The following is a 144,179-nucleotide window of genomic DNA, read 5'->3' as shown; positions in this document are numbered from 1 at the left end:
ACCAAAAATCATTTCTCACAAATTAGTTAAGCTCTTCTTGCATCGCAATAATCCAGTTTTCGTCAGTAAGAGCTTCTTTTACGTTTGCCGGTTCAATCTGGGATGTAAAACATACGTAATTACATAAGTCTTCTAGTTGTCTACGAGTGCATACACCAGTGAGAGAGTTTCCAAGAATCTGAGTGGTTTGATGATCTTTAACAGTCCTCCATTCAGAGTCAGTTTGATTTGATGAAGTATTTGGTTGTTAATTAAAAGAACTTCATCGTTATTTGAACTTGGGACAGGTGTATTCAAGTGATCGTCTATGACTACATTAATAGATTCTTGAATAACACCGATCCTCTTGTTCAGTACATGTTCACTCCCCAAGTATAGGGTTGTGATGTAGTAATAAACTCGGTGAGACCGAGGTCGAATCCCAAGGGACTGAAACCTGTACGTAATCTGAAACTCACTAGAACTAGAACTAGACTAAGATGTAATCTAAATTAAGAGAATATGAGGAAATAATTATGAATAGATTAATTAAAAACTAATAAAAATAAAGGTGGGAACTAGTGTGCCAAGGATCCACTTGTAGTAATTGGGAAGTTACCTTATATTGATTCAAGGACACAACTGGAATCAGAGTCACATCCTATCCAGTTGGTAAGAAGAGATTTATCAGATCTCTGAATGTCTCATGGATCTAATCATCAACAGATACGATTGGTGTAGATTTGGAAGTGATCCCATCACCTAACCATGCCCAGGAGACTATGGCAAACAACAACAATTTACCAAACCCACAGCCAATCACAAGAACATTATGAAAGTTAGGAAGGGCTTCCGTCACCCAACCATGCCAAGGAGACAATGGTGAACAATAGGGCCTCCTAAGTTTATAATCTCAAAATGAAAAGAACATACTCAAAGCTATTACAGATCTACTGTAATTTGAGTCACAATAAACTATTAAAAACTAAAAGTATTCCTTAATAATCAAACTAAAATCCACAAGATTTCAATAACTATAAATCAAAGCAAAGCTAACAACTCAATCACACTACAAGCTTCACCTCTTAGCCCTAGTTAAGAGGTTTAGCCTAGCAACATGATTAGGCTACACCTTTAAAGAAAAGAAAAATAAAACAGAAAAATAAAAATAAAAACAAAAACCCTACAAACTCTACTCTCCCTCTTGTGCACGTCAAGGGATTCAGATGCCTTCTCTCTCTCTTTCTCCTCTTTCTTTTATAGATGATGTAGTCGGCTACGTGCATAGTCGGTGGAGTGGTCAATTTGGAGAGTCCATGTAAAACTTCAGTCGGAAGTTTTCTTTATGCAACATTGGATTTGGAAGTTTCTTTGTACAACAAGAGAAAACTGCGGAATTCCTACCCTTTGCTGGCATTCGTGGTTTCCACAAACGATGCAAAGAAAAACGTCTCTACGGATGGTTTTGACCCCTCTATAAGACAGACAGTCTGGATTTTCCAATCCGATGCTGACCGAGATCACATAACGGCCAAAGAAGGCTGGGCGGCGTTCGGTTTTCTCGGACGTTCGCAACAGAGCCTGCACTGATGCATGGTGGGGTCCACTTTGACTGATCTTTTGGAGAATCAAATCCATTATACGAGCCTCTGCATCAAACCTTGATCATGAGCCCAAGTTTGGAGTAAATCTGTGGTTCGGATGGGCCACACCATCAATCGACGTAGTGGTGTATTCCTTGTAAGTGTGAGCTTGGATGCATGCATGGACACATCAAAATAACAATTATTTGGATGAAATCGTGGCCTTCACACGATGGACCGCTCGGATCACCCAAAATGATGATTATGGTGGGGCACTACATCATCAGTGGATGACCCTGCTGTGAAGGAAACAGAGACTTTCCTTCTCTGTATAGGAAAGTCGGACGGGTGCGGGTCAAAGTCGGTTTGACCTGACTTTGCGTTCAATGCACCTCCAGTGCACATGTGCTATGCACACTCATCCCATGTAAATGGGTCCCACCGTGATGTTTTGAGCAATCCACTCCATCCATCCATTCTTCCAGATAATTTAAGGGGTCGAGTCCAAGTTGGAAGCATATCCAGTGATCAAGTGGGCCCCGAATCAGAGATTTATGGCCTGATCTATCCGTTGGGCCACTTCCATAGGTATCCAATGTCTGAAATTTGAAGTGTATGGTTAATTTATGCTCCTCAGGCCATATATGAAGTTTCGAGCTAAAATTATAGTGGAAATTTTGTGATCTAGCATTCTGGCTGACTTTTAGGCCACTTGAGCTTCAATTTCTCGAATTTCTCAAAAAACTGGCATGTAAATCCGTCGATCTTGTTCCCCTGGGGTCCATCCCTTGCCTTGGTGAATTCAGAGCATTAAATCTATGCTTTTAGCACCCTTTTGTAGTCCAAGCTCCTGAATACACCTTGCATCACAAACATGATTAAAGCAGGACATTAAACAGTATCATGTTTGTAAATCTAGACAATAACTAGGGTCTAATATGCAATGTTTCACCCTCAATACAACCCCCAACCAGCATTTTTCTAGTCCCGAGCAAAGTATGCGAAAACTAATTTTAGAAATACAAGACAATTCCTGTAAACCCGAGTGACTTCTGAAAACTAGTCGAGATGCGAGAATTCTAAAATTCATGAATGGTGAGTAGTACTTTCTCCTGGAATCAAGCTCACGGTAAACTTCATAATCAAGTTCAAATATTAATCCATTAATTAGAACAATTCTAAACATTGAGTTCCATGAGTGTATAGTGTAATCTCGGCTTATCACTATTAAAATTCACTTCTTTATTTCAGGATATCATGGTTAACCAACAAGAGAATTCATGATAACTAAAACTTTCCTCATAGATCATCCTTTCATTCTTATAATCTTTTGATTTTTCCATTAAAAATAACGGTAAGGAGGGGAATCAAATCTTCACCTATAGGGAGAAAACCTATGGTGAAAACTAGTCGCCCATCCCTTTCCGAATGCCAACCTTTGGAAATCGAACCTTCACCTATAGGTAGTAAACCTATGGTGAAGATCATTCGCCCAACCCTTTCATGCTTAGGGATTACCACATTATTCCTTCAATATCGAACTGAGACTTCAATGTGTAAGCGGATGTGACATGTGAAATTATGACTCAATCAATGTTTACAGCTTCTAATCATGGATTAATAATTCGAATGTAACTGTAAAATCTAACAGATAACTGAATCCAAAAGTAGTAAATCACTAACAATCCTATCTTATACTTCTCAAATCACGACTATCCTTCAAAATCACTTCGAATTCACAAAAAAGTTCAGAAAAATTTGAAAATTTTCACAAATTTCACTCAAGACCAAGCAGACACTGATTAGGTAACCTAATCTCCCACCCCCAACCTAAAATCTACATTGTCCTCAATGTAAAAGATATGAGCATGCAATGCACATGGGACAACGAACCACAGTTCATAAGCAGATTTATTATTTGACTTACTTATATAAACTCGGTTAATAGTATAGCATGCAGTATTTATGACTTCAGCCCAAAGATTTTTAGAGAGCTTCATACTATTCAACATTACATTAGCCATTTCTTGAAGCACTCTATTTTTTCTTTCAACAATTCCATTTTGTTGTGGAGTTTTAGGTGCAGAGAATTCATGTAATATCCCCTGATCGCTGCAGAATTTCTCAAAACTACTATTCTCGAACTCAGATCTATAATCACTATGGATTTTACTGACTTGATAACATTTTTCAGTTTGGATCCGTTTGATAATCCTTTTTACTTCATCAAGGGTTTTTGATTTATCCCTTAGGAAGGCTACCTAAGTGAATCTGGTAAAATCATCCACGATTACCAATATATATTTTTGCCACCTCGACTCTTCATCCTGGTTGGTTCTACAAGATCCATGTGGAGAAGTTCGAGAGGTTTAGATGTGGCATTAGAGTCCACCTTTTATGAGCACTTCTAGTTTGTTTGCCAATCTAGCATTCGCCAGATATTTTATCCACTTTTTACAATTTAGGTAGACCTCTTATTAGTTCTCTTTTGCTCAATCTATAGAGATTGTGGTAGTGTACATGTCCAAGGCATTTATGCCATAACTCGGTCTCATCGGTATGGACCATGTAACACAGTTGATTAGATGAGCTAGAATCACTTATAATGTAGTAGTTTTCAGACATTCTACGACCAGTTAATATTACTGAACCATTTTTGTTTAAAATTTCACACCCTAGGTTAGAAAATTTAACACTATGATTTTTATCACATATTTGAGAAATGCTTAACAAGTTATGTTTTAACCCTTCAACGTACAAAACATTCTCAAATAAGGGGAGGTTAAAAAGTTAAACCGTACCTTGGCCAATAATCCTGCAGTTGTTGCCATCACTGAATGTGACTGAACCATCAACCATCTCTATGAGATCGGTGAATAGACCTTTATCACCAGTCATATGCCTTGAGCATCTATTGTCTAGGTACTACTTTGAATGGCTTGAAGCTTTGAAAGCCGTGTGAGCAACCAAGCAAGTAACCTTAGGAACCCATTTCATAATTGTTTTGGGTTTAGGAGTATAGTTGGTCTTTTTGTATTTATAATTGTTGTAGGAATGACCCACTGAGTTAGATTTTAAGAGCTCCTTAAGCAAATCAACTATCTTTTCAGCCAAAGGGTTTTGATTTTGATTTTTATAGTTGATATAATTACTTTTAAGTTTGAAAGATTGAAATGTTTTAACATTTTTAGAAAACTTTTGATTTGTACTATTTCCTTTTGAGTTTGAAGATTCTCCTTTCACAAACTTAGGAAAAGTATTCTTCTGTTTAGGAAGAACACTTTTATCATAGCCCAAACCAAATCGGTCACCACATTTTCTTGATCTAGACAAAAGTTTTTCTAACTTTGGATCACCTTGGGCATATCTCCATGTATCCTTTAAACTTAAAAGAGAAGAAACTTCAAGTTTAAGTTTTTAATTTTTGGATTTTAGGTTTTCAATCAGGGAAGTTTTGAACTCTAAATCACATTTTGATTTTTTAAAACAATCTGAAATGTGGGATTTTTCTAAAACAAGTGATTCAATTTTTTTAAAAGTTTTAAAAACTTTTCTTCTTGAAGTTTTAATTTTACAGCAATTTTACAACATTCCTTGTATAGGGCATTGTAAGCATCTTGAAGATCTTCTTCACTTTCACAATCACTGTTAAGATTTTCTTCACTTGTTGAATTATCGTTATCTGAAAAGTGAATTTGGTTAGAGTCATAAGGGTTTTAACTTCACTTCCTGACTCGGTTTCAGAATCTTTTGATTCAGAAGAGGCTTCAAAATTAGAAGATTCATCCTAAGTAGCCAACATACTCTTTTTTTTTGGGTTTGTCCTTTTTAAGACACTTGTTTGCTAAATGCCCATATTCTTGGCAGTTGTAACATTGACTATCTTTTAAAGATTTCCAACTTCTGGTTTTAGATCTTTTCTTATTGTTGAAGGTTAAATATTGCATATCAGACCCCAGTTATTGCTTGGATTTTTGAACGTGGTACTGTTTAACGGCTCGATTTAATCGTATTTATGATGCAAGGTGTATTTACGGATTGAAAAATAATGCTAAAGGTATGGATTTAGCGCTCAGAATCACCAAGGCAAGGGACGGACTCCAGGGGACCAAGATGGACAAACATACACGCTAGAGATCCGAGAAAATTGAGAAACTGAAGCTCAGGTGGCCTGAAAGTCGTCTAGAATGCAAGATCATAAGGTTCTCACCATCCATTCAACTGGAAACTTCATAGATGGCCTCAAGACCATAAATTAACCGTTCACGTCAAAATTCATCCCTTGGATCCTTCTGAAAGTGGCCTAACGGACAAATTAGCCCTTAAAATCCAGATTATGGGCCCACCTGCAATCTGGATATGCCTCAAATTTAGTCCCAATGGTTAAAAAGATATAAGAAAAGAGATAGACGGAACAGATTGTACATATACATCACGATGGATCCCACATGGCTAGTGCGTGTACACCATGTGCACGGCACTGGCCGTGCATAAAAACTAAAAAAATGGGTCAGCGTGCGCTAACCCATCTTCTTTGCGTAAACAGCTTCAGCGGACAGGCATTTGTCTGTCAGTTTTCACTAGTGGGCCCCACTCATCATCCTTTTACAAGATCTGGATCGTCCATTGCGTCCAGAGGGGAGGCTGGACCCCCGCCTAGGTGTCCTTCTATTCCCATCCGTGCACACACATGTAAATAGTGATCAAACGCAGGATGGATGGTGAAAGAAAAGATTCAATGGGCTGAACCAAAAGACATACAGAAATATCCTATTCCAGCTAGTTTTTTGAGAGGAACGCAATGGACGGATTGGATTTCCACACTGACATCAAATATGGGCCCACCAACCATCATAGCACTGGATGCAAGCTCTGTTTTACGGAATTTTTTGTGACTTGCGGACGGTTCTTGTGGGCCACCACCATACAACAAAGATCTAATCTGGACCGTCCATTAGGAGCCTCGTGCCCTCTCATCCAAGCCTAGGTGACTGAATTACAGAAGACAATGAAGATCAGTTTTCAAACCGTCTAAAAGAAGACGAACGGTGCAATAAAAATCTCTGTGGGCCACACCGAATGCAGGCCATACCACGTCATTTGTAATTGATTTTTTGTTCTTCATCTAATGAACGGATTGGATCTTGTGACCAACACCAAGAAATGGGCCCCACCAACGTCATAGCGAAAGAGATTCGCATCCCTGCTTCGCAACCGGACGCAACCCGATTTTTGCGTGGTGTGGTGTGTGCTCGGTGATGATCAGACGGCTGATCTGGACCATCCATCAAATAGGCCATCCCAAAATGTCCCAGGGGGCATTAATGTTTTGGAAAGAAAGCAAGGAAAGAGGAGTTTTCTGGATCACTTTTCTTCTACATAAGATATTGCGGATGCTGCAGCTGCGTAAACAGCTGTCCATCTCTTGCCACGCAGCAACCGAGACTTCTGCATGAAGTCTCCATGTTCCCAATCGACCTTGAGAAACCATATAAGCAAGAGAATAGAGAGAGAGAAGGGATTGAATTCTTTGGAGGATTCCACGGCCGAGAAGCTGGCTTACACGTATAAGAGAAAGACAACAAAGTTTGTTTTTATTTTCATTTTTATGTTTTTCCTTGGTTTTAGCATGACCATGCTAGGCTAAACCTCTTAGCTAGGGCTAAGAGGTGAAGCTTGTAGCGTGATGGGGAGACTTTTTTGTGCCTTTTATTTAGATTAAACTGATATTGATTTTAATTTAATTAAGGAAATGTTTTTAGTTTTTAATGCTCAGTTGTGACTGAAATTACAATGGGTCTGCGATAGCTTTGAGCATCTTCCTTCTCTTTTTATGTTTATGACGTCAGGAAGCCCTGTTGTTCACCATCGTCTCCTTGGCATGGTCGGATGACGGTACCCTTCCTAACCTTTATACATCGTTGATTGGTTGGTAATTAGTTTCATTCTGTTGGTTACTTTGTCTCCTGGTCATGGTTTGGTGATGGAATCCATTGTAATTCATATACCTTTCATCTCTTTAAAACTATATTAAAGGAAGATCAGTTTAATTTTCATGGTTTCACCTGTTAACTGGATGAAGATGGACTTTAAGTTCAGTTGAGTTTTTGATGCAGGCATAAGATCTCCCTGATCTCTACAAGTGGATCCTTTGAATCCCTAGTTTCTTTTCCCTGAATTATTTATGTTTTAAATAATTCATCATTATTCCTCAATTTACACTCGATTTAGATTTCATCTCAGTCTAGTTCTAGTTCTACTTAATTTCAGATTACGTACAGGTTTCAGTCCCATGGGATTCGACTTCGGTCTCACCGAGTTTATTACTACATCATAACCCTATACTTAGGGAGTGAACAAGTTTTTGGCACCGTTGCCGGGGATTGACGGTTACGATTTTTTGAAATTAATTAGTTTTAAAATTAGTTTGAGATTAGGATTTTACTAACTTTAGTTTTGGATTTTTATTTCTATTTGATTTCTAGAACTAACTTGTTTCCTGTTTTGTAGGATCCTAACATAAACTTCTTAATTGGTAATCCTTTTCTAATTCCTCTACTTTTTCTATTTTTAGAATTAGGGCTTGAGTTTTAGAAATTTTCTAATTCTAGTAGTTTTCTATTTTTAGGAAATAGTTTATTTTTAGAAACTTTCCTCTTCTGTTTTTAGAAACTAGGTTAGTTATTTCCCTTTTTACAAATTCTTTCTAATTTTAGAAACTAAATTTCTGTTTTTTTTATTCTTAGTAACTTTCTAATTCTAACTCTTTTGGAACCTAACTTTGTTTCCTAATTTTATTTTTAGAAATTTTCTACTTGTAGACTTTTTTTTTTTGTTTTTTTTTTTTAGAAACTAACTTTCCTATTTTGTAGGCTTTTAAGATAGAAATTTCTAATTTGGTAAGTTCTTTCTCTACTTTCAATTTTTCAGATCTCTTTTAGTAACTTACTTTCTAGTTTAGGACTTTCCTAATTTATTTTAGAAATTTCCACTTTCATTTAGGAATTTCTTCTTTTAGAAACTATTTTACTTCTATCTTTCTTTTTAAGGATTTTCTAATTCTAGACCTTCTCTTTAGAAACTGACTTGTTTTGTTTTCTTTTGCAGGTTTTTAATTTAGGGACTCCAATTTGGTAACTTCTTTCCAACCCATTCTTTCTTTTTAGATTTTCTTTTCCTTTCTTAGGATTAGGTTTCGAATTTGATTGAGGGCTGCGAGTGTTTCATGCCCAAGTGGGCCCATGACAACACTCAACGTCTCTTGACTGAAGGAGGATTGGTTGAGGGGTTAACTATCCATCGCAGGACTAGACACCACTCGAAATCCCCTGAGTTAATTGAAGTGACAGCTGAAAACCAACCTCTTTTACCCCAACCTAGGGTGGAAGACATTCAGGATGAGAATGAGGTGCATCAAGCACCCTCGCCTCGTACTTTACGAGATTATTTACAACCAGCGGGGGTGAGTACGCCCTCATGTATGATTTTTTCTGAAAATACAGGACATATGGACATCAAGCCAGGGGTTATCCAACTCCTTCCTAAGTTCCATGGGCTTGAATATGAAGAACCATATCTACATTTGAAAGAGTTTGATGAGATCATAGCCACTTTATATTTTAAAAATGTGTCTGAAGACACTGTCAGGCTGAGACTCTTTCCTTTTTCCTTAAAAGAGAAAGCTAAGACGTGGTTACATTCACTGCGTCCTAGATCCATTGGCACATGGAATGATATGCAAAGGGAATTTATAAAGAAATTTTTTCCACATCATAAAACGATTACCCTTAGAAAAGCAATCATGAACTTCACCCATAAGGAGGATGAAACATTTTACCAATGTTGGGAAAGGTTCAAGGATTTGGTCATTTCATGCCCACAACACAGCTTTGAAATGTGGCGCATCACAATTTTTTTCTACGATGGACTGACATCTTCCATGTGCCAAATGGTCGAGACAATGTGTAATAGAGAATTCATTAATAAAAATGTCGACGAGGTATGGGATTACCTCAATAGTCTTGCTGAAAAAATACAATCATGGGATTATTACCCAAAATCGAACACCATGTCTAGGCCGACTCAATCTAAGGAGAAAGGTTGATTGTATCTCTTGAAAGAAGAGGATGATCTCAAGTATAAAGTGACTGCGCTCATAAGAAAAGTTGAGGCCATAGAAGGAAAGAAGGATAAGGCTAAGGAAAGTGTTTGCGGCATCTGTGATTGCAACATTCATACAACTAAAAATTATCCTACGATACCCGCCTTTCGAGAAGTGTTGAATGAACAATCCAATGCCGTAAATAATTATCAAAGACCTTTCAATGGACCAACCTCTAATACGTACAATCCTAGTTGAAAAAATCATCCAAACTTTAGTTGGAGAAATGGACAAACTGCTACTCCTCAAAGTTTCTTCAATCGAAATCCAAATCAGGAAAAACCTCAAGAAGAACCAGTTCAAAATTCCATACAAGAGCTAACCCAGGCAATGCGAGATCTTATGCAAAAGATGGATTCACGTATGACGGTTATAGAAAAGGGGATGCTTCCTGCACAACCGCTCCCTAATCCTAAACCGCAATACGAGATAAGTAATTCCAGCTCTTCAAATCGAATAGAGCACGCTAAATCCATCACCACTCTTAGGAGTGGGAAGATCATTGATAAAACTCCTCCGGTTAGGCCCGAAAAGCCTCAAGAACTAGAAGAGGATAACAATGATGGATCTAGTGACGCCCCATAAAAATTAGAACCGGAACTTCTAGAAAAGCTAGTTGCTCCATTTCCCCAACTATTGGTCACACCAAAACCTCTCTCTAACTCTCAGGATATCCTAAAGGTGTTAAAACAAGTGAAAGTCAACATTCCTCTACTCGATGTCGTAAAACAGATACCTTCATATGGCAAATTCCTGAAAGACTTATACACGACCAAACGACGACAGAGTGTTCAAAAGAAGATCTTCTTAATAGAGAAAGTGAGTGTCATCCTAAAGCAAGACGTGTCACAGAAATTCAAAGATCCTGGTAGCCCAACCATATCATGTGTAATCGAGAACCATCGAATTGATCACACACTTCTTGATTTAGGAGCGAGCGTCAATCTGATTCCTTACTCAGTATACAAACAGTTAGGTTTGGGTGAATTAAAACCTACCCTAACCATACTACAACTTGTCGATCACTCTGTTCGTGTACCAAGAGGGATAATTGAGAATGTGTTGGTCCAGGTCGATAAATTTTACTACCCTATAGATTTTATCATCCTGGACACCGAACCCATTAATAACATGAACACTCAGATTCCTGTCATTCTTGGTCGCCCATTCCTTGCCACTTCAAACGCAATTATCAATTGCAGGAATGATGTCATGACTATGTCTTTTGGGAATATGACATTAGAGTCAAACATCTTTTTCAATAATGGTAGAAACTTAGAGGATGATGACGACTTCCGTGACATTAACATGATTGACTCTTTCGTGGAAGATACGACACCTCTGACCTTATCCTCTGACCCTTTAGAGACGTGCCTGGCCCACTCCCATGATTTTGATGATGAAATGATTAGGGAGACGTGTGCCTTGCTTGATACTACACCGGTACTTGAAGTTAACCGGTGGAGGCCATAATTTGAAGAGTTGCCCCAAACTGATGTAGTGTCTCTACTGTCTAACCTCAAGCCACCGAAGCTTGACCTAAAACCTTTGCCCTCTGATTTGAAATATATTTATTTAGGTCAAGATGAGACATATCCGGTGGTGATCTCTGCCCACCTGGAGAAAGAACAGGAGAGTATGCTCATATCTACTCTCAATGAGCATAAGGGAGCCATTGGATGAACGATAGTGGACCTCAAGGGAATCGACCCCTCGATTTGTACTCACCGTATATATCTTGAGGATAATGCGAAGACCGTTCGGCAATCACAATGTAGACTAAATCCAAATATGAGGGAAGTGGTTAAGGCCGAGGTTCTTAAACTATTGGATGTGGGTATCATATAGCCCATATCCGATAGTCAATGGATGAGTCCAACTTAGGTGGTTCCTAAGAAGTCCGGGATCACCATCGTAGCCAATGCCCATAAAGAACTCGTGCCAACTAGAGTTACTACTGGTTGGAGAATGTGCATTGACTACAGGAAGCTGAATACCGTCACGAGGAAGGATCACTTTTCTTTGCCCTTTAATGATCAAATCTTGGAAAGGCTAGCTGGTCATTCCTATTACTGTTTTCTTGACGAGTATTCAGGCTACAATCAGATTGAAATCGCCCCTGAGGACCAGGAAAAGACCACATTTACATGTCCCTACGACACCTTTGCTTACAGAAGGATGTCATTCGGATTATGTAATGCCCCTGCCACCTTTCAGCGATATATGATAAGTATCTTTTCTGACATGGTGGGAAAATATCTAGAGGTCTTCATGGACGATTTCTCTGTTTTTGGTTCATCTTTCAGCGAGTGCTTAAAAAGTCTTAAATGTGTGCTGAAAAGATGTGAAGAAAAGAACTTGGTACTTAGTTGGGAGAAGTGTCATTTCATGGTTCATAAGGGAATTGCCCTTGGACATATTATCTCGTCCAAAGGAATCAAGGTGGATAAGGTAAAAATTGTTCTTATCTCTAACCTACCTCCACCCAAGAACATACGGGACGTGCGATCCTTCTTAGGACACACTGGGTTTTACAGAAGATTCATAAAGGACTTTAGTCTCATCTCTCATCCTTTATGTAATCTACTTCAAAAGGATACATCATACGAGTAGACTGAGCCATGTCAGGAAGCTTTCACTAAGCTTAAGGGCATGTTGACTAGTGCACCCATCATACAACCACCTGACTGAAGCCTTCCTTTTGAGCTTATGTGCGACGCTTCTGATTATACTTTTAGAGCAGTTCTAGGTTAGAGAAAAGATAAGAGGCCTTACATCATTCATTATGTGAGTAGGACTCTAAATCCTACCCAAATGAACTATTCGACTACGGAAAAGGAACTCTTAGCCGTAGTGTTCGCCTTGGACAAATTTAGGTCCTACCTGATCGGATCCAAGATCATTATCTACACAGATCATGCGGCACTCAAGTATCTTCTTTCTAAGAATGATTCTAAGCCCCACTTGATAAGATGGATCGTTCTACTCCAAGAATTTGATTTGAAAATTAAAGATTAAAAGGGAGTAGAGAACATAGTGGCCGATCACCTTTCTCGCCTTAATATCTCTAATTCCCTTGAGGCGACCCATATCAATGATATATTTCCTGATGAACAACTGTTCAGAGTCTCCCATTCACCTTGATTTGCTGATATCACAAATTATCTTGCCACAGGTTCAATACCGACACATTGGACTGCACAATATAAGAAAAAATTCTTTACCAAGGTACGCAACTTTTTCTGGGATGATCCATATTTTTTAAATATTGCCCAGACCAAATCTTGAGGAGATGTGTGCCAGACGATGAGCATCAGAATGTCATCTCCTTTTGTCGCTCACAGGCCTGTGGTGGTTACTTTTCTACTAAAAAGACCACGGCCAAGATTTTGTAGTGTGGCTTTTACTGGCCCACTATGTTCAGGGACACTCATGAGTTTTGTAAAGGTTATAAGCGTTGTCAGAAATTGGGAGCGTTGTCTCGTTGAAGTATGATGCCCTTGAATCTCATCCTTATCATCGAGGCATTTGATTGTTGGGGTATTGATTTCATGGGACCATTCCCCCAATCTTTTGGAAATCTATATATTTTGCTCGCTGTAGACTATGTCACTAAATGGGTTGAAGCGATTCCGTGTCGGAATAATGACCATCGCACGGTCATTAAATTCCTAAAAGAGAACATCCTTTCCCGATTCGGAACGCCTCGAGCTATCATTAGTGATGGGGACTTACACTTTTGTAATAGGTCATTCGAGAGTTTAATGAAGAAATACGGTATCTCTCATAAGGTGAGCACCCCATATCACCCACAGACAAGTGGCCAAGTTGATATTTCTAATAGGGAGATCAAACACATTTTGGAGAAAACGGTTAACCCTGACCGTAAGGATTAGTCAATCGGATTGACCAATGCCTTATGGGCTTACCGTACTGCATTTAAAACCCCTATTGGAACGTCTCCCTTTAGACTTGTCTATGGGAAGGCTTGCCACTTGCTTGTGGAGTTGGAACATAGAGCCTACTGGGCAATTAAAAAATTGAATTTCAATTTGGACAACACTGGCTCGCTACGCAAACTTCAGTTGAATGAACTCGAAGAAATCCGGAACGACGCATACGAGAACTCGAGAATTTACAAAGACAAAATGAAGGCATTTCATGACCAACGTATTCTACGGAAATCATTCACACCTGGTCAGAAAGTCCTTTTGTATAATTCTCGATTACATCTCTTTCCAGGTAAGCTTCGATCTCGTTGGACTGACCCTTACATTGTGGTCACTGCGTGTCCTCATGGGGCCGTTGAGATAAGAGATCCTGACAATGGCAAGGAGTTTAAAGTAAATAGACATCGCTTAAAGCCATTTGTCGAAAAATTTGATCCAGAGGACATATCCATACCTCTGACTGATCCTGTTTACTAGGATTGATCTCCTAGTCTGATGGAGGTATAGGTAGGTTTCCTATTTTCATAGGACTAGGATAGTTTGCTTTATGTTGTTCTAGGTTATTTTGCTTTCTACATTGTTTTAGGATAGTTTTCTTTTGTTGGTTTCTCTCTTGTGCTGACTTGCTTTCATGTTGAGATCTTTATGTAAAAGCTTCGTGAATCCCTCGTCCAGGTACAATCTTCCCATCACTTCTCATTTACTTTCATTGTCTCTTGTACATTGCGAGCATATCTTTTACATTGAGGATAATGTAAATTTTTAGTTGGGGGTGGGAGATTAAGTTACCTAATCAGTGTTTTCTTGGTCTTGAGCAGAAATTGTGAAAATTTTTAAAGTTTTCTGAAATTCCGTATGAATTCGAAGTGATTTTGACGACCATCTTGGATTTAGACGTACAAGATACATGATGTTGGTGATTTATGTCTCTTGGATTTAGTTGTTTGATAGATTTCACAGTTGAGAGCGACTTATCAATCTATGATTAGAAGTTTAAAACATTGATTGAATCATAATTTTACATGTCACATCTCGCTTACACATTGAGGTTTCGGTTCAATATTGAAGGGTTAACTTGGTAATCACTAAGCATGGAAGGAACTAGCTTGGAAAATTTGTCCGTCATGATCAATTGAAGAAAAAGAAAATACCTAGCTAAAAATAAATAAAAACATAAAAAAATAGATACCTTTTGAAAGGGTTGGGCGAATAATCTTCACCATAGGTTTGCTCCCTTTAGGTATAGATTTAATTCCCCATGCATGATATGTGAAAAGGATTGGGTGTACAGTCTTCACCATAGGTTTGCTCCCTATAGGTGAGGAATTGATTCCCCTTCTTGGCATTACTTTTAATGGAAAAATCAAAAGCTAGAAGAATGAAAAGATGATCTGTGAGGTAAGTTTTGGTTATCATGAATTCTCTTGTTGGTTACCAATGATGTCATGAAATAAAGAAGTGAACCTTAATGATAAGCCGAGATTACACTATACACTGATGGATCTTAATGTTTAAAATTTTTGCTAATTGATGGATTAATACTTTGAACTTGACTATGGAATCTATCGTGCGCCCGAGTTTAGGAGAAAGTAATGCCCAACATTCATGAATCTTACAATTCTAGGATCTGGATAGTTTTTCGAAAATCAATCGAGTACATAGAAATTATCCTGTAGTTCTCAACTTACTTTTCGCATACCTTGCTCGGGACTAGCAAGATGCTGGTTGGGGGTTGTGTTGAAGGTTAAATATTGCATATCAGACCCCAGTTATTGCCTGGATATATGAACATGGTACTGTTTAACGGCCCGATTTAATCGTATTTGTGATGCAAGGTGTATTTACAAGCTTGGATTGAAAAATAATGCTAAAGGTATAGATTTAGCGATCAGAATCACCAAGGCAAGGGACGAACTCCAGGGGACCAAGATGGACAGACCTACACGCTAGAAATCCGAGAAAATTGAGAAACTGAAGCTCAGGTGGCCTGAAAGTCGTCTAGAATGCAAGATCATAAGGTTCTCACTATCTATTCAACTGGAAACTTCATAGATGGCCTCAAGACCATAAATTAACCGTTCACGTCAAAATTCATCCCTTGGATCCTTCTGAAAGTGGCCTAACGGACAAATTAGCCCCTAAAATCCAGATTATGGGCCCACCTGCAATCTGGATATTCCTCAAATTTAGTCCCAACGGTTAAAAAGATATAAGAAAAGAGATAGACGGAACGGATTGTACATATACATCACGATGGATCCCACATGGCCAGTGCGTGTACACCATGTGCACAGCACTGGCCGTGCATAAAAACCAAAAAAATGGGTCAGCGTGCGCTGACCCGTCTTCTTTGCGTAAACAGCTTCAATGGACGGGCGTTCGTCCGTCGGTTTTCACCAATGGGCCCCACTCATCATCCTTTTACAAACTCTGGACCGTCCATTGCGTCCAAAGGGGAGTTTGGACCCCCGCCTAGGTGTCCTTCTATTCCCATGCATGCACACACGTGTAAATAGCGATCAAACGCAGGATGGACGGTGAAAGAAAAGATTCAATGGGCCGAACCAAAAGACATATAGAAATACCCTTTTCCAGCTAGTTTTTCGAGAGGAACGCAATGGACGGATTGGATTTCCACACTGACATCAAATATGGGCCCACCAACCATCACAGCGCTGGATACAAAGCTCTGTTTTGTGGAATTTTTTGTGGCTTGCGGACGGTTCTTGTGGGCCACCACCGTACAATAAAGATCTAATCTGGACCGTCCATCAGGAGCCTACATGCCCTCACATCCAAGCCTAGGTGACCGAATTGCAGAAGACAATGAAGATCAGTTTTCAAACCATCTAAAAGAAGACGAACGGTGCAATAAAAATCTCTGTGGGCCACATCGAATGCAGGCCATACCACATCATTTCTAACTGATTTTTTGTCCTTCATCCAATGAACAGATTGGATCTTGCGACCAACACCAAGAAATGGGCCCCACCAACGTCACAGCGAAAGAGATTCGCATCCCTGTTTCGCATCCGAATGCAACCCGATTTTTGCGGGCTGTGGTGTGTGCTCGGTGATGATCAGACGACTGATCTGGACCGTCCATCAAATAGGCCATCCCAAAATGTCCCAGGGGGCGTTAATGTTTTGGAAAGAAAGCAAGGAAAGAGGAGTTTTCTAGATTGCTTTTCTGCTGCATAAGATGTTGCGGATGCTGCAGTTGTGTAAACAGCAGTCCATCTCTTGCCACGCAGCAACCGAGACTTCTGCATGAAGTATCCATGTTCCCAGCCGACCTTGAGCAACCATATAAGTAAGAGAATAGAGAGAGAGAGAGAGAGAGAGAGAGAGAGAGAGAGAGAAGGGATTGAATTCTTTGGAGGATTCCACGGCCGAGAAGTTGGCTTGCACATATAAGAGAAGATAGCAAAGTTTGTTTTTATTTTCATTTTTATGTTTTTCCTTGGTTTTAGCATGACCATGCTAGGCTAAATCTCTTAGCTAGGGCTAAGAGGTGAAGCTTGTAGCATGATGGGGAGACTTTTTTGTGCCTTTTATTTAGATTGAACTGATATTGATTTTAGTTTAATTAAGGAAATGTTTTTAGTTTTTAATGGTCTGTTGTGACTGAAATTACAATGGGTTTGCGATAGCTTTGAGTATATTCCTTCTCTTTTTTATGTTTATGACGTCAGGAAGCCTTGTTGTTCACAATCGCTTCCTTGGCATGGTCAAATGACGGTATCCTTCCTAACCTTCATACATCGTTGATTGGTTGGTAATTGGTTTCATTTTGTTGGTTACTTTGTCTCCTGGGCATCGTCTGGTGCTGGAATCCATTGTAATTCATATACCTCTCATCTCTTTAAAACTATATTAAAGGAAGATCAGTTTAATTTTCATGGTTTCACCTGTCAACTGGATGAAGATGGACTCTAAGTTCAGTTGAGTTTTTGATGCAGGCATAAGATCTCCCTGATCTCGACAAGTGGATCCTCTGAATCCCTAGTTTCTTTTCCCTGAATTCTTTACGTTTTTAATAATTCATCATTATTCCTCAATTTACACTCGATTTAGATTTCATCTCAGTCTAGTTCTAGTTCTACTTAATTTCAGATTACGTACAGGTTTCAGTCCCTTGGGATTCGACTTCGGTCTCACCGAGTTTATTACTACATCACAACCCTATACTTGGGGAGTGAACACTTATCATTTGATTTTTGAAAATCAACCCTCTTATTACTTTTGAAAATCTTGTAAAACTTTTCGCTAAAAGAGCCATATCATCTTCAGAATTTTCTAAATCAGAATTTTCTTGAGAAATACATTTAGAAGATTTAAGAGCGATAGATTTACCTTTAGGAGCTTTAAAGTTTAACTCATAGGTTTGTAAAGAACCAACTAGTTCTTCTACCTTCATATTGTCTATATCACGAAGTTCTTGGATCGCGGTTACCTTAGAATTGAACTGTTCAAGAAGTGAGCGTAGTATTTTTGCACACACTTTACTTTCTGGGATTTTATCGCCAAGACCCCACATAGAGTTTACAATGTCATTTAATCTTGTATAAAAGTCCATAAACATTTCATTTTCTTCCATATGAATTTCCTCAAATTTGGTTGTGAGGAGTTGGACTTTAGATTTCTTGATAAGTACCCTCCTGTGTCATTTCTAAAATATTCCAAGCTTGCTTTATAGTATCATAGGATATAATTATTTTGAATTCATCTGGTGATAGTGCGCAAGTGATTGCATTTAGTGCTTTTGCATTGGCACTACTCTCACTTTTCTGAACTGTGGTCCAAGTGAAATATGGTGAAACTTTTATTGATTTTGAACCATCGATAGTAGTTACTTCAGTAGTAGGGGGGTTCTATTCAGTCACTGTGGCTTGCCACACGCTCTCATCCATGGATTTAAGGAAAATCTTCATCCTGGCTTTCCAATAGGCATAATTGGAGCCATAAATTGGTGGAGGCCTAGTGACTGAAAGGCTATCAAAATTTGACATCTTATAAATAGCTTAAATCGATTAGCTCAAGAAATAAATCCAAATATAAAGAATTAGAACGAGATATTAGGCTCTGATACCACTTGAAAAGGCCTAGCTATATGTCCTAGAGGGGGGGGGGGGGGGTGAAAAGGACAATGCCAAATTTAAAATAATAACAACAGAATAAAACAATAAGATAGTCAAGAACAGGAAAGATAATAATTCACAATATAGAATGTAAAGCAATCACAAAATCTAGTTGTTCTAAGGACAACCTTTCACCATAAAAACCAAGGGTTTATGGCAGGACAACCTTACTACAACAATTAGAGAATTAAAAACTAAAACTGTAAAGGAACATAAAAGAAATAGCAAGAATTGAAATCTAAACTATTACAACATTCCCCACAGTTCTTGAAATGTAAATATTACAACATTCACATCCACACATACATCCCACAATTTTGAATGATAAATGATATAAAAATTAAGCAAACATTCAAACCACAATCCACAGAGAATTATAGTAGTTCGCCTGTGTGTTCACCAACTGTTAAACAACAACCACACAGATTGCTACTCCACTCCTAATATCATCACACAGAGGATATCAGCGTTCACCATGAAAATAGGTTTCACAGGTTCACCTAAAACCTTCACAATTGTGTCTTTCAATGGGCTTACACAATTCAAAAACCCCACTTTTGGGTTTTCCTGACTCTCCACAGATAACCAATAGATTGAGATTTTTCTGGCTAAATATCAAACAAAAATAAAAATGAAGAAAATTTACAATACAGTAAAATACCTGGATTTCTCCTTTTGTAACAGCCCGAAAGAACCAATCGGAGTAGAAGTTCGAATGTGGAAGTTCAATGTCCAATACTCACTTTGAAATGGTTCTAAGTTCTAATTAATTTTAAATTAAATCCAATTAGGGCTAGCTCTATTTGATTTTAATTCCAAGAAGTGAAATATCTCAATTCCTCTTTCAAATTAGATTGGAATGTAGAAATAAAATCAAATAACAAAAAGCTAACAAAAGAAAATATTAAATATGCACAATTAGCTTAAGAATGAATACAGACTTATCTAAGAGTGATGCCTTGATTTTACTTGAATTACGTTATAAAACTCTGAAATTCGTTGTCTATTTATAGTTGCAGAATCGCATCTACGACTGGTCCTAAGGACACTACAACTGGTCGTAGACCAAACAGAGTTTTGAAATTTTAACCGCGATCGGATAAAACTGTTTCACGACTGGTCATAGGGTGTCCACGACCGGTCGTGAGCCCTCCACGACTGGTCGTGAGCATCCTACGACTGGTCGTGAGGTACCTAATTTGATCATTGTAGTTTGAGTCGAAGGTGCATGACTGGTCCTAGAACAAGTCAACATTGTTCCTACGACCGGTCGAGCAGTCTCCAGGACTAGTCATAGCTCAATCAAAAAATTCCAAAAAATTGCAAACTTAGGACTGTTCTAGGAATTTCTTGGACTGGTCGAGCCAAAGCTAAGACTAGTTGAACAGAGTTCAGGACTAGTCTTAGAACAGTCCAAACATCTATAAAATGATTCAATTTGAATTATGTATACAAAATAACCTACCCTAAGGTCAATCCAAGGTCAATCATACCTTGAAAGTGAGGTATAAACATTGAGACTTCATTTCTTCAGATGATAGTTGACCTTTGAATATTGTGAAGCTTGAGATCTCTCTACTTAATGTAACATTGAGCTTGAGATCTTCTAGAGCTTGAATTACACTTTATCTTGCATTGTACACTAACTTGAGTCTTTGAACAAGATCACTTCTTTCGTTGTAGCTTGTACTTGCATTTCTTGAAATGGTTTGAAGTAGTTCTTCGTTCTTGACTTGAAGTAAAGTGTTTAGAGAGGTGATGCAATGTCTTGATCATATATACCAATGAGCTACACAAGACATAGATTGATGTTTTGGCACCACAAAATTTGACAACCAAAGGAGCATACAAACCATAGCACTTACAGTGGGGCCTAGTAAGGTTTCAACGGTGGAAATCATTATTCCCAATGTTGCTTGTGGTATGATCCATTTGATCTTTGGATATGCTTCAATTTTGGGTTCAACCCCTTCAAATATTTGGAAAAACGGATGAACGGCGTGGATAGACTACAAACATTCACGGTGGGCCCAACCGAGTTTACTCAGTACGATAAGAGCGTACCGAGTAACTCAGCATGCAATCTGATTTCATTCCGTGTCCCCCTCTCCTCTCGCTCTCTCACCCTAATCCTTTCCCCCCTCTCTCTCTCTCTCAACCTATCAGTAGCTAATCTGCGTCCCCTCTCCTCTCTCTCTCACCCTAATCCTCTCTCTCTCTCTCTCAACCTGTCAGTAGCTAATCCGTGTCCCCTTCTCCACTCTCTCTCGCCCTAATCCTCTCCCTCTCTTGCTCTGTCTCTATCTGTCTCCCTAACCTTTCTTGTGTTTCTTTGATCCACGTATGCCCTCGCTCTCTCTCTCTCTCTCTCTCTCTCTCTCTCTGAAGCTCGATTGACAGGGATTTGTCAAACGTGAGGTCTCTCTCTCTCTCTCTCTCAATGCCGATTTAGGAATTTGGGGATTTAGTAATTTATGAATTTTTGATTTGACATGGACCCTCATTTGGGGATTTGGGGATTTTAGGGCTAACCAGATTTGAATGTGGACCCCGAATTGGGGTTTTTCTGATTTTACAAATTAGGGATTTGGGGATTTTAGGATTTTGGGGATCTAGGGATCCAACTAGAATTAGGGATTTCTGATTTTACAAATGAGGGATTTTGGGGCTTACAGATTTGAATGTGGACCCCGAATTGGGGTTTTTCTAATTTTACAAATTAGGAATTTAGGGATTTTAGGATTTTGGGGATCTGAGGATCCAACTAGAATTAGGGGTTTCTGATTTACATGGATGGATGGTTGGATGGTTAGACATGTACATATGCATGGATGGATGATTGTATTGGATGCATTTATATTATACAAACTCATTCTGGTTACTATTGCACTGATATTTACAATGACACGTGCTTTTAAACCCCCATAAAATGGGAACTTGTCATGTATGCCTCCTTTTGCAATTACTTGATTACTAAATGTCCTAAAAAGTCCAACCAGTTCAATTATAAGGCCCGAACCAACCACAAGCTAACCAGTTTCTAAGGCCTAATCATTTCAAAGTATTGCAATTGGCCTGTTTGAGTTAGGTGAAAGGGTATTAAAACCTATATCTGTACTCATGTTGGACCTGAAATGAATGCCCATATTTATACCTGGCATGTGTATGTGTGTGGTCCAGGTTACATCCTATGTATGTTGAGGATGGGCAAGTTTGCTCTGGTTCAAAAAAAAGGGGACAGTTTGGTCATTATTGCATTTATATTTTGAGGATGGACCTTTTGTCATTTCTTTTTCAACTTCCCTTCTCTTGTTGTAGAAGGGTGGGTCACATATAAGCAGAACAACCATTTTTAGGTAATGGCATGACAAGGACCACCTGATGACTATCTCATATCTTGCACATTTTGGCATATGGCACATGTGCAATAGTCATAATGGTCAATCACCACTATTTCCAAAACTTGATCAAAAACTTATATGGCCCATTAATGGTCAATCACCACTATTTCCTATGTTATGGTCCATCTGATAATTGGAACTGCTTCATTTTTTAGATAATGCCCTAAACTGATCTGAAAAGTATAATACTTTCATGAAATTTATTGAATTGATATTCTCAGTTATGTTTGGTATTACGTAGATGGAATTCACCCTATATAAAAAAATGATGTTGAGATATGAGATCAATTTTAGGAACTCTCAAATGTGGCCTATATGATGTTTATATGAAATTTACCTTGAATAGTAGATGCATCACTTCATTTTAGTAGGGTCCACTAATTCTTGAAGTCAAATTCAAGCCATTTTTTATGCAAGTTATTGACTAAACTACATACACATTTAAAAATTCTCATATGTAGCCCATCATGATGTTTATGTAAAATCCACCCTAATCATCGGGTGCACTATCCTATTTTAGCTATAAGGACTAAAAATTAGCCTGATCCATGATTTAGGTCGGCCATCCAAAATGAAATAGTAACACTCACCCTCCAAATTATTTCCTATTGTGTGGCCACTTAATAGTAACCTCTTCCCTTGACTCAGTTACAAGTGCCTTTATAAGGTAATTGCTATCAAAGAAGTAGTACTTGACATGAAAGCTTGTACTCTTTGTCAAGGAAACTCCCATTTTCGCACCCCCAAAAAAAAAAAAAAAGGTAGTACTTGACATCAAACATGAGCTAGAAAACTATGCTGCATGATATGTTAATTTGAATCAATTAACCATTCCTCACTTGAATTGTTCGGAATTCCACATCAACTTTTATTTCACTTTTGTCAGATATGACTTGGCTTCTAGCATTGTCAAACCTGATTTTACTTGCTTTTCTCTTTTCTGGTGCCTACTTTTCTTGCACATGGTTGCAAGTTTCATCATTCTTGAATATGAAGCAATTACAAGTAAACAAGATATCAGAATCATCAAAGAATGCATAAAATGATCCCAATTTTCAAAAATTTACTAAAAACCAATCTTGTTTCATTTTCAGCATTAACTCTATTCGAAATTATCGCAACACAACAGGTTGGGCCCTTGTCAATGTCATTTTATACAGTGTTAAGAGTTCAAACTCCATAGAAGTAGAAACTTGTACTTGAGACAATTACTAGTGAAAAATAAATGAATGAGTGAGGATAATAGCATCCCCCCTTTTGAAATCATGTTGAATTTCTTGACTGTTTAGATTAGGATAATAGCAACCCTACATAGAAGGAATATAGGTACACTAGTAATTCTCCTCAATATCTTCATATGGATGTTTCTTGCTTTACTTATCTTTTATGTTGTTTTTAAATGTATTAGCTTCAAATTGATGGAGCAGACCCGGATGTGCATCGGAGCTATCCGGATGTTGAGCGGGGGTCCCTGGAAGGTGGAAACCGTTGTTATGACCATGATGAAGCTGTCCATTTCCTATGGACAGCATTAATGGCCAGGCCATGTTTATGTATTTTCTCGAAATTGATGAAGCAGACCGGGATGTGAGTCGGAGCTATCCGGATGTTGAGTGGAGGTCCCTGGAAGGTGAGAACCGCTATTATGACCATGATAAAGTTGTCTATTTCCTATGGACAACATTGGAATAGCCTAGCCATTTAGACAGGCTGTGTTTATGTATTAGCTCGAAATTGTTGAAGCAAAACCTAGTATAACCCTAAAGCTAAACCTACACCTAAAACTAATACCTATAACTAAACATCATGGTGGGGACAGTGCCCCTGACCATTGATTCCTTCCTGGGACCCACCATGGTGAATATTTGAGATCCAACCTGCTGGTAAGTTCACACAAACCTACACCTGAAGAAGGAATAACACAAATATCAGCTTGATTTTAAACTTTTGTGGCCCCAATTCGTTTCAAGGCCCACTTGAGCTTTGTGTCTACCCCAAAACCTAAACCTAAACCTAAACCTAAACCTATTCTCAAATTCCAAAACCTATAACCTAAACCTAAACCTAAACCTATAATCTTAACCTAAACCAAAACCTATAACCTAAACCTGTAACCTTAACCTAAACGTAAAACCTAAACCTATAACCTTAACCTAAACCTAAAACCTAAACCTAAACCTAAAACCTAAATGTATTCTCAAATCGTTACACCTAATCCTAATCTCAACTCCTTAACCTAAAGCCAAACTTGAAAACCCAAACCTAAACCCGAACCTGAAACCGATTTCCTAAACCTAAACCTAAATCTATTCTCAATTCAGTAAACCTTAACCTATAACCTAACCTAAACCTAAACCTATAACCTACACTTATAAACCTAAACCTATTCTCAATTCCCTAAACCTTAACTTATAACCTAAACTAAACCTAAACTTATAACCTACACTTATAACCTAAACCTAAACCTGTAACCTTAACCTAAACATAAAACCTAAACCTAAACCCAAACCTAAAACCTAAATGTATTCTCAAATCCCTAAACCTAAACCTACACCTAATCCTAATCTCAACTCCCTAACCTAGACCTAAACCTAAACTTGAAAACTCAAACCTAAACTTGAAAACCCAAACCTAAACCCAATACCGAACCCGAACCCGATTTCCTAAACCTAAACCTTAACCTATTATCAATTCCCTAAAGGTATAACTTATAACCTAAACCTAAACCTTAACCTAAACCTATAACCTAAACCTAAACCTTAACCTAAACCTAAACCTATAACCTTAACCTAAACCAAAACCTATGACCTAAACCTTAACCTATAACCTATAACCTATAACCTATAACCTAACCTTAACCTAAACCTAAAACCTAAACCTAAACCTAAACCTATAACCTATAACCTAAACCTAACCATAAAACCTACATGTATTCTCAAATCCCTAAACCTAAACCTACACCTAATCCTAATCTTAACTCCCTAACCTAAACCTAAACTTGAAAACTCAAACCTAAACCTGATCCCGAACCCGAACCCGATTTCCTAAACCTAAACCTTACCCTATTCTCAATTCCCTAAAGCTATAACCTATAACCTATAACCTAAACCTAAACCTAACCTAAACCTATAACCTAAACCTAAACCTAAACCTAAAACCTAAATGTATTCTCAAATACTTAAACCTTAACTTAAAACCTAAATGTATTCTCAAATACTTAAACCTAAACCTACACCTAATCCTAATCTCAACTCCTTAACCTAAACCTAAACTTGAAAACCCAAACCTAAACCCGATACTGAACCTGAACCTGATTTCCTAAACTAAACCTTAACCTATTCTCAATTCCCTAAAGTTATAACCTATAACCTATAACCTTAACCTAAACCTAAAACCTAAATGTATTCTAAATCCCTAAACCTAAACCTACACCTAATCCTAATCTCAACTCCTTAACCTAAACCTAAACATGAAAACCTAAACCCAAACCCAAACCCAAACCCGAACCCGAACCCGATTTCCTAAACCTAAACCTTAACCTATTCTCAATTCCCTAAACCTTAACCTACAACCTAACCTAAACCTAAACCTATAACCTACACTTATAACCTAAACCTAAACCTGTAACCTTAACCTAAACATAAAACCTAAACCTAAACCTAAAACCTAAATGTATTCTCAAATCCCTAAACCTAAACCTATAACCTACAACACTAACATAAACTTATAACCTAAACCTATAACCTACAACATTAACCTAAACATATACTTATAACCTAAACGTATTCTCAAATCCCAAAACCTATAACCTAAACCTAAACCTATAACCTATAAGTTAAACTTAAGCCTTAACCTATAACCTATAACCTAAACTCAATTCCCTAAACCTTAACCTATAACCTAACCTAAACCTAAACCTATAACCTACACTTATAACATAAACTTAAGCCTAAACTTAAACCTAAACCTAAACCTGTAACCTTAACCTAAACGTAAAACCTAAACCTAAACCTAAAACGTAAATGTATTCTCAAATTCCTAAACCTAAACCTAAACCTATAAACCTAAACCTATAACCTACAACATTAATATAAACTTATAACCTAAACCTATAACCTACAACATTAACCTAAACCTATACTCATAACCTAAACATATTCTCAAATCCCAAAACCTATAACCTAAACCTAAACCTTAACCTAAACCTAAACCTATAACCTAAACCTAAACCTAAACCTTAACCTATAACCTAAACCTTAACCTTTAACGTATAACCTATAACCTAAACTCAATTCCCTAAACCTTAACCTATAACCTAACCTAAACCTAAACCTAAACCTATAACCTACACTTATAACCTAAACCTAAACCTAAACCTATAACCTAAACCTACACCTAATCCCGATCTTAACTCCCTAACCTAAACCTAAACTTAAACTTTAAAACCCAAACCTAAACTTAAAAACCCAAACCTAAACCCGATCCTAAACCCGAACCCGATTTCCTAAACCTAAACCTTAACATATTCTCAATTCCCTAAAGCTATAACTCATAACCTAAACCTAAACCTTAACCTAAACCTTAACCTAAACCTAAACCTTAACCTTAACCTAAACCTAAACCAAAACCTATGACCTAAACCTTAACCTATAACCTAACCTTAACCTAAACCTAAAACCTATAACCTAAAACCTAAATATATTCTCAAATCACTAAACCTAAACCTACACCTAATCCTAATATCAACTCCCTAACCTAAACCTAAACCTAAACTTGAAAACACAAACCTAAACCCGATCCCGAACCTGAACCCGATTGATGTAATAATGTAGCCCAATCACATGGCAACAAACAAGAAAATCTTGCCTTGTTGGCAAGCATACTCGAACTCAAGCATCACAATGCATCTATTTCCATCTCCACTATCTCGTATAGCATAAATTATATGAGATTTGGATTTATCTCATTTTTAGAGTCATGTCCTAACACAATATGATGATATTAATAGACAAGGTGGATTTGTCACCAAAAATATTCCAAGACCTATATAACTTCTCCTTATAGGAAGTTGGGTAAGGCACATGTAGCTTGAATCCATCAAAGGAGATAAGGATCACCTTTCATATATTCTCTCTCTTTTCATTTGTTTTTTTCCATAGGATTATTTATTTTGTGGTGTCTGCTCATGTACAACATTTTATCATGTTAATGTAATTATAAGTGGCCTAATCTCACCTTTCTAAAAATAACTAATAATAATTTCTACCCGATGAGAAATCGCCAAGTACCAATAGGCTCAACGCAAAAAGATAAATCAGCATTTTCTTTCTTTCTTTTTCTTTTAACACACACTCACACATTAGAGTCGCTTACGACCACGTACAATGGGTACTTGAACTCGTGACCTTATATTGAAACTATTTTGAATCTACCATGAAGGCATGAGTAAGGACCTAGGTGTGTGTGCACAGTCGACGATGTGTTCACCACACTGAATTTTGTGAGCTCTACCAGGAAATAGGCTATGAATAATTTTTTGTATTTTATTTATGATGTTAAACTTATATGTATTTATGCGTAGATGAATGTGATGTGGATAAGATTGTTTGTGTTTGGATGGATGTAATTTATGTTTGGATGAATGTAGTTTATGTTTGGATGAATTTACGTAGTTTGGGTTTAGATGGATGTGAATGTGAATATGATGAAATATATTATATAACAAGTGTATAGCAGGAAGAATATGATGAAATATATTGTAACGGGTGTATATGAGGAATTTTGTGTAGGAATATTGCAAAAAAAAAAAAATAATAAAAAAAAAAAAAAAAAAAAAACAGAGAGACTTTTACCTACGAAATATTTTTCTCATCCACGTTTTTACCTATGAAAATATTCGTAGGTAAAAGTCTCATCCACGTTTCTTTACCTACGAATCGTTTCGTAGGTAAAAGTATTTTGAAATATTTTTACCTATGACATCATTTGTCGGTACAACTCTTCCTAAGGTAAAACTCACCCTGTAAATTTTCCACTTCAAAAATGTAACACTTTTAGCGACGAATGTTTTCGTCGGTAAAAGTGTTATTTTACTTTTTACCGACGAAAAGTGTCATCGGTAAAACTCATCGCGTAGCTTTTCTAACTAAAAAATTTAACACTTTTAGCGATGAAAATGTTCATCAGTAAAAGTCTCGTACACGTTTTTTACCTACGAAAACTTTCATAGGTAAAAGTAAACTTTTTGAATTTTGTTTCAAAAATTTAAAACAATCTTTACCGATGAAGCTTTTCATCGGTAAAAGTAAACATTTCGATTTTTTTTTCAAAAATTGAAAATACCTTTACCGACGAAACGTTTCGTAGGTAAAAGTCTCATCCGCGTTTTTTACCTACAAATAATTTCATAGGTAAAAATAAACTTTTCGATTTTTTTTTCAAAAATTTAAAATAACCTTTACTGATGAAAGGTGTCGTCGGTAAAAGTAAGCTTTTGGAATTTTTTTTCAAAAATTGAAAACAGTCTTTACCGACGAAAGTTGTCGTAGGTAAAAGTCTCATCCACGTTTTTTACCTACGAATATTTTTATCGGTAAAAGTAAACTTTTCGAAAAAAAATTCAAAAATTGTAAATAGCCTTTAGCGATTTAGATTTTCGTAGGTACAAACATTTTTTACCTACGAAAATGTTCGTAGGTAAAAGTAAACTTTTGAAAAAAAATTTCAAAAATTTAAAACAACCTGTACCAACGAAAAGTTTCGTCGGTAAAAGTAAACTTTTTGACTTTTTTTCAAAATTTGAAAACACCTTTGCCGACGAAAATATTTGTAGGTAAAAATCTCATCCACGTTTTGTAATTTTCATAGGTAAAAGTAAACTTTTCGAATTTTTTTTCAAAAATTTAAAACAACTTTTACTGACGAAAATGTTTGTCGGTAAAAGTAAATTTTCGATTTTTTTTTCAAAAATTGAAAACAACCGTTACCGACAAAAATGTTCTTAGGTAAAAGTCTCATCCACGTTTTTTACCCATGAATATTTTTGTGGGTAAATGTAAATTTTTCAAATTTTCTTTTTAAAATTGAAAACACATTTATCGACGAATATTTTCGTAGGTAAAAGTCTCATTCACGTTTTGTACCTATGAATATTTTCGTAGGTGAAAGTAAATTTTTCGAAATTTTTTTCAGAAATTTAAAACAACCTTTACCAACGATAATTTTCATTGATAAAAGTAAACTTTTTGATTTTTTTGTTTTTCAAAAATTGTGAACAGCCTTTAGTGGCGGAAATTTTTGTAGGTAAAAGTTTCATCCACATTTTTTACCTAGGAAACTTTTCGTAGGTAAAAGTAAACTTTTGGAATTTTTTTTCAAAAAATTAAAATAACTTTTACCGACGAAAATTTTCATCGGTAAAAGTAAACTTTTCGAATTTTTTTGAAAAATTGAAAGCAACCTTTACTGATGAAAATTTTCGTTGGTAAAAGTGACTTTTACCGATGAAAATAATTATTTTCATCGGTAAAAGTCCTTTTTACCAACGAAAAAAAAATTCGTCAGTAAAAACCATATTTCTTGTAGTGGTTGTGCCTGCACAAATGTAGGTATTGGCACATTGTGGTGGAATTTGATTAGATGGCGGGCGGCACAAGATGGTCAGAAGCTAAGTGGGGCTTATCTTGATGTTTATGAGAAATCTACCCTATCCATCCACTTTGCTAGCTCATGTTAGGATGATCCCAAACTCAAGTGGGCCATATAACATGAAAAATTAAGCGGGGAAGGAAATGCCTACGGTTGAAACCTAAAACCTTTCTAGGGTCTACACGGTTCATAATTCGATCCCATTGTGGGCAACTGAAAACACAAAAACAGTAGCCTGATCAAGAACATTTGTGGCACCACAAATGTTCCAACGATGCGTGTTCAATCTCTACTTTGATTGTACGGTCTATTTGAGTTTTGAATTTGCGCACTTGTCTTAACAGTAGTTGGCAAAATGGATATAGATGGATAGATTTCTCACAAACATCATGGTGGGGCCCACATAGCTTCTGACTCCGTGGAGGGGTGGCAAGCAATCTGCGTCTAAACACAGCCGTGCTTAGGCAAAACTGTACATTCTTGTTGCATCACAAAATAAGCCAAAATTCTCTTACATGATTGTCTATATACCAAAAACCATATTTAAGAATTAATTGGGTCTCTCATACTCAACATAGTAATTGATATAATCGACCTGAATAGACAACAAATACCTTTTTTTCAGAGACAGGACTGTCTCGTTACGTCCAAGACACATGTTTTGTTTGTCTCCAAGGCACTTATTCACCACCTAATGATCTCATTACTTTGTCTTGTTTTGTTTTGTTTATATTTAATCATCTATACCTCATAAAAAATAGTTTAGTAATTTATTTTAAAATGCACACATCAATAGAATTCAAATCTAGCACATGTAATGAATGGTTTGAATTGGTTATATTTTAGGTGAATGGGATTGGTTTTTTCTTTTTAAATTCACTTCTGCATTTGCGTCATTCACCTTGTTCAAACCCTTCATCATAGTTGGGTAACCCTTGGATTTGCTTGTTCTTTTTTGAAACCAGATTCAACGAGGGCTGGTAAAACACCAACTCAGTAAAACCCTCATGACACGATGACATTTTATTAGGGCCCGTGCTATTATTAGAGATAGGGCCACTCAAAACACATCTTTAGATTGAGTACTGCACTGCCTAATCGGAAGGATGGGCATAACATGGCAAAATCCATGTCAGGTCCCAGTCAAGCCCCAGCAACTTTCAAACCTGCAGGCAAGTCAACTCCGACTGTACTGTGCCCACCCATACTCCCTCCAGACGGACAATAGGTCGGTTTGAAAGTCCATGGGGGGAGCACCTACTCCGACATAACCCAGGCTAGACCAATCAAATTTCGCCAGGGCCTCACTAAACTCAGTGTTTCCCTGGCCTCACGGCATCCAGTTCTTCCCTTTTTTAAGTTATTTTCACGAGTAAAAATAATGGAGTAACATATAATCCATATAATTTGCCTATTCTTTGATCATAATCAAATGGGCCACAGCACATGCACTCGACTTTTGGTGCATTTATTCGTATATAATTATTAAGGTGCCATTTAGTAAACTTATTAAAAATAAAGCTTAAAATTTATTTTAAGTGTTAAAAGCTTAAAGTGCTTAATTTAAGTATTTATAAGTATTATAAAAACTATTTGGTAATTTGCCTGAAAACAATCCCGAGTTCTAAAATTAACCACTTTTTTCATAAAAAATTGTTTGGTAAACATGATCATAAATGTTTGAAAATTGATAATTTTGTTATATTTGGTCCTACTATCCCAATTTCTATCTTCTACAATCATGTCACCAAATTTGGCACTCTAATGCCCATTTATATACATTCTCTTAAACATAATCTTTTGATTGATGAATCATGTATTATAATTTTCTTAATAAAATAATCATAGCTCTTCAATTGATGTCCTTAAATTGGAGAACTAATAAGAGAAGCACAACATCTCATATTTAATTGATAATGATCAATTTTTTGGTTTCACAAAATGGATGAATGGTGTGGATAAATCCACTATTTTGCTAGCTTATTTTAGGGCATGAGCCCAGAAATGAAGCGTATCCAATCTCAAGTGGATAACACCATGGGACACTGTGTTAATTGAATGCCCACCATTATAAACTTCTTAAGGGCCACAAAATTTTTGGATGAAGCTGATATTTGTGTTTTCCCTTCGTCCAAATATGTTTGACCTAATCAATAAGTTGGGTGTCAAATGAATATTACAGTGGCCCTATGAAGTTTTTAATGGTAGGCATTCAATCACCCCTTCTTTTCTATGGCATGGTCCGCCTGAAATTGGATCTGCCTCACTTTTGGGCTCATGCATTAAAATAATTACGTAAAATGGATAGATAGCATGGATCAAACACATACAAACCCAGAGGGCGCAGATTGCATCCTAACCTCGCCCGTCTCTAGCTAGGAACATGTAAGAGCTTTGAGTGGCCACCGTGATGTAGGTGTCTTATCCACACCATCCATCCATTTTTTCGTATCATTTTAAGGCATAAGCCCAAAAATGAGTCACAACCAAGGCTCAAGTGGACTACACAATGGGGATTAAACTTTTACCATTGAAAACTTCTTGACAGCCACATAAGTTTTGGATGGAGTTGATATTTGTGTTTTCTCTTCATCTAGGTCTATGTAATTTTATGAATAGGTTGGATGGCAAATAAACATCATGGTAGGCCCTAAAAAAGCTTTAACGGTGAGAATCATTATCACCGCCGTTCTTGTGGTGTCACGCCCCAAACTCGGAAACTGGGCTCACAAAATTTTCGATCGCCGAATCTGACACTAACAGCCTTCATAGTACTCCATTCTCGGCTCCCGGCACCCGTACACCAGGTTTCGATCCTGGGATCCTATAAGGAGGATTTCAAACATGATTTTGATTCAGTATAAGCATAACTATATGCATAACCCACGAACAGTAACCACAAGAACACCATCACAAAATTCACTATGATAAAAAACTTTGAGTACAATGCGCATGAAAGGAAATACAAGATAATGACAATAACAGAAACTCCTGAAGCTCGACTGCACGCTCTTACTGCGACGAAGCTACGGCTGCGTCTTGATGTCACCTACACACATCAATCGTGCATAAGCTTATAAAAAGCTTAAAGGGTGGTGTAAGTATGTGTGCAATATGAGAATTGTCAAAATGCAATGTCAGAGTAATGTGGAATAATGCTGATGAATACACGAATGCAATTAGCCGTACTAAGGCTATGCGATGCAAAACATGAATGCTATCGGCCATATCAAGGCCATGCGATGCGAAATGCAACTCATGAATGCCAATCCTCATCCATATATCAATACAGCTCCTCACTAGATCATCAAATATCAGTACGGTTCTCTGTCTGGATAATCACCGAGGTTTAGTACACTCCAAATGACACTGCCCCTTTCCCGGGCACACAGTCCAAGTGAGTGTAAGAAACCTTACTATTCGTCTGGCCAATAATCTGTCAATATCTATCCGGCACGTCGATCGCGGACCCATTCACGAGCTGGTCAAACTCAGCCTAGCAATAGCCCCTACCCTCGAACGAGTAAGGCCACACTCCCTTCCAACCGACCACGACACAGTGGGAGACATGGCCTCCTGGTATTCGGCCCTCGTGCACTCATGTGTCTACTCGATCTCGACGTTAGAGTCATCCTTTAGTACCATCGGGTTATGGGATTTTCACCCAGGGACATCTATGGCGCCCTGATGCTTAGTAACAATATTTTCGGTGTCCGATCCTGCCATCCATGATGTGACTGTGGAGGTCATAACCCTGATGTCCCTAGGGCGTATAGAAATCATGTCATACAAATGCGAAGTGCATGAATCACACTACCAGTCATGCAATAATCTTGTGCGTACTGCGCGCTCATGAAAGGCAACTCCGCCTATCAGGGAGCCCTCAAACAATCTACCCGAAGGCATATGCTATGATCAATTACTCCTCATCTCAAGCATACACATGATGCGTATGAGCATGAATCATGGAACATGTTATGTGGTGATGGATTATGTTCATAACGAAGAGGGGTCTAGACGGCCTACATACTATAAGTATGAGCCTATCAATGGGCCCTAGGGAGAGTTACAATGCGGACTTAACCATTATTGTTCTTATAATGTGGACATCAAACCATCATTGCTCCCAAGGCACGACCGCCAAAACATCATTACATACATCGTGGTGGAATCTCACATCGCAATGGGCCTCATATACATCACAGTCAACCCACACAAAGGCCTCACATACGTCTCAATGGGCCTCATATACCTCAAGTGGGCCGCATCATGTGGGCCGCCCCAATGGGTCAATAATGCATCAAATGGGCTACATCAAATGGGCCGAATCAAAGGGGCTGATTTAAATGGGCCGATCGAATGGGCTAAATCGAGTAAGCCGAGCCAAATGGGCCGAGTCAAATAACCGAGTCAAATAGACCGAGTCGAATAGGCCGAGTCGAATGGGTCGAGTCGAGTAGGCCGAGTCAAATGGGCCGAGTTCAATGGCCGAGTCGAATGGGCCAAGTCGAGTAGGCCGAGTCAAATGGGCCGAGTCGAATGGGTCCAAACCAACCACACCATTCATCCATTGTTAGAGATCATTTTAGAGCATTATCTATATATAAAAAATGAATCATATGCAAAGGATCATCTGGACCATACCACAAATGACAGTGGTGATAATGATTCATACTGTTGAAAATTTAGAGGGCCCACCATAGCATTTATTTCCCATGTAAACTATTCATAAGGTCACAGGGACATGGACAGGGAGGGGAAAAACAAATATTATATTGACTCAAAACTTCTATAACCCAAAGGGGTTTTAATGGTAGACGTTCAACACCATTGTCTTCTATAGTGTGGTCCACTTGATACGAAATCTGTCTCATTTCCAGTCTCAAGCTTGAGACAAGCTAGCATAATGGATGGACGGTGGGATGCAGCACATCCATCATTCAGTGGGTCCCACATAATGGACGGACGGCTGGCCAAATGGATGGACGGCTGTATATAGCACATCCATCATGGTGAGGCCACTGACCATCTAGCAGATGGACGGCTAGATTACTGCCTAGTGGGTGCACGATTTAGATGAAAACATCCATCATGGTGGGGCGCACGTGGCATGCCAGATGGATGGACAGCGTGATTTATAATACATCGTGGTGGGACCCACAGCAGAGCGGCCCCACAGCAGATGCAGCGTCAGCTGCTACTGATGGCTCAGGTGGGTCCCACGTAGGGCACACCACCTGATACCCTAATGCGTATATATTATATATTATATAATATAATATAATATAATATAATATATTATAAAATGACATACAAGGGTTTTATAACAGAAGGAAAGCCACCGTCCAGAGACATCTGGATGCTCTGGACGGTGCTGATCAAACGCCCGAAATCAAGGTGGGTCCCACACGTGTGGCCCACCTCTCAAGTTAGCTGGTTAGTACATCCAGCGTCAGATCATACTTCTCTATTAGCCACACCCCATTTGCCATGTCCAGCATCCTTAGATGCTAGACGGTATAGATCCAACACAGGCATCATGGTGGGTCCCCCATGGACGTGGCATGGATAAGATACATACTTCATGGTGGGCCACACACACACATCAGGTGGGCCACACACCTTTACATCATACAAGAGAGAGAGAGAGACGTGAAGGGGAGGGACCCCGCCACTATTGGGCCCTCCCTATACAATGTATACATCAAGTGGGTCCCACAACAAGTGGGCCCTTAAAATAGAAATCGACAATGGATCATCCACCTATCGGCCTTCTTCTTGAGCTCCTTGGACTCCTATGCTCCTTGCCTTCAACTTTGATGGAGGTTGATGGAGATTGGAAGGTTGAGATAGGAGATGAGAGAGTGGAAAAGTGGGCCACACTTGGATTGGGAAAGAGAGCTTGGACGTTGGTTTTTTTGTTACTTGGGAGATTTTTTGAGAAATGAGGGAGAGAGAGAGAGAGAGAGAATTGATGAGATGATAAGCGATGAAGTGATGGGTGATGGGTGATGGGTGATAGGTGGTGTGATGGATGAAGTGATGTAAGGGTTGACTTTGAGGTAGCTTATGTAAGAGAAAGGTAAGGGTAGGGTTGGGTTGCTTGTACTTAACTTGAGGTGTGATGTGTACTTGATTAATGAGATTGATTAATTGATTGATGGGATATGTTATAGAGATTTTCTTAGAATTTGCAATGCGCGGTGTTTCTTCGGAATGAACGTGGGCCCACATCTCCTGGCCCGAGTATCGGATCGGTGCGCGAGTCATGGCATTGGAACCACGAGTCGAGCTGACTTCAATATACAGGACTCAGCTTAGGATCTGCGCAAATGTTGGATATGGGTCGAGGGTTGCCGAAATTCGACCGGGAGGACCGCGGAAGCATATGGAATGGTACAGTCTAGGATACGGGTCTTACATGTGGTGTAGTCTAATACCCTAAAATAATACAAAAAAATGGATGGATGGTGTGGATTAACTCATCCATCACAGTGGACACTCAAAGCTCCTGCCTGTTCCCAACAGTAGACGGGCGAGGGTAGGATTAGAGCTAGGCATAGGACGACTCGACTCATTTGACTCATTCGGACATGAGTCGATCCGAACCGAATGGGTGAGTCGGTCTGAACCGAGTAGGCTTCACCCAATCCGAACTTAAACCGAGTCGAGTTCAAGTTACCGAGTAACTCAACCCGAAACTCAATCCGATCAGACTCGACTCGGATTCGAGTGTGTGTGTATATATATATATATATACATATATATATAATAAAATCCTAATTTTCAAGTATCTCTAACCATATATGCTGCACCTGACCCCACCCCGATCTGACCCAATCCCAAACTCTCTTCCTCCCTCATCCTCCTCTTCCAAACTCGGCAACCACCCACCACCATCACCACTCTCTCTCTCTCTCTCTCTCTCTCTCTCTCTCTCTCTCTCTCCCCTCTTCTAAGCCCATCGGCCACCCACCACCACCACCCTCCTCCTCCTCCTCTCTCTCCTCTCCACTCCCTCCCTCATCTCTCGATTTGAATCGGTGCCAACTCAAACCGACTCGGTACTTTTTACTAGGTCGAACTCAATCAGGATTAGTCCAAGCCAAACTCGAATTTAGATTGGTTTAGGCATACTAGACTCAGTACCGAGTCGAGTCGAGTTCGGGTCAGGCCTATTTCAAAACCAGATCGAGTTAGGTCAGCCCTAACTCAGTCCGACTCAACTGGTTGCCCAGCTCTAGATTGGACGGGAGGGCTTAAGGAGTAATGTTTGGCTATTGCCAACTTCAGGTGTTACCCTAGCACTACACCAAAATTGTTTAACTGGAACGGTGACGATTTTGGTTCAGAAACGGCTTCAAGCTGTTTCTGATTAGAAATGGTATTCCACCACACTCGAGCCGTTTCTGATTTGAAACAATATTCAATAGTATACGTATTATTTCCACTATTTTATTGGTGTGTCCTAATTGAGTGTTGTATCTTCTTATTTATTATTCTTATGTTTTATTGTTTTATTTTGGAAACAGATGAACAGAATTGATTCGATTAGTAACCTCTTAGTGGACCCCACAAGGCCCAAGACGCACATTGGTTTATATCTGCCGCAGATTACCGATTCATTTTAAGTCCTTTCTTACGTCAAAAGCTCCCGAACCCTATTTCGCATCCATTTCCGTCTCCCTCTCCCTCTTTTCTCTCCTTCTATTCGATCTTGTCTCACGTCTCTCTCTCTGTCTCTCTCTCTCTCTCTCTCAAATGGAGATCGGCGTCGGCCAGATCTGAACCATTTTCACTCTCCCTCTCAGGTTTAATGGCGGTCGAATGTCTGTGAGTGTGAAAGAACCCAATCAATCCCTGCCATTTCTAATCTTCTTGGATCAAGATCTCTTCCAATCTCAATGGCTTCCGTGTATGCTCTGCCTCTTCCTTCATACGCTCTTGAGAAAATCAAAGGTATACTCTCTCGATCTCTCTCCTTTCATCTCTGTCTCTCTCACTTCCCTTTTCGATTATCAAAATTTGGGCAGCAACCATCGCGAAGGCAGCCATATGCGCCGCTGTCCATGGCCGCCGACATCTGCATGTTAATTGTTTGAAGAAATGCTTCAACCAATAACGTGTACCACTATTGTACATTTAATCTCTCTGTTTCTTTCATATTTTTTTGGCCCATCCATGAGTGGACTAGCCTGATATATGGGAGGGGAACAATCAACATTGATCCACCTCATTAGAGGCAGTGATCCAACACATACCACTTTAGACCATGTGTTTGTGCGGATAGGGCATACCTCTTCTGTTTATTCACTTCGATGAATGTAACTAAGAAATACAAATGGGAATTTACAGGTATGAATTCCAAATGCAGTATGGATTGATTGGATGGTCAGTGGGAGTGACAGTGGGTTATGCACAGACTGCAAAGATCAGCCGTTGAGTTTGTATTATTCCATTACATTCTATTGTTTGTGCATTCTTTCATCAGTCAATACAAGTTTGGATGTTCCCAACACTTAAGTGTTTACAAATATTATCCCTTGTCATGTTAATTTTGAAGGTAAATCTTAGTGCTGCTAATTTTTTTAATTAACTTTTCTAACAAGTAGTACTACAGATGGACTTTGCCTTTCATAGTTGTACCAACGGCTATTGGAGCTTCCCTGGATATAAATCTAAGCAATGTGTCCCTTTTTTTCATATTCGTGACATTTGCCACCATGGTTGCTCTGTTATTCCCTCTATATTTATGTTCCGATGCATCATTATCTTCTGATTTTGAATTGAATACTGAGTAGTTTGCAAACGGGACAATGAGATTTCTAATGTAGAAGGATATTCTTATATCACATCTTTCTTTGCAGTGTAAATCCACCTCTCCAATATTTCTTCTATTTGCTTTTGCTTTCAAGTGAGTTTATAATAGAATGACCTTTATTTTTTATGTAACCTTCCCCTTGCATTCTGGTTTAGAATAATATATTATATAAAGCTGTTTTTCTTTCTTTTCCTTTATACTTGTATCCAGCTGGACACATCAAAATCACTATCTATATTTTCCTTTGTACTCATAATAGCTCTACCTCGGATTACAACATTTGAAGAACACTTATATTGCCAGTCTTTAATTGTTTGTTAGTTTCCATTGGATTTGATTTTTATTTATTTTTTAAATACAAGTTTGAACATTTTCTCGCCGAAGTGTAGAGGGGTTTTATTTATTCTAAAATTTCTTCTTCTTCTTCTTCTTCTTCTTCTTCTTTTTTTTCAATTTTCATCATAGATATATTTTTGTTAGTTCCTACTATTTTAATCATGATGATTATGCTTGAAAATTGAATTATTTGGAGTTCCAATGTTGCGTCCAGGTTGGAAATTTTAATTGGGCAATTTTCTTTCTTTTTCTTTTTTTTCTTCTTGACTAAGTAAACAAAGCTTAGGCAATCCCAAGTTGTTGCAGTGAGTTTCAAATCAAGTGGCATTTTTTGTCTTTCTTTCTTGCAGCAATTCTCTACGGATGATGATAATACCTGGAACTACTAAACTAAAAAGTTTCTTATTGATAAATGACATTTTCCTTATTGTATGTGTGTGTGTGCTTTAATTTCTGTCCTACAAGCTTATGAAATCCACTACTTTTAGTTACATGACTCAACTTAAAAGTTCAAGGTTGATCTCCATCAAACTTATTTTGATTTCTATCTTCTCTTTTACCGCCGTTTATGCATATTAACAGTCAATATTTGGACCTGTTCAGCTTGTCATGATCTATGGTACACCAGTTCATCTTGACCAAACCAACTACAATAGTATTACTATATTTGTGAGCACAGGATAGCAGTCATGAAAACCAAGACAATTTACTAGTCAATGGAAGTTAGGTAATTTTTTGTCTTGAACTTGAAATCTGCCATATGGGTTGCCCAATATAAAATAGGCAAGAAAGAACTAAGGTATCTTTATTTTTTTATACTCTGCTAAAGATACCTTTAGACAGTTCTAAATCCTTTTCCATTGATAATTGTGCTATATATTTTTGTAGTCCCAAAAATCAGTTTTTGGAAAACATGGTCTTCAAGTTTTTCAGTTCATTTACTTTTGTTCTGCAATTTTTTTTCCTTGCAAGTTGCAACCATTGCCATTTTGTTGATTGTTCCACTTCCAGTGCTATCTCATATGGCTTTTGGATGTCACCTAGTCTCTATTTGTTTTTGTCATTGCTGTAGAGAATTTTCGAGTACTTTGCACGGGTAAGCCAACACTGTCTGTCATTTTAAGTGTTAGGTTATTCCTTAAGTTTATGTTACACTGATGCAAATACTCAGATTTGGACTTCTTTTCTCATTACAAGAGGTTTGTATTGAAAGCATTGTTGATATTAAAAATAGTCAGTTGTAGTCAAGGTTCAAATTATCCTTTGAACACCATACAATTTTTTTTTACAACACATTACCAATACCAGCACAATTCAATTCTATCCACTGTAAATCTCATGTTCTTGATAGCCTACACTTGAAGTTTGAGCAGTAACAATAACAATAGCAGTAACAACTCCGCCAGAGATTTCCGAGTAAAGCCCTTCTCTACATGTGCTAGTGCTAGTGCTAAAGCCCTTCTCTACATGTTCTAGTGCTAGTGCTAAAGCCCTGCTAGTTTGATTGAAATTCTGAATTTTATCTTTTTGTCATGTCATGTTAGAACCCTTGTTGTCCTAGCATTCTAACTTGAACTGTTTTATCTTTTTATCTATCATCAGTAGTGGTATATGACTACTTAAGAGCATTTTTTTCCTCTTTATCGCGATGTAGATACGTCAATGGAAACATTGGGAGGATTCTATTAAGAAAGATAAATATGATCAAGACAAGGGTAATGCTTTTAGATTCTGAAAACTCTTTTGAAGCTGAATTGCTGGACAGCTAAGGAGCTGGAGAGAGCCATCTTTGTTTCTTTTTTATCTGATTTTTCTTACCAGGTGGCAATATTTGTGCAGTTGTGAATAAGAAGGTGACTCATGTGCATTAGCATGCTTTTATCAGGGAACATTTTCTTGGAATTGGGTTTTGTTCAACCATTCTGAGTTGGCTGGTAAGTTATTTAATCATGGGGTGTAAATTGCCATCCATCCCTATTCTTAAATGGTTCTTCAACATGAATTAAAGAACTTTGCACTGGTGGGTTACTTTGTTCTTCTTTGTAAGAAATAGATCTTTTCTGCCATTGTAAAATCAGGAATATGCTAATCCAATGAAAGAAATTGAGAACAGAGGAACTTTGGGGGTTTACTTTTATTCTTTATTTGTTTAATCAATAAATGTGGGAATGACTAAGAGTCAAAAGGAATATTTATGGAACAAAACGTAGGAGAAAGATTATCCTCACTAACTCAAACCTGTAGGACATCATGCATCCTCACTAACTCTAAGAACTGTATAAACATTTTCTTCTTTTCTTCTTTTGAATCAACATTTATGGAATATCCTTGTTATTTTCATGAAAGACTACACTAAAATGTCTATGGAATTTTGGATATTTTGGAGATAAAGAAAACCCCTTGCTATTTCTTATATAACATACATTTGGATTCTCAATTGAAATGAAGTACAAATATCTTTCAGTTTTTCCACCAAATATTTTTTTTCCCCAGCTCTAACAGATATGATAAATACTTCTGCACTTTGATTCATAAGGTCATAATGTTGTGTTGATCTCCAACCATCAGACAGAAGCTGAACCAATGATAATTGCCTTGTTGCTTGAGACATCACACCCTCATGTTGCTGAGAAGATGGTATGCTACTTTGTAGTTCGTTTTATTATAGGCCACTAAATGAAAAGACAATCATGATTGTTCTTATTGATTAAATATTGTGCTTTGTACCACAAGGCTATGTTGCTGGAGATAGGGTTGTGACAGATCCTGTTTGCAAGCCCTTCAGCATGGGAAGGTGCTCATGAAGCTTAGTGATTTGCAGTGGAGAAATACATATCTTGTGATTTGACTATATTTATTGAACTCTCACAATGTTTATTACTGCATACTATTTTGTGCCAGAAATCTTGTCTATGTATACTCAAAGAAGCACATGCATGACATTCCTAAGCTTGCTGAGATGAAAAAGAAAGCCAATACCCTGAGTCTTAAGGAAATGGCTCTGCTATTGAGGTATATCTGCTTTGTTTAATTCCTTTTCTTTCCTAATGATACATTTGGAAATACCCTTCAAAAAGATAAGACCATAAACATGTTATGGTTGTAAAACAATCCAGACCATAAACTAGTACTACTGTTAGGGTTGTCAACAGGTTGGGTCTTAGACTACCTATACCAGACTAACAGACTTTGGGTTTGCCGGGTTTGGGTACCCATTAGGTCTTTGAACCTAGGTTTCTAGTTGGGTTTGGGTTGGCCCAGGTCAAATGAGAAAATTTACATGGTCAATGGATGTATTAGATTGCACACATATGCCGCTTTGACACGTGTAGTGTGTAAACGAGGTCTCTTACATGCATGTGGCTTATGAAACCTTATTCCATTGTTGTTGGGGAGGGGAGTGTAATGTTGTATTGGCTATTTGCCAAAAAAAAATAATTATAGTATATATTTAGGAGTAAGTAGATAAGGTGGATATGGTTGCATTTTAAGTGGCATGATATTTGTTTGGATTATTTAAGTTCAAGCTTGCAACTAACAGGACTTATAGCTTATATTTTATTGCTAGCATTCCATTTGGATTGCTGGACAACCAAATTATTCAAAAATTTCCTTTTACTTGTCTAATTTCTTAGAATAATTTTGGTCTATTTTCTACTCTCTTCTTAGAACTTTGTTTGCACTTCAGCTGAATAAATGTGTATGCATTTTGTTTGGAAACTCTTGCCAACAAGTTGATTCTGGAAGTCTTTAAGTCCTGAAAATTGCAAAAAATACAAAATTCTTAGAAGCTACTTGTTCAACGATCTTACTTCCCAATCTCATAAAGCATTAGTTAATGATTTTTATTCATGTATAGGTTTGAAAGAGATCAAAGTTGTGCAGCAGTGCTTGCTGTTGAGCGCTTCTTCCCATTCCGTCTTCACTTTCTTGCCAATGCTGGGAAAGATAAATCTTTCGAAAGCAGTGGAACGATGTCTTGGCGATACGCAGAAGACAGGAAGACATTTTCGTCCCTCTCATATGGACACAACACCCACATCACTGCAGTGGATCATGGCGAACCTGGTGAAGCATCAGGATGTGCAAGCCAAGTTAGTGGAAGAGATCGATCGGGTTATGGGGGATGGACGAGAAGACATTGAAGAGGAGGATTTGCAACAGATGTCATATCTGAAGGCAGTGATCATTCTAGAAAAGAGCAAGGAATCGATGGATTATAGAAGCCTAGAAATGAAATGTTAAATTGAAATTGAATTGTGTACTAGAAAAGAAGGAAAAGATTATTATGTGTGAATCATTCTATTGCCCTTCTCTTTTATTTGTGTAATTTTTAAAAAAAAAAAAAAAACTGTGAATATTCCATTAAAGAAAAGGATTTACAACCATTCAGGAGTGACCCTACAAAAAGGGAGGAGACCACTCCTATCATATAAGCCTAACTACACAACCAGACCAAGGAGAGCCAGTGACGCCTAAAAAACTGGAAAAAAAAAAGAGACAGACCAAACCATCAGATATGCCTTAAGTTCCCAAGGCCCGCCTAATCGAGGAGGAGAGCGCCACGGACCTTAGTAGGAAGGTCGAACTTGGAGACAAAGAAATTATTTAGATTACCCTCACTGGCAAGTCTAGCCAGCGCATCAGCCACGAAGTTTCCTTCTCTAAAGATGTGACTGAAAGAAAGGTTGAGAGGACGACGAAACTCCTGAATTGCACCTATCTTGTACCAAATGTGCCAAGAAACTGAAGCTTACCTGTTCTTAGCTGCTTTAGCGATGGTCATCGAATCTGATTCGACGATGATGTGACGGAGGCTCAAGTTGGAGCAGATTGTGTGCCATCCAACATAGCTTGGGCTTTAGCCATAGTATTTGAAGAGTGACCATAGTTGCGATGGAAGGCAAAAATCAGATTACCAAGGTGGTCCCTACAGACCCTCCACCACCACTCGGGCCTGGGTTCCCCTGGAGGAACCGTCGACATTCAACTTGAGGAAGCCCCTGGGAGGTTTAAGCCAAGTATCTATGAAGTGGTGTCTAGGAAGATGAGGCTCAGCCTTTGGAATATTGAGGAGCTGAAGCATGATGGAATCCGCAAGAGAATTCCTGTCCTCACCCGGGATAAAGAAAGCTATTTCATTCAACCAATGAGCAACTTTGGAGATAATCTGGGGGGCAGACATCACTCGACCTTCAAATTGGGCCCAATTTCTACTTAGCCAGATTTCCCAGCTGATCACGCAAGGAACAAAACCGATGAGGTGAGTCACTTTGGTTTTCCTGCTAGCTTTGGAAAACCAGAGATTAAAGCGCTGCAGTATGGACTGATTCGGGAGGTAGTTGACTCCAAAAATCTTGCTGAAGTGATTCCACACCAAGATAGCGATCTTACTTTGGCTGAAAAGATGGTCCCGATCCTCCTCCCCACCGAGAATAGGAATAGGGCTAGCCGCAATCTGCTTAGAGACAGAAGTAGTATGTTGATTTGAAACCATCCGACGAAGGTGAAGCCGACGAGAGAAACGTTGAAGCTGAGCGGCATTGGAGCTCCCAACAAGGAGCCACTACCTGAGCGGTTGGACATGCTGATGATCGAGAGGAAGAAGCGGCAGCAGAGGCTGAACGGAGTCCTAGGCAGGGGCTGAAGCCTACAAGCTAGATAGAGCCATGCTACAGCAGTTTCAGAGGGAGGCCATTGAAATTCCAAGATTCTGGAGGGATTTGTCCACAAGGACAACATTCTTAAAGAACTTCCAAACAAAAATGCTCATCGTAGGAGGGAGAGCCTTATTCCAAATCCATTTTGGCCAACAGTGAAGAGGAAGGTGGGGCCTGACTTCATTCCACGCCGACTTAACTGAGAACTTACCCGAAGGCGAGAGGTCTCAAATCATTCGGTCTTTTCTGTTGGAAAACATAGGAGGAGATACAGTGATTGAACGCATCTCTTGGGGGAAGATAAGGGGATAGATTTCTGACAAATTTCTAGCATCTGGGAGGTGGAAGAATCCCTAACAGTGCCATCTTTCAGATGCTACGGGATGGGTCTGACAGTTGCGCCTGCTAAAAGACCACAACCCGACCAATTCTGGTACCACAAATTAATATTACCTTCCCCGATCAGCCATCTGCAGTGGCTAATAGAAAACTGCAACACTTCGAAAATTTCCTTCCATGTAGAAGAGGAGACCTAGCCAATCACACCATTTGAGCCAATTGTCTTCAGGAAGTACCTGGCCGAGATGAACTTAGCCCATAGAGACTTGCCCTGACAAAGTTGCCAACCTATCTTGATTCTGAACGCCCGAGAGATATCCTCGAAGGATCTGATGCCCAACCCTCCTTCGAGAATAGGGGAGCACACCGACTGCCAATTAACCCGGTGCCTCCTGTTGCCTTTATTAGAAGATCCCCAAAAGAAGTTAGCAATCGCACTGATGATAGAATTGGACATTGATTTTGGGATGTTGATAGCTACAAGCATATGGATGGGAATGCTAGATAGGACGTGCTTGATTAAAACCAGTTTTGCTGCTTGATTCAGAAGCTTAGCTTTCCACCCGTCAATTCTACAGGCTATCTTTTGGACAAGCTGTTGAAGTTGCGAGGCCGGAATTCTCCCTTTGGATAGCGGCACTCCAAGATAGATAGTGGGAAGAGAGGTCTGCTTGAAACCCGTAATGTTGCTGAGCTTCTGGACTTTGGATTTGGAGTAGTTTTTCGGGACGATGAAATATGTCTTGGAGGAATTCACCTTTTGACCAGATGCATTTTCGTATTGAGTGATGAATCTGAGCAACATGCGCACATTGGATAACCTGCCATTAAGAAATAATATAGCATCGTCAGCATAGAGAAGGTGGGTGATAATGGGTCATTGTTGGGGAAGCTTGAAAGGTTGGCAACAACCCGACGAGAAGAGCTTAGATAAACCCCTACTGAACACTTTCGCCGCAAGGATGGAAGGGGAGAGTTATCTAGCATATAATACAAGTAGATTACATACCCCACTCTCTCTCTCTCATACAATGAACAAAGGGGTTTAAAATTGTTCTTAAAATTCCGTCTTATTGGCAACATTAATAGGCGTTCAAAAACATTTCTAAAATTGTGCCTGAAATGTGACCGTTGGCACCAAAACGGTTTAAAACCGTTCCTAAAATTCCATTTCTAAAAATTGAAATGGTGCCTAAAACAGTTCTAAACCGTTCCTATTTTTCTGCGATGCCTCATTTAGGAACGGTTTGAAACCGTTCCTGAAGCATTTAGGAATGGTCCTAAACCGTTCCTAAATGACGATTTTGGTGTAGTGTAGTAACACCTTAGTGGGTGTTACCTTTACCATGTGGGGTCCACCTTGATGAATGAGTTGTATATCTCTGCCGTCCATCAATTTTTTCCATTCAATTAGAATGTAGTCCAAAAAATTAAGAAGATCCAAATCTAAGGACGACCATATATAGTTGGAAAAAGTGGTGAATGATAGTTGGAAAAAGTGGTGAATGATAATTAAAAAAACTCTTCGTAGGCCACAAAAATTTTGGATCAAGCTGATCTTTGTATTTTCTTTTCATCCAGGATTGTTTGGCCTTATCAAAAGGTTGGATGGCAAATACTTTATTTCAGTGGGCCCTAGGAAATTTTTAACGCTGGGCGCTCAATCCCCACTGTTTCACGTGGTATCGTCCATGTAAGGTTTGAATTTGCTTAATTTTGGAATCATATCTTAAAATGGGCTTAGAAAGGACTGACGGCGTAGATATACAGAAAATCATCAGGTGGCCCTACAGTAATGATACTACCCGTTGTGTTACCCCAGGTAACACCTGATCTCCGGACGCGGATTGGCCGCTCCTCTGCCACCAGCCAATGTCTGATGGTCGGTGCTTTGTGGGCCCCAACTTGACTTATTTGCTTCATCCATGCCGTCCATCTATTTTTTCATATCATTTTATCATATGAGACCAAAACTGAGGTACATATCAATCTCAATTGGACCACATTACAGGAAACAGTGTCGAATGTGTCGAACATTAAAAACCTTTTGGGGCCATAAAAGTTTTGGATCAAGCTGATTTTATTTTTTTCCCTTCATCTGTGCTTTTATGACCTAATTAACAGATTGGATGTCAAATAAACAGTACAGTGGGCCTTTGGATGATTTTAATAGTGGATATCCAATCGCTATTGTTTTCCTGTGGTCTGGTCCACCTGAGATTTATATTCCTCTCAATTTTTGTATCAGGCCCTAAAATGATCCTTAAAAATGAATGAGTATAATGGATGAAACACATACGCCATGGTGGTCCCACATAGCACCGACCACCAGCCCCGCGGCTGGTGGCAGGTGGCAGGGGGAGTAGCCGATCCCCGTTCCTGATCTCCCGGGATTTTCGGCCAGGGACTCTCACTTCGGTGTGAGTTGACAACGCTAATTTCTCCGTATACTATAGTCGTGTATTTATTATATCCAATCGTCCGTACATTCGGGGATATCATTTATCAAATTCTATGTACGCTATCGAGATGTATTTATCATGTACAAACCGTCCGTCCATATAAGGATACGGTCATATGGCAAGAGCCCATAAATGTAGTAGACCCAAAGCTCAAGTGGATCACGCCACCCAAGGCAGCTGGGACAATGATACCTATCAGTGAAACCTTCTTACAACCTATTAGGGCCTGTTTGGCCGGGCAGCTTGGATGGAATTGGATGGTATTAGAGTGGATTGAACAGATTTCAAGGTAATGATAGCTGCATAAGTGGATTCGTGCAAGATCTATGAGATTGCTGTATCCCGGGATTGCTATATCCGGTCTGTTTGGCACGCCCGACCAATCCCGGATTAAACCTTGCAATCCCTTTCAATCCCTCTAACCAAATACGTCTTAAGCAATTTTGAAGGGATTAGGGTGGATTGGATGGGATTTAAAGGTAATGATGGTGATGTCAGGGGATTGTCTTAAGATCCATGCGATTGCTATATCCCGGGATTAGGATCCCGTGTCTGTTTGGCACGCCTAACCAATCTCGGGATCTATCTTCCAATCCCTTCCAATGTCATCCAATCTGCCTGGCCAAACAGGCCCTTATGGTGTTTATTTGCCATCCAACGTGTTCATAAGGTCACACATAGATGGATGAAAGGAGAAAAAAAAAAAAAATAGATCAGTTTTATTCAAATCCTTTATAGCACCCAAAAAATTTTCAATTGTATGCAGTTAATCCCCACTGCTTTCTGCAGTGTGGCTAACTTGAGATTTGGATCTATCTAATTTTTGGACTCATGCCTTAAAACCATCTCACCAAATGGATGGATGACTTAGATATAACAAATTCATCAGCACGAGGCCACAGAACTTGGTGACTTAAAACACCACCGAGGGCCCTGGTCTGCGGCACATTCCGCATCCTTTCCGGAATCGGCGTCAGTAGCATCCTGCCTTCCCAAATCGAATTGCGTACTGACTAACTCAGTACGCAATTATCGTATCAAGTAAACTCGGTTGGGCCCATCTTGAATGTATGTAGTTTATACACGCCGTCCATCCGATTTTCCAAATAATTAAAGGGGTTGAGCCCAAAATTGAAGCATATCAAAAAATTGAGCAGATCATATCACGGTGAACGGTGGGAATAATGATTTCCACTGTCGAAACCTTGCTAGGCCCCACAGTGATGTTTATCGGTCATCCAACCTGTTCATAAGATCATACAGATATGGATGAATGGAAAACATAAAAATAAGCTCAATCCAAAACTTATGTGGCCCCAAAAAGTTTTCAATGGTAGATGTTCAATTCAAATTATTTCCTGTTGTGTGGTCCATTTGAGTCTTGGATATGCTTCATTTTTGGTATCAAGCCCTAAAATTATCCGATAAAATATATGGACGGAGTGGATCAAATACATAAATCATAGTAAACCTCATACAGTTTACTCAGTACGCTAAGGGTACTGAGTTTCTCAGTACGCAATCCACTTCCCTGCCTTCCATGTTGATGTGGCAAAGATTCATAGGCTTTACTTTGATGTATTTGTTAGATTCACACCAACTATTCATTTTTTAAGTTTGTTTAAGCATACACTAGAAAAATGAAGTAGATCCAAGACTCAAGCAGACTACACAATAATAAATAATAATAATAATAATAATAATAATAATGGGGATTGAATATCTACAATTGAAAACTTCTTCCGGGCCACATAAGTTTTGTGTTTTCCCTTCATCCAGATCCGTGCGACCTTATAAACAAATTTGATGGCAAATAAACAGCATGGTGGGCCCCATGGAAATCATCATCCCACAGCTTTTTGTGGTGCATTTTACATTATACCTCATTTTTTTGGCTCATACCTTATAATGATCTGAAAAATTAGATGGACCATGTGGATATAATACAAAAGGGTTAAAGAACTTTGCTATGTCCATGGGGCTTTTATCCTAATCGGTCAAAGAGGCATCCCAGGTAATAATGAGGGGTAAAGGAGAGAAGGAGCTTTGCTAAGCCCATTGTCTAATAAAGGAATTACTCATCTTCTTTTCTTCCAAGATACTTGTTCACCACCTAATGAGCTCATTACTTTGTTTTGTTATATTTATATTTATTCATTTATAGCTCGTAAATGAATATTTGGGTAATTTTACTTTATTTTAAAATGCATACATAAATAGAATTAAAAGTGAGTACATATAATGAATGGTTTAGATTGATTATATTTTAGGTCAATGTGATTGGTGGTTTTTATCACTCCTGCATTAGTGTCGCTCACCGAGTTTTTTTTTTCTCTCTCTCTCTCTAATTGAATTGGAAAAAAGGAAACTGATTCCGGCAGGCTCCAATAAAAACGGGATCTCGCCTAAACACGACCGCAAAAGTAGAGAACTACACGAAGGAAAAGGGACTGAATTGATGGGTTTTAAATTCGCATTATTTAAAATTTGAACTCAGTCAAAATCTATTATAACTGACGTGTGTTTATCTCCGGATGGGACAATGTCATCGCACGTGGAAAATCAATATGTGAATGTGTTATGTAGAGCGATTGGCGGACACTTTCAGGTGGAGATGGACAGAGAAGGATCGATAGGAGGCAGAAGTCAACAGGACTGTCGAAACATTAAAATATGCATATCTCACAAATTGGATTGAGTTTCTTGACATATCATGTATGATTTTCGGTAGGAGAAGCGGCTTTAGCCAACCAACCGCGCTACACCAGGTTGCCAATGCTGGATTTATGAGATTCTATTAGATTGACTGTTGATTGCGAGATTCAATCAGATCAACGGTCGAAAGTCTACTTTATTTTCATTTTTACTATAAATGGTAAGTTTTAGTTCAATTATAACTTTTGATCATTTGAATTGTAAGAGTCGTGTCTAACATAAAAAGGACTTAGAAATTTTGGAGAATAATGTGGTTAGGCCAAATTGGATGCTTATTATTTTGGCTGAAAACCATGAAGTCTAGTGGGAATGGAGACCATTTATAAATAGTAAGTTTATTATTTATAGTGAGTCATATTTTTAGGGAGTTTTAGTTAGAGTTAAGAGTCTGAAACTTCATCCTATGTTTGAGCTCATTATTTAAGAATCGTAAATTCATTTTTTTTTATCATCAATCAATTTATTTTCAAATTTATTAGAATGTATTTCTATTTTATCCCTTGTGGATTCTAGGAAACTCTATGAGGAATCCAGAGAGCTCCGTGGATTCAGACTAGTTATCCCTGAGAAAAATGGTGACTGTCCTCATCATGTCATTCCCTGTGTCAATTGGTATCAAAGCGATGACTTCCCTCGGACTAATGACAACTAATGGTAAAATGTACCAAAATCCTGTGGATGGTGATATAAGGATTCGTTATATATTGGGAAGAATGGAAGCTTTATATCAAGAGAATCAGCTGACCATACAAGAGTTGCAGGCAACCTTGACCATATTACGAATGCACTAATTATGCCCCAAACCTAAGGCGATGCTCAACTACCTGTGGTTGTTGTACGGCATAACCCCGACTTCCATAGAGCACCTCCAGAGGTGAATCATAGGATTGCCTTAGATGAGTTAAGCTCCAACGATGAGGGCATCGGTGTCATCGTTGCTCGAAGACCGGTCCATGGAAACGATTGACTAGATCATGATGAAAGTGACTATCTATGTAAGGTGGAACTTCCTAGTTTTAATAACTTATTATGCATAAAAGATTTTATCGATTGCTTAGCCAAAGTAAAACGAAATTTAGATTACATGGGGTTGCTGGAACATAAAAAAGTGAAATTGGTAGCATTCAAATTAAAATTCGGTGCTTTTGCATGATGGGAGCAATTACAACTCTCATGTGCCTGACAGAACAAGGCGCTCATTCGATCATGGCCACAGATGAGGCACTTTCTTTGATCATGATTCCTCCCTAGTAATTATGAATAGCTATTATTCCAAAAATACCATAATTGCCAACAGGGGAATCGAACTTTCACAGATTACACCGAAGAATTCTTGCGGTTGGCAACACAATTATTTTTCGGAGACCTAAACGTAAAAGGTAGCACAGTTCATAGTCGGTTTACGATCGACAATTCAGGACCGAGTTCAGATGCACTTGGTCGAGATCGTGGATGAAGCGATTCAGTTGGCCGGTAGGATAGAAACACAGTTTGTAAGAGTCCCTACTTGGCCTTATCCTTCAGCTTGATGTTGAGGGTCAAATACTGCATATTAGACCCCAGTTATTGCTTAGATTTACGAACATGATACCGTTTAATGGCCTGCTTTAATCATGTTTGTGATACAGAGTGTATTTACGAGCATGGACTGAAAAGGGAGCTTAAAGCATGGATTTAACGCTCTGATGACATTAAAGGCAAGGGGCAGACTCCAAGGGACTAGGATTGACGGAATTACACACCAAAGATCCGAGAAAATCAAGAAACTGAAGCTCAAGTGGCCCAAAAATCATCCAGAATGCAAGATCACGGGGTTCCCACCATTTCGTTCAACTCAAAACTCCATACATGGCCTGAGGACCATAAATTAACTGTACACGTCAAATTTCAACCCTCAGTTCCCTGTATAAGTGGCCTAACGGACAGATCAGCCCATAAGCCATTGATTTGAGGCCCACCTGATATTTGAATATGCTTCAAACTTAGGTTCAACGCATTAAATAAGATGAGAAAACGGATGGACAGATCGAATTTCTCGAAACATCAAAATAGACCCACCTTACCTGGTGCATGTGCACAGAACACGCACAAGCGCCGTGCACCGAACAAAGCAAAGTCGGTCAGCGTTGCGCTGACCGACGATTTCCCTCAAACAAACCAAAGATGCAACAACGTCTTCGCTGCCGACGCCAGGTCTTGATTATGGGCCCCACTAGTCATCCTTTTCAAAGATTGGATCCATCCATTGCATTCAGAATGGGGGGTTTTACGCAGCCTAGATGACCTTTTGGCATCATGCAAGTTTCATCACGTTCCCAACCGTTAAACGCAAGATGGACGACAAAGTAGATAATATCATAGGCCACACCGATTTCACTCCAAAAATACTCATCCCTGGATGGTTCTTCGTTCTGAATCTAATGAGTGGTGTCGATCTTCCACCTGACAGCAATAAACGGGCCAACGCAATTAACAGAGTTGACTTGCGTCAACTCTGTTTCGCAACAGAGGTCGCGGTTGATCTCTGTGTGCCACCATCATGGCCCATATGATGAATCTGGACCATCTGTCGGGCTTTAGAAGGCCCTATAAACATGGCCTAGGTGACCGAATCTTAGAAGACAGTGGAGATCAGTCTCCATTCGTCCAAATAGAAGACTGACGGTGCAACGAAAAATCTCTGTGGGCCACACCGAATGCAAGCCATACCACGTCATTTCTAACTGATTTTTTGTTCTTCATCCAATGAACGGATTGGATCTTGCGACCAACACCAAGAAATAGGCCCCACCAACGTCCAGCGTCAGTCCGATGGCGCTGCTTACGCACTTCCGGAAATCACGGCGCAAAACAGGGAGCTATCTTGACTGCGTAAAAGCCTTCGCAGGTAGTTTCTAAAGAGGACACAACTGACTTCTCCAGGGCCCTAGACAACTATAAGAAAGAGAGAAAGAACAGGAGGTGAGAGAGGGAAGGATCTTGGCTCGGTCGGACGTGCATCAAAAGGAGGAGAGAGAGAGTAGAAGAGTTAGAGGTTGTTTCTTAATTTACTGTTTTGTTTTTATTCAAGTTCTAGCCCGTTCATGGCTGGCTAAACCTCTTAGCTAGGGCTAAGAGGTGAAGCTTGTGGCATGATGGGAAGACTCTATGGCTTTGATTCATTACTAAACTGATGTTGATCTTGGGTTGATTTGAAGGAATACCTTTAGTTTTTAATGGTTTGTTGTGACTAAAATTACAATAGATCTGCGATGGCTTTGTGTATTTCCTTTCATTATTGTGATTATGCAGTTAGGAAACCTTGTTGTTCACCATCGCCCCTTGGACATGGTTGGATGACGGAACCCTTCCTAACATTCATACATCACTCAAATTGGCTGTGGATTGGTTTAATTCTATTGTTTGCTTTGTCTCGTGGGCATGGTTTTGTGATGGAATCCATTCTAATTTACATCTGTCTTGTCTCTTGGAAACTGGATCAACAACAGCAACAACAGTTCAGATTCGATTTTAGTGATATATCTTCCAATTGGATGAAGATGGGACTCGAAGTCCAGTTGAGTTCGTGAATCAAGCGTAGACTTCCCTGATATCTACAAGTGGATCCTCTGAATCCCTAGTTTCCTTCCTCTGAATTCTTTAAGTTTTTGATTAATATTTCACCATTATTTCCTCAAATTCATTCAATTTAGATTTCATCTTAATCTAGTTCTAGTTCTAGTGAGTTTCAGATTACGCACAAGTTTCAGTCCCTTGGGATTCGACCTCGATCTTACCGAGTTTATTACTACATCACAACCCTATACTTGGGGAGTGAACACTCGACCTCGATGACTAGTCTCATGCCAGCTTCATCGTTGGCCAAAGGAAAGGAACCAGTAGGAGGTTTCCCTCAACCTTTTAACATTGCAAACTGTGACACGAAAAACAGTCCATCTAGGCCTCAAAGTGCGGTACCCACAACAACAGGTTCGAGTAAGATTTCAAATCCTTATGGTCAGGCAAGGCCAAACAATTGTTACCGTTATAACCAACTGGACCACTTATCAAACACTTGCCCTGAATGCCTCGCGGCCCACTTAACCATTAACAAATGGGGCACTAAAGGTGATGCAGTGGAAAAGGGCCATGAATTTGATAAAGATGAGCAAGCTGCCAAGAAAGGAGGTAGTGATAAAGAATGGTTGGCTGAGGATCATGACGAATCCTTAGTTATGAGGCGATTATTGGATACTTCAAGGAAGGAGGTACAACCGTAGTGGCACAATATATTATATATGCGGTGTACTATTAATAGAAATATCTGTGATGTAATCATAAACGGTGGTAGTAGCGAGAAGATCGCCTCAAAGTTGATTGTGGACAAGTTGTGGAAACCTACGACAAAGCATCATTCCCCTTACTTGATTGGCTGGATAAAAAAATATGAACGAGACAAAGGTAACTGAATAATCCACTATCTCATTTTTAATTGGTAGGAATTATAAGGATTAAGTACTTTGTGACGTGGTCGACATGGAAGCATGTCATATATTACTTGATCGACCATGGCAATCGAACCCTAATGCGACCCACTGAGTATGAGATAATATTTACATTTTCATCAAGGATGGTTGAAAGATGATCATTTCCCTTATGGCACCAAAGAACTATCCCGAAGCTTCTAAAGTGGAGGGGAGCTCTCTCTTGACCATTCAGGATTTCATGGAGGAATCCAAAAAAACTGGCGAAGTGTACACTATGGTGGTAAAGAGAGAGGAATCGGAGCCTTTAGACATTCCTCCAAGTTTAAGGTCGTTACTGAATGAATTTAAAGAAATCTAGCTGAAAGATTTACCTGATGAATTGCCCCACATGCGCAACGTCCGACATCACATAGACCTCGTCCCTAGGGATAGCTTTCTCAATCGCCCTCACTATTGGATGAGTAAAAAAGAGTGTGATATACTTCAGGAGCTGGTGGAAGAATTGATCCATAAGGGTCTTTTGAGAGAGCAAGAGCCCATGTGTTGTACCAGCATTGTTAATGCCTAAGAAAGATGAGAGTTAGCACATGTGTGTCTGCAGTCGGGCAATTAACACGATTACCATTAAATATCAATTTCTAATACCATGTTGGATGATATGCTCAATATGCTAGAAGGTGCCAATGTGTTTTCTAAAATAGATCTGAAGAGCGGGTACCATTAGATTCATATTTGACCTGGTAATAATTGAAAAACAACATTCAAAATCAAGGAAGGATTGTATGAGTGGTTAGTCATGCCCTTCGGTCTATCAAACGTACTAAGCACTTTAATGCATTTGATGAATCAAGTGTTAAAGTTGTTCATTTGTCGGTTTATGGTAGTATATTTAACATGCTGATATATAGCTAGGGTGAGACAGAGTACATGGTACATCTCAATTAGTTGTTACAGGTCCTGACAGTTAACAAGGTGTAGCTCAACTTGAAGAAGTGCAGTTTTTTAACATCTCTCATTGCCTAGTGGACTTCCTTTTCCTATTTTGGGAATTGGCTAGATTCTGAGCCTCAAGGGCTGGGGAATCAATCTACTCAAAGGAAGGCCATACCTGAATGGCCTACCTGCCACCACCAGCTTCCGCACCCTCAGAATGTCAGATCCCAGTTGCAAGACTACCTTGACGCGCGGTAATTTGGACTAGGCTAAGTAAGAAGCATCTATCGATCTCCACCACCTTGCTAAAGGTGGAGCCCATAGCGATGAAGAATATCGATTCAAACCAAGCATGCATCATAATGCCATGCAAGTGGATCCAAACCCCGTCGTCGCCAAAAGCGGAATCTGGGGTCTAGACCCTAACAGAAGCTAAGCACATCTTGGATTGTAGAGAATGATCTGAGTAGAAAGAGATCATTTCCATCCTTGTCTTGAAGATAAGGAGGAAGCGATCCTGGGAAATGTGAGAAATATCAATAGCAAAGGATACGTATCTGGACTTGCTGAATCCTCGAATTAGGAGTATGAGGGGGACTTTCGCATTTTGGGCATGGGCCACCAAAGCAAGCTTCAGCACATTTTGCTTCTTTGACAGCTTGCTAGCATCCGTCGAAACAAAGAGGCTATTGATAGTGGGCCTGTCGCTGTGGGGTAGAGTGCAGTTGTTAAGAGCTGAAATTGGGGGTGTTGAGAGGTTGGGGCTGACACTCCTGGTAGCCTCAGAGAATGACTTCCCTACCTCCCGAGAAGATTTAGGGATAGTTTCTAAAGGATGGGATGGAACCTTCTCCCTATGGATTGGAATTGACCTAGGACTGTCATATCGAAGGTTTGCCCTAGCCACAAAGATAATATGCCCATCAATCCTCTTTCCATTTAGGGCATTCGCGACATCATGCACATCTTGTTCATACTGGAATCTGATCAAGGCATAGCCATGGCATCTATTGTGGCTCCTATCCCAAGGGATGAAGACGTCCGATAGCTTGCCATATCTACCAAAAATTTTAGAAAGGTCTTCCACCGAGGTGTCAAAAGTGATGTTGCCTGCATAGAGAGAGATGTGAGAGGATGAGGGTTTCCTATGTTGGACTAGCTGCCATTATCGATCTTTGCCCTCTTGGGATCCTCGCTCCTCGCCCCTCATTGTTGATCTTTATAACTTGTAATCAAAAAACATTTGTTCGAATGTCATATGGAGATTGCTCCATGGTGCAATCCCAACAAAAATTAGCGTCCAAACTAGAGGCATTCTTCTTACGTCCAAGTGTGTGTATTACAAAGAGTCGCAGATCTAGCGCTCGTCAGAGGAATCAATGTCCCCACACCTTTTCCTCTACGGCAACTTAGCAACGGTGGTCTGGCAGAAACTTGGGACCATCTTTGGTATAGCGATAATGAACAATCAAACTGTGGAAGATAGGCTACATGCTTGGTGGCAAGCCCATCGTTCAGGAGGTAGTATTGCAACCTTGCAAGGGCTTGCCCCATGTATCATGTTGTGGGAAATCTGGAAGAGCATAAATAAAGCTAGGTTTGAAGAGATTGCAATTCATCCATCGAGAGCCATATCTCGAGTTTCCTGGTGGTTAAATACCCTGAGTAAAGGCCTGACAAAGCCAAGATCGAAGTCTATGGTTAGGGATCTCACATTCTCGGCTCTAGGAATTGTCGCACCACCTCCCCAAAGGATGATGTCAATCCTCGTGAAGTGGAAGTTGCTAGTTGGTGCAAGCTTAATGTTGACGGGTCGGCCTTAGGCAATCCAGGCCTATCTGGGGGAGGAGGCATCTGCAGAGGTGACAAAAGGGGATTTTTTGTTTGCCTTCTCAGTTGGCTACAAGGTTGGCTCTAATAACATTGCAGAGCTTAGGGCGGTTTGCGATGGTATGACACTCTGTCAGAATCTGGGCCTGTCCAAAGTGGTGGTGGAGTCGGATTCCAAGATTGTGGTGGATATTCTAAATGACAGGTCCCATGTTAACTGGAAATGGAGGTACTAGGTCTCCAAAATTGGGAAGATTAAGAGTGGATGCCAGGTTAGATTCTGTCATGTGCTGAGAGAAGGGAATGCCCCAGCCAACGGTCTATCCCATCAGGGAAGTGATAGCCAAGCCCCTACACATTTCAGTCGGATTACTGACCTCTCTATGAGGATTCGAGGGCTGTTTCTACTTGACAAGGTAGGACTCAGCTCCATCAGGTAGTCCCCTCTATGAAGTGGATTTCTGTGGTTGTAGTAATCTTCTGTACTTTCAGGTTTCTTATGATAGGCTTCTCCCCGTCCTTTTTTCGGGAGGGTGCCCAAAAGTTTTCAGGTGTTGTATAGTCCAAAGGTTATATAAAAAAGTTCAGTTAAAAAAAATGTGTATATATGATATGTTTGAATGTTAATATTTAAAATGATAATGCACTTTTGTTCCAAAATAATAATAACTGCTAGGTAGTTGTTATATTTTTATCCATACTAAATATTATACTGGTGGATTTGAAATTTTGCCATTATAAATTTGATACAACAGCAGATATAAGATCGGCGTTGTATGTATTTTGATGGTTTTCACCAGCAAATATATCCGCCACTAAAAGAATGCTACTACAGAAAAGCTTACAAAGGTGGATATATCCATCTATAAATGTCATCGACACCCATATATTGCAATATTTAGCAGTGGATAAATCTTTCACTAAAGTTGCCCCTAGGATTTCCATTTTCACCTGGAAAGTTCTGATGAAGGCAGTGCCAGTGGATGAGGTTGTTTAGGGACGCAATGTTCAGCTTGCTTCAAGGTGTAATTGGTGCCCAACAAGAACGTCTAGGGGCCACTCTTGTGAATCCATTCAGCATTTGTTTCTTAGAAGCTCGATTACTACCGCAAGCTGGGAGCATTTTAAAGCTTATTCAGCATCTCCAATAGGGGGAATCTCTCCATTGAAACCATGCTGGCCCATTGGTGGAACGCTTCCCCTCTAAGTGGGCGGGCGTCGTCTGTCTAGAAGCTGACTCCATGTATCATCCTTTGGGAGATTTGGAAGTCAAGAAACTTCGCCAGATTCGACGGGAAGACCCTCTTGGTGGTATAGATCATTGTCAAATTGAGAAGGTGGCTTGTCGTCATTGCTAACCATTCCCCTAACCATTTAGTCCCTCTGCTGAGCACAGATATTGCGTCCAACCTTGGGATTGCCATCTCTTCCAGTTTTGGGAAGCCTCCAAGGTTTGTAAAATGGGAGAAACAGAAGTCTGGCTGGGTGAAGATTAATGTAGATGGGTCGGCTAGAGGCAACCCGGGCCTTTCTGGAGGTGGGGGAGTCTGTAGAGGAGACAATGCGGAATTTATTTTTGCTTTCGCGGAAGGTTATGGAGTTGGCTCCAACATTAATGCAGAGCTTTGGGCGGTTCATGATAGGCTGGATATATGCTTCAGTTTGGGTTTAACTATAATAGAGGTGGAATTAAACTTCAAGCTTGTTATCAGTTTCCTAAATGGGAGTGTTAGCTCGGGTTGGAAATGGGACTTCTGGATAGCCAGAATTAAGAGATTTGGTGCACAGGGCCAACTGAAATTTGTTCATATCTTTAGAGAAAGCAATGAACCTACATATGGTATGGCCCGAATGGGCAGCGCATCTCAAGCCTCTTCAATGGTCCGTGAAGTCACCCTTCTCCCGCGTCAGGTCAGGGGTAGCATCTTCCTAGATAGAGTGGGCCTGGAGGCGATTAAGCTCAGTTCAAATAGTGTCGTTCAGTGATCCGGGCTAGTGTGAAGGGCATGTGGTCCCAGTTTTGTTTTTTTTTTCTTTTCGTTTTTTTTTTTCTTTTGTCAACTTCCTTATGATAGGCTTCGCTCAAGTCCTTTTTTTACTGAGGTTGTCCGAATGCTTATCGTCATGTAAATTTGTCTTAGATGAATGAAAGTGAGGTAAAAAAAATAAAAAATAAAAAATCTGTCACTAAAAGTTATTCTGCTGCGAACGGGAAGGATCATTGATGTATGTTAATGACATATAGAGGCAGAAATTTCTACCACAATAACTTTGGAACCACGGTGGATAGGAAAGGATCGCCTATGTATGTTAACGACATATAGAGGCAGAAATTTCGGCTGAAATAATTCCAGAACCACGTTTCGTGTCAAGTTCTTCAAAATCTTAAGAAGAGTTTTTCTCTCATTTCTTTTGGGGAAGAGCCGACGGCAAAAGGAAATTCCGCTGGTTAGCCTGGAATAAAATCTCCTCCCCCGTGGACGAAGGAGGTCTAGGCATTAGAAAAATGTCAGAAGTTATGTTGGCCCTCCACATGAAGATGGCGTAGGCGGTTTCCTTTGGCAAGAATGTAGGTCTGTGGGTAAGTCTCATGCGATTCAAGCACCAAGCTGAATTGAACGACTTGAATGGGGATCACGCGTCTACTAATGCCTCTTAGATTTGGAAGAAATTCGTCTCCTCCTCCTTGCTCCATTGGAACAAACTCAATAAGATGTGGGAAAGGGGGACTTATCCTTCTAGCAGACCAACTAGACTGGTCTTGCCCCCCTCCAACGCCTGGCTTCCTTGCCTATCCCGACTGTCATGATGTCCACCAAGATTAAAGACTGTCTGGGACCATCTGGCCCTCTTCCCCCATCCTCTGTTTGGTCCTTCCTCCCCCATTCAGTGGTGAACCTCATCTTCAAGGGCAGTTTTGCCACATCGGATGAAGATTCAGTCGCCTTTTGGCCTCTCCATCCTTCTAGTTCTTTCTCTATTAAATCAGCGTGGATTGTGCTCAGACATCGTCGCCCCTCCTCAGCGTGGTCCAGTTGGATTTAGCATAAGTCGCTCCCCCCAAAGATCTCCAATTTTATATGGAAATTACTACTAGGTGCTATTCCAGTGGACTGCAGGGTCCATTTAAAAGGGATCCACATTGCTCCCAGATGCAACTGTTACGAAGGTGAGCAGCCTGATCGCCCCAAGGTTGAGTCCATTCGCAACACTTCCTCTATGGACGGCATGCCTCCATGGTTTAGCGCCATTGCAGCTCCTTCTTCGTGTTGGGATTTTGGCCTACAGAATCACACAGATCTAGATCTAGGATAGCAATCCAATGGCACCAAGCACACACAAGAGAACACAAAGATTTAATGAGGAAAACCCTTGCGGGAAAAAATCACGGCACAAAGCGACAGATCTCCACTATGAAAATAGAAATTACAAAGAAAGAGGACTTACCCGATTCGAACAACCTCAAATCTCACCCTTGTTACACCCTTTGATAACCCTAAAATCCTTTTAGGAACCCTTGAAACTCCTTAAGAAAGCCTTAGAATAGCCCTAGGGACCCCTATTTATAGTTTAGGAAACTCCACTTACGCACCTCCTTTGGAAAAGTTCGAAAACCGCCTCAAATTTATGCAATCCGCACAGGATCTACGTAACCTCGACTAGCCTCAATTGGTCGAGCAACTCGCTCGACCGGTCGAGCCTGACCCCCGACTGGCCGAGCATTATGGACACCGAAAAAACTGAGCTCGTTCGACTTCGAGTCAATCGTGCCTCAACTAGTCGAGCAGCTCCCATGACCGGTCGAGCAGTCCCCTTGACCGGTCGAGTAGCCTTGAAGATTTAAGGCATCAGCTCTGACAATAATCTCCACCATGCCTTCAATCTTCAACCGTGTAGCTTATTGGCCTCTTATCTTATCTTTGCATCACATCATAGCTTCTTGTAAACCCTCTATCCTTCTTTTCATCCACAGACAAGCCCAGAGAAGTTGCACATAACTTAAACTTCTCTGCATGAACGACCTTGGAGAGCATGTCCATCGGATCATAATCCACATGCCCAACCACCTTTGCTCCTGTCTTCTCAAAAGGAAAGATGTAGTCTTCTTACCATCTCACCGCTACCCAATATTGCTTGTCGGGGTACTTGCTCACAACACTGATAGCCTGTGAAATAACTGGTCTAATCAAGACCATGGCATACACTGCCAACCGCATTCAAATAAGGCTCATGAGATACCTGCTTTTCCTCATCTGTTTTGGGATATGTACTGAGGAAAACTTGAGAAGAGACGCGTAGGGAATGCTCTCCGGCTTTACTTGGCCCATCACATCCTTGATCAATACCTACACATAAGGTATTCTGCTTGAGATAACCAAAGCCTACTCCTCTTCAGTCTTAACGCCGAGAACCATCTTTGCAGCCCCCCGATCCTTCATCCTGAATGTCCCACTTAATTGAGTCTTCAGTACATTGATTTCGGACATGTCATAATTGGCGATCTATATGTCATCAATTCCTGACTCACCATGAAGGAATCAAACCATTGCCTAGGTGACGGGTCGAACCACGACCTCCTGTAAAGTCTTTTCTCAGCCCCTTTAACTTCGAACCACTCTGGTTGCTTTATGTAAATATGCTCTTCACTTTCCCTTACAGAAATGCAGACTCCGCATCCATCCTTCCAGCTCAAGATCACATTGGCCAACTAGCGCTAATCACGAATCTAATAGATACCTGTTATACCGTTGACACGAATATCTCTAAGAAGCCGATCCCTTCTCTTTGAGCATAACCCTTCGCTACCAACCTCTCTCTTATCTATGCTGTATCTTCCTGAAGATCCACCTGCATCCAACCGCTCTCCGGCCCACTGGAAGCTCCACCCGCTCTCATATGTTAGTCTGGTACAACGAATCCATCACATCGCCCATAGTTACCTTTCACTTCTTAGCACCAGGCTCATCTAAAGTCATCTGAATAGAAGATGAACCCCTTGCGATATTGGAGTCGTCCATGTACCTCGCCGATATCCTACGATCATGTCGTGTGATTCTTCTCACAGGTGGTTGTTCCACCTGCTCTGTATTCCTGTCCACACATCTCAGCCTTCTTGTCATGCCCGCTCATGTGGCCATGCCCAACATGCCACACACGTGCAGAGGTGGAATCTGCTATATCCATTGTACCTCCACCTTTTGAAGTGCTCCCGATCAACCTGTACAAGTTACTAAGTCTTTGCGCTTTCATGATTACTCGTGCCCCTTTAGATACCTTAAGAGCACCATCAATACCTGTGAACTTGCAGCCCATGGCCTCAAGTACACCAAGAGAAATCAGATTCTTCTTCAAATCAGGAACGTGCCTGACATCAGTCAGGGTACGATCCACCTCATCAAACATCTTGATGTGCACCGAACCAATAGCCACAACATTACAGGCAATGTCATTGCCCATAAATACTTATCCACCATCACACTCCCTGTAGTTGGTGAACCAATTCCGATGAGGAGTCATGTGAAAAGATGCCCCTGTGTCTAACATCCACTCATCCTTATGATTATCGTATGATCGTTTGATCATAGACACAAACAAAACATCACCATAACATCCACTCCATCCATTTGACGTGACAGTATTGGCTTCCCTGTATGAAGCCTCAGAATCTTCTCTCTTTGATTTAGGATTTTCACAATCATTCTTCATATGTCCTTCCTTCCCACAATTCTAGCACATTACTTTTCCTTTGCCCTTGCCCTTGGATTTGGACTAAGAACCTGAAGAACCTGTACCTTGTTCAGAATTCCTACCCCTTGTAAGCAGTGCCTCAGAAGATATCCACATGTTGATGTTAAGCTTTCTCATAGCCTTCTCTTAAAGGGCCGAGATAACGGTGTCGATACTCAAGGTTTTATTAGTTGAGTACATCGTGTCCTTGAATGACTCATAAGACGCTGGGAGAGAATTCAGCAACATACATGCTTGTTCTTCATCTTTCATTACTTCCTCCATATCCAGTAATTTGCAAACCAATTTATTAAAGTTGCTGATGATTAAAGTTGCTGATGTGAGCCTCCAGATCTCCACTCTCTGCCATCTTGAAGTTATACCACTGCCGCTTCAAGTGTAGGCAATTTTCAGAAGATTTTTCTACATAGACATCCTCTAACTTCACCCATAAATTACCCACAGTTTTCTCCCTCATGAAGTTGTAGAGAACCTCATCCATGAGACATAAACAGATCGATGATAAAGCCTTCTTATCAAGAGTATTCCAATCATCATCAGTCATAGTAGACTTTCGCTCCTCAAGAGCACCATCTTCACCTTGCTTGATTAAGGAACTGATCATCTTAATCTTCCATAACTCAAAATTATTTTTCCCTGAGTACTTCTCAATATCATACCTAGTGCTTGCCATTATTACTAATCCTTCAGATTCAGATTCTGTGCCCCAACGATTACTCTGATACCACTTGTTGGGATTTTGGCCTGCGAAATCATATAAATCCAGATCTAGAATAACAATCCAATGACACTAAGCACACACAAGAGAACACAAAGATTTAATGTGAAAAACCCTTGCGGGAAAAAACTATGGCACAAAGCGACAAATCTCCACTATGAAAATAGAAATTACAAAGAGGGAGGACTTACCTGATTCGAACAACCTCGAATCTCCCCCTTGCTACACCCTTTGATAACCCTAAAATCCTTTTAGGAACCCTTGGAACTCCTTTAGAAAGACTTAGAATAGCCATAGGGACCCCTATTTATAGTTTAGGAAACTCTACTTACGCACCTCCTTTGGAAATCCGGAAACCGCCTCAAATTTATGCAATCCGCGCAGGATTTACCTAACCTCGACTGGTCGAAGGAGGGCCTCGACTGGTCGAGCAACCCGCACGACCAGTCAAGCCTGACCCTCAAATGGTCGAGCATCATGGACACCCAAAAAACTGAGCTCGTTGGACTTTGAGTCGAGCATGCCTCGACTAGTCGAGTAGCTCCCACGACAGGTCGAGCAGTTCCCTCGACTGGTCGTGCAGCCTTGAAGATTTAAGGCATCAGCTCTGACAACACTTCGGAATTCCCATCACTCAACTTTAGACCGTTGAAGCAAGACTGGCCCAATGGAATTATGCAGATGACCTTGAGAACGCCCCTTGTTACCTCCATAAGCTGCTACCCTTGCTGATCTTATGGGATATCTGGAGATCCAGAAACGGTGCAAGGTACGACCACAGGCCTATGCAAGTGTTAAACTCCATATCTCGCATCAAAGGGACCCTCAATTTGCTACCCGTAGTCAAATCTCTACCACTTCCCCCTCGCCTTCGCTTATGGGATGGCTTGGGCAGATCATCTCCTCCCCCACGTATGATCCAGGCGGAGATCATCAGGTGATCTAAACCTCCTGCGGGCTGGGCCAAGCTCAATGTGGACGGTTCGACTAGAGGGAACTCGGGCCTATCTGGAGTAGGCGGGGTGTGCAGAAGGGACAACAGGAACCGAATCTTCGCGTTCACGATTGGCTATGGAGCAAGATCTAATAACTGTGCTGAAATCCACGCTGTCCATGATGGTATCTTGATGTGCCTGGAGTTGGGACTTTATAAGGTTGAGATAGATTCTAAGGTGGTGATTGATCTATTGCTGGGGAAATCCTCCACTCATTGGCGTTGGAAGCCTTGGGTCCTTAGGATCTGGAAGCTGCAAAGCAGGTGAACTTTCGTCTTCTCCCATATCAAGAGAGAAGGGAATGGCCTGGCTGACAGTATGGCCCGGTTGGGTAGCGATCGCCAAACGGCCTCCTATTTTGATAATGTTAAGAACCTCTCTAGGGAGATGAGGGGGATGTTGTTTCTGAAGAAAGTTGGCGTGGGGTCCCTCCGATCTCTCCCTTCAGGGTACTAGGCCGTTGTTTTTTTGTTTTCTTTCTCTGTTTAGAAAAACTGTCTAGTTTAGTCTATATAATAGGTGTGGCCAGATGTCTTTTTGTTCGGTGCCCACCTGAAATCCAGAGCTATAAATCCCCTGTTCATATCATCAATGGAAAGCTTCTCTTTTCAGGAAAAAAAAAAAAACTTTGGAACGGCAGTGGATGACTTATCCAGTGCTATATATACACCGATTGACAAAACGACGGCAAATATTTGATCCGCCGCCATTGATCCATCGCTAAATGTTATATCGGCAGATTTTCATTCATACAACCGAAGGAAAACCCACCACTACAGGGCTATGTTGTTGTACTCAGATCACAGTTTTTCGTTGTATTATTGAGAACATAAACAGTCCAATCACTATCTAAGATGCAATCTAGGAGAAAATCCATTCCAGTAGGATGTGGACATCCTATCTTATTAAGAACCTTAAAACAGCTTAGGGACCATTTCACTGGATTTTCTGGTGGGGCTGGCAATGGGTGGGATCAGTTCAGGTGTAGGGTTACCCAGACCCATACCTACTAATCGGTATTTGAGCCTAAAATAGGCATCATATCGGTCTTCATTAAAGTGTCAAGCACCCATTAAGATATTATGTACTCATTCATGATTTCAAAAGAGCATTTGACCATTAACTCAAAACATTACATTTTATTCCAGTGTTAAAAGAACTATTTTTAAAATTTCAAAAAAAAAAAAACAAGACAGGGCTTTATATATATATATATATATATATATATATATATATATATATATATATATATATATATATATATATATATATATATCAAAAGGGTTAAAAGAAATAACATATTAACATGCTATTTTAGATTAAAAAGCTGACTGTAATTTGCATGCAAACCCTTCTCTTTTGTCTAAGCAAGAAGAAGAAAAAAAAATAAAACCCATCTTTTCGTATTTGTAAAAAAATACCTTTTGGTTTTGTCCGTGACAAATTCCCGAATTAACGATGTTTTTAGATGTTAGTTGAACCTGCCGATATGAAATTACAAGTGTGAGATTTGATCCTTCCATCTGGATGGTAACAGTGCTTGGATCTTCTGGCGCGAAAATCAAGCAGTTTCACTCCTCAAGTGGGCCACAATGGACAGAATATACTGATGGTTAAATTGACTTTTTTTAATAGCGGTCCATCTTTTTTTTCTTATGCTAAGTCCTACCTAAGGTATCAAATTACCTGACCTTTAAGCCAGAAGATCTAAACAGTGTAACCCAACCGACCAAAAGTTCATTGCCATCCGTCCCAGCCATCTATTCCTAAGTCCCTGATTGAGGGATCAGGATCATGCCCACAAGATTTTTGGCGTATAACCGTCCATAGCAGGACCCATGACTCACTGATCCGGACCGCAAGACCATGGGCCTCACTTGTACGACAGGGCATCAAAGTGCACCAAACGACCCACTCAAGTCATCACTTTGAAGTCGCGTCGTTTAGAGAAGTCCAGGAGATTCTTTCTTCTCACTGAATTCCCTGTGAATTTCTCTCTCAGACCTCCGTTCATCCCTTTTCCCACGTAAACGCGTCTTGGATTACACTGTAGTTTCTGTGTACAGTTCCGTACTCTTTTTAATGGGGGCCAAAAAAAAAAAAAAAAAAAAAAAGAGCTACGGCGTAGTTGTTCTTGCCAGCATATATACACAGAAACATTGAGCTACGCCCAGGGCATGCGCATGTGCAAGAGCGCTCATATACATACCACAAATGTGCCAGCATGGCATATAGGTACCAGATCCAATCCATCCATCAGGTTGGTCCTATATTTTAGATATTTTCCGGAAACTATATCTTGTCCATTCATCATGTGGGTCCCATATTGCAAACAGGTGAATAGATTAGAAAACTTGGTTCAAGTTTTCTAGAGTCAGAGATTTGTTTTGCCAGTTGTGGCCCCCTGAGAAGTGAATCAACCGTATTCTAGGCCTAGAGTATCAATATAGTGTTTCTATTCTGATGGATGGGTCGGATCTCTGAGATATTGTGCCATGGTGGCACATGTTTGCCATGTACATGCTTTTTGCACATGCGTTTCTGCATACCGAAGCTCCGATACATATTCTACGTATGCTATTTGGGAATTTAACAAAATAGTACCTCATTAGTATAGTATTTACATCTCGGTACCTATTTAGGTTTCATAAATTCCTTTACTAATCAAGCTCTCGTCAACCAGCTGCCTTCCGTTAGTTTTCTCCAACGTCCATTAGTTTAGCGAAAATGACCACTGTAGGCAAAACCTTTTATCCAGCGGTTTTTATGGAGGTATACAAACTTAAGTTACCAACGTACACTAGCACGTGCGGACACCAACTTTGACGACGAAACTACCCTTCCTTTTCACTGCGAAGACGAGCGCGGACGCTACTCCAACTGAGAGTTGTACGAACGGCTTAGAAGAGATCAAAGTTACATGGCCCCACAGCTATGCATTTATTATATTCACAACGTTTATCCATATTTCGAGATCATTTCGGAGCATTATCCAAAAAAAAAAATCATATCCAAGGATCAACGGGACCACACCACAAAGAGCAGTGGGGAAATTGATTTTCACCGTTAACCATAACATTTATTTTCCATCCAATCTATTCATAAGGTCACAAAGGCCTAGATGAAGAGGAAAAACAAATTTCATAATGATCCAAAACTTTTGTAACCCCTAAAAGGGTTTCAATGGTAGACATTCAATTCCCCACCGCCTTTTACAGTGCGGTCCACTTGATAGCTAGATCTGTCTTATTTTTCATCTCAAGCCTTAATACGAGTTCTCCAAATAGATGGACGGTTTGGATATAACACATACCTCATAATGGGACCCACAAAAAATTGGTGGGGATTATATCAGGGAAAAAAAAAAAAACAAAACCAGCGCGTTGAAGTCATTCGGGACAGAACTAGGCCTATGGCTACGGATTATAACCGTAACATAACTGTAATGCTATGCACTTTTTTCTCTTTTTATTTTTTACATGGAGAACTTTATTGTACCGACATTTTTCTCTAATATATATATATATATATATATATATATATATATATATATATATATATATATATATATATATATATATATATATATATATATATAAATTTCTTTCTTCTTTTTTTTTCATTTCTTTCTTTATTCATTTAACAAGAATATCTTCTAAACTAAAATTAGTTACTTGACGTACCACATATGATTTTGGGGTAGGAGAAGTTACTTTAGCCAACCAACCTAGCTATTTTCCAAGATTCCATCAGGTCGGTGGTCGAAAATACATTTCATTTACTTTACGATCAATTTCAATCACTTCGCGGTCAAACTAGAAATTGAGCAGGGCAAACATGAAATTGAGTAGGCAAATTGAAATTTGAGTGGGGTAAGGTAGGAATTGAGCAATGGAACCTAGAAATTGAGCGAAGCGAGGTAGGAATTCAACAAGGGAATCTAGAAATTGAGCGAGGGAAGCTAGAAATTGAGCGAGGCAACATAGAAAATGAGCGAGGGAACCTAGAAATTGAGCGAGGGAACCTACGATTTGAGCTAGGCAACCTAGGAATTAAGCGAGGGAAGTTAGAAATTTAGCGAGGGAAGCTAGAATTTGAGCGAGGGAACCTAGAAATTCAGGAAGAAAACCTAGGATTTGAGCAAGTAAAGCTACAAATTGTGCAAGGAAACCTAGAAATTAAGCGAGGGAACCTATGATTTGAGCGATGCAATATAGGAATTGAGCGAGTGAACCTAGGAAATGAGTGAGGCAACATAGAAATTTAGCGAGGAATCCTAAGCATTGAGCGAAGGAAGCTAGAAATTAAGCGAGAGAACCTAGAAATTCAGCGAGGCAACCTAGGATTTGAGCGAGGGAACCTAGAAATTGAGCGAGGCAAGGTAGAAATTCAGCGAGGAAACCTAAGATTTGAGCGAGGCAACGTAGGAATTGAGCGAGGGAAGTTAGAAATTAAGCAAGGGAAGCTAGAATTTGAGCGAGGGAACCTAGAAATATAGCAAGGCAACCTAAGATTTGAGCGGGGGAAGCTACAAATTGTGCGAGGCAACCTAGAAATTGAGCGAGGCAACCTAGGATTTGAGTGAGGCAACATAGGAATTGAGTGAGGGAACCTAGGAAATGAGCGAGGCAACATAAAAATTCAGCGAGGAATCCTAGGAATTGAGTGAGGGAAGCTACAAATTAAGCGAGGGAACCTAGAAATTCAGTGAGAGAACCTAGGATTTGAGCGAGGGAAGCTAGAAATTGAGTGAGGCAAGGTAGGAATTCAGCGAGGCAACCTAGGAATTGAGCGAGGCAACCTAGGAATTGAGCGAGGGAAGCTAGAAATTGAGCGATGCAACCTAGGAATTGAGCGAGGCAACCTAGCAATTAAGTGAGGGAACCTAGGAATTGAGCGAAGAAAGCTACAAATTAAGCGAGGCAACCTATAAATTGAAAGAGACAACCCATTAATTGAACGAGGCAACCTAAGAATTGAGCGAGGGAAGCTAGAAATTGAGTGAGGGAAGCTAGAAATTGAGTGAGACAACTTATGAATTGAGCGAGGGAACCTACAAATGTAGTGAGGAAACCTATGATTTGAGCGAGGCAACCTAGGAATTGAGCGAGGGAAGTTAGAAATTAAGCGAGGGAAGCTAAAATTTGAGTGAGCAACCTAGGAATTGAGTAAGGTAACGTGAAAATTCAGCAAGAAAACCTAAGAATTGAGTTAGGGAAGCTAGAGAAAACTAGAAATTAAGCAAGGGAAGCTAGAAATTGAGAGAGGGAACCTAGAAATTCAGCGAGACAACCTATAAATTGAACGAGGCAACCTAAGAATTGAGCAAGGGAGGCTAGAAATTCAGCGAGGCAACCTAGAAATTGAGCGAGGCAACATGGAAATTCAGCGAGAAAACCTAAGAATTGAGCTAGACAAGCTAGATGAACCTAGAAATTAAGTGAAGGAAGCTATAAATTGAGAGAGGGAACCTAGAAATTTAGCGAGGTGAGCTTGAAAAGAAGCGTTGAGATAATACCTTTCATCCTAATCTCATCTACTGGAAAAGGGGGTCCTCTTGATCACCTGAAGAGATTTGTAGGCAAAATTAGCATAATTATGACCACGAGGATTGAGCTGCCAAATGAGATTATCCTCATTCCTCGGCTGGGGTTCTAGAAGATAAAATTTATGCAGTTAAAAAAAAGTCTTCTGAATTAAGCGAGGGAAGTTAGAAATTGAGTGAGGCAACCTAGAAATTGAGCGAGGGAACCTAGGAATTGAGTAAGGCAATGTAGAAATTCAGTGAGTCAACCTAAAAATTGAGAAAGGGAAACATAAATTTGAGCAAGGGAAGCTTTAAATTGGGTGAGGCTAACATGAATTGGAATGAACTTTAAATGTAATTGACCTAGCCTAATAATTTACTCTTTGGTGAATTTGACCGAGCAGTTAATGAAATTGATCGAGCTTTACATGAAATTCTCTTCGGTGAATTTGACCGAGCAATTAATGAAATTAACCAAATGGTTCATAAAATTTTTCATTACATTACATGAATCCGTGGAAGTTCCCCATCATATTTTTATGATATCTCCATCAAATTTATGAATTGCTCCATTATAATTCCTATGTTGCCTCGCTCAATTCCTAGTTTTCCTCGCTCAATTTATATGTTACCTTGCTGAATTTCTAACTTCCCTCGCTCAATTCCTAGGTCTTCTCTCAATCTATTCCTAGGTTGCCTCACTCAATTCATAGGTTGCCTCGCTGAATATTTATGTTGCCTCGCTCAATTGCTAGGTTCCCTCACTCAATTTATATGTTCCCTTGCTCAATTTCTAGTTTCCCTCGCTCAATTCCTAGGTTGTCTCGCTCAATTCATAAGTTGTCTTGCTGAATTTCTACATTGCCTCGCTCAATTGCTAGGTTCCTTCGCTGAATTTCTAGCTTCCCTCGCTCAATTCCTAGGTTGCCTCACTCAATTTCTAGCTTCCCTTGCTCAATTCCTAGGTTCCCTCGATCAATTCGTAAGTTTTCTCGTTCAATTTTTAGGTTGTCTCGCTGAATTTCTAGCTTCCTTCGCTCAATTCCTAAACTATCTCGCTTAATTCATAGGTTCCCTCGCTCAATTTCTAGCTTCCCTCGCTCAATTCGTAGGTTCCCTCGCTGAATTTCTACGTTGCCTCGCTCAATTACTAGGTTGTCTTGCTCAATTCCTAGGTTCCTTCGCTCAATTTATATATTGCCTTAATGAATTTGTAGCTTCCCTCGCTCAATTTGTAGCTTCCCTCTCTCAAATCCTAGGTTCCCTCACTCAAATTCTAGCTTCCCTCACTGAATTTCTAACTTCCCTCGCTCAATTCCTAGGTTGCCTCGCTCAAATCCTAGGTTTTCTTGCTGAATTTCTACCTTACCTCACTCAATTTCTAGCTTCCCTCGCTCAAATCCTAGGTTGCCTCGCTGAATTTCTAAGTTCCCTTGCTTAATTTGTAGCTTTCCTTGCTCAATTCCAAGGATTCCTCGGTGAATTTCTACATTGCCTCGCTCATTTCCTAGGTTCCCTCGCTGAATTCCTACGTTGCCTCGCTCAAATCCTAGGTTGCCTCGCTCAATTCCTAGGTTCCCTCACTCAATTGCTAGGTTCCTCGCTCAATTCCTAGGTTGCCTCGCTGAATTCCTACCTTGCCTCACTCAATTTCTAGGTTCCCTCACTCAATTTCTAGCTTCCCTCGCTCAAATCCTAGGTTGTCTCACTGAATTTCTAGGTTCCCTTGCTTAATTTCTAGCTTCCCTCGCTCAATTCCTAGGATTCTTCAATGAATTTCTACGTTGCCTCGCTCATTCCGTAGGTTCCCTCACTCAATTCCTACATTGTCTCGCTCAAATCCTAGGTTGCCTCGCTCAATTTCTAGGTTGCCTCGCACAATTTGTAGCTTCTCTCGCTCAAATCCTAAGTTGCCTTGCTGAATTTCTAGATTCCCTCGTTTAAATTTTAGCTTCCTTTACTTAATTTCTAACTTCCCTCGCTCAATTCTTAGGTTGCCTAGCTCAATTTCTAGCTTCCCTCACTCAATTTCTAGATTCCCTCGCTGAACTCCTACCCTGCCTCGCTCAATTTATAGGTTCCCTCGCTCAATTCCTATCTTACCCCGCTCAATTTTCAATTTGCCTACTCAATTTTATGTTTGCCCTGCTCAATTTCTAGTTTACCGCGAAATGATTGAAATTGACTGCAAAGTGAATGAAATGTATTTTCAACCATCGACCTGATGGAATCTTGGAAAATAACTAGGTTGGTTGGCTAAAGTAGCTTCTCCTACCCCAAAATCATATGTGGTACAAGTAACTAATTTTAGTTTAGAAGATATTCTTGTTAAATGAATAAAGAAAGAAATGAAAGAGAGAGAAAGAGAGAGAGAAAGAGAATTTTATACACACACACACACACACACACATATACACACACACACATCTATATAAATATGTATTAGAGAAAAATGTAGGTAGAATAAAGTTCTCCATGTGCAAAATTAAAATAAAAAGAGAAAAAATTGCATAACATCACAATAATGCTACGGTTATGATCCGTAGCAATAGGCCCAGTTCTGACCCAAAGCACTGGTTTCATCTTCTTCTTCTTTTCTCTGACGTCACCGATTTTTTGTGGGTCCCATTATGAGTTATGTGTTATATCCAAACTGTCCATCTATTTGGAGAACTCGTATTAAGGCTTGAGATGAAAAATAAGATAGATCTAGCTATCAAGTGGACCACACTGTAAAAGGTCGTGGAGAATTGAACGTCTACCATTGAAACCCTTTTAGGGGTTACAGAAGTTTTGGATCATTATGAAATTTGTTTTTCCTCTTCATCCAGGCCTTTGTGACCTTATGAATAGATTGGATGGAAAATAAATGTTATGGTGGGCCCTACAAAATTTTTAACGGTGAAATCAATTTCCCCGCTGCTCTGTGGTGTGGTCCAGTTGATCTTTGGATATGATTTTTTTTTTTTGGATAATGCTCCGAAATGATCTCGAAATATGGATGACCGTTGTGGATATAATAAATACATAGCTGTGGGGCCATGTAACTTTGATCTCTTCTAAGCCGTTCGTACAACTCTCAGTTGGAGAAGCATCCGCGCTCGTCTTCGCAGTGAAAAGGAGGTGTAGTTTTGTCCACAAAGTCGCTGTCCACGCGTACTAGTCTAAGTTGGTAACTTAAGTTTGTATGCCTTCATAAAAACCGCTGGATAAAAGGTTTTGTCTACAATTGTCATTTTCTCGTTTGAAGTACGACGTTCTAAAATGATGAAAATGCCCACCAACCTGGATCCTTTAACCTCTAGGTGCATTACCTGCATTGTAGACCTACTATGATGTATGTGTTTAATCCATGTTATGCTTCCAAATTTGGAGATCAATACGGCAGATCCGTATCTCAAGTGGACCACACTGAAGGAAACGGTGATGAGTGGCGATAAAAACCCACCATTGAAAACTTCCGGTGGGCTACAAAAGTTTTGGATCTAGCTGATATTTGCTTTTTGCCTTATCCAGGTCCACATGTCCTTCTCAATGGGTTGGATGGAAAACAAACATTATGGTGGGCCACAACACACGAAACAGAGGGAAAATTAACTTTGTTGGGGCACAAAAGTTTTGTTTCCGGATAATATTTGTGCCTACAGTACCTGATCTAAGAGGTAATAACACTATGAACGGTTTGGATAGCCTATAAACATCATGGTCGGCTCCAGGAAGGTTTCAACAGTAGACATTTGTGTTTCCACTGTTTAATGTGGTGTGGCCCACATGAATTTTGGATATGCCTTATCTTTAGAATCGTATCCTATTGTGGTCTTAGGAAATTAATGGACGGAGTGAACTTGTGACGGGCATCTCTATGTGCCCCACATCGTTTCCAATTACATGAGCTTCTATGCCGGCCACGTGCATCCGGCAAAGATATCAAAAAGCAAAGCCTTTAACCCGAATTGCATAGGGTGCTCCCGTGGACATTGGATTGCAGATTACGTGCTCACGGATTCCTTTTAATGGCTTTCATGGTATATTTGTGGCTTAGTGTGTGTGTGTGCGTGTGTGTGTGTATATATATATATATATAACTTGGAGTTGTCAGTAGTCCATTATGATCATATTTTCATAGTTCACTAAATCCCGTAGAAACTTTAGGAAAATGAATCATTAGATTTCCTATCCTAAAATAACTTCTAATCTATGATAGAAAATTTTAGGTAAGGGACCACTATTACAAAGATGGAAGGTGTTAGGAACCCTCTCTGCTCATATAAGCGTACGGTCTCTGTTCACTTCCCAAGTATAGGGTTATAATATAGTAATAAATTCGGTAAGACCGAGGTCGAATCCCAAGGGACTGAAACTTGTACGTAATCTGAAACTAAATAGAACTAGAACTAGACTAAGATGTAATCTAAATCAAGCGAATATGAGAAAATAATTGTGAATAGATTAATTAAAAACTAATAAAAATAAAGGTGGGAACTAGGGTGCCAAGGATCCACTTGTAGCAATTGGGAAGTTACCTTGTATTGATTCAAGGACACAACTGGAATCAGAGTCTCATCCTATCCAGTTGGTAAGAAGAGATTTGTCAGATCTCTGAATGTCTCATGGATCTAATCATCAACAGATACGATTGGTGTAGATTTGGAAGTGATTCCATCACCTAACCATGCCCAAGAGACTATGGCAAACAACAACAATTTACCAATACCACAAACAATTACAAGAGAATTGTGAAAGTTTTCCGTCACCCAACCATGCTAAGGAGACAATGGTGAACAACGGGGTCTCTTAAGTTCACAATCTCATAATGAAAAGAACATACTCAAAGCTATTGCAGATCTACTGTAATTTGAGTCACAACAAACCATTAAAAACTAAAAGTATTCCTTAATAATCAAACTAAAATCCACAAGAGTTTAATAACCATGAATCAAAGCAAAGCTAATAACCCAATCACACTACAAGCTTTACCTCTTAACCCTAGCTAAGAGGTTCAGCCCAACATGAATGGGCTGGATCCCTTAGACAAAAACAAAATAAAAAGAAAAAAAGAAAAGAAAAAAACTACTATCTCTCTCTCTCTCTCTCTCTCTCTCTCTCTCTCTCTCTCTCTCTCACGTTCAAAACCAAAAAAAGGCCCCGAATTCACATTCTTTTCTTTCTTTTATAGAAGGAAAGGTCGGTTGCAGTCGGTGATTGGAAGCTTGCGAGCCAAAGGTGGTTTGGAGTCGGGTTGCACAGATGCAGCGTCCGCACCACCTTTCGCAGCGAAAGGCTACGTAGCAGATTGCGTCTGAATGGAATTTTCGGCTAAATGAACTCCAAGTGCAAGATCTGAGCCATTCAGGCTTCATGGCTCTGGTCGGTCCCTCCTTAGGATGTTTTTAGACAGTCCAGATTGTCAGACCGATCCTATTCATGACTGCAAAACGGCCCGGATCGGCCGGGCTTTTCGCTATGCGTAAACAGGGCCTGCAGATGGGTCGGTGCTGGACTCTCGGTGGGGCCCACTCCTTCCGATGTCTACGAAATCCACTCCATCCATTAGACTCCTCGTAAAACACCATTCAGGAATGAATTGTTTTGGCTCTGATCAGGTGTGGCCCACAGAACTTTTCTTTCCACCGTCCGTCCCGTGCTTGAATGGTTATGATCCCATCCTCTTTGTTTCTTAAAATATTGTCACCTAGGCCTTGGTAGAATGGGCCTTGGGAATTTAATGGACGATTTGGATTGTCCATATGGACAATGGGTGGAGCCCACAACTGCGAACGGATGGTATGGTGCGGTCCAGTGCACATCGAGTGCACTTGTGCATTCTCAACTCCAGTGGGGTCCATCGTGATGGATATGAGAAATCCAATCCATCCATCCCTTTTCTCAGCTAGTTTAAGGAGTTGAGCCAACATTTGAAACATATCCAGATTGCAGGTGGGCCCAGAATCAACAGTTTATGGGCTAATTTGTCATTTGGGCCACTTCCACAGGGATCCGAGGGTTGAAATTTGACGTGTACGGTTCATTTATGGTCCTCAGGCCACGTATGGAGTTTCGAGCTGAACAGATGGTGGGAACCCTGTGATCTTGCATTCTGGACGTCTTTCGAGCTACTTGAACTTCAGTTTCTCGATTTTCTTAGATCTCTGACGTGCAAATCGGTCGATCTTGGTCCCCTGTGGTTCGTCTCTTGCCTTAGTGAGTCATGGGCATTAAATCCATGCTTTTAACATCCTATTTCAATCCAAGCTCATAAATACACCTTGCATCACAAATACGATTAAATCGGGCCGTTAAACAGTACCATGTTCGTAAATCCAGGCAATAACTGAGGTCTGATATGCAATATTTGACCCTCAACAGTCTCTATTTTACAGGACTAAACAAAATATCAAAAACTGGATTAGTTCTCGTGCATAAGGGAAGCAACTGTGTGTGGAATTCAGTGTAGTAATGTGATTCCTATAATAAGCGATATGGCCTGGGTTAGACAAGTCTGTCCTAACTCACTTGGAGAAGCGTTCGAAGTCTAGTTAGTCTGAGCTTTTGATGGGCAAGATCCGGTATATCAGTGAGCCGCATATTATACACTTGGACCAATTAGACCGATGGATGGATTGGAATCGAGATGATGATCCATGATACCAATATAAATATGGATGACGTTGAGTAGAGTTGAGCAAGTGGGTGGACAGGTTATCCCAAGAGTCTGAGTTGAGTATATTAGATTAGTTTTTTAGATGCCTTAGGTGGCTAAAGGTTTTAGGTTTGGTTGGGTCGACCTAGGCCGGCATCTCCTCTATTCACACTCTCCTCTTCTTAGTGGATGGATGGGGTAACTGGTATAAAGTCCTCTCATTCTCCGCTCCCTTAAGTCTCTTCTTAAATGTTAAGAGGCTAGGAGATGGTTTGAAAAGGGAGAGGAATGGGTTATTTATAGGCTTGTGGGGTGGTTTTCTGGTAATTATTAGAAATCATAAGGGCAAAAAGGCTCTGAGAGTTAGAATGAGTTACTTGAATATTGGATCATAGTGGCAGAGGATGTGATCCTGAGCAAATGTGAGGGCAAGGGAGCCATTTTCACCACAATGCATTTAATGATGCATACTTGCTAATGTCATCAGCCCACCTGCTCCACTATGAAATATGACAGGTGTTTATTATCCTTCCCAGCATGTGGATGGGCCCCATCTTTTACAAGGGTCCTCCTGGGGTACTACTTTTCTCCTGGTTTACTCCAATTTGCTTTATTGTAATCTTAAGTGCTAATGAGTTTGGGCTTTGGTCTTGAATTGGGCTTGAACTTGGACTGGGTTTTAGAGTTCCAGGAGTTGTGTTCTGATCACCTTGTGGGCCCTAAGTGGGGTGTATATAGCTCTGTCAGCCAAACATGATGTATGTGTTTAATCCATACCCTTTATCCATTTTGCCAAATCATTTTAGGCATGAATCCAAAAATGAGGTACATTCAAATGGACCACACCACATGAAACAGTATTGATGAACGTTCACCATTAAAAACTTCAAAGCTACAAAAGTTTTGCTTCAAGCTGATATTCGTTTTTTTTCCCCTTTATCCTGGTCTTTTTAGTTGTTGTACATCGGTGTATATGATGGGTGTGGCACCTTCTTTTTGTGGAGCCCACCCTAATGGATGTACATGTTTTCCAAAATAAAAAATCAAGAGGCCAAAAAAATAAAAATAGATAAAATATAAGATTTATGTGACCTAATCAATAGGTTAGATGGAAAATAAGCATTATAGTGACCATTAAGGTGGGGCCCTAGCAAGTTTTTAATGGTGGTCGTTCAATCACCATTGTTTCCTATGGCATGGTCCACCTGAGATTTAGGTATGCATCATTTTTTGGCTAGTGCCTTAAAATGATCGGAAAAAAATCGATGGACGGCATGGATACATCATGGTTGGTCCCACGGAGCACCAACTAGTAATCACATCCCTACCATGCAATCCTACCCGTTGAGATCTTTTTTTTCCTTTCTTAGATTTCTTTTTTTTATATATAATAACTCATCATTAAAAATGTTTACATTTATGTACCTATTTAATTCTTATTAATTGGTGGCATTAATTGGTTGGAGTTTTCATTATTTTAGTAAAAATCATTCTTTAAACCGAAGAACATTGGAGAAAACTAACAAAAGGTACTCATTTGAGATCAACTTCATTAATGAGGTAGCTTAATGAAAACTTAATTAAAAAGGTAACAGAATGTAAATTATATTAGTGAGATACTATTATATAAATTTTATTTTATTTTATTTATTACTATATTTTTGTCTTTTCCCAACTTAGGTGTGAAAAGAGAAGCACGACTTGGTTGGGACACCGGCAACAGTTACGTGGGTGGTAACCTGACCGTGGGGCTTATTCCATGGCATGCGCCTAAAAAACCAAAAACATTAAAATAAAAAAAAATAAATAAAAAAAAAACCCTTCCTTGAATCATATGCAAATCTCAAGTGGACCATACCACAGGAAACGGTGGCCATTGAACGCCCACTGTTAAAATCTTCATAAGGCTCGCTGTAACGTTTATTTGCCATCCAACCGTTGATTATGTCACACCGACTTCGATGAGGGGAAAACATAAATATCAGCTTGAAAACTTTTCGTGGCCAACGGAAGTTTTTCCAATTGCGGTGGAAAGTGAGATGAGTCTTTAGTCTACATAAATAAGAGCTTGCTACTCTTGCTCTGGTGGTAGAATCTCAGGAGTTTCAACACTCGGTCAAGGGTTCGAGTATCCATATGTGGTGAAATCCCACTACGGCTCAGTGTGTGAGGGGGTGTCTGTGCGTGTGTAAAAAAAAATAAAAATAAAAAATATATATATAAAAAAACCCTAATTCTTGGACTAGTGAATTAATACAGTGGTGCTGTTCTGATGGCTAGGACCGTCCATTTAATTGACCACATTTGGATGTCATATGTCCTCTGGAGTTGGAGCTATAAATGAACGGTCCAGATCTGTGCAATCACTTGCCATGTGTAAGGTCGGAGGGAGAGGTCTACCAAATTCCAATCCTACCGGGGCTACCGTATCATTTTGAGTCAGTGGGCCCAGCATCAGACGTCTTTTGGTAGGTTTCGGGGAATATTTCACGTACGAAATGGAGGAACGCGGTTTTTCTTCTCTTTCCATGTGCGCGTGCAGATGATGTGTGACAAACGGAGACCTGTGATTTTGTACCTTCCGTGTGACTTCGGATGTAATAAAGTCTCCACTGCTTTTCAATGTGAACACATGCTTGTATGGAAAATCTAGTCTGGTCCACTCCTCGGGTGGATTTGGACTGTCCAATGATGTCGGGACCACTCAGGAGTCTCTTTGATTGGATGACTTTGACGACGGGATCCAGCGATCAAATTAATGCTACGAAAATGGATTGTCCATGTCAATTATGCTAAAGAAAAATGTCAGGACTAGCTCTGATTGCCAGCACATTCAGGACTAATTTTGATCAGAGGACTTTTAACGATAAGATCCGGATCAAATGCTAGAAAAATAGATGGTCCTTGTTATCATTGTGAAAAAGCTAAAAGATATGACTAATCCATTACATGGGCCTGTTGGTGTTATTTCAATCCGAGTGACGTGATTCGTGTGGGGGTGCTAGAATTAATGGTGCAGCTCAACTCGAATGGAACAGCCATGGCCCCAAGCAGCAAGATAGGCAAATATGTCATATGTCATAAATGGACCTCGTATAACTGAGATATGATAAGAGTGGTTGCCTGTTCAGCCACTTCCACAACAATACTTATGATGATTAGATGACTGTAAAAGGGTGGGTTTTGTCCTTTGAAAGTGGGTCATAGCTTTGCCTTATTTGAATGGACCTTCTTTTTAAAAAAAAAAAAAAACTTTTCAGCACAAATAAAACAAGACGAAAATTCTTATTGTTGACTGCGGAGAACAACTGCAGGACACTTGGATGGAGAATTTTCATTGATACTTGAACTAAATCCAATGTATGATCATCCAACTACTTGATTATTGCAATGGATTACATTAAGGAATATAAATGACAAATAAAAGTAAAGATTACACTAACAAATATAAATGACATATAATTGAAAGATGAATTTTGTTTTGTTTGTTGGTATGAGATATTTTATTTTTTTTTTTCCACTAAATTCCTTCGATATTTATAGCCTTAACCTTACCATCTGGATTCTTTCCATCCTTTGGAGCCTTTTCTTTTTAGCTTGTCACCTGTGTGGATAACCACTACAAACTTCCCCGTTGACTTGGCCACTATTGTTTTATGGATAACGTGGCATTGCTCGATAGACACTAGTTGTTCTATCACAAAATTCTCTTTGAATATCTCCGTAGATCTCTAATACACCAAGCAACTCTCGTAGGATTACACGTATACCTCCTTGATTGGCTCTTGTAGGATTTGGCAAAAATAGAGATGAACATTTCCCCAAGTCGCTTTGCCTTTAATAAAAGATGAAAACAACGCTTGACCCCTCATAAATGCAACCGTTCTTTACGCACTACCAAAAAAGGGGGCAAAGGATTCAGACCACGTTACTTTTTTGCTACGGATATAAACCTTAGCTATCATTGTTACGGTTTTAATCCGTAACTAAAAAGTTGATACACCATTAATAATTAATAATGTTGTAAGGGGCTCTATGAGGCCTAAAGAAACTATATGTTCTATCTAAGCCGTCTATATATTTGTAAATATTAATTTAGAGGATGAAAAAAAAATCAGCTAGATCTAAAGCTCAAGTGGACCACATGGTAGGAAACATTAATATTAAATTACTGTTGCTTCTTATGGTGTGGTCCACTTGGGCCTTCAATATACCTAAAATTTAGTGTTCTAAAGTAAAATAATTTATTAAAATTATAGATCGTAATAGATTAACGAAATACATCATGGTGGAACCCACGGATCCCCTGATCGCACCTCCTACGTCCGTCCGTCAATAAAATCCCAAATTTGGGCACACGCTCAAAACAGAGTCGTGCCCAAACACCCGCATTTCACTCACTCTCTCTCTCTCTCTCTCTCTCTCTCTCTCTCTCTCTCTCTCATTTGCCAGACATGTTATAGCTGTGTTCTACCGCAACCCAGCTACCCTACGACGGCATTGTAACGGTGCTCCAACCACACCTCATCGGCGTAGAAATCCAACGGATTAGGGTTTCCACTTCTGGAAGTTGATATTCTTTTGATCTTCTCAGCTTTAATATATTCATGATTGTTTGATAGCGCTAAATTCATGAAACGAAATTCTCTTTTTTATTTTCAGGATTTCTTCTTTGAAGTTTTGTAATCGATTAGGGTTTGCTTCTACTTTGTAATTTCTTTTTTGGAGAGAGTAGAAATCTTAGCAATGCGAAGAGATCTACCGTTGAAGGAAATTGTATGAATACTTCTCCTTCTTCTTCATCCAGATCCAAAAACTCTCAACTCCTGGAATGTCGATGAACAGCTTTGAATTCTTCGTGAATCAGTTTCAGTTCCGCTTTTTTGTGCATTTTCTGTGGCTGTTTCAGCTTGATTCTTCGAAAACCCACATTCCACAGATCTGGATTTTATTTTTGTTTGCCCAGCTTTTTTTAAAAATTTCGTTGTGGAAATCTGGATTTTGAAGATCTGCACATTTTTCTGAATTTGATTTTAGATTTCGATAATTTGGAACCCTAGTTTTCTGTTGAGAGTCAAATATTGCATATCAGACCCAGTTGTTACCTGGATTAACAAACATAGTATTGTTTAAAGACCTGATTTAATCGTGTTTGTAATGCAGGGTGTATTTACGAGCATGGACTGAAAAAAGGGTGGTAAAAGCATGGATTTGACGCTCCGAGAGCACCAAGGCAAGGAACGGACTCTAGAAGACCAAGAGTAATGAAATTATACACCAGGGGTCCGCGGAAATCGAGGAATTGAAGCTCAAGTGGCCTGAAAAGTGTCCAGAATGCAAGATCATAGGGTTCCCACCATCTGATCAGTTCGAAACTTCATATGTGGCTTGAGGACCATAAATAAACCGTACACGTAAAATTTCAACCCCTGGATCACTGTGGAAGTGGCCCAACGGACAGATCAGCCCCTTTAATCATTATGTGGGGCCCGCCTGATATCCGGATATGCAGAAAAATTGTTCTAGACTGTTTAAACCACGTGCCAAGATGGATGGACGGAGCAGATTTCTCACGATCATCACAGTGGTCTCCGTATGCACAGTGCGAGTACACAGTGCACCGCTGCCCGCGCCGCACCGGACGGTCAGCCCAGTCAAAGACGGGCTGACCCGTCTTCCTTGCGCACCAGCGTCCAGCGGACGGACGCTGGCCGACCATTTTTTAGCAGTGGGCCCCACCCATCATCCCTATGGAAGATCTAAACCGTCCAATGCATTCGGAATGGGGGTTTAACCCACGCCTAGGTCTCCTTTTAGGCATCATGAAAATTACCTCACCTTCTTAGTTATTAAGCACAGGATGGACGGTGACTTGAAAGATAACGTGGGCCACATAGGATTTGGTCCAAAAATAGTGCTTCCCACCTGGTTTTTCGGGTAGAACGCAGTGGACGGATTGGATTTCTCAAAAAGACAGTGAAGTGGGTCCCACCATCAGTACAGCGTAACGTATTACGCACCCTGTTTTCGCGTCCGGGAAATCCAGAATTTTCGGCCGATTGTGGGCCACTGACTGTGATCGGTTTGGTGATCCAAACCGTCTAAATGATAACCAAGCCAGGAATGACCCTAGCCAAGAAGTTATTTTTGCGTTTACTGGACAGCAAGCCTCCCAAACTGAGGCCGAACCAACGCCTTTTGCGTTGCCTGCGCACGCCGTTGCAACACTGGATGCGTAAGAGGTTTTCGAAGAAGCTTTCCCAGCCTAATCCTTCCAGGACTCAGCCTCTCCAGGTCCATACGCACCTGCTTATAAGGGAGGTCAGCTGGAACGTGTTTGGAAAAAAAAAAGAGGGGAACGAGAGAGAGAAGCACGTTCGGGGAGGGAGTTTGGGCTGCTGTGCACGAGAGGAGTGCGGCTGGACGGTGGCTGTTCTCCAGGAAGTGTGGAAAGGCTGGCAGCGTTTTGAGGATTGGAGGACAGACAGGAGAAAAGAAGACAGGGAGAGAAGATGAGAGAGAAAAGATAAGGAATTTTTCTTCATTTTTCTTCTCTTTTTCATTTTCTTTTTCCTTCTATTTGTTTTGGGTTTTAGGCCAATCATGAGTGGCTAAACCTCTTAGCTGGGGCTAAGAGGTGAAGCCTGTAGCGAGATGGGAGATATTAATTCATGCGTTCAATATAATTTTTTGAACTGAATGTCATTTTAAGTGATTATTATAAGGAATATTTTTATTAGTCTTTAATGGTCTGTTGTGACTGAAATTACAATGGGTTTGCAATGGCTTTGAATATTTCTTTCCCTTTTTATGTTTATGAAGTCAGGAAACCCTGTTGTTCATCATTGCTCCACGGGCATGGTTGGATGACGGTAACCCTTCCTGACTTTCATGGCATGTTGATTGATTGGTAATTAGATTAATTCTGTTGTTTGCTTTGTCTCCTAAGCATGGTTTGGTGATGGAATCCATTCTAATTCATACACCTTTCATCTCTTGAAACCTATATCAATGGCAGTTCAGTAAATTTCCATAATTTGTGATACTGGCATAAGATCTCCCTGATCTCTATAAGTGGATTCTCTGAATCCCTAGTTTCCTTCCTATCTCAATTCCTTAAGTTATTAGATAATTATTCCAAAATTATTCTCTAAATTCTATTTGTTCAGATCACATCTTAGTCTATTTCTATTTCTACTTGGTTTCAGATAACGTACAGGTATCAGTCCCTGTGGATTCGACCTCGGTCTTACCGAGTTTATTACTACATCACAACCCTATACTTGGGGAGTGAACATTTTCTGTACTTTTTTCAGCTGAATTTTTTTACCCAACCCTTGTATTTCAACATCTGGAAATCCTGATTCCTTTAAGTTGATATGTTTGAAGTCGACTTTTTGATCTAAAATGTAAGTTTCTACTTCCTTTTTCAGCATTTCCTTTGGCTTCTATGTGAAACTTCCTGGATTTCAAGAGCTAGATATACTATTGTCTTTTGTGCTTGATTATCTTATAAAAAAAACTTGGAAATTCAAGTTCTCAAAACTTCAATTACTTCTGAGTGGATTTCTATCCAAAACCCCAATTTGTTGCGCCTTAACCCTGAATTTCAAGTTCCCTTTTAGTAAGATTGCTTAAGATTACTGCATTTTGCTCTAGCCATTTCAGGAGAGGGTTTTTTTTTTTTTTTTCCCCTGGTGATTTTGGAATTTCAGCTCATAATAGAATGTGGAGTTTGGCATGACAACTCCCAGGTGGGGCCTGGTTCCCACATCAGATGGCGCATATATCGGGGATCTGGGTCATCTGATGTGTAGTACAAATTGTGAACTTGTACCAAAAATCAGGATGGTGTACACTCATCAAGTGAGCCACACATGTTCTACAGGCCATTTTTCTCACACAAGTGGCCTGCCTGATCTGTGGACCGACCAACATTAATTTTAGTTCATGGCATGCCCCCAGTGTACCCTACCTAGTGAATGGCCTGGATCTTTGAAAGGTGTGTTGTCTGACAGTTATCCATTGGTAATTTCCAACCCCTCAAATCATGGTTTTTTCATTGAGTCACAACCTTGAACATAAATGGCAAAATGAGGCTCTTTCGTCTTTATTGGAAAGGGGTTTCTTTTGCATCCAAATAAGCATCTCTCATGATTTTTGGTAATTCTATTAAGATTATAAATTCCAAAGATTGCATAATATTTTCTTCATGCTTTGAGCCAAACATAGCCTTAGTTTCTCATCTTCTTGATGAGTTCTAGATTTGAAGCTGCAGTTCACTTCATCTTCATGCATTTCTTGTTGCCTCAATAAACTTCTGTATGTTTAGTTCTGGATTGCTGTGGATCATTCTGTAATTATCTCCAAGTCTTTCAAAAGTCTTTTTTTTTAAAAAAAAAAATTTAAAATTTTTTTATTTTTAAATACTCCTTTAAATATCTATTGTATAACGCAAGTAGCCAGGAAAAATTTGCCAAAATTAGTTAAGATGTGTAAAAGCTAGAATTGTTTGAGAATATGGAAAGGGGTTTTTGCTAACTAAAGGGCAGTAGGCAGTAGCTCAGCCTTTCACAATGCGCGTGTTGAGAGTTTACCAGCTACCGTTAAGACGAGGATGGCAGAGATTTTACCCTTGCACGTAAACCTTTTCGGGGCATAAATACATGGCAACTTATTACTTTTATTACATCTGGACTGTAGCACTTAGATTGAGGCTAGTTTGTGATGATCCACACTGTTTTATGTGATGGACAATGTAGTGTGTGGTTGGTACCTACATAGTCATAAGATTGGAAGACCCTGTGGATGGCCCATAAAAGAACAATTAAAGCAAATGGTCCACATTCAAAAGTAAATATTTAAATGATAACCCAGCAATCCTAAGAGAGTTCCAGAACATAGATCACAATTTAAACATACCAATTAAATGCTAAAACCATGCTAGAATGAGAGGACCTTTGATTTCCAGGATCTCAGGTTACATGCCCTCCAAATGCACAAAATCCCTTACATGTTTTCATTAAAATTTAAAAGAAAAATTGCAATAGTTCATTGATGCAAGATAGGTGTTTATTACCTAGGAGTTTCTGAGGATGTTGTGGCGTCTTCTCAGCCATGGACTTCAAGCATCTTGTTATTGTTGGGCGTTAGTAATCTCTTTTAGCCATGTAGTGTTGTTGTGGTTATAATTGAAGATAGCTGTATAGCCTTCTTAACCTTAGGTAGTAAGGATCCTTGGAGTCTTTGTCCCCAATGTTGATCATTCTTAATTCTTTCCATTAAGTCATGCATGATATGCTTGATACAAACCCATGAACATGCCATGCTAGAGGTCGACCCCACATGCGTCAAAATGACATGTATGTCCAACATATGAGCCTGGTGCTAGGTCTGGCACTACATATACATGAACATGCCTTGTACCTTATATATATATATATATATATATATATATATATATATATAACAAGTTAATATCCTTCACCATCATGTCTTAAACCAAACTTAAAATTTCTAAAATATAAAAACTAATAAAGAAAAGCTTATGCCTTAGAGACCAAAATCCCAAATAACTTAGAAGCATCTCAACTTTCTAATAGTTTCAACGAATATGATCTGGCAACACAAAGTCGTAGACATCATTGATCAGAATTACATGAACAAATTAGGCCTCGATGCCTTGAATGTTGTCTTAAGCTTCCTAGTTGATGGCCTAACCATCTTGAACACCAACGGGAACTTGATTTTGGAATCATGAAATTGCCTGGTATTCTCTCTCTTGCAAAGCGAGTCAGGTATGGTAGCTGTGTTGATGATCTGAATGCAAGGAGACCTTACCCTGTGGCGAGAAGCCATCTCGTCATACATCTGCTCAATAGCACCATTAAGAGTGGTGTCCCGGTATTCCTTATACATATTGTGGTAACCAGTTCTGCTCTGGTACCCCAACCAAATTCCGTAGTTCTCAACAATGGTGGGATTCCTCTCAAAAATCTCATTGATGGCAAACACTTGCCTGATACTGATGGAACATGCCTTATACCTAAATCCAGGTTGGTCCCAACCCTCAATATGGGCAATCCATGAAATGGGTCCATCCTTGATTGCCCCTCTCTCTCAAAAAAATCACTTTTGACTAGATGATCTTAACTATCCAATTAATGGCTAAGGAAATTGATGGTTTATATTGTTCATACTACAAACAGTCCATTAATCTAGACATTCCATGATGTGGATCCTGAGCTTGATTGTCCATTCAGTTTTCCATATCATCGCGGGTCATCAGCCTAAAAATGAATGGGCGTTCAATAATCATTGTTTCATCTTACGTAATCCACATAAGATTTGGATCGTCCTTTTTTCGGTCTCATGCCCTAACATTATGTAGAAAAATGGATGAATGGCATGGATGAAACACATACATCATGCGGTGACCCACACATCACTGTCAGTAAGCAATCCAGGTCTCTCGTGATATGCCCATGAAAAGTTAAAGGTATTCAAAAACTAAACTCCAATGATAGTCATAGATGCATGTGTTTAGAATTAGATCCGTGAATGGGTGAAAAATAATAATTATTTTTTTTTAAAGGTGTAGGTTCAAAATGAACCCCTTGGTTAATTAGGATCCGGCTATAATAGATAGGGAGTGGATGACATTAAGTTTTCCGAACCCTCGTTTATATTTCTGGGTTCACATCTACACTTGGAGAGGCCGGTCCGGGATCATTTGTGCAATGGGGGAAAGAATCTTTGAGATTTCGATAATTTGAACAAATTTAGTACTTGTTAATTAAACTTGGTGTGGATGCTTTTTTTAGATACTTTATATGATGTTTCGCTTGTTTTTTCCTTAACTTTGAACTAATTTGGCACTTTATAGTTCAACATATTGATGGTCTACATGTTTTTTTTTTAGTTACTCTATATGTTGTTTGGTCTGGTTTTTATAATTTTGAATGAATTTTATACTTTATATTTAAACAAATTAGACTCCATTTGGTCATCACAAACCAAATGGAGCCTAAGCCCCTTTTTAACTCTGCCAATGCAACTCCTTGCATTGCCGGTCCCAAGCCCGAGTAAAGGAGGAGGAGAATGGGCATCAAGGTGAGTTGTGTATTTTTTATTCATTTTCTGAGAGGGATTCTTAAAATGCTTGATAGTTAATTTCAATAGTTTTCCGGCTTCTTCTACTATCATTTGAGGACCTCAAAGGCCCAACTAACTTAATATTTTTATATGCAGGCTGATGTATTTTTAGCCCCACAGATCAATGTTGCCACTACAAGGTTCAATATTGAAATGGTAAAGTTTTTAACTATTTATTTTATCTTTGTTTTTTCCTGTTCTTCATAAATAATTTGATGTCTTAGCATCCTATCATTATTACCTAGTCTTGTCACTATTTGTACATATGTTATCTCATGAGTCTTACTTTTTGTAATTTTCTTACCCCTGTAGTGATTATCAGAAGCAGCGTGCCATCATTGAAAGATTACCCCTGTAGTGAGTCTAATTAAGGTATGGATAGTATATGGTTTTAGTTCATGGTAAATGGAACCTTTTATTGTGGGTGGCCTGACCATTTGGACAGTTTATGTATTATCTCGAAATTGATGAAGCAGATCCAGATGTACGTCGGAGCTATCCGGATGTTGAGCGGGGGTCCCTAGAAGGTGGGAACCACTGTTATGACCATGATGAAGCTGTTCATTTTCTATGGACAATAATATGGGTGGCCTGACCATTTGAATAAGCCCGTGTTTATGTATTATCTCAAAATTGATGAAGCAGATCCGGATGTGCGTCGAAGCTATCCGGATATTGTGTGAGGGTCCCTGGAAGATGGGAACTGGTATTATAACCATGATGAAGCAGTCCATTTCCTATGGACAGCATTGGAGTGGCCTGGCCATTTGGACAGACCGTGCTTATATCTGTATTTACAAGGACCACACCCTTAACCTGAACCTATAACCTAAACTCAATTCCCTAAACCTTAACCTACAACCTAAACTAAACCTTAACCTATAACCTAAACCTATTCTCAAATTCCAAAACCTATAACCTAAACCTAAACCTTAACCTAAACCTATAACCTATAACCTAAACTTGAACTTATAACATAAACTCAATTCCATAAACCTTAACCTATAACCTAACCTAAACCTATACTTATAACCTAAACCTATTCTCAAATCCCAAAACCTATAACTATAACCTAAACCTTAACCTAAACCTGAACCCGAACCCGAATTTCTAAACCTATAACCTATAACCTCAATCTAAACCTATAACCTATAACCTAAACCTAAACCTAAAATCAAACCTATAACCTACATCTATACCTAAACCTATAACCTAAACCTAAACCTAAACCTATAACCTATAAACTAAACCTATAACATATAACCTAAACCTAAGCCTATTCTCAAATCCCTAGACCTAAACCTAAACCTAAACCTAAACCTATAACCTCAATCTAAACCTATAACCTAAACCTAAACCTAAACCTAAACTCAAACCTATAACCTATAACCTATAACCTACACCTAAACCTAAACCTATAACCTATAACCTACACCTAAACCTAAACCTATAACCTTAACCTAAAACTAAACCTATAACCTATAAACTAAACCTATAACCTATAACCTAAACCTAAAGCTAAACCTAAACCTAAATCTATAACCTATAATCTAAACCTATAACCTATAACCTAAACCCAAACCTAAACCTAAACCTAAACCCAAACCTATAACCTATAACTTATAACCCACCTATAACCTACACCTAAACCTAAACCTATAACCTTAACCTAAACCTAAACCTATAACCTAAACTTATAACCTATAACCTATAACCTCAATCTAAACCTATAACATATAACCTAAACCTAAGCCTAAACCTAAACCCAAACATATAACCTATAACCTATAACCTACACCTAAACCTAAACCTATAACCTTAACCTTAACCTAAACCTAAACCTATAACTTAACCTAAACCTAAATCTAAACATAAACCTATTCTCAAATCCCTAAACCTAAACCTATAACCTATAACCTAAACCTATAACCTATAACCTATAACCTACACCTAAACCTAAACCTATAACCTTAACCTAAACCTAAACCTATAACTTATAAATTAAACCTAAACCTAAACCTAAACCTAAGCCTATTCTCAAATCCCTAAACCAAAACCTAAACCTAAATCTATAACGTAAACCTATAACCTATAACCTAAACCCAAACCTATAACCTATAATCTAAACTTATAACCTATAACCTAAACCTAAACCTAAACCCAAACCCAAACCTATAACCTATAACCTATAACCCACCTATAACCTACACCTAAACCTAAACCTATAACCTTAACCTAAACCTATACCTATAACCTATAACCTAAACCTATACCTATAACCTATAACCTATAACCTATAACCTATTCTTAAATCCCTAAACCTAAACCTATAACCTATAACCTATAACCTATAACCCACCTATAACCTACACCTAAACCTAAACCTATAACCTATAACCTATAACCTAAACCTATACCTATAACCTATAACCTATAACCTAAACCTAATCCTATAACCTATAACCTATAACCTATTCTTAAATCCCTAAACCTAAACCTATAACCTTAACCTTAACCTTAACCTAAACCTAAACCCCAACCCGAACCTGAACCCGAATTCCTAAACGTGTAACCTATAACCTCAATCTAAACCTATAACCTATAACCTAAACCTAAACCCAAACCTATAACCTATAACCTATAACCTACCTATAACCTACACCTAAACCTATAACCTATAACCCTAACCTAAACCTAAACATATAACCTATAAACTAAACCTATAACCTAAACCTAAACATAAACCTAGACCTAAACTCGAAACCTAAACCCGAACCTAAACCCGAATTCCTAAACCTATAAACTATAACCTGATATATATATATATATATATATATATATATATATATATATATATATATATATATATATATATATACATATACATACATACATAATTAATTAATTAATTAATTTATTTATATAAGAAACATTTTGGCCTGATTTTTCTCTCCTCTTTTTCTTACTCACGTATTTCTCTCTTACTATATAATGTTTCTACAAGTATGTTCCAATTTTGTTAGTTATATATGTAATAGCTTATTAAGGACATGCAGAAAGCAAAGGAAGAGATGGAAAAACTGAAAGGGGAGGCACAAGCCAACAAGGATCATATGCTATGGGTGGTTTGGATTTGTTACTTGGATTTATTATCTGATACTCTTAAGGCTGAGGTACATCCCTGTATCCTGAACCTCATTTGTTTGTAAGTTGCAATCCCTGTTTTCAGTGTTTTTTTTTTTTTTTTGTCTTTCTTTCTTTTGAGATGTGTACAAAGGCATGCTTGTTTGATTATGTCTATAAATGCTGTTTTATACAGGCTGACAAGCTAAAGAAGTCATTGGAGGATGAAATTCACTTTCTCAAGGGAAGGGTTTTAGAACTTGAAAGTGATCTTGTGTCAAAGTCCACAGAAGTTACATCTACAGTTTCAGGGAAAGAAGAAGTTCCATCTTCTTATGATAGGTTAAGCAAAGTAAAGTATTTTTTTTTATATGGCTATATATATATATATATATATATATATATATATATATATATATTTCAAAAAGCAACTATTTCCATTCCATCAAAAAAGTTATATAAAGCTTTGCAAGCACAAAGAGGCCAACCCCTCACAACTAAAAGGACGAGAGGGGACAGCAGCAGAGGGCGCGAGCGACCAGCTATCTACATGAAGAAACGAGAAGAAAAAAAACAACCGAGTTAGGCGTGGGTTCTGAGCGCACCTAATCTGACCCTATCCAACAAGATCATACCACAACAGGTATGATTTGATTTAGAAATGCGAATATGGGATGCATTGTATGATTTGATTGCTATTTGTAATAAATGCATCATTTTTTTTCCTGATTGCATTTTATGTACTATTCCTATCAGCATTAAGCTTAGATAAATTATCAATCACAGAAGGTTCTTGCAATGGAAACAGGCACCATTATTATAATTTTTTTTTAATTTTTCAAAAAATAGCTACGGATTTTAGCTGTAACTATTGTTATGAAAACCTTAGCTATTATCCATAGTCGTAGGTAGATTTCGCTACAGAAATTATAGCTACAGCCTTTATCTGTAGCTATTGATATCTATTGCTACGGATTCAATCTGTAGGCACAACTACATTTCGCTATAGAAATTATAGCTACGGCTTTTGTCCGTAGCTATTGATATCTATTACTATGGATATAATCCGTAGCCATTGGTTTTTGACCTTTAACTACCCCACCAATAGTGATAGACGTGCTACGGACTAGATTTGTAGCAAAAGGTCTTTAGCTACGGTTTTTAGCCGTAGCCTTTGCCCGTTTTTCTTGTAGTGATGCCATGTGGTGATGCTTGTTCACTCCCCAAGTATAGGGTTGTGATGTAGTAATAAACTCGGTAAGACCGAGGTCGAATCCACAGGGACTGAAACTTGTACGTGATCTGAAACTAACTAGATATAGAACTAGCAAAAGATGTAGTCTAAATCAAATAGAATTTAATGGAATAATTATGGGATAATTATCGAAAACTTAAATAATTCAGGGAATAAGAAACTAGGGATTCAGAGGATCCACTTATAGAGATCAGGGAGATCTTTATGCCTGCTTCAAAAATCATGGAACTTAAACTGAACTTCCTCTGATATAATTTTTCAAAGAGATGAAAGGTATATGAATTAGAATGGATTCCATCACTAAACCATGCCCAGGAGACAAAGTTAACAAAAGAATTAAACTAATTACCAACCAATCAACATGCTATGAAGGTCAGGAAGGATACCATCATCCAACCATGCCCAGGAGATGATGGTGAACAACAGGGCCTGCTGACGTCATAAACATCAAAAGGGAAAAAAGAAATATTCAAAGCCATTGCAAACTCATTGTAATTTCAGTCACAACAGACCATTAAAGACTAAGAAAATATTCCTTTAATAATCAACTTAAAATCAAATTCAGTTTAGAAATTTAAATTAAACGCATGAAATAGTATCTCCCATCTCCCTACAGGCTTCACCTCTTAGCCCTAGCTAAGAGGTTTAGCCACACATGAATGGCCTGAACCCAAAGCAAATACAAAGGAAAAGAAAACGAAAAAAAAGAAAAGAAAAGTAGAAAACAACTTAGTCTTTTTCTCCCTCTCACATTCCAGCAGCCCTGTCTTCACGTTTTTTCTCCCCCTATGGTTCACATCTCTCTCTTTCTTTAATAGCAGGAAGGCCGGTGGAAGGGAGTCCTGGCTGGAGTCGGTGCGTGCAGAAGAAACCGGACGCGCAATCTCTATTTTTCGCAGTAAAACAGCCTCCGTTTGATTTGATTTTGCGGCGCGAAATCAACATATTTGTTGATTCTGACACCTTGGCTAGGGCTATGGCCATCTGTTGAAGCATGTGGATGGTCTGGATCATCAATCCGACGGTGATCAGAAGAACACAGGGGCCCACAACGTCCGGATTTTACGGTCTGCGAAACAGAGCCAGCGCTTCTTGCGCTGGCTGTTGGTGGGACCCAATCCTTTCAGTTTATACGAAATCCACTCCGTCCATTGTGATCACATCGAAAAAATAGTAAGAAATGGTTGGCTTCATGTTGGATTCGGTGTGGCCCATGCGATCTTTGTTCCCACCGTCCATTCCTGCGTTTACATGCAATCTGCCTATGTGTGTGTGCATGGGACCAAAATTTCACCTAGGCGAGGGTTATAGCTACCCCACGGGATGAATGAACGATCCAGATTGGCAATTTGAATGAGTAGTGGGCCCCACTGAGAGAGACCGGCGGACGCTGGTGCGTCCGCTGTTCTGGTGCGAAAAGAAATCGGGCCAGCCGACTTTGACTGGGAGTCCTGGTCTAGTGCGGCTCGGGTGCGGACGTGCTGTGTACACGCACGTCGCACGTGGGGTCCACTGTGATGTTCACGAGAAATCCGCTCCGTCCATCTTCTTCCCCTTTTAATTTAAGATGTTGAGTCTAAAACTGAAGCACATCCAGAGATTAGGTGGGCCCCACTTGAGGTTTTAAGGGGCTGATCTATCCGTTGGGCCACTTCCACAGCGATCCAATGGCTGATTTTTGATTTGTACGGGTTATTTAAGGTCTTCAGTCCATATATAAAGTTTCGAGCTGAACGGATGGTGGGAACCCTGTGATCTTGTATTCTGTACCAATTTCAGGCTACTTGAGCATTAGTTTCTCGATTATCTTGGATCCCTGGTGTGCAAATATACCGATCCTGGTCTCCTGGTGTCATCAGAGCGTTAACTCCATACTTTTAGCACCTTATTTCGATCCAAGCTCGTAAATACAACCTGCATCACAAATACGATTAGACGAGCCATTAAACAGTATCATACTTGTAAATTCGAGTAATAATTGGGGTCTGATATACAATATTTGACCCTCAACAATGCTTCATTTGCATATCTGACCGAAATAAATCCGAATGAAGATTTCAATTTTTCCTTATAGAATAAAGAGTTATTCCCATGGCGGCGCGTGTATAAACATCGTACCAAATGAGAAATTAATGATACCCTAATTAATATACTAGTTTTTGGCCTATATATATATATATATATATATATATATATATATATATATATATATATATATATATATATATATATCATTTCAACACATTCTTCCACTTCTCATGCTTTCTTCCCTACTTCATCTCCAAAACTCAAGTTAACCCTCTCGTTCTTGCAATGGCAGCTTCCTCGTCTTCTATTTTCTAATCTTTCAATAAGACGATATGATAAACATTTTAAATGGCCTATCTGAGAAGTTTACCAACAAAATTATATTCAAGTCACTAATTGGAGACTACCACTGCCTAAGACCAGCTTTCCTTCCTGAAGTCAAACCAGATGAAATCCACTCATTAGATCTCTTCTTCTTGAACTATCCTAGCAAACAATGCTAATCCAATCTAAATCAATTCCAAAACCCTCCAACATTTTAAAAAATCCACGATCCTGGCTGAAACCCTGTCTAAGATGGAACGATTGGTCAACTGCATGATTGCCCAACATGAAACTTCTTGGAGATCTAGCATATATGAACGCATTAAATTGTCATTGTTCGACTATGCATTGAATATCCCTCGATCTTATCATAGTGTCAACATTTTGGAGCCTATCTACCAATACATTCTTCTTTGGATATGTTCTTATGAGTTCAACAAATTTGGACATCTCTACTCTTACCCAACTTCTTCCTTTCAGCAAGGTAGTCTTCACAGGTTTCGCTCAGAAGGAACAAAGATATTTCACTAATATGGCTTGCAAAGCCTATTCCCACTTCATGCAAACATATCGTAAACATGAAGGCCGAGTAGAGTATGAAGAACATACGACCTCCTTGTTGCTCCAGATCTACCATCATTTACTCCATGTGAATGCTCTCCAGATCACAAACGAGTACATTCAACTGGCCGAGGCACTCGCATAGGGTCAAAAACTTGCCTTTGTGCCTTTTATACTCGATCACCTGTACAGATGCATTAATTTACAGAGTAATCACCAAAGGTATATTTCTTAGTGGAGGACCACTATGGCTTCTCCAAATATGGATATATGAATACTTCCATTCTATTCTTGTACATTCTCATATCCCTTCTGATATCATCTATACGTCTTATGGTCACTGCACTATTCATTTGCATTAGGTGAAACATACATTCTCTATATATATGGACTCCTTCTTTTTTCTTTCCTTAATAAAATTAAATGTTACTGAACTTTTACCCCTTTTTACCTCAAAGAATTTGTCCTAGTATGGGTTATAGGCAATTTTGAACAAACTAACGAACCAACAACATCTCAAATGCTTCTCGCCTAGGAAAGTTACCTCACCTGCAAGGATGTTCCCTACGACGGAACTATAGATACTAGCAAAAATGCTATGGTCGGAATCGAGTAGTAGTATCCGAATTTGCTTGCTCAACAATTCGGCATTGTCCAATGTCTTCTTTATCCCTTCACCTAAAAGACTTACAATCAACCTACATATTCTCGGTCGATCTTCGATCAAATCGAACTCTGTCATTCCCTTTATTTTACTTTTCAATCTGTCAGCATGTCTTTAGAGCTACCCAAGTTTTCGAATCATTCGCAAGTGATGGACACTTTTTTTTAATGGTGGGGGATATTATAAATAGTTAGTCGCCACCTCGGCTGAACTCATCACTGCTCACCTTTATTCATCGATGGACCTATGATGAAAAACAAGAACTGCACCCCAATCAGCCGTAACTTTTGTCCGATGGACAACTAGGTCGAGAGATATATCAGATGAACTAATTACAACAACAATAACTCCAGTGATCAAGACAGCTCCTAAATGAAATGTAAAAAATTTCTAGTGAATAAGCCTATTTTTCTATAAACTCTAGCCCAATCTCCTCCATATGCTCCTACGAGGATTGATGATCTAGGACCTCCTCTTGGTCTAGCTCCTGAAGCTCTAACTCTAATCCTCGTCTGAGCTTATCCAACTACATGACTGACATTAACAAGCCAACCATCATCAGCTAGGACGTTCGACCCACTGACATTGTAAAAATCAAGTATGCCTACTCGGGTTATAATCAGATCACCATGCACGAACATGATAAACAGAAAACGACCTTCATCACCAACAAAGGCCTCTACTGCTATAAGGTCATGCCTTTCAGATTGAAACATGCCAGAGTAATGTATCAACGCCTTGTCAACAAGATGTTTGTTAAGCAAATCGAGCGTTCTATGGAAGTCGACGTTGACGACATGCTAGTCAAGAGCACCAAAGCAACAAACCATGTAGCCGACTTTAAAGAAATGTTTACCATCTTGAGAAAATAATAGATGAAGCTAAACCCAACCAAGTGTGCCTTCGGGATAAGCTAGGGAAAGTTCCTTGGCTTCTTGGTGAATCAGACAGGAATTGAAGCAAATTCTGAAAAAATTCAGGCATTGTTGAACATGAGCTCGTCCAAAACTTACAAAGGAAATTCGGTGCCTCACAGGAAGAATATCTATCCCCTATAGATTTGTCTCCAGAGCTACAAATAAGTGCTTACCATTCTTCTAACAACAGAAAGGCAAGACGAAGCCGACATGGGATGACGACTGCGAACATGCCTTTCAACAGCTCAAGCAGTGGGGTCACCCTCGCTACTTTCCAAACCTGAGCAGGGAGAGCCGTTGATGCTCTACTTGGTTGTCTTAGCCCCCGCAGTTAGCTCAACCCCGATACGAGAGATCGAAGGAAAGCAACTTCTTATTTATTACGTTAGTAAGGCACTGGTCTAAGTTGAGACTAGATACCTTGATATTGAGAAGCTCGTACTAGCCTTGATCATGTCGTCACGACGCCTCTGTCCCTACTTTTAGGCCCACACCATTGTGGTCCCAACCAATCAGCCTCTCCATCATGTGCTTCGTAAACCCAATGTGTAAAGAAGAATGACGAAGTGGGCGATTGAGCTCGCCAAGTTCGATATTGAATACCGACCTCGAGTTGCTGTCAAGGGCCAGACAGTAGCCAAATTCCTTGTTAAGTTCACTAGTGTCAAGCCCCCGGAAGAAGCCAAAAATGAAGAGGAAACCAACCTACAAGAGTGAACCCTTCATGTTGATGGGTCTTCCAATTCAAAAGGAAGTGGAGTGGGGATAATCCTTGTCGCACCTGACCAAACCTACATAAAGTATGCCTAAAGGTTTCGATTCCCAACTTTCAACAACGAGGCAAAGTATGAAACACTCCTCGTCGGGCTCAGGCTGGCAACGACCATGAGAGCCTAAGCCCTAAAGATACACAACGATTCCCAACTCATCATCAACCAAGTCGCTAATGAATACCAAGCCAAAGGGGCGAAAATGATCTCCTACCTCTAGAAGGTGAAAAAGCTTATCGGAAAGTTCAAGAAGTGTGAAGTCAACTTGGTCCCCCGAGCAAAAAATTCCCTAGCAGATGCCCTAGAAAAGCTGGTCGCAGCGGCCGATGATGACATCACCAAAACTATCCCGATTGAGTTCTTACTCAAGCCCAACATCGACCGACTTGAGACGGAGGAAGCATTTCATGTTATCTTAACACCGAGCTGGATGGACCCAATAATAGGCTACCTTTAAAGGAACGAACTACCCGATGACAAGCTTGAAGTACAAAGAATACAGAACATGGTACCTCGGTATACCATGATAGGGGACGTCCTATATAAGAGGAGATTTTCCCTACCATACCTTAAGTGCCTCCGCCCCGACGAGACCGAATACGTTCTGAGGAAAATCCACAAAGGAATCTATGGTAATTACTTGGGTGGAAGGGCACTGGCCCCCAAAGTACTTCGACAGGCGTACTATTGGCCGACCATCCATGAGGGCGTCGAGCAATATGCAAAGAAATGTGATAAATGCCAGCAATTCACCACGATACCTTAACAACCGTATGAGCAGCTAACCCCTTATGACTGGCCCCTGGCCATTCACCCAATGAGGGATTGAGATCATATGAACACTATCAATGGGTAGAGGTTAGAACAAGTTTGTTGTCGTAGGTGTCAACTACTTCACCAAGTGGGCCAAAGTCAAGCCGCTGGCCAAAATCACTTAGTAAAAGATCATTGACTTTGTCTAGAAGAACATCATCTATAGATACGACATTCTACACACTATTGTCACGGACGACGAAAAATAGTTCGACAACATGCAATTCAGAGGACTTTGTGAAAGACGTAGCATTCACAACGCCTTCTCATCACCTCGACATCCCTAGGCCAATAGACAAGTAGAGGCAGTTAACAAGATCATAAAAAAATAATATTAAAACTAAGCTCAAGAAGTCTAAAGACGCCTGAGCCGAGGGGCTACCACATGTCCTCTAGGCATATCGAGCAATTGTTCGAATTTCAGTAGGGGAAACTCCATTCTGCCTAACCTTTGGCATTGAAGTCGTGATACCAGTTGAAGTAGGACTTTTAACTGCGTGCATTAAATCATTCGACAAAAGTCAAAATGATGAGCAGATGGCCCCGAGTCTAAACCTCCTCGAGGAAGGAAGGGAATGAACACAGTTGAAAATCGCTGCCTATCAACAGCGAGCCACCCAGTACTACAACTCCAGGGTCAATGTGCGTAGATTCCGAGTATGAGACTTAGTCCTTCGCAAGACCTTCCATAGCACTAAGGAGCCCGGCTTGGGAACATTAGGGCCGAGCTGGAAAGGATCCTATAGGGTTACGGGCATGACATGACTAGGTGCATGTAACATCTCGAATTTTCACGGCTAGAGTTTATACTCGTGCTCAAGAAAATTGGGTGTTAATAATTGAATGAATTAGATGCTTTAAAAATTGCACCATATTTTTTTTTTCATTTAAATCACATCCAATTACATTCATGAAGGTAACCATTCACGAGAATAAAATTGACAGTATTTATTATTTCATCAAAGTAAAAGAATTTAACAAATTATCAAATGCCCTCTCAATAGGAGCTTATTACATGATCGAGTTCGCAGCGGAAGTATAAAATTAAATCATAAAACTATCTTTTTATTCATTCAGTATAATCTTCCATAGAGAGATGGTCCTCTAGGTCTTCAATTTGTACATTACCTGCATCATCTGTACGGTAGAAGAGGGTTAATGCCCTACTCATAGTGATGGTCATCTTTTAAGATTAACAATAATTTAAGAGATTCATAAAAGAAATATAAAGGTTCTAATACGTCATGTACTCCACTACTACGAGAGGTATCAATATGTGCAACTGATATATATATATATATATATATATATATATATATATATATATATATATATGAATGCATGCGACCCGACCCACATCCCATAACTACGGATATTCGCCGGCATGTCCAATGCTACCGTGGATTTACGTGAACACCTCGAGGCAGCAAAACACATGAGTCGGATGAATTACATGATACTATTTATTTATAGAGTGACTATTTGCGACATCCAATCCCGGAAGTGATATAACACGCATTGTGAATTACTTACATCGATTTGTGCTCCACTACCCAAAAACCCATATAATTACACGATGACCAAGAGGGTCTCTACTCAGAGCGTATTACGTCCATGATATATATAATAATTGAATCACCAGTTGTGATAGTTTCAACACATCACTTGCATCAAAGAGAATGTAAAGTGAATCATGGAAATTTTAGAGTTCCAAGACACTTGCCCAAACCATAAAGGTAGATAGTGTAAGGCTAACAAAATAAAGAGGAGAGTAGCAATGGCTAACTTAACAAAGAGGAGAATAGCAATGGCCAACTTAACAAAGAGGAGAGTAACAATGACTAACTCAACAAAGAGCAGAGTGACAATGGCCAACTCAATAATAAAGACAGTGGAAATGGCTAACTCAATAAATAGAATAGTAGCAAGGGCTTACTCAACAAATTGGTAAAGGCAAGGGCAAGACTTATATCCATCGCCCCACATAAATAAAAATACGCATAATTAAACTCAGGCCTTAACCATCATTCCCAAATGATGAATAATCATTGGTGGTAAATAAAACATTTGCAAGAAGAGAATCATAATAGCATGATAACGGGGCATATAAAAGGCGGCATAAAAATACATCAACTTAAATCAAGGTAAGCTTAAAGGAAAAACCCTCACATAAATTCAAAACGGTCATGCATAATTAACATTACACCTTAACCATTATTCCCAAAGGATATATAATTAGTGGTGGTAAATTAAATATTTATAGAGAGGATTCAAAGCATATGAGGGAACAAAACAAATCATACCAACTCAAATTAATATAAGCTTAAAGGAAAAACCCTCACCTTTCAAGATAAATCGCCTTCTAATTGCTATGGTTTGTTGTATTTGTACTTTACGGCCAAGATCTAATCATGATTAACATACTCAATATGGTTAAATCATAATAACACATGATTTGTACAATTAAGATAAATGATTAGGGTTGGGCTCGCGATGTAACATCCTGAATTTTCACAGCCAGAGTTTATACTTGTGCCCAAGAAAAATAGGTATTAATAATGTATAAATTGGATGCTTTGAAAATTGTACCTTTTTTTTCTTCATTTAGATCACATCCAGATACATTCATGGAGGTAATATTCACGAGAATAAAATTAATTATATTGATTATTTAATCAAAGTAAAAGAATAGTCAAATGTCCACTCAAAAGGGGAACTTATTACAATATCAAAGTTCACAGTGGAAGTGTAAAACTAAATCATGAAACTATCTTCATATTCTTTCAGTATAATCTTCTGTAGGGAGATGGCCTTCTAGGTTTTCAATCTGTACATCACTTACATCATCTGTACGGTTGGAGAAGGTCAACACCCTACTCATAGTGATGGTTATCCTTTAACATTAATAATAATTCAAGAGATTCATAAAAGTAATGTAAGGGTTCTGATATGTTCCATATTTCACTAATACGAGAGGTATCAGTATGCACAAACAACCTGCGTAAGATGCATGCCTAGCAAAGCGTGTGCGGCTCATCATTCGTAGTGATCATCACAATGTGAAATATAATTTATAGAAAATCCGACTCGACCCGTATCTCATAACTATGAATATTCACCGGCATGGCCAACGCTAACGTGGATTTATGCGAACATCTCAAGGCGACACAACAATGAAGTTCAGGGATTTACGTAACACGATGTGTTTATGGAGCGACTATTTGCAACATCCAATCCTGAAAAGTTTATGTAACACGTATAACGATTTACATGCATCGATTGTGCACTACACCAACCAACCCACGAAATTACATGCCGACCAAGAGGGCCACTACCCGTAACGTATTACGTCCATGATAAATATTGAGTCATTAGTTGTGATACTTTCAACACATCACTTGCATTGATAGAGAACGTGATCTGAATCATGAAGGTTCTGGAATATCAAGATACATGCCCAAGCCTTAAAGATAGATAACACAAGGCCAATATAAACAAAGAGAAGAGTGACAATGGTCAACTCAATATAGATAAATGTGGTAATGACCAATACAACAAAAAGGAGAGTGATAATGGTCAACTCAACAAAAGAAGAGTAGCAATGGCTAACTCAACAAATAGAAGAGTGGCAATGGCCAACTCAATGATAATGAGAGTGGCAATGGCCAGCTCAATAAAGAGACGAGTGGCAGGGCCAACTCAATAAATTTGATAAGACATGGGCAAGGCTTGTATCCATGGCCCCACATAAATTCAAAAGATCACTTGTAATTGATATCATGTCATAATCCCAAAAGGGCCAATAATCGTTGACGATAAATTAAACAAAAATAAAGAGAAAATCATAGTAATATGAGAATAGGTAAAAAAACATGAAAAATGACACATAAAAGATGAGATAAAATGCATCAACTCAATTAAGGTAAGCTTAAAGGATAAAATTCTGAAAGGCCAGGGAATGATTATCATCACTCCTGAATCAATAGGAAGGAATCAAAGCATGTGAGGGAGCAGATTAATTCATACTACCTTAAATTATTGCAAGCTTAAAGGAAAAACCATCACCTGAAGCTCGACTCAAATCTGGCCCGGACTCAGTCCAGGACCCAGTGAGTCGACTTAAAAGAAACTCTCTCTTTCTCTTTCTCTTTCCTTTTCTTTTCTTTCTTTCTCTTTCTTTTCCTTCTTTCTTTCTTTCCTTTTCTTTTCTTTTCTTTGCTGCTACGTCCAGCAGGGAGCTAGACGTTATTCTCCCTCTCTCTCTCACGCTAGTCTCTCTCTTTTCTTGCTCTCTCTCTCACGTTACTTTCTTCTCTCGCAAAGCCAAGCAGAGGTGCCTTTATAGTGAGAGTGCGGGTCTTCTAGACTCTCCATGTGTAGCCCTTATGCAAGCCTAGTTGAGTAGTGAGAGGAGTCGTGAAGATTTTCTATGCAGTTTTCATTTCTGCACAGCTTGAAGACCGAACGCAAGTCCAATTTCTTCCTGTGAAAATGAAGGGTGAACAACTTGATCGCTGTTGTGGTTTACTGGTGCATTCTACAGATCTAGATCAAATCAAATTGTCTCTAGGTGGGCCCATGAATGGATGGTGTTGATCATAGCTTGAACGTGGCATTTGTCGGTGTTTGACCGTGAAGAATGGGTTAAGTTTCTGGTGATAGCTCCCAATCCGATAAGCTCTGCTTGGTCAGTCCTCTCGGACGATTTAGATTCATTGACCATTACTTCACGGTCCATGAAATCAGTGGCCTGGATGTAATCCATTAGTGGGTTTTCCCACAGTTTGTGCGAAAGTTCGGATGGTCCGGGATTTCTAGTGTGATAGGAACTCCGTCCAGTTTTTTTGACATCTCTAGTGTGATAGTAACCGTCGCCACGCATCCGCTAGAGGTTAACCCTTAGACGAAAGACCCCGAGGACGTATCTCTTCAAACATAGAGACCATAATTGCAACCGCATAGGTGGAAAGTGCGATAGGGAAAATTGTTGATCTTTCGCGTATGTTTACTCTCTGATTCCGTGTCCAAACTTGGAGATTAGGGGGCTTCTGTTATAGGAAGATCCGAGTGCCTTCAATTCCAAGGACCGACACCATCTTAATTCGATCAGATGTATAAGAGATAATTTAGAATGGTGAAAACGACTGAGGGAAGAAATGATTCTCAGCTCGGATCCCAGTTGTGCTCCTACTTCAAGGTTGTTAGTTCAGAATAAGCTGAGGCCTTAATAGTCGGTGTGCAACTTAGACTGGGACTTACTTACATGACCTTAGGCCGTCCCACTACTGTTCGACTAGAGACAGATCCTTCGACCACCCATATATGCATGTCACCCGTTATAAGGAAACTCAACGAGTTAAGCCCGCTACCCGCCTCGGAGCTCGGAGGGGAAAGCTCAAAGTCCAGCTCCGAGGCCTGGAAGTCGGGGCTTCTTTAGTCTAAGATTCTAAGCAAAGGCCGAGGCAGGACGAGGACATTCCATGCGCTAAACTTAGAAACGGCCTTAAGCGGATACTACCGAATATCTAGCCCATAGATACGCCCCTCTCAGGCACGATATGCTACACAATCCTTGGATTAAGAACAATATCTCCACGATCACAATATCTTGCTAATTGAGTGAATCGTGTCGAGAATAATGGACCCAAACCGTCCGATGAGCAAGTATAAATACAAGGGGATCTCATTGCTATAGGTACGCAACATCTCACACCCTCTTTCTACATTCAACTTAGACCCAGATTTCCTTGACCTGACTTAGGCATCGGAGGGTCCCCCAGCTTAGCCAGGGTCTCCTTTGCTGATTCTTTGTGCACGACCAGGGTTCCTCAGAGGTTCGCTGTACCAAGTGAAGGGTGGTCCAGATTTTGACCTCAATATTTATTATTTTATTTTATTTTATTTTAGAACAACAACAATAGTCAGCTCATCTTGCTTATACCAAGCCCACCCAGTCTAAAGAGGAGAGATCCTGAATAGATAGAGGAAGTTCGGAAGAAGATTAAAAAAAACTAGTGTGCTGAGACCGCTTCCTAAACGGGCCAGCCCATCTTTTTTTTCTTTTTTTTGACAGAAAAACATTTTTCATTCAAGAAAAGGTATACAAATGTACTTCGGGAGGGCCCTACAATAAAAAAGGAGGGACCCGCCTATCGTGAGAGAGGAAAAGAAAACCACCAAAACAACAGAAGGAAACTGGCCCTACATCGGCCTATCATGCAAAATGCCCAGCCCCACTCGATCCAGAAAGAGCAGGCCTCTCATAATGCGAGGGAGGCTTGGAACAGAGGAGAAAAAGTAGTGGGCCTGGCTTTCGCTACCTATGCGGGCTAGGCTATCGGCGACCCCATTTGCTTCTCTAGGGCAATGGGAGATAGACAACCACATTCGAGATTTCAAGTGCTGGATCCTGGCCCACCAGTAGTACAGGTTCCAGCGAGGGGAGGAGAGCCCATTGAGGCTGTCCACCACTATCTTGGAATCGATCTGGACTTTCACCTAGAGGAAATCTCTAGACTGACAGAGGGAAATGCCCTCCCAAATGGCACGGATCTGATCCACCCTGGAATTGGACCCATAGCCAAAGCCGAAGGCGAAGGCAAAAAGAAATGAACAGGTGTTGTCCCTAGCCACACCCCCACCACCTGATGAGCCTGGATTACCTCTGGCCGAACCGTCTACATTCAGTTTGACCCAATCAGGCTGAGGCTTTTTCCATTTGACAACTTGGGCAGATATGGAGGGATGGTTGTTGGCTGCTATATCGGGCCAGCCCATCTGCCAATCCATTCGCTTGTCTCTATGAAAAACAAATTCTCAAACTAACTTTTTTTTTTTTTTTTTTTTCCTAAAATAGGAAACTATGGCCCAGACGTACAGAAGACCCACCCCGGGACGCTATCCTGGTTGAGCAATCCTACCTGCGGAGGTCCTAATTGGTCGCTGCTGTGGACCCCACAATGATGATGTGTCTTATCCATGCCTTCCATACATTTTGACAGCTTATTTGGGGCATTAGCCCAAAAATGAGGCAGATCCAAATCTTAGGTGGACCAAAAATGGATGGATGGCATGGATAAAACACATACTCATGGTGGGCCCACAGCACCGACCAATTCGGAGAACTCGGAACTCTTAGTCTGAGAGAGAGAGAGAGAGAGAGAGAGAGAGAGAGAGAGACGTGGACTGAGAGATTTGAAAATCTGGGTTATGGCTTCCGACTTCTACATCACGTCAGAGTGGAACTTTGATAACCACCTCTTTTTTTTCTTTTACCAAACAGCCGTGTGGAACCTTCCTTGTTAACCCACCTCATTTTCTCCTTCACTCAGCTCCTCCTCCCTTTTTATATCATCGCATCACCTCATACCGTGAGAGAGAGAGAGAGAGAGAGAGAGAGAGAGAGAGAGAGAGAGAGAGAGAGAGAGAGAGAGCCCCAACAACAAAAACAATATACCAACAACAAAGGGTGAGAGATAGAGAGAACTACAACAACCACAATCACAATAACAACTAAAGGGTGAGAGAGAGAGCCACAACAACAACAACAACAACAACAACAAAAAATAGTGAGAGAGAACGAGAAGGAGGGAGTGCGAGAGAGAACAACAACAACCAAAACCACGGCCACCGCCCCAGCCACCACAACAACAACAACGGCAAAGGAAGCTATGTGCAATCTCCCACCAGGTTATAGATTCTACCCAACAGAAGAAGAGCTGGTGGGATTCTACCTGCGTAACAAGCTAGAGAACAGGAGAGAGGACTTAGACCGTGTTATTCCTGCCATCTATGTCTTCACTCTCGACCCTTGGCAGCTCCCAAGTTAGTTTTTATTTTTATTTTTTAGGAACACTTCTTCAATCCCAAATTAGTTTGATTTCCCCTAACTTGATTTCCCCTCTCTCTCTCTCTCTCTCTCTCTCTCTCTCTCTCTCTCTCTCTCTCTCTCTCTCTCTCTCCATCGATCTAGTGGGCTTGTTGAAGTTATCCACAGATGGCAAACCACACCCACCATCCAATCATAACCATACAAGAAACAATCCGAGACACCACGAAATTAATCTCTTTTTTTCTCATTTTCATTGCAGGCATGTCGGGTGAGCTGTGTGTCGGAGATATTGAACAATGGTTTTTCTTCAGCCCAGTGCAAGAGAAGGAAGCCCACGGAGGGAGGCCAAACCGAATCACACCGTCGGGCTACTGGAAAGCAACCGGCTCTCCTGGCTATATCTTCTCCAACAACCGAGTCATTGGCCTAAAGAAAACCATGGTTTTCTACGAAGGAAGAGCCCCCACAGGGAAGAAAACGAAATGGAAGTTGAATGAGTATAAAGCCCTTGAAGAAACATCATATTCAAATGCAGTTCCAAAGGTATGGTGCAACAACTGATACTTTCCTAGAATGATATTTTGATCCAAACCGTGTGATGAAACGATTTGGGTGGCCGAAAAACCTGCCTTTTGATCTGGGGTGGATCACGCCCAAGAGTTACACCGATCATATATTCTAACCTTCTGTTCAGTGGTTTTCTTTCGAATGATGATCTGGTGTCCAGTGATCAGACTTTTAGGAGATCTCCCAGTTGTACGAATGGTTAAAAGGAGATCAAAGTTACATGGCCGCCAAAATAAAGTATTTATTATATCTACACCGTTCTAGGACCCACAGAACTTGGTGACGTCAACACACCAGCTAGATTGGTGGTGGTGGTACACCAGCCAATCCGACTTCCGTATCAATGTCTATCAAAGGATTTTAACGTACGTGGATTTCCTGCGAAAATCCTTTGGCAGGGAGTTCATGCGCTGGGAACCTAGGTGGGGCCCACTGTGATGTTTGTGAGAAACATACCCCGTTCATCCATTTCGTAAGCTAATTCAAGGAAATGGGGACAAAAATAAGCCGGATCCAATACTCAAGTGGATCAAACGCGTGAGTATTAAACGTCTACGGTTGAAATATTTGTGTTTTCAGTTCATCCCAATAGGAATGACGTTGTAAACGGTATAGATGGCATGTAAACATCACTGTCGACCCAGGGAGGTTTCAATTGTATGAATTTTACTACCCACTTTTTCCTTTAGTGAGGCCCACTTTATTATTGGATCCTTCTCACTTTTAGTCTCAAGTCCTAAAATGAAATCACAAAAGGGATGGACGGGGTGGATTTCTCAAAAACATCACTGTGGGGCCATCTAAGTTTCCAGCGGAGGAACTTCCCTTGTGTTCTCTTTTGATCCCAAATTTCAGGTAAGCCACCACACGTAAAATCATGACTAAACCCATAAATCACGGGAACGGATTGGCTACTCCGCCTGACACCAGCTCCGTGGCTGGTGGTCGGTGCTCTGTGGGCCCTACCATGATGTATTTATTTCATCCATACCGTTCATACATTTTAAAGATCATTTTACGGCTTTATCCAAAAAACTAGAGGGATATAGATCTCAGATGGACCACACCACAGGAAAACAATAGTGATTGGATATCCATCATTTAAATCCTTCTAAGGCCCACTGTACTGTTTATTTGACATCCAATCTGTTGATTAGGTCATAAAGACACAAATGAAGGGAAAAAACAAATATCAGCTCGATCCAATACTTTTATGGCCCCCAAAAAGTTTTTAATGGTCAATGTTCATTCAACACTGTTTCCTGTAATGTGGTTCACTTGAGATCGGGATATAATTCTTTTTTTTTGTAATATCATGAAATGATATATAAAAATAGATGGACGTCATGGATGAAACACATAAATCATGGTGGGGCCCACAGAGCACCGACCACCAGCCATTGGCTGGTGGCAGGGGGAGTAGCCAATCCGTCTCCATAAATCACATGCTGTGGCCCACCTTAGCTATGTAATGGCCTACCTTTTCTGACGTCCATTCATCCCGGTTGGATGCATCTTACAAATGGACTAGATGGCATATAAAAAGCACCGTCGATTCACATACAATCTGGAAGGTTTTTAATGGAGGGTGTCCAATTCTCAACTGTTCATGATCGTGTGGCCACATGATGGATGGATTGGATATTGTTAAAACATCATGGTGGGCTCACACGTCGATTTGTATGTTAAGCTTACCCTAGAAATGTTTGCATTAGATCCAGTCTCTACACCAGAAGGCAAAAATAATAATTAAAAAATAAAATTAATAATAATAATAATAATAATAATAATAATAATAATAATAATAACTGAAGGTAAGATAAAGAAGACGTCTGTAGTGCAAAATTGGTTGCAGGGATTAATCATCTTCAACGATAGTGTTGATTTTCATTGAGGGACAGTTGTTAATTTATTCTTTTTCTTTTTCAGTTTCGACATGAATATAGCTTATGCCGAGTATACGTAAAATCGGAAAGCCTACGATCATTTGATCGACGGCCGACGGTCACGATGACAAGCGGGACAAAACCCAATATCGATTTACACATTAAAGAGGGAGCTAGTAGTAGCAGTTTAGGTGTAATTTCTCATCAAAATCCTTTGAAGGTGGAGAGAGCTGATAGTTCGTCATCGGGCGACCATGCTTCTCACTCTCAAGCTGAATATTCTGGCAAAGACGACTGGAAGATGATAGGAAATCTCGACACTGTTTGGGATTCTATCGATTGGGAGTAAGGAAATCTACATCGATTTATAATCATTGTGGCCATCCAACGTTCGCATGACGCATGCAAGTGTCAATCTGGATGTCCAATGTGGACTGTTGTGGATGGAACATAGCCTGAAAATTACACTAATCGGAGAATTATAACCATCCAATTAGTAAATATCAAATGAACGGTTATGAACGAAATGATCAGTGGTCCAAATTCACAAGTGAAACCAGATGGTTAAAATTATTCAATTCTCAGGACTTTTAATCTATTTCCATCCACAATGGGGCAATGATTTGAATGATCCAGATTTCCACCTATCCATGCACGTGCAAAATGGATGAGACACGGCGACTAACAAAAATTGGTCTTTTTTCTGTTTGTTTAAAATTGAATTGTTCTTGTTATGCATTATGTAATTGAATTGCAGGAAAAATAATTTGTTAGTTTTACCCTTTTTGTCATTTGAATTTTTTATTTCAGTAATCAAATATGAAAATTCCCGCTCCTTTGCCTCTTCAAGAAAACGGTTTTCAAACCAGATTGCATGTTAGATTATGATATGAACCATTCGTATTCTACATTTTATGTAAGAAACATTTGCTGAAAGTTTGATTGTGTATAGGGTTCAAATCAAGTGTCCAAGACTGTCAATGATTATAAGGTCAAAACTCTCTGAGGTATTAATGTGAACGTGAACAGCCCAATTACCATTTAAGATGCAATCTGAGCCTTATTTTCCTTGATAGAGTTGGTCTAGGAACCATTTAAGATGCAATCTGAGCCTTATTTTCCTTGATAGAATTGGTCTAGGAACCATTTAAGATGCAATCTGAGCCTTATTTTCCTTGATAGAGTTGGTCTAGGAACCATTAGGCTTGATCCTGTCATGGGGCCTGGCCCGAGTAGATAGTGTTCGGTTCTTTACGATAGGCTTCTGCCAAGGTTTTTGTTCCCCTGGTTTTAGCCCGAATGCATTGTAAAGGTTTTTCATGATATATACTCATTATTATTATTATTATTATTATTATTATTTAAAGATTAAAAGCTTACGTGCCATTTAAATATTTAGATGCAATGTGTAAAGCTAAAAATTCTGACCGAACATAACTTTCAAAGGGTAATCTTAAAATCGGGAATACATCCAAAATGCACTGATTAAAAATAATAATAATAAATAAATAAATAAAATAATAAAACATAAATTTCAAAAAAGTACCTCTTAAAACTGAAGTTTACTGAGTCTAATCTCCTTCTTCGATGACCTTGGTTCCCAATCCCTCGAGCCCTTCAGGTGGGACCTCTGCTGCAGTGACCAACGAATAAAGCTCCTCCTTAGCATCTTCCTCTTCATTCCTCTTGCGAGCGATGCGCACGCGAACACGTCTAGGCACACCCTGTATACCCCTACTCCATATGTGCTTGTTTAGCTTCACGTCGACCCTAACATCGGTTGTCCCCATCGCCTTCCGTGCAAATTTCCATATCTCTTTTATGGCTTTGGGAGCCATCTTCTTGAAGGTGCATCCATGGAGATGCCTGTGGAGATTGATAGTGTATTCTCTTGTCACTACCTCCTCCTTTCTCCCTTTGGTCGTCTTCTCCACCATCTTAGCAGCTTTTCCCTCTCCCACTCTCTCAAAACCCTAGTTCCCGAAGTTTCGGCTACAAGAGAGCATTATTATTATTATTATTATTATTATTATTATATATGCCAAAAAAATGAGCCAATTTTGATAATTAAAAAATAATAAATAAAAAATAAATAAAAGAAATAAAAAAGATGCAATCTGGGTGAAAACTGTCAACATTGCATGATTGGAACAACCTATCATATCGAAACCCTTTAAAAAGCTTAGGGCCCATTTCACTGAATTTTCTGGTAGAGATGGCAATGGGCAAATTTACTCAGGTAAGAACATGATGAGGATAATCACCGTTTTCCTGAAAAGAGAAACACCTTGAATTCATGAGTCCTTATTGAATCTACAAGAGAAACTTCTCAATTCCAGGAGAGAAATAAAATAGTTTAAAGAATTTTATTGATAACCTCCTGAAAATAAACAGGCTTGCATGCTTACATAACCCTAAACAAATCATAAAACACAATTAAAAGAGACCTAAACGAATAAGGAAAAAAATCTAAAAACTATGCAAGTTTCCGCCGTCTGTCGATCGGTCAATTCGATCAGTTGAACTGGCCTAAAAATGTCAAGAGATTAAAACTAAAAATTATGTGAATTTTGATCTGCCAACTTGTCAAACTGGACCTTCAACATGTCTAAACTGGTAGAAACTATCCAACAACCAATCTGAAATTTCTAGCGAAATTTCGACCTGTCGAACTATGTTGAATTTTGTCAATTTTTCATTGGGCTTCTTCCGGTCCATTTGTTTTAGGAATGTGCTTAATCCATGTCCTGCATCAAATCACTCCACTTGAGAAAAAAAAAATTGTCCTCGAGTTCTTTAACGGACTTGGTTCACGATATGTGTTCAACTTCGAGTGCCAACATTTATTTGCCTCTTCTTTGTACTTTACGATAGGCTTCTCTGACTTCTCTGAGACATCAGCATGAATAGTTGTTACCCGAACTTCCATATTCTCTGCAGTAACACTCGTTCCAGGTAGTTTAGGCAATGAAAACAAGTTAAGTGCAGTTTTAGGAACTCGAACATACACAACCTCAAATTGAGCGTGGTCAATAGATTGATTCTTTGTATTGTTGAAGACAAACTCAACCTGAGAAGTACCAATCTCCTGCACATGGACAATTCGTTGGAAAGTTCGGTGAGTATAATCACCTTAAACTTCTGGAACACTGGCTTTACACCTTCTGGAATGCTCACGAACTCCACACTCACTTCCATTTCTATTAATGCCACCATCACTCATGTCTCCTTAGCATGGGCTCAAGGATGGCTATGATTGTCGGCTTGAATCGCTTGATGAGTCTTTTGAGTGTCCTCATAGTGGGAGCATTTCCCACCCCGCGGGCATTCCAAACAAGGATGTCATTCATGGGAAAATGTGCTTATCATCCATTTTCGTCGCTTCAGAGGCCTGATCGTAACCTTTTGTAGTGCCTCATCATTCCTTACAATCAGTGAACTACCTTGCCTGCGAATTTCTTGTAATATCTCAGGGCCCTTGGATTGTTTTCTCCTGGTATAGGTGAGATGGATCGAAGTAGGCAGATTTGCATTCTGGTTAACATGATTTACTCTCAAAGGCTCCGAGAGGGAGAGTGGGCATATGGTTGGCTGAGAGTTGGAGTGCTCTAGTATTGGTTCCTGCTCCCGAATGAGATTTCAAGATTCCTTCTAGCTGAGGAGGACCCGAGAAGAGTTCACTGAGGGCGGTTCCTGGAGGAATTCCCACTAACTCCCACTACGCTGGATGGCTGGATATCTCGAAAGCGCGACTGAGAAGATGGAGCTTAGGGATCAGATGGTGTGTTCCTGTTCACACCCTAAGTATAGGGTTGTGATGTAGTAAGTAAGACCGAGGTCGAATCCACAGGGACTGAACCTTGTACGTAATCTGAAAGTAACTAAAACTAGAATTAGAAGAAGATGAAATCTAAATTAGAAAGATATGAAAGAATAATGGTGAATGATTAAACTAAAAAAACATGTATAATTCGAAGGTGGGAAACTAGGGTGCCAAGGATCTACTTGTAGAGATCAGGGAGATTTATACTTAATTCATGACACAACTGGATTTAGAGTCCCATCTTTATCCAGTTGGAGGATATTTCATTAAAAACTAATCTGAACTTCTTTTGATCCGATTTTCAAAAGAAGATAGGTATGAGAATTAGAATTGATTTCATCACAAAACCATGCCCATGAGATAAAGTAAACAACAGAATTTAGCCAATCCACATCAAATTTAAGGGATGTGTGAATGTTAGGAAGGATTCTGTCATCTAACATGCCGAAGAGACGATGGTGAACAACAGGGTTCCCAAATTCACAAACCCTATAATGCTAAGAACATGCTCAAAGCTATTGCAAATCCATTGTAATTTAAGTCACAACAAACCATTAAAAACTGAAAGCATTCCTTAATATTAAACTATAATCAAAGACAGTTCAATTTAAACATAAATTAAAGCATAGAAGTCAGCCCATCGCACTATAAGCTTCACCTCTTAACCCTAGCTAAGAGGTTTAGTCAGACATGATCTAGCTAAAATCTCTTAAAAACATAAAAGGAAAAGGAAGAAAAAGACTAAAAGAAAGAGGGAGAAAACTCTCTAGCTGGCTAGCTCTCTCTCTCTCTCTCCTTCTCTTACTTTCACTCCATGTCCCAGCTCCACACCAAATGCCTCCATGGCAGCCCAAAGATCCACACGTCCTTCAATGCCCCTTCACGTCCCATTCTCTCTCTTTTATAGGCCTCAGAGTCAGTCGAGTGGATTGAGTCGGTGGTGAAAGCATGCGCAGCAGCAGCAGAAAACACGAGATGAGTTGCGTTTGACGTGGATTTTCGGGACAAGGATCATCTAATCCTCCCATTCTGACACCATAGGAAGATGAGTGACCCCTTCTCGAGAATTTGAACGGTCTGGATCATCGATCCGACCCTGAGTACAATCGCACAACGGCCGGTTTTCACGGATGCACGTCTCTATGAATTTTCTTGCATTGCGAAGGTTGGTGGGCCCCGTGGAACTGTTTACTGAGAAATCCGACCCGTTCATTAGATTCCTCGAGAAATTAAAGTTGGAAAGGAGTGGTTCTAGTTGAGTTTTGGTGCGGTCCATTGTATAAAATCAATTCTCCATGCATCCTGCGTTTTCTTACGATCCACGTATGTACGTGCATAAGGGACAAAAAGAAAAGCATGAAAAGGGTTTTGGTCACCATACAGAGAATATGGACAGTTCAGATCATGAAAAATGTGAGATGGGTGAGCCCACTAGCCAAAATCGACGGTCATTGGTGAAGACACTGTTGCGTTTTCTGTTTTTTTAAAAGAATTATCGGTCAGCGCATGCTGACCTATTTCTTGGATTTTGATGCATAGCTGGAGCATCTACACTGTGCACGTGTGATGCACAGGTGGGGTCCACTATGATGTTTCGTGAGAAATCCGTTCCGACCATACATTATATCATATAATTTAAGGGGTTGAAATAAAAATTGAAGCATATCCAGATATCATATGGGCCCCAAATCAGAGATTTGGTAGTTGATCTGTCCGTTAGGTCACTTTGATAGGGATCCAATAGCTGCAATTTGATGTGTATGGTTAATTTATAGTTCTCAAGCCATATATAAAGTTTCAAGCCGAACAGATGGTGGGAACCTTGTGATCTTGCATTATGGACAATTTTCGGGCCCGTTTAACGTGAGTGGCGTGATTCTCTCAAATCTTTGGCGTGTAAATTTTTCGATCCCGGTCCACTGAAGTCTGTCTGTTGCCTTGGTGATTTCAGAGCATAAAATCCATACTTTTAGTATCCTTTTTCAGTCTGGGCTCCTAAATACACCTTGCATTACAAACACAATTAAAATAAGCCGTTAAACAATATCATGTTAGTGAAATCAGGTAATAACTGGGGTCTAATATGTAATATTTTACCCTAAACAGTTTCATATCCTGGTTGAGGGGCTGTCATCAGAAAGGAGCCTTGGGGATGCAACCTACTCTAACTGTCTGGAGAAGTGGATATCCAGTTGGTTTAGGAAGTAAGGGGAGAGGTCAATAGCGAGGTGTTCTCCCTCGGGGGATGTTGTCCTTCCCAATGCATCGTATGGGAAAGAGTTCCACGCTGCTGCTTAATCATCTTTAGGGTCTTCCTCGAAGTACCCCTAACTTTAATGGATTGTGGCCCTCTAACAAGGCCTTCTGGGGCCATCTCGATGATGCAGGAAGATGGGCCAGATGCGTAGATAAAGTCTTTACAGCTTTGGGACTGAGAGCTAATTCCTAATGGGGGTCCATTGTCGTGACAATCGTTGTAGTAGCCCGAGTCTGCGCTAGAGAGACCTGATTCGCCCCGACTGGCTAGGATAGGGATTTGGCTATAACCTTTGGCAGAAAGCCAACCCCTATTGTTGATTCAGCCGACTTCGAGGCATTATAACAAACACCTAGGGGGTGTTCTGGGTCTCTGGAGCTATGTTGCTCTCTAGCCAGGATGTTAGTACCAACACCTATGGATATGAACGGCAGGGCGTGTGGGAGCTTAGGGGGAAGTTTAGGGTGGTAGAAAAATTTCCCCACCCATTGCCTTGTGGTCTCTGCTACGCCTAGTGGAATTGGGAAGATCGCCAACTTCATTTTCTGATGAAAACGGCAGCTCGAGGTGAGGCCAAAATGGAAAGGTTTTACTAGCCATTGAGTTGCTTTTAGCTTTTTGGGTATCAGCCCCAGGGTGAATCCGAACCTTGACACTTGCTAAGATTGGGTTTATGCTAATGGTCAAACATCTGTCGACTTCCATAACTTCTCCAAAGGAGCCCCCCTATGCGATGAAAACCAATTGTAGCCAGGCATATGCCGAAATCCCATAGAAGCTAATCCAAATGCCCTCATTCATGAGGGAGTATCCCGGCGACCATGCCTCTACCTTAGCGATGCCCATTCTGGAATGTAAAGAATATATATATATATATATATATATATATCAGTTCCAGTGATGCGCGCAATGTCAATGGCCAATGAAACATACCTGGACTCATTGATGGATTTTATCAGGTGAATGATAGATACATCGATGTTCTTGGCGTGTCCCACTAAGGCGAGGCTCAACTCCCTGTGCTTCTGCTTCACCTCCTTATTGTCTTCTTGGATAGAAGTATCGGGGACCCTGCATGTGGGTGGAATATCTTCCCTATCTGCTTGAGCTGCCCATCAGCCCACTCCCTTGGCTGCATCCAGGAAGGAGAGACCCGACCTTAGCGCAGGTTCGGAGCAGAGTCGGGAGGGTCAATTTGCTGTGGAAGGGGATGGGAGAGGGGAATGGGGTTGATTTCTAGGTTTTACCCAAGAGATACCCTAGGTCCTACCATCCACCATTTTCCCATTGAGAAGTCTCATGGCCGCTCTCGTGTCATCTTCATAATGGAAGTGGATAAAAGCATAGTTATGGGGCCTTTGCAATGGTGGATTCCAGGGGATGTAGACGTCCGTAAGCTTTTCGATGCACCCGAAGATTCGTCTAAGGTTGTCCTTCATAGTATATCCTGGGATGTGTTCTCGACAAACAGAGAGAAGGATTTGGGGGTTTTGGAGGTCAATTTGGGAGATGACTTCCTAGGTCGTACCTCCTCCCATCTGGGAGGATTTGGGGGATTTGGTGGATTTTTGGGTCGCATCTCTCACTTGTGAATAAAGGAGAGTACTTCTAATCATTTTCTTGACCCAGACTTATACATGCTAATGGATACTACACCCATATCCACATTTGATTTTATAACAGGATTTATAAAAGAAGTTTAGTCATCCATTAGCCTATCTCTTGGGCTATCATAAAAAGAAAGCCTGATTTTAAACTTTTCCTAAATACATGCCTATCATTTTAGAATACGGTAAAAGAAACTTGTTGTTTTAGCTTCTTCTTCTTCTTCTTCTTCTTTTTTTTTTTTTTGGTTGAGCATGTATCCCAATAGATTTGTTGTGGAATCGCTGGGAACTTTTCTTTTCTTTTTCTTTAAGGAAGCTTTTCACTTCATATCATAAAAAACTTTACATCTCTGATTTACAATTTGTGGTTCCCCAGGAGGAAAATGACCTAGACGGAACCTATCATAAGAAAGGAAGCAGAAAAATAAACCCCACAAGAGCTGAGAAAGGAAGCTAGGCCTCGAACATCTAGTTTCTGACTGCACCCAGACCCACCCTGTCAAGGAAGATCTGACCCCTGACCTCTCTTGGAAGATTGGTGATGACGTGGATCAGGACTGAAACTTGAGAACCACTGCCCAATCTAGCCATCCCGTTAGCTAAGCCATTCCGTTCCATGAGGATGTGCTAAAACTTTACATGCCCTTTTAGGGGCAGGCCATTGATCCTAGCCAGCCAATACTTCCATTTCTAACTCGGCCTTGTCAACCCCTAAAGGAAATTGACCAACTGGGAATCCGATTCAATAATGATGTTGACCAAACCCCGACTGAAGCAAAGGTACAGTCCATCATGGACCGCCCTAATTTCCGCCCTTGTATTTGACGCCACCCCATAACCCACGTAGAAACCAAAAATGAATTCCCCCTTGTCTCCTCTACAAATTCCCCCACCCCTGCCTTACTTGGGTTGCCGCTGGCCCACTCTTCCACGTTCATTTTAACCCAGCCCGAGGGCTTGTTGTTTTAACTCAAATATCAGCTTGATCTAAAATGGTGTGACATAATAAGTATAAGGAACTCTAGAAATTTTTTAATGGTATGTTCTCAATCACTAATATTTGTTGTGATGTGGTCCACCTAAGATTTGGATCTGCCTCATGTTTGAGGTCATGCCCTAACATAATGATCCAAAATTTATGGACGACATGGATAAAATAGATACATTAGAGTGGGCCCATAGATCACAACTACGGATTGAAACCGACTCAGGATTGTAACTGCCATAGTATCGCATTTCTCATTTTTCTTGTCATTAAAATTTGAATTGGTCCACCATGATATGTATGTGAAATCCATTTTACCACCACTTCATCTCCTTATTTTACGCCCATGGACCAAATTTCTTGTCAATCTATGATTACAGTGGACCATATGATTGAAAAAAGCATTGGGCAATGTTTATCCTTAAAACAGTTTCCATTTGTATGGCCCACTTGAAACACTATTAGTCTTGATGTTTTTTCTTTATGCATAAAATTTAATATGCTACATCATGGATGGAGTGGATTTGACATTAATATAAAGGCATGACCCACCCTATTACCAACTCCTCATCTTTGTATTCTATTTGAAAAACAAGTCATCTATGGTGTGTGCTGTGTGCTTAGGTGCAGCCTATACCTCCCAACGAGCTAGGTGTTGTGTGCTGGGAGCGGAATAGGAGAGCCCCGTGTCGACCAAGTTGGGTGCGACCTCTTACTGTAGGGTCCACTATGAAATATGTGACTACATTCACACCGTCCATCCATATTGAAAGCTCGTTTTAGGGCATGATCTAAAAAATGAAGCAATTCCAAATCCCACATGGACCATGGTACAGGAAGCAGTACTGGTGATTGATTTAAAAACTTCTTATGGGCCAGAAAAGCTTTGGATCGAGATGATATTTGTGTGGGGTCTCACCTAATGTCCTCCCGTATGTGCTTAGGTGCGGCTTGTACCTACCAACAAGTTGTGGCCCTAGGTATGGGGCCCAACTTGATGTATGAATTGCACAATTGGTTGAATGGCATGTTAACATCATAGTGGGTCCCAAAAGCCATGGCCCTAGTGGCGGAGACAATGAGGGCAAGGGAGAGGGAGAGGGAGAAGATTTTAGGTTCCTCTTTTTTTTTTTTTTTTTTTTGAGGGGGGCGCGGTGTTATTCATAAAGGTACATTAATATGCTATATTTGATTGTATACGACGGTGGGCACCAAAATAACTAACTGTTGAAATGATAGGTGGGTATTTGAGAAAAGTTTAAAAGCAGGCTTTTTTTTTTTTTTTTTTTTTTTTTTTTTTTTACGATAGCACAAAAGATTCGGCTGATGTATGACTAAAACTCTTTAGAAAACTATTGATTTTCTTTAAAAGACAAAAGAAATATCATGTTAACATGTTATTTCATATTAAAAAGTTGGTTTTTTTGCATCCACACCCTTTCCTTTTACTTCATCTATGCAAGAAAGACACCCCATATCTACGTTATTTTTTTTGCAGGAATTTAAATAGACAATGCAATTCCTTTCACTAGTAAATAAGAAAATGAAAACATTCAAGACAAGATTCACACCAGAAAAGATGACTCATTTTCACCAAAACTATCAAGTTTCTTTGGCTACTTCAGCATGCAACGTTAGTGACCGCCACCACCGCCCATATCTACGTATTTGTAAATAATACATTTCGTTTTTGTCCGTGACATTTTTTTATCTTATCAGAGTAGCTCTTTTATTTATTTATTAAAATTTTTTAAACAACCTACGGAGAGCACGACAAAATAATCGGGCCTCACATAAAAATTACTACCATGAAAATTGCATGAAAAGAAAACAAAGAGGGCAGAAGCCACCCAAAAGACAAGGCAAGACTATGAACGTAAACACGAAAATGGTAACTTGGATATGACTGTCTAGCTTCAGCAATAGGTCCACTACCCACTGGCAATCAACACAACCTGCTGAGCCAACATACACATGGAGCATCAACTCATTACGTACCCAGATAGCTTAGCCTCCCATGACTATAACAACAACAACAAAACAAACTCTTCATCCACAGGGACCAGGCAAAATCACCACCCCATCTCCGAAACACCTCAAACATCGTTGCCTCATCCCCAAATCCTGAGCTGACTGCAAATGAAGTCTCCCCAAGCCGCTAGAATCTGGACAGCACCCAGGTCCCAGAAGAGACAAGCCTTGGGAGACATCTACACCTAGCAAAAGAATGATTTGCAAAACCACCACTTCCGAACAGAGCCTTGAGCAACTCCCCAATACATAACAGCCTAACCTCCTCCGCGAGTGCCACGTTATTGCCCTGCGTAGATCAAAAGATTCATTCTCCATCCACACATTCGAGCAATTAGACCATCGCTTGGCCATGGACTGCAATGACAATAACCTCCACCTTGTAACCACAAACAGGAATAAAAAAAAAAAAAGAAGGAATCCTGTGCGATAATATCTGTCAACCAGATAAGAGCATCAGGCAAAAGGCAATATCCGCGCCACATTATCTGGCTCTAATTGATCCAAAGCCCAATTTATCTGGCATGATTTCGCCTCTAATGAAATGAGAGAGTTCGTCCTTGCTGGTGACACCCCTACTCAAGCTCCCCAGTCTAGCTAGACTGTCCGCCACCACATAAGCTTCTCGAGGAATTTTTGGGATCTGCATATTAATCTCACGAATAAGACCTTTCACATATACATGACATCAAAAAATCCCCAAACCATTGATGTTGTTACATGGAAGTTTAACCAATCCTAGTAAAGCTTCCGAATTACTCATATGTTCCCCTGAGTTGAAAAAGGTAATTAATTACTCTAGTATGGTGTGAAGGTTTTTTTTTTTTTTTTTTTTTTATAAGAGAAAATTCTTTTTTTCCATTAACAGTCAAAACGACGTAAGTACATCTACCATGATTCAGGAGGGTAACCACAAAAAACGGGCCTCTCCTATCATAAGCTCTACACTATGCACAAGGAAACCCAAAGGAAACACCCCCATTAATCACGAAAGGATCTCAGGGCCTCCAATCTAGTCCTGTCCAGACAAATCAGACCCCGCATATGCCAAGGGAGGGAATTCTGATGAACATGGAAGGAGGCCTCTTGGGTCACGCTGCCCATGCGGGCCATGGCATCCGCAGGTCCGTTCCCCTCCCTAAAGATATGGGAAAAAGAAACTGAACAACCCTTAAGAAGGTTGATATAGACATAAACAATGCACAAAGGACATGGTCAAAACTTAAATCCATCCATACATATTGTTGTCCAACCATGGGTCACAGATTAAATGAATATGCAAACTACATAAAGGGTTTTATTGAGAAGATCTCAAGTGGGGCCGACCTGCTAAACGTCTAGATCCCATGCACAAATGCTACATGGGCTCCACGCTGAATCTATTAAATCATGAAAATATCATGTACACATTTACAAGGCTATACTATCATCTAAGGCACATTATCCCTCTAAAGTGAGTATAATAGTGATTTAAAATGCTAACAACTTAAAATTAACACCATTTAGGAGAAAGAAAAGCGATTATAAAGAGCAGTCAATGGGAATGACGGATAACATGAAATAGCCTTAAGAAATGAAGGAACTAAAGAGAGTGGTCAATGACCAAGAGAAGAAATTAAAGAAATAGAAATAAAGCCAAAGTTGTAGGATCCAGAAGGGACCACCAACTGTCTGAAAACCCTTAGCGGAAATGGCATACAAGTTACTGTACAAATTCGAAAGGACATAAAAGGTTAGGGCTAGCATATGGCTGGAAGCCAAAGCTTCAGTCATGCACGTATACTCTTTGATCATTCGTCTGGCCGGAACACCCAAGATGTATCAACATGACTACATGAGTAAAAAAATCGAAATGTTCCTTATTAGAAATTGGTCCCTCAGTCATGGCTTCATAAGCATTCTCGTTGTTAAAACAATAGTCAGGAATCTTAATTACAAAACCTGTGTAAATTAGATCACCAAAGGCAAGGAGATCAATGAAAATGCAGAGGTCAAGGATGGAACGACTCATCGGCCCACCCCAAACAAGGAAGGTGCTGGTCAACTGGCTTCAATAGCAGTTAGCCAAGGTAAGAAGATGAATATTCATGGGCATATCATAGCAAGAAAGACAAAGACATTCGTGAATGCCCACTTCCTTCCACAAACTCCCGAATTGCGCTTCAACCCAATTGAACCAATTCAGCCACCCATTATAGAGCCTTGACCAAGCCTTAAAGTTATTTTCTAGGTGTCCATATCAACCAGTTGAGTTAGTCGAAATTCAGAAGGAAGGTTCCCTTTTATAAGATGAAAAGTAAGGATGAAAAGTAAGGAGAGAGAAGAAATGTTTGGAAAACGAGTAAGGAGAAAAGTTAGATCAAGAATGAAGCCTGAGCCAGATGTAGAAGCATCAAAAGAGGAGCACCTGATTACAGAAAAAAGTGTTTCAACGGCTCAAGCAAAGGGATAACCAGAAAGGAGCAGGTTGAATCAATGGTGTTGGACTTTCTACGTGACCTATGAAGCTGGTAGTATCAGAAGCCAATAATGGTGGAGATACTATGGAAATCTTCTCTTGGAATAAAAAGATGTCATGCCCCGCATTTCGGATACAAAGTTTTCACCCTCAGACTGGAGTTACAGTCCATGACTCGTACACTAAGTGTACATAAATACACCCATCATACAATTATTAAGAGGCACAATTTACATTCTACATCATCACCACATTAACATTGATACATCTGACTGTTTCCACTTCATTTATTAACAATTCATCCATAACATTCATATTCATAAAATTAATTATGAAAACCGATGTAAGTCCACTCATTTGAGACTTTATTCAACTAAAATAATCAATCATCGTCTAACATGATTATGACTATAAACATATTTCAAATTTAATCAAATCAGCAACAGTTAACATGAGTGGAAACTAAAACTCCTAGCATCAATCGCATAATCAATTCAGCCTTCTAATGTGGCCAACTCGTCTTCCGCCAAATATGGTCATTTCTCTTGAGTTTTATCCACAACTCAACATCATTTTCTGGCACCTGATTAGATTATCTTGCATCACCTGTCCCTGTATGGTTGTTAATTCCACAACGTTAGCTGGCCAGGCTAGTGAGTGAACCCAGCATAGTTCATATGTAGCAAAATATAATATCGCATAATATCTTGCTTAAGTTGGATATCCATCAACCTAAAAGTTGTATCCTTCAGACATCCACCGTAGGTATGCATGGGTAATTATACATTTACTTCGTGAGTAAGCTTCCACTATCGTGAGGATCCGGTAACGAATTTATCAAGCGTAACTATCCAGAGAAATCCTCCAAGAACCTAGGCACAAGGTGTACATGCGATCACGATGGATGCATGTAATGTGTGCTCAATGTCAATGCATCAACATATATAGTTCATAAATACATCTTTTCCTGAGAGGAACAACAAATCTCATATCAATGATTGACATGTTTACATATTCAATATCATACATCATAAAGCAATAATCATATTAGCACAAGAAATATAATGTGGCAATCATATCAATCCAATTAATCATAACCATCCGCTCATCTATGTAAATCGTACAAATATGAGACAAGTTGGGATTCACTCACTTATTTGCAATAGGGTCAAATGCTTTGAATAATCGAATGTTTTAAAATCTACACTTCAAATCCCTATTAAAATCATTTAACATAAAATAATTTTAATTACATTGTGCCAACAAGTGATGATCACCCTTGATCAAAGCATGATAACCCATCACTAATCGTTTAAATTAATTTTACAAATCCACAGAGGCAGTCGATCGATCGACAATAGAGTCGATGAATTATGATGAAATTAGTGTATGAGGTCTCTGGACATTTTTGGCCATCCTCGATCAATTGAACCATATTAGTCGATTGATCAATCTTGGTCGAATTTATTCAGTTTGCTCTCTGGCCAAAATTGATCATCGATCGATCGAGATCGCTTGAGATGAACCTCAATTGATCAAACCTCAATTTCAATCGATCAATATATGTTACGATTTATTACTTAAAGTCTCTAGACAAAAATTGGTTTCCTCGATCAATCGAACCCTCCGATTGATCGATCAAAGCCGAACAATTTCAGTCTGTTTCATGATCCATTTTTTTAGAAATTCTAAAGTCTTCCCTATTTTTCCTTGGTTCTAAGATTATGATTGATTCTAAAATATGGTTTTAACCCTTCCTATTGTCTTTCTCATTAATGATCTTAAATTAAACAAGGTTCGTTTGGATCCTAAAATTGTCTTACAATATGATCTTGATTTATCTATACTATTCATAGATCATCGTGGGAATCCTTCAACTTGAATCACCCTAGGATTCGGGATCCAGATACGATTCATCCTTAGAATCCTTTGATTCAAGTCTTTCTTAGACTGATACGGCTGGATTTTTCCAGAGTCGATCTCCCATAATACAAATTCTTGCTTTGAAAATTAATTCTCTACATCAAAAATCTTCTCATGGATCAAAACAATCAGTGTAGTGTTGACCCAACCTGTCCATTAATTAGATCTAGGGTTTTTGGATATACTAAACTTATGGTTAAAACCATTTTTTAATGGTCAAAATGGTCCCTTTTTTTCTTACGTCACGCTTACCTGTGGTATCAAATTCATGAATTCTAGTCCGGAAGATCTAAACAGTGCAGCCACCTGAGGAAGGGATCATTGCCCTCTAATATTTATCTTATCCTTCCCAGACGTCTGTTCTAGGTCACTAATTGAAGTATCAGGATCGTGCCCACAAGAATTTCGGCGGATGACCGTCCATAGCGGGACCCATCACTCACTAATCCGGACCGCACGATCGTGGGCCCCACTTGTACGGCAGGGCACAAAAGTGCCAAACGACCCCCACGAGTCATCCCTTTGAAGTCGGGTCGTTTCAAGAAGTCAAGGAGACTTTCTTCTCACCGAATTACCTGGGAATTTCTCTCTGTCACGCCACCCTTCACTCCTTTTTCCACGTAAACGCGTCTTAAATTACACTGTAATTTCTGTGTATAGTACCGTACCGTTCTTTTCTCAGAAAAAAGGCAAGCCACGGCAGTGGCATCGTTATTGAAGACATACACCGAAACATATAGCTATGCCAAGCACACATGCATTTGTAATAACGCTCATGTCCACGCCACCCATGTGCCAGATCCAATCCATCCATCCATCAGGTTTGTCCGACATTGTACATATTTTACCAAAATATAAATCTCGTACACTCATCATGTGGACCCCAATATTGGAAACAGGTGAATGGTTTAGGAAAATTCCACCATGCTTTTTAGAGCCGTAGATATATTTTATTTGTGAGCCATATGATCCGTTAATCAATCTGATTCCTAGTTCAGGGGATCAATATAGTGGTTCCATTCTGATCAGTGGATTGGATATCGTACATATCGTGTCATGGTGTCACACATTTGGCGTGTACATGAGCTTTATTGCACACGCGAAAATCTCCGAAACATATTCAATATATGCTGTCTGCCATGCTTGTTTTTGTTCTTTTCCAACTTAGGTGGGAAGAGAGGCGTCTCTGGTCCACATAAATTAGAGGTTTGCTATCTCACACGCGTGTGTACCTAGAGCTTATGCACACGCCACACATGTGCCCAGCAGATGGAAGACAAGTACGAGATCCAATCCGTCCATCAGGTTGGTCCGACATTATACATATTTCTCAAAATTGAATCTAGATCAGTCGCTTGTGAGATCAACTGTGTCCCACCTAACGTATGGATCCACCTAATTCTTGGGTAGGTCATGAATACAGCGGTGTTGTTCTGATGGATGAATTTGATCTCAGACCTATCATGCCAAGCTGGCACATGTGCGTCATGTACATGTCCTTTATTGCACACGTGTGTGCGCTTAGGAAAGCACCATAAATCATACCGTAGTGACACGAAGATTAGAACAGGACTGTCCATTTAATTGACCCCATTTGGCGTCACACGTATAAAAAAATGGGACCTAAAAGCAACAATCATATCCATCAAAAATTTCTGTTTTGTATGGCCTGGATCATCCATTTAGTGTGATCTTTGAAACACGTGGTGTTCGGAGTTGGAGCTACTAGATGAACGGGATCTGTAAGATTACTTGCCACATGTACGGTCGGAAGGAGAGGTCTACCAAAGTCTAATCCTACCGGTGCTATCGGATCATTTTGAGTCTCTGGGTCCAGCATCAGACGTGTCTGGGTGCAGTTTCATGGAACTTTTCACGTAGGACATAGACCAACGCGGATTTTCTCTTTTATTCTTTCCATGTACGCGTGCAGATGATGTATGCATACGGGAGGCTTACGATTTTGTTAACCTCGATTTGACTTCAGAATAACCAAGGAACTCTCCATTCCCGTTCACATATCAATATGAACCCATGCTTGTCTTGGAAAACCTAGTATCGTCCACTCCTCGGGCGGATCTGGACCGCACAATGATGTTGGAATCACTCTGGAGTCGCTTTGACCAGATGACTTTGAGGATGGGATCCACCAATCAAATGCTATGAAAATGGATGGTGCACATTGATTGTACTAAAGAAAAATGTCCATACCAACTTTTATTGCTAGCACATTCAGAGGTAATTTTGATCTGATGGATTTAACAATGACTCCTGGGGATCAAATGTTCGAAAAAGGGATGGTTATTATTGATTATTCTAAAGAAAAAAATATATGATTTGAATAATTCATTATGCAGACTATTTTTTATTGCCAGCTCATATATTGGTACACAGTTTAGCAAGATTTGATTGAATGGCATGTTGTTGTCAGGTATTGTCTAGTTGAATGAATACCGGATTAGCAAGGCCATGAAACACCTACTTTTGTGAGGCTATAACCATGAGGCCAACCTGATGCATGTGTTGTCTATTCATATTGGGCATTTATTTTACCATCTTAATTTAGGACGTGCCCAAAAAATGAAGCTGATATAAATCTCAAGTGGACCACATCACAGGAAAAATTAGAAATTAAATGCCCACTGTTAAAAATTTTAAATTAAACTGATATTTGTATTTTCCTTTCATCAAGGTTTGGCTTACCTTACTACCAAAGATTGGATGGAAAATAAATATTACAGTGGGAATTTTTTAATGGTGGGGTTCATTCACCACCATTTCCTATGGTGTTGTCCACCTGAGATTTGGATCTATTTTTTATGCATGATATTTTTAGGCTCATGCCATATTGGATCCATTGGAATGATTTATTGTTTTCATTTTCATGTCTGAGGGATAGATCTCCATGAGCATGCGGGAATGATTCCATTTCTATGAACCAATCGACTGGCCAGCCACAAGCAAGCATTAATTACGAAATGAAAACTATACAAAAAAGTATATGGCCACGAATATACAACACAATTATCAAGGTGGACTCTTTGATCATGGTCCCATGGAGATGGTATATCCCTGGCCTCACCTAATCGGATGGTAACGCCAATGAAATGTAGCTTGGATGCCGTGATATGTTCTAACATTGATTTGGTTATTCCATGGTACTTGATACAAAGGTGGCACTAGACTACTTTAGCCCATGGATGACCCTTGATGTCGCAGGAAAAAGGATGGTTCATTTGGATGTATTAGGATTTATCTTTGATAGAGGCCTGCTGGCCAATTAAATCCAACCATGTCATGCTAGTTTTCCACTGGGTCATGGTGGGAGTATTACCCAATCTATATACATCCCTAGGAAACATGTCCTTTATTGCAACTGTACACTATAATGAAAAATAATAATAATAAAGGTTAAAGATTAGAAGTGAGAACACAGGACGAATATGGTTTAGCTTGACTTATATTTTAGGTCAATAAAACAGGTGTTTTTACCATTCCGCGTTCAAGACGATGACCAGATTCAAAACCCTAACTGTAGTTGGCCGAGCCATGGTTTTGCTTCATCCTTTTTTGGATTATTTTTACGAGTAATAATAATTGAATAATACCTTCTACGGTCAATATTTGTCTATTCCTTGATCATGGTCAAATGGGCCATAGCACATGCACCGGATTTTGGGTGCATTCAGTTGTATATAATCACTAAGATTATTAAAAACTGCGTGTTTGGTATCTAAGCGTAGCATAGCATACATGTATAAAAATTAATGTGGTGGAGAATGTCATTGCACGTGGAAAAGGAAAATTGTGCAAATCCAACACCCGTAAACCTCAAGGTTGAGAGAGAGAGAGCTACAGCTAACTTGGATCCGTTTTAGGTCATCCAGACTTTTGATATGATGGGACCCACCTTGGATAGCTTGGACACGGCGTTGGTGATACAGAATTTTTATCCGATGGGACCTGATGTGGATAGCCCGTGTATCATAGTCCTCCGAAAGGGAAGATAGTATCATCCGTTCTTTTCTTTTCTTTGTTTTGGACGCGGTTTGACTCGTGACCCCACCATCAGCATGCAGCTAGGTGATGTTAAAGCTCTATGGCCCCACCATGATGTACGTGTTTTATCCACACGGTTCGTCTATTTAGTCAAGTCAATTTAGGGCATGAACCTTGTTAGTCTCTTCGTTTTTTTTTTTTCCTTGAGGGGACACTCCCCTATATTTTGATAAAATGAACAGAAGATGTACAACCAGACTTTCAGGTGGGCTCCACAAAAACTTCGGGCCACACTATCATATAACCTAAGCAACATTGATATGTCATCCTCTTAAGGCTTGAGCCTTTAGATAAAGTGGTTGTTTGATTGTTGTTTAGATTTGAATCACTCCACATGATGTATGTCCACGAATTTTGCCCTTAATTGCAGGCAAGGAAGGTGCCTGGAACTCTTCCCTACTTGTACAATAATACTATCTTTACTTTATGAGATTTGGAATTATTAGGATCTTTAAAGGTAGATGATTGCTTGAAAATAGAAATAAATAAAGAAAGTCTACATCAAACATCAAGGGGCATATGAGAAGGGAAAATGTAGTAATACAATAAGCAAACTAGTATAAAGGAAAGTGGTAATTGATGGAGGCTTAGAAATTTGAATGGAGAAAGAAAAACTTTAATACTCCTCCAAGGGTGCAACTAATCAGAGCACTTATATCATTGACTTTGCTCTATAAAAAAATATTTCATCGCAAGACATTGGATCCTATTTGGAGACGTGATCAAGAAAGGTGGAACACTAATACTCTTTAATTAGATAAAATGGTTGGAGTTCTTATATCTACACTATATTCCTGAGACCTTCTCTACAAAACCTGTGGTGGCTAATTTTAGGGCATGTTTGTTTTTCTAAATTCAATGGTAAAGTAATGTATGTGGATTATCATTATTATTTTCTAATATTTGTTAAAATAAGTATTAGGGTATATAAATCAAGGGCCAAAATATGCATATGTAATAGAAGAGAGGTAAATATATTCATAATCTTTTATTATATGATATCTCAATCCTTAACAATATTTCATAGCTAAAACGAACAATGAAATAATGTCATCATTGTGGTCAAATTTAGATGATATCATCAAACAAGTAAAGAAAATCGTAATCATTGTTCAATGTCTTTCATTTACTTAGGTAATCAGATAAGCAAATAAGCTTGTAGAGAGGGAAGCACTTCGCCTTAATATTTAGGACAACCTTATCTAGTCTTCAAAGCTTTACACTAAAAACCTATAAATGGGAGGGTAGTCGTAGAGAGAGGGGAACACTTCAACCTTAATCTCTGGAATGTCCTTAACTAACTAGTCTTCAAGGTTTGGGTGGTAATGATACGTTGAAAATGAGAGGGATTATGGGTATTGTAGTTAGAAGTGATGGCATTTTGGTTGTTAGTGGATAGGGGAAGGGGAAAATACCACATGACTTACCATGATTGACTCTTTTAAGTTTTTGGACATGTGGAACCTTGCCAGTGGGTGGTTGGCTCAATAAAAGTGTAAAAGAAGTTATTTTTAATGGTTTTTGAAAAAAGAAGACTACAAGAAGATATATGATAAGTTACTAGTTAATAGGAGAAAATGAAAATTGAAAATGTGGCATCATAAGGATGTTTTTTCCAAAGCAAAAAAATATAATTTTCACTATCTAACTCTAAGTCATTGTTGATGCTCAAAAATTAGCTAATAATTGCTGGGATGACGCAGGGGAGGACGTGAGGTCGAGCACCGTCTTCCTCAAGAGGATAACTATTCCGAATCCACGGAACTTCTCTGGACTCCTCACAGAGACTTCTTAAATCCATGAGGAAAGAAATAGGAAATAGAAATAAATTCTAATAAATTCAAATTTGATTAATGAATAATTGATAATTCTCTAATGTGTCTCCTTACACTATTAATAAAGAAAAAAATAAACTAAAATTCGTAATTACCAAAAATAGCAAAATTGTAACTCTAATAAAAATTCTAATTCTAATAAAACTCTTCTAATGCTTAATTTCTAAAAATAAAAATTTCAAATAAACTTTCTCTAGAAGAGTCCTAGTATAATTAAAAATTATTTCTAAAAGGGAAGAAAATCTAAAACTCTAAAAATAGAAAAAATTAAAATTAAAAATCGGAATTACTAGAAATAGTAAAATTTCCCTAAAAATTCGTTTTTGAGTAGAAAGCGCGTGTTTTCTGACGAAACGGATAGATGCGACCCACTTTGTGGGCCGGTTCACCTCGGATGGCTCGTTTCAGTAAAGATTGATAGGTTGTGCGCCCCGTAACGATACCCGGATCAAAAGTTATGGTCAATTTACGGTCCATCTTCTTTTGGTCCAACCATGCTAAGAACGTATCTATGACACATTTTACATCATGGGAGCAGGTGGAAAACTAATCGGGGCATAAATTCAATTCTCATTCCGTATCATAGATACCCAGTAGCCTCTAAAGGAAAAAAGGACGGAGTAAATTATATTAGATTTTCATACTTGCCATTTTTAGTAACTTTTTATTTATGAAAAACTATTATGGATGAACGGGTAGATTTCTCACAAACATTATGGTGATCATTCCTCTCTCTCTCTATCTCTCTCTCTCTGTATATATATGTGTGTGTGAATGATCAACTGCACACATGTTCTCACAAGTTCTCATGAAAACTTTTTGAGAACTCATTTAGAGTTATATGAACCCAAAATCTGAACCACCCACGTGATGTAGCACCCATGGAACCTTCAAGGCCAACTTTTAACTTGATTTGCCTCTCTCTTTCATCGTGGCCCATCAGAGTTTTTGATTGGATAAATGTTGATCCCTAGGAGTTTCATGAGGTTTTTTTTTCCGAGAAAGTGGGCTCATGCCACAATTTCATTAAACACAAAATATACAGCTTTTCATGTGGGCCCCGACAAAAGGGGGGGGGGGGGGGGCGCGCACCTATCATGTAGCTAAAAGGCCTAGAAAGATAGAGAAGAGCCTAGAGAAAAGTCTTAAGATTTCTCCCTAATGGCACCTAAACCAATTTTGTCTAGCCTGATTAGACCTCTAATTTCAGCAGGGAGATCTAATATTGAGTTGAAGGAGGAGAATCTTTGAGAGTTGCTCCCAAGATGAGCTAAAGCATCTACCGGGCCATTCATCTCCCGCGGGATGTGACAAAAGGAGAAGATCCCACATGACATGAGAGAATGGATTCTCTTAAGCCATTGGATCCACGCCCAGTTTGCGTTGGTTTTCCCCCCAATCAAATCTATAACAAAGCAGGAATCCGATTCCACTTCAGCCTTAGAGAAGCCAAGGGAAAGACAAGAAAAGAGCTCATTCCATACCGCACGGAGCTCTGTCGTGTTACTGGACCCATCACCATAACCCATAGAGAAAGCAAAAAGAAAGTTTCCTTCAAAATTCCTACAGAGTCCTCCACCACCCGAAGGACCCGGATTACCACGTGCTGACTCGTCCAAGTTAAGCTTGACCCAGTCCTCTTTCAGTTTCCCCCACCTGACGATATCGAATTTGGGCCTGTGAATGGCCCTGGTCGAATCTAGGTAAAGGGAATCCAACCACCAATTTACTCGGGCTATAATGCCCACACTTGAGGCTATCTTACCTCCCATCTTGGATGCATTCCTCACCCTCCAAATCTCCCATTGAAGCAAGCATGGCGCAATCTTCCGACGGGTCGTGATCCTATCTCCCGTATCCGCAAACCACCACTGATTAAGCCGAGCCTCTATGGAGTGCGCCTGAAGAGAAGGGAGAGCAAATATGGTCCTAAAGTGATTCCAAACCGAGGTCGCTAACCCCCCTTGAAGGAATAGATGAGACAAGGACTGAGGCGCAGAGGGGGATGTAGGACCCTCACCACAGCAGATGCATTTAGAAGCCAGGTTCACACCTTTGGTTTGAATTCTGACATCCATAGCAATGGCTCCATGGATCAATCTCCAAACAAAGGTAGCAATCTTGGGTGGGAGTTTTCCATGCCATACCTCCTTGGCCCAACTTTTTTGAATCTGTCTGGACCGACAGGAATTGTGAGCCGACTTGACAGTAAACGAACCTGAAGGGTCGAGGGGCCAGAGACAAGTATCTGGCTCATCTGACGTAGCAAATCCCCTCGAAAAGATGATGTCAATGACAGACTGAGGAAGGAAAGAAAAAACTGAAGAAGGAGGCAACAACCCATTATTACTAATCAAATCTCTAACTTGAAGACCCTGGAGAGAAATAGGAATTTCAGAATCAACTTGGTCAGCAAGGGGCCGCAGCCCAGTCCAGTTCTGGTCCCAAAGGCTGATCTCTCCTCAACCAATCTGCCATTAGAGAATTTCCTTAAGGAGAGGAAACAGGGTCTTGATACTAAACCATAATGGGGAGATAATCTGACGCCCATTGTTGTGCACATCCGATCTGAAATCTTGAGGATGTTTAGCCCTCATCACACTACCGGAAAAATGGGCAAAGGCTACGGATTTAATCCGTAGCCATAGACCTATAGCTACGGATTAAATCCATAGCACATCCGTGGCACGACTGTCGTCGTAGGTCCCGAAACAGTAGGTCTAAAACCTATGGCTATGGATCTAATTCGTAGCAATAGGTTAAAATAGCTACGGATATAATCCATAATAAATTTTTTTTGTAACCGAAAAAACCTACAGCTACGGATATTATTGGTAGCTAAAAATAGTGTTGGATCCGTAACAATATCCCGAATTTTATAATAGCTATGGTTAATATCCGTAGCTATAGCGTACATTAAAAAAAATTATAATCATTCATTCATTCATTCAATTACCACTTGCATAATCATTCATTCATTCAATTACTACCTTTATAATCATTCATTCATTCAATTACAATCATTCATTCATTTAATTACCACCTACATAATCATTCATTCATTCAATTACAATCATTCATTCATTCAATTACCACCTGCATAATCATTCATTCATTCAATTATCACCTGCATAATCATTCATTCATTCAATTACAATCACATATGAGCTGCCTCAGATTAAAGCAATTACTAATGGTGAAGAGTTACAAGATCATTTAGCAATGGTGAACTAAGAACCATTCTCTGGCCTCATATGAGCTACCTCATATTGAAGCAAGGCAAGAAAAATACTTTCATTTCAGTTGCGGATGACTTCCATGGCCAGCTGGTGAGCAGTCTTGTTCTGCAACTTTGCAAGTTCATCCATGGCTTCATATGTGTCTTTGTTAACAAAAAGCTTTAGATTAAATCATGCTGGTGCCTTTGTTATGCCCTCCCACTTCTCAACTGGCTCTTTCAGTTTGTCAAAGCCCTTCATAGGACAGGAAGAAACTTAATGTATGCTTACTTTGCCGGTATAGAACTGTTCGGATTTTCTATTAGTTGCCCCAGGAATGATATGTAGATGAAAATGGGACAAAACCAAGCATTAAGACACTGCTGATATAAAAATTTTCTGTGGTAGTGTTCTTTTAAAAATGGTTAGACATTTGCTAAATTTTAGATCCCAAAACCCATGAAATAATTCAAGTTGCAAGTATGGCTGGAAGAAATTTAGATGTTGTGACCCAAAATACAAACTTGGGTACTCACCAGGCGGGTTGTTTAAATCGCCGAAAGATTCTCCCTGTTGGCATTTGCGACTCCAGTTGTAGGTTTAGGGATTTGAGAATATATTTACGTTTTACGTTTAGGTTTAGGTTTTACATTTTAGGTTTAGGTTTAGGTTTTACATTTAGGTTTAGGTTTAGGTTTAGGTTATATGTTAGGTTATAGGTTAAGGTTTAGGGAATTGAGTTTAGGTTATAGGTTATAGGTTCAAGTTATAGGTTTTAGGTTAAGGTTTAGGCTATAGGTTAAGGTTTATGTTTAGGAAATCGGGTTCGGGTTCGGGATCGGATTTATGTTTGAGTTTTCAAATTTAGGTTTAGGTTTAGGTTAGGGAGTTGAGATTAGGATTAGGTGTAGGTTTAGGTTTAGGGATTTGAGAATATATTTAGGTTTTAGGTTTAGGTTTAGGTTTTAGGTTTTAGGTTAAGGTTATAGGTTTATGTTTAGGTTTAGGTTATAGGTTAAGGTTTTAGGTCATAGGTTTTGGTTTAGGTTAAGGTTATAGGTATAGGTTAAGGTTTAGGTTTAGGTTTAGGTTAAGGTTTAGGTTTAGGTTATAAGCTATAGATTTAGGGAATTGAGAATAGGTTAAGGTTTAAGTTTATGAAATCGGGTTCGGGTTCGGGATCAAGTTTAGGTTAGGGTTTTCAAGTTTAGGTTTAGGTTTAGGTTAGAGAGTTGAGATTAGAATTAAATGTAGGTTTTGGTTTAGGGATTTGAGAATACATTTAGGTTTTAGGTTTAGGTTTAGGTTTTAGATTTTAGGTTAAGGTTTAGGTTTAGGTTTAAGTTAAGGTTGAGGTTTAGGTTATAGGTTAAGGTTTTATGTTATAGGTTTTGGTTTAAATTAAGGTTATAGGTTTAGGTTAAGGTTTAGGTTTAGGTTTATGTTATAAGATATAGGTTTAGGAAATTGAGAATAGGTTAAGGTTTAGGTTTAGGAAATCGGGTTCAGGTTCGGGATCGGGTTTATGTTTGTGTTTTCAAGTTTGGGTATAGGTTTAGGTTAGGGAGTTGAGATTAGGATTAGGTGTAGGTTTAGGTTTAGAGATTTGAGAATACATTTAGGTTTTAGGTTTAGGTTTAGGTTAAGTTTATAGGTTTAGGTTAAGGTTTAGGTTTAGGTTATAGATTAAGGTTTTAGGTCATAGGTTTTGTTTTGTGTTAAGGTTATAGGTATAGGTTAAGGTTTAGGTTAAAGTTATAAGCTATAGGTTTAGGGAATTGAGAATAGGTTAAGGTTTAGATTTAGGAAATCAGGTTCGGGTTCGGGATCGGGTTTATGTTTGGGTTTTCAAGTTTAGGTTTAGGTTTAGGTTAGAGAGTTGAGATTAAGATTAGGTGTAGGTTTAGGTTTAGGGATTTGAGAATACATTTAGGTTTAAGGTTTAGGTTTAGGTTATATGTTATAGGTTAAGGTTTAGGTTTATGTTAAGGTCGAGGTTTAGGTTTAGGTTTAGGTTTAGGTTATAGGTTAAGGTTTTAGGTCATAGGTTTTGGTTTGGGTTAAGGTTATAGGTATAGGTTAAGGTTTAGGTTTAGGTTATAAGCTATAGGTTTAGGGAATTGAGAATAGGTTAAGGTTTCGGTTTAGGTAATCGGGTTCGGGTTCGGGATCGGGTTTATGTTTGGGTTTTCAAGTTTAGGTTTAGGTTTAAGTTAGGGAGTTGAGATTAGGATTAGGTGTAGGCTTAGGTTTAGGGATTTGAGAATACATTTAAGTTTTAGGTTTAGGTTTAGGTTTTAGGTTTTAGGTCAAGGTTATAGGTTTACGTTAAGGTTTAGGTTTAGGTTTAGGTTATAGGTTAAGGTTTTAGGTCATAGGATTTGGTTTAGGTTAAGGTTATAGGTATAGGTTAAGATTTAGGTTTAGGTTTAGGTTATAATCTATAGGTTTAGGGAATTGAGAATAGGTGAAGGTTTAGGTTTAGGAAATCGGGTTCGGGTTCGGGATCGGGTTTATGTTTGGGTTTTCAATTTTAGGTTCAGGTTTAGGTTAGGGAGTTGAGATTTTAGGTTTTAGGTTAAGGTTATAGGTTTAGGTTAAGGTTTAGGTTTAGGTTTAGGTTTAGGTTTTAGGTCATTGGTTTTTCTTTAGGTTAAGGTTATAGGTATAGGTTAAGGTTTAGGTTTAGGTTTAGGTTAAGGTTTAGGTTTAGGTTATAAGCTATAGGTTTAGGGAATTGAGAATAGGTTAAGGTTTAGGTTTAGGAAATCGGGTTCGAGTTCGGGATCGGGTTTATGTTTGGGTTTTCAAGTTTAAGTTTAGGTTTAGGTTAGGGAGTTGAGATTAGGATTAAGTGTAGGTTTGGGTTTTGGGATTTGAGAATATATTTAGGTTTTAGGTTTAGGTTTAGGTTTTAGGTTTTAGGTTAAGGTTATAGGTTTAGGTTAAGGTTTAGGTTTAGGTTTAGGTTTAGGTTTAGGTTATAGGTTAAGGTTTTAAGTCATAGGTTTTGGTTTAAGTTTAGGTTATAGGTTTAGGTTTAGGTTTAGGTTTAGGTTAAAGTTTAGGTTTAGTTTAGGTTATAAGCTATAGGTTTAGGGAATTGAGAATAGGTTAAGGTTTAGGTTTAGGAAATCGGGTACGGGTTCGGGATCGGGTTTATATTTGGGTTTTCAAGTTTAGGTTTAAGTTTAGGTTAGGGAGTTGAGATTAGGATTAGGTGTAGGTTTAGGTTTAGGGATTTGAGAATACATTTAGGTTTTAAGTTCAGGTTTAGGTTTTAGATTTTAGGTTAAGGTTATAGGTTTAGGTTAAGGTTTAGGTTTAGGTTTACGTTAAGGTTGAGGTTTAGGTTATAGGTTAAGGTTTTAGGTCATAGGTTTTGGTTTAGGTTAAGGTTATAGGTTTAGGTTTAGGTTTAGGTTAAGGTTTAGGTTTAGGTTATAAGCTATAGGTTTAAGGAATTGAGAATAGGTTAAGGTTTAGGTTTAGGAAATCGGGTTCGGGTTCGAGATCGGGTTTATGTTTGGGTTTTCAAGTTTAGGTTTAGGTTTAGGTTAGGGAGTTGAGATTAGGATTAGGTGTAGGTTTAGGTTTAGGGATTTAAGAATAGGATTAGGTGTAGGTGTAGCTTTAGGTTTAGGGAGTTTAAGTTTTAGGTTAAGGTTTAGGTTTTGGTTAAGGTTAAGGTTAAGGTTAAGGTTTAGGTTTAAGTTTAGGTTAAGGTTGATGTTTAGGTTATAGGTTAAGGTTTTAGGTAATAGGTTTTGGTTTAGGTTAAGGTTATAGGTTTAGGTTGAGATTTAGGTTTAGGTTATAAGCTATAGGTTTAGGGAATTGAGAATAGGTTAAGGTTTAGGTTTAGGTTTAGGTTATAGGTTATAAGTTTAGGTAATTGAGAATAGGTTTAGGTTATAGGCTTAAGGTGTGGTTTAGGTTAAGGGTATGCTCCCTACAAATACAGATATAAATACAGCCACCAGCGTAAATGGGCAGGCCCTTCCAATGTTGTCCATAGGAAATGGATAGCTTCATCATGGTCATAACAACGGTTCCCACCTTCCAGGGACCCCCGCTCATCCGAATAGCTCCGACGCACATCCGAGTCTGCTCCATTAATTTCAAGCAAATACATAAACACGGCCTGTCCAAATGGTCAGGCCCCTCCAATGCTATCCATAGGAAATGGACAACTTCATCATGGTCATAACAGCAGTTCCCACCTTCCATGGACCCCCTCTCATTCAGATAGCTCCGACGCACATCCAGGTCTGCTCCATTAATTTTGAACAAATTTAATGAAGCAAATACATAACCACTTGGCCCCAAATACTTACTTTATAAAAGAAAATTTCCCCTGTTTTCTCAAATTTTCCATTTCGATCTTTTTTGGCCCAAATCCATGTCAATGCATGAGAATCATGCATAAACATGGATTTTAAGCAAAATGCATGTGGGAAATAACTGTTTTCCTTTATATTGGTTGCAGAATATAACTGTCTCATCTTGGATGTACTGCTCTACAATACAACCCTCAGGTCGTGTCTTGTTACGGACATAGGCCTTGAATGTCTTCATGAACCTGACAAAGTTAATGATACATTATATGTACATGCAAATGTAGATGTTAAGCTGATTTATTCTTATTAAGCTCGCAACGTACCTTTCGAATGGATACATCCATCGATAGTATACAGGACCACATATGCGAGCCTCGTAAGCCAAATGGATCGACAAATGCATCATAATGACAAATATCGATGGCGGGCATATAGTCTTAAGCTGACATAACGTCCTAGCCATGCCCCTCTCGAGAGTAAGGTATGTTTGAAGGTCTACGGTTGTAGAGCACAAGGCATTAAAGAAGGTGCAAAAGTTTGTAATTATAGGACGAACGACCTTTCTATCCCTGAATGCATACTGGATTAGAACTGGGAGCAGATGTTACATCAACACATGGTAAGAATAAGACTTCATTCTCTTTAAATCCATGTAATCTTCCTTTAAGATGGTCTTCCAATTCGCACTAAAATTGATTGGAACACGCAACTCATACAAAGTCTGGATGAAAAGTTTTTTCTCTTCTTTTCATAGACAGAAAGGACCTTGTTTCTGAATCACCCTGTCATTATTCTTTTTCAGCATAGACGCTTCTTAGTTCCCAATTGTTTTAGGTCCCTGCGTGCATTAGCATCATCCTTGGTTTTGCCAGGCGTGTTCAACTCAAGGCAACAAGGATTTCATATATATTTTTCTCAATATGCATGACATCAAGGTTGTGACGCACGGGAATATCTTTCCAATACTCCAGATCAAATAATATAGACCGTTTGAAGAACCACGGTGATTCAACATCATTCGCTAGATCTTGTCGGCCTCCATCAATACCTCTTACATTACTCTTCCCAGTCTTCCCCCACTGCATATTCAAGTTCGTGATTTGTCTTTTGACCTCAATCTCATCCAGACAGATCGGTTGACATCGTATCTCCACCTTCTTGTTGAACGTGTCAGCACTTGTGTCCTTCCTAGCCTGTTTTGACATTGGTAACCATCGTCTGTGGCCCATATAAACATGTTTCTTTTCATATTGGAATCGCAAAGAATCTATGTTAGGACCACATACAGGACAACCATACTTACCCTTTATCCTACAACCAGAAACGTTACCATATGCTGGAAAGTCATGGATTGTCCAAAGCAGAACGACACGCATGTTGAAGTTATTTTCATGGTATGTATTGAACGTCGTGACCCCTTCTCGCCATAACTTTTGTAGTTCATCAATCAATGGCTATAAATAAACGTCAATATCCTTTCCCAGTTGTCGCGGTCTCTCAATGAGCAAAGTCAATATAGTAAATTGAGGTTTCATGTAAAGCTTTGGTGGAAGGTTGCACGTCACACACATAACAAGCTATGAACTATGCGACATACTGAAAGTACTGAATGGGTTAAACTCATCTATAGCCAAACCCAATCAAACATTGCGAGGCTCAGTTGAAAAATCTGTATACTTGTCATCAAGATTCTTCCATGCAATAGAATCAGCCGGATGCTCCATCTTTCATGTTGAAATTTCCTGGTTGAGTGCCAAGACATTTCTTTCGCTAACCATGGCACACTGAATATTCTTTGTAGCCTTGGTGTTAATGGAAAATACCTTAATACCTTCCTAGGTATTATAGATTGTTTTTTCTCAGAATCCATTTCACTCTTGCACCTAGAAGTTTTACAATTTGGACAAATGGTTTTCATCTCGTTCTCTCTCAAATATAAGATGCAGTCATTTGGACAAGCATGGATTTTCACATAATCAAGACCCAACTTTGTAATGATCTTCTTCGCTTGGTAGGTATTAATTGGGGCCTTGTTATCGGAAGGTAACACCTTCTTTAGTAGTTGAAGGATCTCTGTAAAGCTTTTTTCACTCCATCCATGATTCACCTTTAATTTGAAAAGCTGTACAATGAAAGTCAGCACAGTGAAATCTTGGGCCTCAGGGTATAGCTCAGCCATTGCGTCTCATAGATTTGCTTCAAAATCATTAGTTTCATTTTCTCCAAAGACGCCTTCAACTATAGGGGTCACGTTGGGCTCATCCTGTACAACTTCATCTAGGTTATTACCACCAAGTTCTTGAACGATCGCGTTGTGAACCTCATTTAAGTTCGGGACACTATGATATTATTGGGAACTTAATTCACGTACAGTACACTTAGGTGATACATGCTCCCCATGCATGTTTCAAACCCTATAGCTTGGGTCGAATCCATTTTTCATTAGATGTATTTCCATATCATCATAAGAAACCGGAAAACGTGCACATCTGCAAGTGGTGCATGGACAAGGAACGAATTCTCTACCAAGAAGGTTTTCTTATGCAAACTTTGAAAAACTTTTGATTCCAGAAAGAAAACGTAGGTCTAGGAAACTTAGTGTCATCCATTTTCAACCTGCACCTTACCAAAAATTAAAGTTGAAAATTAGCTTAATGCACCATCCTCCTCAAAAGTTGGAAATGAAGGAAGTGCTATCAGATGATTGGACCCATACAGATATTATCTACCAAATACAATGTATTAAGGAGTTTACAATCATTGTATTTTTACAATAAATTAATAATGTAATTTATAAGTAAAATCTTAAACCACTTGCATAGATGAAAAGTCTTGCATGCAATTCTAATATATCAAGCTAAATGATGGATCGTACCAGTTAAAGACTTCACCACACAAGGGCAATGAAATGCTTACAAAGACCTAGGATGAAGAAACCACACAAATATCAACTCTATCCAAAATTTCTTCAGCTCACATTAAGTTTTAATGGTGAATTACCACTGTTTCCTGTGCATCCAATCCATTCATATAGTATTGACTCATCATGATGAAAAAAACTACCCAAAAATTGTGTTATTCCGAGACTGAAGTGGACCATATGGTTTATATTTAGAATTTTTAGGTATAATTTTATAAGTGGCCAAACTAGGAGTTGAAACAGCCTGAATTTTCGATTAAAAGCCAAAAATATTTACCCCCAAGCTAGTAAAAGAAACCCAAGGTACCTAAGCAGGGTACCTAGGCATGTTCTAATTTTCTCTCTTCTTCCTTTCTCTTGCATCATCACACCCTTCTTTTCTTTTTCTTTTTTCTATCAAGACTCATTATAATAGGCCAATAGTCTTACCATCTAGCATGAACAAAAAATAAATCATCTGTAGTTATAGACACTGAGAGAGATTTCTTTTGAGGATTTTCATTTAAAAGGTTTATAACTCTGTAGGGGCTGTTTGGATGCATTTTACTTTTGTAAAATGTAAAAAAGTCAAAGTAGAGCTGAAAGTCAGGTCAGATTGGTCAGGTGGATACATGATAATATTTTTGTTATTAAATTAATCTGTTATATTTCAATACCCATCTTATTTTTTATACTTATGATTTTATTAATTATATATTCATTTATTTACAGTAAAAAAGCTTCATTTTTTCTAAACAAACAAGGTAAAATATAGGACAACTACTCCTTTAGAAGTTATGTTGTGTAGCATGCAATTTATTTGGGAGAGAGAAATCTGACATACTTTGTTAGCTCAAATCATCTAAAATGGCATGGACCAATGAGACCCTATGAGGTCAGGAAGGGCTCATATATTTATAGATCGCCATTACAAGTAATTGGGAGATGGAGAGATTCAATATAATTACAGCACACCTGAAGCCAGATCATTTTATATAACTGGGGATACAAGGAAGAAATCCGGATAGAAAATATTTAGAGTGGAGAATGATCAAAAAAATAAAAATAAAAATTCTTCCTATTAAGAATATCAATATTGAGACATAAGAATTTCATGTGCCTTCAAGAAAGACAATCCGCACTCAATTATAATTTATATATCGATCGGGTTTGGGCAACCTGATACCTCAACCTAAGCTAGACCCAAGTTTTATCGGGTTGGTGTTTATATACCCAAGCTTGAGACCAAACCCAATACATCTTGCCCGAGCCCAACCTAATGTCAAGACTTTTAGCCCTAGTTACAAGAAAGTGAGTTAGGATGATGCAGCAGCCAATAAGTTCTCTACCTACACTAAAGGGATGCCCTAAAACCCTCTCTTCATCATTTTTTTATATATATAATGTATTTTATATCTGGTAAGGCTTTAGATGGCACTAGTATAGCCACGTGGCGGCTACTAGTTAGTGCCCTATGAGGCAGACCATCTTGTAGGTGTTTTGGACCACACCATAGGGAAACAGTAGTAATTGAATGTCCACCATTAAAAACCTCCAGCCCACTGTAATGTTTGGTTGACATCCAACTTGTTGATTAGGTCATAAGGACTTGATGAAGGGAAAAAACAAATATCAATTTGATCCAAAACTTTCAAGGCAGCCAAGTTTAATTATAATGGTGGGCATTCAATTAACATTGTTTCATGTCATATGGGTCACTTAAGATTTACACCAGTGTTTAAAAATTAGTTTTCAGGGCATCCTATTTGCAATGCATTTCTAGCATTGTATTAAGTTTATACGGTTTCGCATTGGCCAATATGAACCATACTAGACAGGCTAATATGGTTCGCATTAGCCCTCAGCAGTAACCATCAACCCATCAGATGGGCCATACCCAAAAATCTCCTTAATACAAGCCCTCCCATTGCAGCAGTGGCCTGTATTCAGCTTTAATGGTGGGCATTCAATCACCACAGTGGTGAAATCCCATGGCGTGCGTGTGTAGGGTGTGTGTGCGTGTGACGTGAGTGTGTGGGGGTGTGTGTGCGTGTGTTAAAAAAAATCACCACAGATTTCAGAAACAGAGAGAGAGAGAGAGAGAGAAACTTACCATCCTTCTTTTTCTTCTCCTTCTCCTTCATCTTCTCTTTCTTGCGGTGAAAGGGGGTTTTGACAACAGAGATAGGGAAATGCGGCTAATAAACAGGGAGAGAGGGTGAGGGAGAGCGGGCGATCCAGAGAGGGCAAGGGAAAGAGAGAGGCGGAGTGCGAGAGAGAGATGGAGAGATGGGTTTTTGTCTACTTGCGCGCGGGAGAAAATGGCGGACGGAAAGGTTTTGGTTTGGGGAGGGCGTTTTGGAAGCGGATTGTGTATTGAGTAACTCAGTACGCTTAGCGTACTGACTAAACTCTGTGGGTCCCACAGTCATTCATGAATTTTATCCACTCTGTCCATACATTTTAGAAGATAATTTTAGGTCTTTAGCCTAAAAATGAAGCAGATCCAAAGCTCAAATGGACCACAGCACCGGAAACAGTGTGAATTCAACATCTACCATTGAGAATTTCATGGGGGCCATAAAAGTTTTAGATCAATATGATATTTGTGCTTTCACTTCTTCCATGTCTTTGTGATAATATGAACAGGTTGGATGACAAATGAACATTACTACGAGCCATAGAAATGTTTCAACGGTGGAAATCATTATTCCCACGGTTTCCTATGGTATGTATCCACTTGAGTTTTATATATACCTCAATTTTGGTATCAATCACTAAAATGATCTGAAAAAACGGATGGATGGAGTGGATAAGACAATTGCATTCACGGTGGGCCCAATTGAGTTTACTCAGTATGATAAGAGCGTACTGCTCAGTACGTAATCCCATTTAGGCAGTTTCTGAAGGGGCGCGTGACGGACGACCCCTTTGGGAGTTGAGTTTTAGGACTGTGGGGCCCACTGGATATGTATTTTATATATCCACTCCGTCCATTAATTTTAAATTATTATTTTAAATGCTGATACAAAAAATGAGTCAGATCAAATCTGTAAGGAAACCACACAACATATTAACAGTAGATATTTAATTTTTATTATTTCTTATGGTGTGGTCCACTTAGACATTTAATTTATATAATTTTTGAGCTCATCTATTAAAATTATAAATTAGAATTAATGGGCGACTTAGATGACCCCATGGAGCCCCATAAGCACTATCTATGTTTAATACCGTTTAGGAGAGGAGTTACGCTTTAGCTACAGATCAGCTAGAATTTAGCTACGGATTAAATCCTGAAAAGGCCTAGCTATATGTCCTAGAGGGGGGTGAATAGGACAATGCCAAATAAAACTTATAACAGCGGAATTAAAAAGAATATGATAGCCAAAATAAATCACAATGCAAGAAAGTAAAATAACCACAAAATTCAGATCTTGAGAGGTTGATACAAATGTTGTTCTAAGGACAACCTTACACCAAAAACCAGAGTTTATGGTAGGACAACCTTATTTCTAGAAAGATCTTTGTATCAAATCTCAAACCAAAGAAGAATACAGAAATGAATACAAACTGAATTGAAATAAATTGTAATCACAAATGTATTGTTCTAGGGACAGCCATACACCATAAAAATGGCAGGGCAACCTTGCTAGAACAACTTTTAAAGGAAATTGAATATCAAGCTGATAAAAGAATAGCAGAAAATAAATTCTAAACTATTACAAAATTCTCACAATGCTTGAATTAAATGATTACAACATTCACCACCATACATACATCCCACAAAAGAATAATT

At 39.5% G+C, this 144,179-nt stretch overlaps 3 protein-coding genes, 1 long non-coding RNA gene and 1 other non-coding gene across 6 annotated transcripts; 3 read left to right on the top strand and 2 right to left on the bottom strand.

The window, feature by feature from the left end:
* Positions 1–9,345: 9,345 nt before the first annotated feature.
* On the bottom strand, positions 9,346–9,452 carry LOC131235786 (small nucleolar RNA R71). The gene has a single exon (XR_009166307.1). It is a non-coding gene; the product is annotated as a small nucleolar RNA R71 (small nucleolar RNA).
* A 28,152-nt stretch (positions 9,453–37,604) lies between these two features.
* Positions 37,605–41,735, top strand: LOC131235232 (uncharacterized). 2 transcript variants are annotated; one of them, XR_009166009.1, is made up of 3 exons: positions 37,605–38,305; positions 38,475–40,734; positions 40,859–41,735. It is a non-coding gene; the product is annotated as an uncharacterized LOC131235232 (long non-coding RNA). The 2 variants fall into 2 exon arrangements; XR_009166008.1 differs by having other exon boundaries at positions 37,606–38,305; positions 38,483–40,734; positions 40,859–41,734.
* Positions 41,736–91,210: 49,475 nt separating this feature from the next.
* On the top strand, positions 91,211–95,467 carry LOC131234543 (nuclear-pore anchor-like). Its single transcript, XM_058231481.1, has 3 exons — positions 91,211–91,379; positions 91,526–91,681; positions 95,417–95,467. Exons 1-3 carry the CDS (start codon positions 91,257–91,259, stop codon positions 95,465–95,467), a joined length of 330 nt encoding a protein of 109 aa, XP_058087464.1. The 5' UTR covers positions 91,211–91,256.
* A 10,688-nt stretch (positions 95,468–106,155) lies between these two features.
* Positions 106,156–109,775, top strand: LOC131235110 (NAC domain-containing protein 90-like). The gene is made up of 3 exons (XM_058232238.1): positions 106,156–106,485; positions 106,752–107,035; positions 108,989–109,775. Exons 1-3 carry the CDS (start codon positions 106,332–106,334, stop codon positions 109,292–109,294), a joined length of 744 nt encoding a protein of 247 aa, XP_058088221.1. The 5' UTR covers positions 106,156–106,331; the 3' UTR covers positions 109,295–109,775.
* A 536-nt stretch (positions 109,776–110,311) lies between these two features.
* LOC131234505 (large ribosomal subunit protein eL31-like) lies at positions 110,312–110,935 on the bottom strand. The gene has a single exon (XM_058231437.1). It carries the CDS (start codon positions 110,880–110,882, stop codon positions 110,517–110,519), a length of 366 nt encoding a protein of 121 aa, XP_058087420.1. The 5' UTR covers positions 110,883–110,935; the 3' UTR covers positions 110,312–110,516.
* Positions 110,936–144,179: the final 33,244 nt, after the last annotated feature.

Source organism: Magnolia sinica, chromosome 19 (assembly GCF_029962835.1).
Source record: "Magnolia sinica isolate HGM2019 chromosome 19, MsV1, whole genome shotgun sequence".
Lineage (NCBI taxonomy): Eukaryota > Viridiplantae > Streptophyta > Magnoliopsida > Magnoliales > Magnoliaceae > Magnolia > Magnolia sinica.
This window is presented reverse-complemented; position numbering and strand designations above follow the sequence as displayed.

Excerpts from the sequence above, each read along its gene's own strand:
- LOC131234543 (XM_058231481.1), top strand. The coding sequence starts at position 91,257 with ATGCAGAAAGCAAAGGAAGAGATGGAAAAACTGAAAGGGGAGGCACAA. Across the intron at positions 91,380-91,525 it reads CTGATACTCTTAAGGCTGAG|GCTGACAAGCTAAAGAAGTC; the intron begins GTACATCCCTGT and ends TGTTTTATACAG. Across the intron at positions 91,682-95,416 it reads CTTATGATAGGTTAAGCAAA|CAAGGTAGTCTTCACAGGTT; the intron begins GTAAAGTATTTT and ends TCTTCCTTTCAG.
- LOC131235110 (XM_058232238.1), top strand. The coding sequence starts at position 106,332 with ATGTGCAATCTCCCACCAGGTTATAGATTCTACCCAACAGAAGAAGAG. Across the intron at positions 106,486-106,751 it reads CGACCCTTGGCAGCTCCCAA|GCATGTCGGGTGAGCTGTGT; the intron begins GTTAGTTTTTAT and ends TTTTCATTGCAG. Across the intron at positions 107,036-108,988 it reads ATTCAAATGCAGTTCCAAAG|TTTCGACATGAATATAGCTT; the intron begins GTATGGTGCAAC and ends TTTCTTTTTCAG.
- LOC131234505 (XM_058231437.1), bottom strand. The coding sequence starts at position 110,882 with ATGGTGGAGAAGACGACCAAAGGGAGAAAGGAGGAGGTAGTGACAAGA.